Raw genomic sequence first — 144,179 nt, 5'->3', positions numbered from 1 at the left:
TGTAAAACTTAGTAAGATGAAGAAAAAAGAAAGGAAGAATGTAAACAAAACAGGCAACAGCAGGAAAATGATTGCAGACAGGGAAAAATAAGGACCAAGGATAGGACAGGAAAAAAACAGAGGAATGAGAAGGAACAGCATGTTAAAACAGAAATCACAGGGGAGGTTGCCATAAAAGCAGGGTGAGACAGAGGAAGATTTAAGTGTGCCAAGAGATCCAGGAGGTACAGTGAGCACTTACTACAAGGCATTACCAGGAACATCTTGTCATTTGTCTGATAATCTGATCAGCTTCTTTCTGTGTACAGGTGATATTTTCTGCCTCTGCTTCCTCTAGCACATGGAGATTTGAAAAGTAATTTTAATTCTACAATCATCCATCACTGGTGAGATCTGGTATCCTTGCCCATACTGCCGTATGCCACAGTATCTTCATCACGGGTCTTGCTTCATTTTGCTACTGTTTCTGTTCTTTCTGTTTGGTAATTCTGGTTCTTCTCTGCTTTCTAACATGATATTTGCTCCTGTGAATCTTGTGCTTCATCTTCTTCATCATCTTTTTAATTTTTCTATTCCGTGGATTCACACAGAACTTTTTGCCTTTCATGTGGAGACTAACAGAGAAAAAAGTTTGTCAGTTTCAAAGAAGAAAAGTCCCAGTTTTTAAAAATCATCATAATTACCACTCACCTATGAAATGAAGACCACAAAGTTAGACTTGATTAGTCTTAAATTATATTTTATGCTGTGTTTATGATTTTTTTTCTCATTTCAAATACATTAAGATCTAAGTTTTACATGATTAAACTTACATTCCAAAATCTTAAAAAAGGCTTTACTACTTCAGTGCAAAAAGAACCACAGTGCAAAGCAGTACATTTCTATGGCAAATAAATAAGCAGACTACTATGTTGTTATTATGATTGTGATGATTATCATGCAAAAGTCTAGAAAATGTATCAATTTAATCCAAATGGATATTGTACCAGAAAAAGAAATTAGATATAGTTCATGTACAAATGTAAAACTGATTTAATTAGTTTAGGCAAGGGTTTTAAGGGATAATTGGAAAAAGCAGAGCAGTCCTAAGGTGTGTGACTAATTTTTTTTTCTGAAAAAAAAAGCAAGTATAAACAAAGGCTGAATAATATTCAATATTATTACTGAATAAAGAATTAAATTTTAACAATCAAGTGTAAATAGCACAAGGAAGGACAGTTTTTAAATCATGTATGATGATGTTTTTTGAATTTGTGTTAGCTTTCCAAGATTCTACTTATTTAAATGCTGCCTAATAGGTTTTAACTTGCAGTGTCCCTTTCACAGTGAAGGACGCAAAATATCTCTTACATAACAGCCTCCAGATGACACAGGCCACCAGCTTGCTGGGTTTCGAATACTTCCACTCTTCTGAGAATTCCTTTGGGAATTTCATCTGAAATTTTTGTGCAACAGTTAAAGGCCCCAGGAAACAAAGCTAAAAAGAGTAATAGCAATGTTAGAAACAGCACAGATATAAGAGGGTTAGTCATAGTTTAGCTGCACAGAATCACAGAGGGGTTGAGATTGGAAGGCACCTCTGGAAGTCATCTGGTCCAGTCCCCTGCTCACACAGGGCCATCTGGTCCCTGCGTCCTGCTTGAGCTCTGCTCTGAGCTCCTGATAATGTGGTTAGCTTAGTTAATTCCATTTTATGAGACAAGCAGCCATTCTGTGACCAAGCAAGTCATGTGTTCATGCCCTTTCCCTCATTATCAGGCCCTGGAGGTCCTGTGAAACAAGAGACAAACCAATCATATTTCTGTTCCCTACCAGGCCCCAGCCTGCCATCATTCCTCCCCATATGCAGGACTTAGCATTCCCCCCTGTTGAACTTCATGAGTTTCCTCTCTGCCTGTTTCTATGCCAGCAAAACCACGTGGTGCTTTTGCTACTGCTCCCAGTTTGTTATCATCTGCAAACATGCCACAGGCATGTTCTGTTCCATCATCCAGGTCTTTAATGAAGGAGTTGAGCTGTATTATCTCCCCTGGTGACCCCTTGGGTTTGTGGCACTGATTACAACCCTTTGGACCTGGTCCTTCATTCAGTTCTTTGTCTGCCTAAATCTTGACTCGTCCTCTACTTTGTCAGCTTGTCTATGATGATATTATAAGACACAGTAATCAAAGTCTTTCCTGAATTATACATAACCCATCTCTCTCCTCTTGACCAATAAGCTAGTCACATTATTGGAGATGGTTACCAGGTTGGTCAAGCACGATGTCCCCTTCATAAATCCATGCTGACCACTCCTGATGACTATCTTGTCTTTCAGATCTTGAGAAATTCTTTCTCAGATAATTTTGTTCATCACCTTCCCAGCAACTGAGATGAGCAGCCTATAGTTCTCTGGATCTTCCTTCTTGCCCTTCTTGAAGATAGGGGTAATTTTTCTGTCTTTCAATCTTTAGGAACCTCTCCCACTTGCCATGACTGTTCAGAGGTAACTGACAGTGGCCTCACAATGACATCAACCACTTTCCTCAGCACTTGTTGTGGTCCATCCTATTTATCCTGTGGCCTTATAAATGTTCAGTTTTTAAAAGTGCTCTCTAGTTTGGTCCTTCTCCACTGACAATAAATCATCCTTGCTGCAAACATTCCCTCTGGTCCCAGGAACCTGAGATTCTTGTTAGTTTGCCTAGTTTGCGTACTAAAGAGTAAGACAAAGTGCTGAATGCTTCAGCCTTATCCATGTAACTTGGCACCAGTTCCTCTGTCCAGTTTAGCAGTGGGTTTTCATATTCACTCCTCTTTCTTTTGTTATGTACATACTTGTGAAACATTTTGTCACACATAACCTTCCCTTGACAGATTCGACTCCAGCTCAGCTTTGTCTTTCCTAACCTCATTCCTGCATGATCAGGCAACATCACTTGGGTCACCTGGTCCTGCTTCCACGCCGTGTCCCACACATTGTTTTTAGGTTCTGCTGCAGTTAAAAGCTCTAATCGCATCCAGCCAGGCCTCCTGACACATTCCTTGGATTTCTGTTTGTCAGGACAGACCTTTCTGTGCTTGGAGGGGGTGACCCTTGAACATCAGCCAGCTCTGCTTGACCTCTCCTCTATCTGGGATCACATTCCATGGGATTCTTCCAAACTTCTAGAGAGGTGGTAAATCAGTTCTTATTAAATCCAGAGCCACGATCTTACTTTTTGCCCCACTCCCTTCTCCTAGAATCCTGTATTCCACCACTTTATGGACAATTTTGCCAATGCTGCCTCTTACTTCATGTGCCTGACTAGGTTTGCATTATTTGCAAATAGCTTGTCCACCTGAGTGCTTTTCTGTGCCAGTTCCTTGATTGCTTGTCATGGAAGATGCCATCAGTGTACATCATAGCTGGTGTATTGCTTCAGCACTGTTGTATTATTGCCCTTCCAGCAGACATCGGCATGGCTAAAATCCCCCATGAAGACTAAGGCCTGTAAATTTGAGGATTTTTCCAGCTGTTTGAAGAAGGCCTCAGCTTCTTCTTCCTTGTCAGGAGGTCTATAGCAGACCCCCAAACTGCCACATCACCCCTATTGGTCTGCCCACTAATCCTGATCTGTAAGCTCTCAGCCAGTTCATCCTCCATCCCCAGGCACAGTCCATGCATTCCTGCTGCTCTCTTGCATAAAAGCCAGCTCCCTCTCCTTGCCTTTCAGCCTGCCATTCCTAAGAGCCCTAATACCCCACAGCTGCAGCACAGCAGTGACGTGAGCCAGCCCTGAGCACATGTCCCTGAGCCCAGTGAGGTCCAAGCCCTGCACCTGCAGCCACACTTGATGGTCCTGTTTGCTCCCTGTGCAGCATGCCCCAGTCGAAGGGCAATTCAGACTGCTGCCAAGGGCTGGTTACCTTCACAGCTTTGTGGTGAGAGACTGTCCTCTCAGCTTCTGCCACCAGAGACTGGTGTTTTAAATAACAATTTCCTTTACCCCTCCTTGTGCACACGCATGTAAAGGCTTGTTACAGTAATATGAAAAAAAATTTTAAAGATTTATTTTTACTTGTGGAAGATCACCAACATTAACAACACAGGAAGTGTCAGGAATATAATTTAAAAGCTCTGCCTTTTTAGGTCAAATCAGGCCCATTATCTTTCGTTGTTTTTTTGAAATGATTAATGTCCTTGCTGGGCTTTGTGTTTTCTTTTACCCCAAGGGCTTCCATGGTTGAATGTGTCTCCACTATGGAATTATCTCCTGCAGATTTTTTCCTATCTTGAAAATAAAAAGACATTGAACTTTAAAAAGCATATCACTAATCTAGATGGGTTTTTTATTTTTTAAGGCAAATACTAACATTAAAGGGCTTGATTTTCCTCTGTGCTGGCAGAGAAATAGAACTTCTGAAAGGGATTTCCTCCACTAGCTCAAAGACAAGCAAAGCTGTATTGCTCAGGGATTTATCTAGGATGAAGGTCTCAGAATTAAACCCATGCTTCAAAATGAGCACAGCAAGGACCCCTGGTTCCCAGACCTTGAACTAATCTGGGAGAAGTGGGGAGAGAGTTATCTTCCTATTTGTTTTCATTTTTCTTCCATCCATGCTTTCCCTAAGTAGGTATTTAGCCTTGAACACGAGAGTTATGAGCCAGGGAAAAAAAAAAGTCAAAGAATTAATTTCATCTTTTGTAAGCAGAGATAAGTCTGTTTAAAATATTTCCTGTAAGCAAGATGATTGTGTGCTCTTCTTACAAGAGTGCTTACTGAGTGCTGGAATAACAGATGCTGGCACAGCTGTAGCAGTGAGCTTGAGCAGCCAGCAATGGAGCTGCAGCCATTGGAGAGCACTCACACTGTGCACTGCTGCTGACAGGGGGATTTTGTACCCATGGGGTTGATGACAGGGCCCTGGGATTTCACAGTCAGAAGGGAGGTGGAAAGACATAAGTTGGTTCAGTAGTTGTCTCCTCAGCAACCCAAAGAGGATGGCTATATATAATCATATGGTGCAGAAGGACTAATTAAGTGTTGAGTGCTACCTGTGTTATTTCCCAATTGTCCTTCGTTTTTCTCTCTTCAACAACATAGTTCTTGTGAAACAAGTTAATTGATGTTCACGGATGGAAATTCAGCTCATTGAGTTCCACTAAGTTTAAATTTTTTTCTGCATCCTCAAGATAGAGTTTACTTTAAGTAAAACTAAAGTATAATCTTTTGTCATTGCTAGTCAGCTCCTGACAGAAGGATTCAGTCAGGTAAAAACTTAAGGAAGGGTAATTATATGTTAAACTTTGTATGATGTTGCCTGCTGTGCTTTTTGGAGAGGTCGACTCCAGTACTTCTTTGGGGTCTAGTAATTGGCAAGACCAGTACTAACAGCTTCTGTAGAATGGCTGAATATTACAGGAGGTGTTAGGGAGAGCCAGCTGTCCCCTGACCTATTCTTCAGTTGGTTTTGCTGATGCTTGGCTACTACCTCTTGCCCTCATCCTACTTTATTGTTGGGAATGGGTTCGGGAATCAAGAGACAACTTAATATGAGTTAGCAACTTGTTTCATTTATTAGCTAAATATTGTACTTTTTTATAGTGTTAATTATTTGACATGCAACAATCACGTGTAGCAGCTTAAACTTATTATTGGACAAAGCTGTTTTAACACAGACAATGCAATATATTTCATTGGTGGACATAACTGCATCAAGCTTCTGCTTGGTCAGCCTTGCAGTTTTCTAACTTTCCTGTTAAGGCATTGCTTTATATACTTAAAACCATCCCTTGCTTTGATATTCAGAACTGAGCTATCAGTATTGCACTTACAATGCACTATATAGCACCATGTTAGCCATTTGTACACTTTATAACTGAAAATTGTTAAATTAATATTGATGTAGTTTTATAGCTTTGAAAGGAAAAACATACACAAGCTCAACCAAGGAAAAGAAAACAAAACTCCTGATGCATCCAGGTGGGCTTGTGTGTCTCTCACTGGCCACTTCTGACTGACTGCCCTTTTGCAAAAAACTTAACTGATGGGAATTGCATGCTTTAGCAACTTGTTTATAACTGCACATTGCTAAGTCACCACTTACATGACCAGAGTTGCCATTTTATAGCAAATTCAATTACCCACTGCTCAGTCAGTCTTTGACTTGGAGCACTGGATGCCTCTGACCTTCAACCCATGCAGCTGTACAAAAGCTGTGCCTCTCAGCATGACTACAGGGGTTGCATGTGAAGCTGGGGAGTGCCCCAGCAGAAACCAGGCTGAAAATTCTGCATAAAATGTAAATGAGTGGTGCTAAAAAGGCATGAGCATTTTTTATGGACATTGGGGTCCTGCTAGTACATTTTTATTAGAGGTATGTGCCCAAGGAAGCTTTCTTGCTCTTACAGCTATGTGTTGCTTAAGGAATTCTGATCTGCACTGGTTTTTTGATTAAAAAGAAGCTGTCACAATTAATTAAATTTTATTTTACACTTTTTATGTGTATGAGAACACATCTACAATATGAAAAATAGAAATTGACAATCTATGAATTGTAGATGAATGCATAGCATGAGGATCTCTCTGTTAGAGATCATGAAAGTGTCCCCAGCAACCTTCTGACAGTCACTTATGAGAACTGGTACATTTTTACATGGAGGTCAGTTTTAAAAGTGATTTTTTTTCCTGTGTATGAAGTGTGAGAGCAGTAAACCAAGGAAATCCTGTAATTCCCCAGAGCCCAGGAGTACTGATGCTGCTCTCACCAAGCACTGAATGATCCTGCAGCTCCATTGTTACTATAACTTCATTCTAATCCTGCAAGTGGCAAGAAATTAGGAGGTAGTCCTAAACAAAGCTAATAATTTCAGCCCAACACAGGGCCATGTGGTTTTCTGTGGTTTCAGCAATTAGATCAGGGTTATTAGTAACTATTGATCTAAAAAGTAGTTAAAAGGAAAGACCTGTGTTTTTGCACACAAATGTTGACGTGTCCTTTTTTGTGCCATTTATCAGTCAATAAGAGTTTTTCAGTGCTGCTAATTTCATTTGTCTCTGTTGCTCCATGACACAGTAAGAAATACACAGCAGCTTACCCAAAAATTATTTAGACCTGTTGTCTGACACTGAGACTCTTAAAGCTAAAGGAACTGCTAAAAGGACTAAGCTTAGTGGTGGATCTTGAGATAGAAGGGAAGTGGTATCTATTTCAGCAATTGGTATTATTTATTTTGGTATTTATTTCCTGGGAGCTCTCTCCAGGGAATAACCCATTGTTTTCAAAGTTATTTAACACATTCACAAAAAAAAAAAAAGAATGAAGAAAGAAAAAAATAATAAAAAAATTAAAAGGCTAAAGTTGTCCCTACACAGGACAGAAGGGGTTGGAACTGAACAATCTTTAAGGTATATTTGAAAGCAAATGATTCTGTCATTGGAGTACTTGGTTTGGAGCACAGTGAAAACCAAGCCTCTCATGGAACAAGACCTCCATGACTACTGTCCATTATATCTGCCTTTACATTTTAGTTGATCACTATTAAATCTCTTTGCTGCCTAAACTTCTTTTTTTCATTTCCTCTCTTCTATCTGGCCAAACTTAGTCTATAGAAAGGTAAGTCTTGTCTTACCCTTCTGCTCTACTTTTTCTTTTGTCTTTCTCAAATTTGACACCCACATGTTAATTGGACAGAGAAAGATGGTTGTCTGGGTAGGTTAAAAATACTAAAAAGAGTTATTGGTGAATGCTCGGTTTCTGGGGCCACAAAGTACTTTTCTGTCCTTCAGTTTCAAGCTGATATTCCTAGATTTGCCAAGTCTTTTAGGAAAACTGTTGTGCCTGATGAAGAGCCCTCCTGGCACAGTGGGAGCTCGCCAGGCTCTTGTACTGGTCTCCTCTGCAGTTTCAGGCAGGTGGGACTGGGCAGGGGTAGGGCAGGGCACTGGTGAGGAGAGACATGGCAGTCAGTGATTCTGCTGGCCTCCTCTGTAGAGAACTTAACATGGCAGGACAGGTCTTTGCCTCATGAAGGAGGGCCAGATGGAGGAAAAAAGAGGACATGATGCCCCATGGAATTAGACAGTGAGTGATGGAGCCATCGTGCCCCCAACTCCTGTGCTTGCTCTTAACTATAGGTTTAATTTTGGTCTCTTCTTGACTAAACATAATAAAGAAAAGCTGTGCTTTAAGTGAGAACAGTCGGGAAGGCATTTTTCCTTACTTTCTACATTTCCCTCCACTCCAACTCCAGACCCAACCCAGCTGATTTAGGCAGGATTTGTGCAGCTCTTTTCTTCACAAGTTTCACTCCAGCAGGTTGACCAGGTTTTCACCAGGCCTTTTGTGGTTCCTCCTGAATCCTGCTGGCGGATCACCTTTGTGAACTGGACTGCTTGGGTCAAAGGTAATGCTGTACTTGTTCTTTTATATAACCAAGAAAAACAGGACAGTTATTGAATTTACACGAACTAAGGGAGCCCCGCAAATATGGGTAATATTATTAAGTAGAATGGGTTCCCCCAACTCTTTGTGTGGTCTGAGGGAATGCTTCTCTTTCATGGTGAGATCCATAAATCTGAGTCACTTTATTTTTCTATGCTGAAATGTGAGACCTGCTGCTAATTGTGCCTCAAGTTCACCCTGAATGGTTGCAGCTCTGCACACATTGCACAAGTTTGGCATACCTGTGCTATTAGCAGCAGGCATTACTGTTTCCTAATGGAATTCTTTTGTGGTTACAAAGTAGGCTTTATACATCTGAAAAGAAAACCCACACAACTTTGCACTGATTAATTGTATTAACATCTTGCTTAGTCAGAACATGGTGTGTATTGATATGCTCTGGTATCAATACGGCCATTTCCACAGACAAGTTTAAGCACTTAGTCCCATGATGTTGGCTTACAAACATAGAATCCAGGCTCTGCCCTTGGAGGGAGATTTACTGTCATATCACCTACACTTAATATTAACTGCTGTAAGGCAGCTTATTTAGCACTCATTTCATAAAGCTGCCAGAAACTGTTTCTCTCATTTAAAACAAACTTGAGGCTATTTTAAGAGTTCAGCACCTCAAGGCAGATCTTTTCATCTTAACCTAGAGCAAGCCAATAACTATTTCATTATGCAGAAGCCTCTGATCCTGGTTGACAGGTGAACAAAGCAGGATGCTAGAATTCTTGGGAAATGCAACACAGACATAGACTGCAAAAACAAGGAGGTTGCTTAATAGCTAGATTTGAGAGGGGAACTCAAATGCTGAAAAATGTTTACTATTCTAACATGGTAATACAGCAAAAACACAATTCTGAGTCAGAGTTTAAAAAACGATAGAAGGGATTCTAAGCTATAACTATATAAAACATTTATGGTTTAATATAACATTACAGACAATAATACATACATCTAAAAAGCATACTATATAAAGAATAAATATAAACGAAGTTATGCAGTGATGTTTTTCCTGTTTTGCTATGAGGACTGCTGTTAATATGGACATTGTCAAAGCTGGAAGGCTGACTGGAGATGGATAAATGGGTATTTACTGTAGATCAGGATTTTAGGATGGGTTATTGTCCATCAAGTCATGATCAGTTTGCAAGCTGTCTCCATACAACAGCCTTGTGCTTGGGTTATAGTTCATCAAAAAAATGCAGGCTGAAAACTGGTAAAACAGAATGCAATATTGACGTGGTCAAAAGAACAGTAATATCTACAGCCTTACCAGAAGACAAAATTTCTGCTATTCCTGGCAAAAACAAATATCACAATGTCTTGCATATAAAGATGCAAAAAGAAGCTATCATGTGAACATAAATCTGGTTTGTTTCTATAAATAAACACATTTTGATAAGAGGGAACCCATGTCCCACACTGTACAGACCAGACTAGAATTACTGGAATACGTTCAGTAGGGTAAGTCCAGATAACTCCTTTGGGAAGTCTCAGATAGTCTTATTAGTTGTTATTCCTATACTTAGAACCAAACATTTGATTAGGATGCTATTACTGTATGTGACTTACCAAATTAGTCCCTTCATGTCTTCAAGATGAAATATGTGTAGGAAGTTCCAGAAAAAAAGACTTTTGTCTTCTCAAATTGAAATTTAAACCAACTATCTTTCTAATAACCTTCATTGTCTAGCCTGCGGCATACGTCATGCAGTGCTGTGTCCTTCACTGCAGATGTGGCAGAAAATCCCTGGCACTGAGGTGTGATCATGGAAGATTACCAGGGTTTTTAAAGTAAAATTGCAAAAACTTATTTTGAATTATTCTATGGGAAAAGGGGGGTAGAGGGGTAGAGTTTGTGGAGGGGGAATTCCCTGCCACACTCTACAGAATCTTGTTCTTGGTCTTATTTTCTGGACTTGCCTAGCTCAGCCATGTTTAAGCTGGTAGCTAGATGTGATTTTGGACAGCCATTTTGAATGGCTTTCCTAGACTCTGTTAACAGCTGCCAATTCACATCCACAAGCAAAGGAAACTTCTGAAAGCTTACATGTACTAGTCCAGATCTTACTTTTGTGTATGTATGTCCTGAAATAAATGGATGAATAAGGGCAAGCATAAGAAGTATAAGCCTAGGTAGGTTTAAGCCAAATCTGGTTCAGCGCAGGTAAGGTGTGACTGTAAAACAGCCAGCCACCTGAAATTCTGCTCATTTTTATTGTGGGTTCTGCCATTTGAGTATTGTAGTCAAGTATGGAGCATGTCTGTGCAAGGCAAGTTGGTCAAGTGTGGAACATGTCTGGATGAGGCAAGTTGGGTGGTAAAGGCATTTCTCCTGTGTCAGGTGGTTCAATGTAAAAGAACATTTTCTATGAGAACCTTTACTTTGACCTGCACATGTTGCAGTTCTATTGTGCAAGACCTTGCTGACTGGTCAGATCATATATCGAAAACAAAAGCACTTGCAGAGCCTTCCTGTCCAGTAGGTGCAGTGGCCATTTTAACAGGATGAAGTTCTAAGGCAGATTTTGTCCATGTGTTGCCTAAACCTTCAAGGAATTATACAATTCTTATTCCCACTGAAGCCAGTAGAACCTGAGAAAGGATCATCCTGAAGAACATGCTCCAGAATCTGAGTTAACTTCCCTGTGAACACAGTCTATTTTACAGTAAAAAATTGCAAAGAAAAGGTAAGAATTCAAGCACAGCATTGCCTAGTTAGTTTTGAAAACTTTTAAAGTTGTTTATTTTTTTTTAATTTTTAAGTTTAAAGCTAAGTTTAATTTCTAAGTGCTATTAGATCTCCTGAATCCTTGCTGCACTGAACACAGAGCAAAGTTGCATGCAAAACTGCTTTTCTGATGAGAGAAATCTGTTACTTGAAGTTTGTCATAAAAAGTTTTTTGAAACCTCTGCCACCTAGGGCAATTTCACTTTAAAGGAAAAAGACCAAGTGATTTTCTAAACACATTTCCTCTGGGAAGCTTGTAAAGGAGGAATTTACACCTGAACTTGAGAGATCCCTTTAAGCAAATACTGACATTTTCCTAGGTGTTCCCTCAGGAAAACACTGCTTTAAAGGTCTTACACCTTCAGCAGCTGAAATCTTCTTGATAATGTTTCCAAAGACAAATAGCTCACATGGCTTTTCCTTGCTTAAACCACTTCACAGAATTACAATAGACTCACACCTGGTGTATAGAAACACCAGGTTTCCAGAGGAAATTCTCAGGTGAAGCCCTGGCTGCACTGAAAATGCCAATTGCTCTGTGCAGTTAAGACACCCAAGTTGGACTTTTTGAAGAAAAGCAGCACAGACCTTTAAGCTATCACCTCTGGTCCTGTGTAGAGCTGCAAAGGCTCAAGCAGTCACAGTTCCAGGTAGCCACACTTCAGGTCTTTTTTTCTTTAAGAGATTAAAGTATAGAAATAGATAAAGTACAGTTATTACTTACTCTCAGACGTTTGACTAACCATGACTGCTAGAACAACCAGAACAGTGACAAATTTCATATCCATTCCTCCTTGGAGCTGCGGAGCACAGCCACAGAGCAGGTGTGAGCTGCAGGACTAACACCTGACCCTACCTGCTGGCTGCTGGGGATGAAGGTGCCTTAAAGCCCCACCCTGAGCAGCAGCTTGGCATCAGTTCTGTCCTGTGTGGCACTATGGACTTCAGCAGGATTCCTCCTCTCACCTGAAGACATGTGGTTCAGTGTTTTGCCAGATGGGAAGACAGGGTGTATTCCACCCAAGATGGTACTGCCTTACCAGCCACGTCCTCACTGCACTCCTCACTGATGAGTCTCTTCAGCAACAGACTTGCCAAAGGTAGGAGTACTTCGAAAACAAGAAATGCAGGATTCACAGTTAAGAAAAACCCCTTCTGCTATTAGGTGTCATCTGCATGGAAGCTACATGTGCAATGCTGTTGGCCAAACCTGCTGCAGTACAAGCAGGTGCAAGCTCAAGGAGACCCCAGCCTTGCCCTAGCTTTGTGTTTGACCTAGGCATTTTCAGTCTATAAGGACCACGTTATTCCTGTCACACTTGGCTTTCAGCTCATTCAAAGCTTCCAAACCCCTAAGAAGATTGCTGTGTGTTTTCAGTCTGAACTGAGCACTGTGGCTGTAAGAGTAGCAAGCAGCTGTGTGTTCCACCACAGCCAGTGCAGTGCAGGCTGCTCACTTTGACCTTTCCCAGGGCTGAATTAGAAAAATCAGTCTGGGAATTTTCTACACTATTCAGTCAAGCTCATCTTTGTTCTGGCTCATTGCACCATTCTCAGTATTCCTGAATTTCCAGACCACAAGGTAGAAGAAATTGCTAACTTCAGGGACTTTAGTCTAGATTTACACTGTCCCAATACTAGTTTTGCAATTTCATCTCATAATAAATTAATAAAGTGCAATCAACCTTTCTGGGTATCAGTGTTTTACTTCCTAGCTGTTTTTTTCTGCTGTTCACTGTTATCTATTAGGATAAGAGACCAAGGCAAATCCAGACTACTACACTTTGAAATTAAAGTCTACTGTTAAAATGAAAAAAGAGCTGAAGATAATAATTTATGTTGTTTAAAGTATGATTTCCGGGAAGTTATTTATGTTGAAATCAGCAAATATTTATGTAGAAAACAGCAAGTTGATTCATTGTCATCATTTAGTTTATAAAAGCTAAACCACCATGGCCAAAGCTAAGACAGATCACAACACCTTTATTAACCTGAACTATGTAAGGACAAGAATATTAGCAGCATTAATGTTCTTCAAAGTAGAATGAGGAGGAACAAACTAGATAAAAAGAAATACCGTGAGACAGGTGCCACTGCAGTAACATGTTAAAGAAACAGCTTCAGTGAGCATTAAATTTTGTATTCTGGTTGGTTCTGCAAATCAGGATGCTTTGTTTCCTTGAAGATAATTAATTTGTTTGTTCTGGCAAATTCTTCATGTGGGATGATACAGTTTTAAAGACCTGATACAGATTACAAGGGTCTTTCCACAGTGAGAGTACAGGGAGCTGTAGCAGTGTTGGGGATGGAAGAAGAGCCAAAGCATTCTGTTTTTCTTAAGACTTGTTTCTGTATGACAAGTTCTAAGTGGTCCCCAGCGGTAACTCAGACACTCACACCTCCTATGTTCTCAAAACCACGGAATAAATGCAGGTATCTGGGTATTATTTTCTCTGCTGCTGGCAACAAACAACAGCACACTGAATCCAACTAATTTCTTTCAGCTTTAGCTCAAGTTTTATATCTTATGTTCCTCTGTTTTATGTTCACGGTGTCATTTATAGGTGCAGAATAAAGTACATGGCCACTTACTTCAACGTGAAAGTGCAGCAAAGAAACTGGGATGGTATCAGACCCAGAACATGCTTCCCACTTTATGGAGGCTCTATAATGTGTCAACAATTTAAAATGCTAAACCTATTGGAACAGGACAAAATGTAAACTGAGGAAACAATGCTAATTTATGAGACTGAGAAATTAAAAATAAAAACAAATTCAGAAAACAATTGCAAATATTGTGCTATGGCTCCACACAAATGTGCAGGCAGCCGTTCAATTTACAAAGGAAGAAGTTAGCCGGGAATTCTTTTCCAGGAATTGGGCTGACAAGAGTTGACAGTGGCATTAGTTACAAGTATAGCTGAAAGAAGGCAAAGAGTTTTATTGACATATTGACTTGGATTGCATTCAAAGCTCAAATCAAAGCACTAACCTGCAGGCAGAAATTGCTGCAAATGAGAAGCTAGTCATTCTTCTATCCTGAGAAACAAAGTAAATACTTTTTAAAATCCTTATTGAAGTTCCACCTTTTATTTGTGAAAGTAGAATGGCTAGCAAGGCAAAACTGACAGATCTTTTAACCTGAGCCTTCAGATTTTGAACAGAGGTTAGTGATTGTAACTTTTTCTACTTCAGTATGCACTGTAATATAATGCCCTCAGTTATGTATACCTTTCTCCAGTTACTCAAGCCGAGGCAAGAGTAAATGCTCCTTCCTTCACACATCACTTGCAGTCAAATAATGTTCTTATGCCACAGGGGTGCTGATTGCTGAGGAAGAGTAAGTCCAGTTTGCTAAAACAGGATAATTAATGTTATAACAACTTTGGATCTTTACTGTTTCCAGCAAGGCTTAATTTGATGAGGGCTTCTTTGCATTAATAGATGGAATAGGCTTATCACTTATTATTACTTATTACTTCATTTATTACTTATTACTCTTTTAGTGATCATAATAGTCAACTCACAGTAATAAATTTTTTTTCTAGTTTGGCTTAAATCATGAATGGACAGATTTCACAATGATTTACAAATATACTTTGGACTTCCTACCAACGTCTCAATTGTTTACATGGGTATTAAACCCTGAAACTGTGGCATCCTCAGATGTCCCATATTCCAGATTGCATTGACTGGCCCTGTGCTTACAATAAACCTCTGACTTTAAAATGATTTGCATAACTCTCATTCAGCCTTCTCAATACCAGAAATTTTACCTGTGGGTACTTTATTTTGGGGAAAAAACATGAGAGTCCCAAAGAAAATTTTGAGCTGTGAAAATTATTAGTGCTTAATATGCAAGTTCCAATATGCAAGCCAGATTCAGTCTTCTGCCCAAGAGGGAGGGACATGGATGCACCCACACATCAGGACAGCTCCCCAACAGCCAGTTAGGGCTTCAGTGGGATCTATCTTACAAGCAGCACCATTACATCTTATGGGTACATAAAACAGGGAAGAAACTTGAGGATGGACTGGAGCACCCCTTGCACCAGATTAATGCCCCCACAGATGATGTTCACATGCTTCTGCTGTGCTCAGCCTCCCCAGGACTCTCTGGTGCACAGAGGTGCAGCACTTACAGGAGTTGCTGAAAGGCTGGTTGTCTCTGTATGTGCTGTTGCCTGGCACTCAAAGCATGGATTTCCTATTCCCTGATTACTAAACTTTGACAGAATGGGATGGAAGTTGAGTTCTTTGGAAGAAAATGCAGGTTTTTGCCTGAAATGACATTTTGGGCTTTACAGACCAAGTAGGCAAAGGTGCCAGCTCTAGATGCAATGCTAAAATTTCAGAGAAATATGTAGTATTTCCCACCGTCTATTTTTGTAAACTGTTTATTATGGGTATTTTAAATTTCATCTGGAGCAGCTGAGACACAAAGTCATGTACAGACAGACAGACAGACACATATACACCCCCAGGCATTTTACCTGGAGGTGGCTGCATAGACTTAAGCTCTTCCTGTGGCAGCAATTATCACCACCAATGGAAACAGCACAGATGAAGCCCCTACCACCAGCACACAGCAAAAGGCATCGTTCCTCACAGGGCAGCGCTTTGGACACCAAACCACAGGAGGAGGAGACAATGCTGTGGCATTGGTGCTAACAGAAAAGAAATGATGACTGGCATTCAAAAGAGAAATGAAAATCTTTCTGAAGTGACAACTATGAGAAAACTGAGGCTGATACAAATTCTGTGATTCTGTTTTTCTCTGAAGGAATGAAACAGACTGAAGAGAAGATGGCTATGAGAATATTGCAGACTAGAGAGGCAGACACCCAGAAAACAATTACTGAAGAAGCAAAGAGTACCATTTGACAGAATACTGTATTAGCATTATGTTGCAGATGTTGAACCATTCTGGGAAGTCAGCCATGAGCACAGCCCCAGGATTCATCTCAAAAACTTACTTCAAGACTGCCAAAGAGTACATTATTGCTGGAGAAAATCTTGGCTTCTAATGGCATGTTCCCATAATTTGAGATAGTAAAATTATAACCCTTTCCATACACACAGTATGACATTTGAGACTGACACAGTATTTTGCAGCATTAGAAGAAGGACCTAATTTATTGAGACAGTGAGCGAAAGGACAAACTGAAGACCCTTCACTTCTCAATCTCTGTTTAAAAAAAATTAATAATAATTTAGAGGATAAGGTGGATGCTGAAGAGAAGGAATGGCATATGTTTGCCATGGCTGATTGATTCAGGAGAAAACCTGATGCTGAGATCCACAAGCAGGAAATAAGTACATTGGGATTTGTGGTTTTGAATAGAACAAAGACCAGTAATTCCACTTGTTTATTGTTTTTAAGAATAAATGTATCTTCTTGGCTACAGAGCTGAATTGTTCTTGAAATAAAATAAAAATATGACATTTATATCAGTGTCCAGAAAAACTCTTTCCAACTCTACCTTTTGTCATGACAAAGCTGAGTGCCGAAGACCAGGTACCCCTAAGTTTTGGATTTTTCTTGATGTCTTAGACCTTAATTGACTTTTTGAATGAGGAAGTGAGCCTGTGATTTTGATTCCAAAAGGCAGAAACCAAAAGGGGGGATGGACAGAAGATCTACTCACAAACATGTAAAAGCTCTTGCTCTACAGTGGCAGTATCTGACCACACAGGTTGGTGGTCTGGATCAGCAGGATGTTCTGTTTCTAACCAGCTTCTCCTGAGTTCTAAAGATCTTGAAGTTGTGTTTCTGGACAAGACATATCCTGAGTATCTATTCTGATCTCCCTATCTTTTAAAACCCAGCACTGTACACATAGGAGGATAACAAAAAGTGACAAATGTTCAATGGAAATGCATTAAGTAATTTTTTTTAAAAAAAAAGGTTGGTGCTGTTTTCTACCGACATAAATAAACACTGAAATGTTCTGGTCTTACAGTTTGTCTGAACAGGTTTACGGTCAGAGAGGCTGACGCAGGACGAGTGCAAACATAACCCCAGACAAGGTTATACCAACACAGTGTGTGCAGGGTACATTGCAGCAACCGTGGGGAACAGCAGCCTTGCACCAGTTCTACAGGGCACAGATGTGATCCTAACTCTTTTCCTGACCCAAATTCACTGACTCTGACAGTAGCTTGTGAAGTCATCATCAACCCTGAACTATGAGCTCTTGCAGCCCTTGTTTATACCAGGAAATTAAATTTTGTCTTGTAAACCATCATGCCCTCATGTTACATGCTTATTGTTTAGCTAGCACAGAGGTTTTTTTACAACTTCACATGACCTCAGGTCTGCCAGGTAACAGGCAGCTGTCCCCTCACAGCTCAGCCCTCTGAGGCTATGCTGCACTTGTCAGTCTCACACAGCATACTTGGTTCTTTCTTTAGGCCTGAATTAACGCAATGACACCAGTGTAGGCCAAGACTTCTTTTATGCTTTCTAGAACCCAGGCTAAGAAATGTGAGGAGGACACTAACAAAGTGTCTTTCCTTCCTGAACAGGCCATGTGGCCCACTGTAAAATTCTGTTTTCACTATGTCTTTACATAAATTTACTATCAATGCCCATTCTGTCTCTGGGGGTGTCAGGTAGCTTGGCACAAGAGGGGAAACTCATCATGCAAAGAGCAGTCATCCAAAACAGCTTCTCCACCATGCCATTTCAATTGTTTCTGGTTCATTTTTCTCCCCACAGAATGGAACAAAATAACTTCAATGTACAATCCCACCATGTGTTACAATGAAACAGAGTAGACAGGACTGCAGTTGGGTTAATTTCTAATGTTTCCTTTAGAAAAAATTGGATTTGCCATGCTTTTAAAAGAGACCAGACTCTACCAACAACAGGACACAGAGGGAGTAAATTTTTGAACAGTAAAATGATGCATGAATTGGATATAGATCCTCCCCATCATTCTCCATGAGGTCATTGTCCCAGGAAAACATACTTAAGACATTTTTTTAAACACTAATTTAAAGAAAATGACAAAACATGTGGGAGTATTTCTGGCCACTCTCTTTTTGGAATACCAGAAGCATGAATTTCACAAGTCCCTGGGATGTGGAGAATGCCAACAATCTGGGAAAAGAGCTACTCATTTGCATTCATTAGTTTTAGTTTACATTCACAAGGTCTGTAACTTGAACTTAAACAAGATTATGACTTCCTCTATTTTCATATTTTTACAGTTAAATGTTACCCACATGATATAACCCAAAAACTATTTACATTGTAAGACTACTTGAGCACAGATTGTCCTACTGTTACACAACATCTGACACAATGAGTGACTGAAACCTCCCTGCACTAACCCAGACAAATAAATTATTAATAAGGATGTTTTTAACAATATGTAATAATACATTCTACAGTTCTTGCTCATTAATACCAGAAGGGCTTAGATGGATTTTTGATGGATTTGGCCTGCTTTTCTTTTGAATTCCACTTAAAGAAATGTGGTCACCAAATATTCCTCATTTACAGTAAAAGTTACATCATGAAACTGCCACAGCAAATCAAACTCATCTCACAGCCAGCAGATAGAGGCTGCACACATTTAACAGACTTAATTTGATTCATGAAGATACACAGGTATAAATCTGCATTTTAAATGCCTTTTAAGTTATGTTAGCCACTTGAAGTTGGCCAGGTAAATTTTTTGTTTAATCTCATTTACACTCTAATACCACTGACTGTACATTTCCAGTTAAGGATGGGCCACCCTGAACTGTCCACTTCTTCAGTGATGCAGTCTTTGTGTGGCAACAAAAATCAAACAGGAATAAGAGACAAATCTTTCAAGTAAATGCTGCCCAGGGGTGGTTCTGTGCCCTCCAGAGACACACGGTCTTCCTGTAATCTCTTTCAATGACTGTTTTTTTCAAATTATCCAATTATTTCCACTCCATCAAATACTTGGATGGAAAGAGTCCTGCACACTTATTGACTAACTTGGGGCACAGAGTTGATTTACTTTGGGAAGTGAATTTGATATCTTAGTTCCTCATCACTATTCCATATTTCATTTCCTGGCACTGTAAAGTTGTTTGCAAAACCTGCTCTGTTTCTGTAGTTTTAAAACCCAAACTATTTCATCACTTTAAGTCAGCTAGTAGCAGGAAGTGATTGGTACATACAATTTAACCATGAAACATCAAGCTATTCCTTACAGAGTTTGAAACAAGCTCCTCTCTAGATCAGTCTTTATCTTGAAGAACTACATTTCATCATGGCATTCTCCATTCAGTCCTCCTTCTTCAGCTCCAAAGAATTTATCTTTGAACACACTTATTGGTTCAACTACCCCATTTGTTCTTATTAGACAAAAGCTTTTGTTTTTCTCCTGTAAACTAATTAGGGACCTAGTGAAATCGGGTAACTCTTATAAAGCACACTGGGGACAAATGTGAAATGCTACCACCAGGAGACTCATGGAGATAGAGAAAAGAAAGGACTAGCCATGGACTGGAAGAACGAAAACAAGTGGCAGTGAAGTTTTATTTTGATAAAGTATGAATGAATAAAACATTCAATTGCATTGAAATGTATTTTCTGTATGCCCCATAACACCTCTGCCCAACTGTTTTGACTTTGAAAGCCTAGTGAAAAGGCTTCAGAACACTGGCAAAACAAATTTTCTTCTGTATTTAACTCCACAAGTTCTTTCCTTCTGAGTGAAGCAGCTAAAGCCTGGCAAGTATGGTTAACTTTGGGATAGAAAGGAAGCAGTAACAGCAAGCATGGCAGGATGTGAGTGTTTTCAAACAACATCTCCAATGCAAAGTATTCTGTTTTTTTGTTTTTTTTTTTTTTTTTGCAAGTCCAGATATAGCACAAGCTTGGAAAATCTTAGTAGAAACTATTCTCATTACACTAACAACATCAGTGTTTTATAGCTGTGTAGATGTCATTATGTCAGTACGGAATCTCAACTGAAACATAAAGCTTCTATCTCCAGCAGTAAAGTAACTTGTGCCAGGTTCCCTGAAATATCACCAAAGCCAGGGAAATAACGTGGTCTCTACCTTCAATCAATAGAAATCCCTTTGAGAGGAGCTTTCCCCACCCCCTCTCGGTATCAGTCACCACCAACTGAGGAACAGAGCATTCTGCTACCTTCAGGCAACTCACCTTCAGCTGTGCATTTGAAACCTTTCCCCTTTCAAATAAGATTGGCACAACTGCACACTGTGTGACAATGAGAAAAAAACTCACTCAAAGGCCAGTGCTCCTGCAAGGCAGGGAGATAGAACAACTGGGTAGAGAAAAAAGCCACAGCAAAGCAATTCTCTTCAATGCCTTGTTTCCCAATAGACTTTTTCACACTATCAGTTACTTTCTTGTAGAGGAGATTCACCTGGACTGTGTTTCGTAAGCAGTTTGGACACGTTCTGATTAAGTGTTCGGTGCATGCCTAGTCCAAGGCATTTTCCATCTTTTGTTGAATACCTTTCATAACTGTGACAGGTGATTGCTTGTGAATATGTGCCAAAGGCAAAATAAGTTGTCCTCAACACTTCCAAAGCTTTCTATCTGTTCACTAAAAAAGGTGAAAAGCTCACACTTGGTGACTAAGAAAACATGTTCTTTTTCTGCAAAGCTTATCCAAGTAACAGAGAACTACAGAAATGTGCCCACATTCCTTTGAAACAGACAGCAGGAATATACTTACTTGTAAATCAAGTCACTGCCAAACTGATTTTCTTATCTGAAATGAGTTTTCAAGAAATTTGATCATTCAACAAGACTTTCAGTGGCTGAAATTAATTGAGGAAAAAACCCTCTTTTTCTGAAACTCATTATTTTCTTTGTAACAGAAGCAGGTTTTAACACTCACAGAAACCACTGAAGACTGGGGCCCCGTACAGCACATCCTCAAGCCATGGTTTCTCTTCACTGACACAGCAGCACCCATTCTTTGCACTGAGTCTGCTGACAGCAGCACCAAACACAGCCCACACCTCCCTGACAGTGCTGCAGAGCAGAGCAGGGGTTTCTAATGGCAATAAATACATATCATGACACTATCAGATGGTCAGCTTTTCTATATTACCACAGAGACTAGCAAGTTAGACTACCTAATACTAAAGTTCTACTTTAGGAAACTTAAACTGAGCCTCTTGTCAAGTATCAAGGCAGAAAAAGGTGCAGACTTTTAACAGATTTAATGTTCTTAGTCTAAGTCTCCATACACTGAATCTAGAGCAAATAGTAAACTGAAGCAAAGATTTAGCACTGAAAACTTCAGCCATGATAAATATTCTCACTGAAATTGCAAAATCTTTCAAATCTTTCCTGTATTTGGACAGATTTTGAGAAAATTGTCTAACTTTACAACAAATGCTTCATCTGTGTTTTAGAAGTTAAATTTAATTTTAAAAAGCTGGTCATCCCTTTACTGAATCATGCCAGTCTAGAAGCAACTATAGCATCAGTGCCTCTTGAGAACTGCCACTAGTTGTTTCACTTTTTTAATGTTTACAGTATTATGTTACATACCAAAGAACCCCTGGATAAAATAGCCCTTGAAGAGATAGTTTCCTTCTCCAGCAAGGGGAGATCACATGAAGGACAGGAAGACAAGCCCCATCTGCAATCCCAGTTATAGTCATGTACCAACTAGTTAGAACAATCTGTGATGACTGGAATGCAAGTCACTACACCAGAAGCGTACATCTCTCTAGGAAGAGATAAATCACATTTTAAACACCACTGAACAGCAGCAGTCACACACTGAATAGAAAGGGTCCCTGTGAATTGTTTACTACCAGACAGTCGTCTACTACTTACATTTGCTACACCCAGCAGAGGAATCTGGTACACTGAGGCAGCAGGATCACGCTTATCACTGAACCTGAGTTAAGTCAAGCACCAGGAGAGCACATGAAACACTAACAGTGTCTCTGTAGCCCTAAAAAATTACTAGAAATACCATTTGGTTAACATTTATATAGATATTTAAATGCATGATGCTAAAGCATAAATCATATGCACACATTTTTAAAGTATGAAGTTCTGAGTGCCTCTACTTTGCTTATTTATGTTGTATAAGGCATACAGAACATTCACACAAAAAGATGCTGGCAAAGCACTCAAACTTTCACCGTAACAAAACATACCAAACAGAAGGGAAGATCTATCTCTGCATGGACTAATGAAACAGAAATTACTTGTGTTAAAAAGTCATGCTAGCTAGAGCATTATGTACCAAAACTCCCCAAGCCACAACCATGTTCCCACGGTAAGACCAGGAAACAAGTGAGTGTTTGTATCTACATATTGTATACAGCTACAGGAGCAAGATTACACAAGTGATTTTGTTGGAAATATGTTCATAAAGCCTTACTACTCAAATCTTACGGTATTCACTTGGCCCAGAAACACCTTAAATTTTTAGAGCAGTCATACAAACTTTGCTTCTAAACTGCTGACAGTGATTCATAACAATTAGGTGGTTTTGGTTATCAGCAATTTGAATGGAGATGTGAAACTAGAAGCATTCTACCTTCTAAATTCCTTATGCCACAATTATGTCCATTACTTTAGATTTCCTTTCTTTTGCACAGTTACTGTACAAATACTTTGCACACTGTAGACATAACATTTGTACTGAGCTTCTTTGGCTCATTTGTAAGAAGCAATGTGAACGACTGGGAAGCAGTTTAAGGAAATTACCCCACACCCGACAAGGAGCCCTTGCTCAATATAATTTTTAAAGGGAAAAATGAGATCAGAGTAGGATTGAATTCCCTTGGTAACATGAGGAAATCTCCACGGATATTACTGATATTCCTAGGCCGAAGGAGCTGTTTCTGTGGTGGATACAGCAACAGCAACTTGGCTGATTATCCCTGCAACAGTTTCATTATACAAATCCAATTTCATGCAGATCTTTTACTCCTGTTTACTAAGAGAAATGTTTTCCATCTATTAGTTTTGATTCAACAAATCTGTTTTTAAAAACTGCCTAGAAACCTACTGAACGCTTCCATCTAAAGGACAGTATAATCTCTTGTTTTCAGTATTCTGAAGATTTCCTTGCACTAAAATGTTTATAACTATTTTGCAGCATGCCTGGTTTTCCTCAGTCACTGAGACAAACACTGCTCCTCACTCCAGGAAAAATCAATACAAAAATAGCTAAACAAATTACACAAACTTAGAAGGGAAGATCAGTATGATACATATACACATATATGTATACATACTGTTCAAAAGGGAGTTTAAATAACAGGAAACAGTTCTACAATACAGCATTCAAATATACAATTTGAAAAAATATAAACACAAAAATTCAATGCAGAGGGTTTAAAAATTTGGGAAATTGTAAGCAAGAACTGAAGGCACCAACTTGTAATTTTGAGGAAAAGTGTTACTATTGTTTTTTTGGGATGAATGCAAAGGGTACTTCAACTTGACAACAACTCCTTCGCTTCAACGCAAGGTCCGCCTGTAGCAGGGAAACAAAACCTAGTTTGTGGGCTCAAAATTACCAGCTGATCAAAGCTCAGGATGTGTTAACACTGAGAATACAAAATTTCTTCTGCCCTGAATAAATTTGCATAATTGACAGAATTTAGATTGGCTGAATTACTCAAACGGACATGTACTCTTCTGATGCATTTCATCACTTAGCTTCGTACTGACAGTGATGGAACAAAAATGTATGCGTCCAAACTTAACTATGTACTAACATTTCCTTCAGACTGAACTTTTAACTACTTGTCTCTCTTTCTGAAACTTTATTTCCATTAGCAAAGGAAATGTTCTTCTCATAGTAAGTCAGTATCAGTGGTCTGCTGTAAAAATTACTTCAATCTAATTCAAACTTAGCATCATTTTTCTTGGGATATGGGAACAATTATGATTAATTCACTTACCAGTACCTTATTAAGGGCACATGATATAATATATAGTGCGCTGCAGTAAAAAGTGATACCAGCAATCAGGTGAAAAGACAGATTGAAGTAGAATACAAAGTTATAGGAAACATGTTCATGTATTCTGTTAAGGCCACTGGGCAATTAGGAGAAATTTTATCATATTTCCCCCGGACTGGGGAGAAGAAACACTCTAACATTTTTAACTTGGGCTATTACTACCTACTTTTTGCAGCAGCAATCCATCAAAGCAAGAAAAAAAGCAGCACAGTTCTAACAAAGAAAAACCCTACACTTTCTTCAACTTTTAAAGTTCAGCATAAAAATACATGGAAAATATTTAGATTGGCATATAAAAGACTCACCGGAAGACCGAATACTTTAGTGATATGTGTCATACATTGTGCACATCATTAGCTTGACTTTGCAAGCCATGTTTTGTGTAATTTACATGCTTTTTGTGTTTTACATTTACCCTTTACAGTAATGCATGCAGTAAAGCACAAAGTCATTGTATTTTTAGTATCCTGGTTTGTTTTTGCTATGATTTTGCTACACATGGCAGGTATCAATGCATAGCTGGCAACATCAGTGAATCTGAAATGCACATGAAATACTGGTAAGGAATTGTTGGGCAATCCATCTGCAGCAGGCAGGTGTTGGGTGAGGAGGTGTAGCAGGATGCTCTGCCTGGATGGGAGTAGAACAGCTCGAATAATGACCTGTTTACAAAGCTATCAGTGGTGAACAGAGGAGGGGGTTATCCTGGTGCTTTTGGTACTGAAAAATGCTGAAACCAGCCTGACTCATCAATCCCACAGTGAAACGTACCTGACAGAAAGGTGAACTGTGGCAGACCTGGTAAAGTACCGGATAAAGCAACAAACAAGTGGTACTACTACCACTACTACTACTACTACGACTACTACTACCACCTTATCTAAAGATGCTGAGCTGACACAGCTGGCCTGGTAACACTGGACCCACGCACGCTTTTTAATGAGGGGGGACGGTTTTCCATCAATCCATTTTCTGGACCTTGTGTAGAGATTTCTTCCTTGAGCTGGGATTTGCCTCAAGGTTACCCCTCGAAGCTGAGAGAAGATTTGCCCACAGTCATTGGTATGGGTGAGTAAAATAAATCTCTTACTTTGTAATTTCTCTACCTTTGTTATTATTGCTTCAATATTGCTTCAAAAATAGTGGGCTGAACTAGACCAGTACTTATAGCTACTTATACTGTATAGTAAACAGTTCTGATTAAGATATTTTAGTCTCATCATTATCATAATAATGAATTTATTTTCATATAAATACCTCTGGTTTGTCATCCTTAGTGCTGTGGGAAAAAGCCGTGAAAAGGTTAAGTAACGCCTATTTAATCCATTAACATAAACCATTGACAGAGCCCGGGGCTAAGGCTGGATCCTGCTGCACCTAGAGGCCTCTGTGAGGAGTTGAGAAAGCAAGAGGGTCCTGTCTATGTCTTGTGAGTCAACGGGAGGGCTTCACCATAATCTCTGTAGCTCCCACTCTGCCCACAACACGCAGGCTGAGACAAACACCTAACTTCCCCTTTGTACCTTACTCTGGCTACCCACAAACTGCAGCAGTACATGCCAAGTGTCAGTTTAGCTTGAAAAGCTGCTGATGGCCTCCGCTAAAGCCGCCTAGATGTCAGGTTGAGGTGTGAGACTGCCATGTCTGTCTGGAGGGAAAGAAGTCATGGTACAAAGTACTTGCTACTTTCCTTAATGTGTCTCTGAGTGTGGTTCACCTATTGCTGTGGTAGAACTGGTGTAAGAAAACGGCCGAAATAAAATAGTATTTTGAAATACAGCTCAAAGTTACTGTGAAAGCTCACACAGAAACATCTAGACATAAAGAGAATTAGAATATGTAGTTTTAAATTACTGAAGATACCCATTAACTGATCCTTAAACATAGCTAGAACAGTACAGTACTGATCTTAAGGACTGTGGGTAGAAATACAGTTACCAGAAATTCTATGGCTACAGTCCGAAAGTGAGAAAGTGTAATTCTACACTTTGCTCCTATATACATTTCCCTTTGCAAAAAAATCTGGATAAAGCACAAAATCATACAAATATTATATCACAGAAAAAAAATTACAGAAAACTTTCCACACGGGCTTCAGTGTTCACCCCTTGCACGAAATGTATTCATTACTGGCATTTCATAGCCTGTAGTTTAAAATACAGGATAGAAGTAAATGAATGAGCAATGCTTCTCCAGTAAACCATCATGGCTTTGGAGAAAAGACAGTTTTGATCTGAAGGCTCTAAAGCAAGACATTTCTTATGGTGTTCCTTGAAAACTCTAAAGGACCAAAATCCACAGCATGAGGATAACCCTCTAAGGAATGTTTTACTCTTCCAATCTTCTTTCCAAGAAAGAAACCTTTTATAATAAAGGCTACACAGGCCCACTGTACTATCAGACAAGTTTGCATTGGCATATATTTCTAACATGAAGAACAGACAGGATAGGGACTATTCTTTTGGTGCAAAGACAGTTTAAAGAGGTGCAATGCTTAGCATAGAGTACTGCAAAGAGCCTTATGTATTCTGCAGCCACAGAAAGTTTCTGGTACTCATTAAGACAGGCATCCCAGTTAATACTTTTTTAAACTTTATTCTAATATACATTTAATAATGTAAATATACACATCACGTAAACCCTTACACCCCTTGGTAACCTAAGTTAAGCACATGCTACCTTATACATGCAGTTCCATAAAAATGATCCCCTTTGACAGCTATTCATCATAAGCTGGAGTAGTTAAGGCCCCATCTCTTTAATGGGAGGTAAATAAAAAAAATTAAAAATTATTAATAGACATTCTCAGCTTGTACATAATAAACTACAAAAGTCTAGACAGTCTTGTCTAGTTAGACAAGATCAGACAACTTTTAATATGGGACTCTTTCTGAGAGATGTCTGTAAATGAAAACTGAATAGTCCATAGTGCAAATTACTACCTCATAAACTGCAGCATAACACTTTTCCTTACGGAACTTCTTTATGAGGAAATTTCTGTATAATAATAATAATGATGCATTTTATTTTACAATTATGAGGATGATATTACGCTTAGTGGAAAATGCTTTACTGAGTAGTAACGTCTTTAAGCAAACCTGTGTTATAAGCAATTTTTATCTTCTTATGTCTCCCTGAATCTTCACACAGTTCTTAAATATTTACTAAAATTCCTTGGTTCCAAATTAAATAGTATTCATAATTAGTGTATTTTTAAAAATTAAACAATTTGGCCAACACACTATGATACTATAACCAAACTGTCTACTCCTTTCTAATTTTGAAGCTAGTAATTATCTGCAAATTTAGTACCAAGCAACTACAGGGGGATATAGAATTTAGCAAAACACTCTGTGATTACAGGTACAAAGAAGTGTGGATAGACAGTGTGAAATACAGGCAGTATTTCTTCTGAAATGGTTGAATACAAGAGTCCAGCAGGACTCCTAACATATAAATAAATTTGAAAGGCTAACTGAGGGATCTTTTAGAAGTGCTGTACACTGTTAAATCCTCAGTAATACCTAGCATTTATATAGAACTTCACACTTTTAAAGCACTATACAAATACTATCTGGATGAGATGTATTCTCCAAAGGCAGAATACAAATCCCAAGTGAATGGCAACCAGAAGAATGGCACTGTGACAGTAAAATGTAATGTAATTACTACAGAGAGGAACTAAGTACTTTATAATCAGCTTGCTATGCATGAACTATCATGGAAGATCACACACTGTGCAAGGGAAATGTACAGACATAAAATTATTGTCATTCATTAAATAGGTTCTCTGACCACAAGGAATTGACACAAGAGCTGTAATTGGCTCCACAACCTTAAAATGCCTAACTCAGAAGGTATAGGAAACATAAGGAAACCCTTGAGTGACAGACAGGCAGGTTATTTCAAGTGCTAGCACAAACAAAGGGTTTTAAAAGCCATTATTCCTATACATCAATGCGAATTCCATGTTTTATAGACATTAATTCTCTAGTGCCCGTTAAATACATAATAAATGAACATAGATGAGGTAAAGATGCTGTAATTGCCACATATAGCCAATATGGCAAGGGAGGAGTTTTTCCAAATGGGCAGATCCAGAGGCCATGACGAATCCCGTCACGAACATGATGAGAAGTCCAGGATATGAACAACATCCAGGGAAGAAAGCACCATGAGTCCTTAAGCCTGAAAAGCTGCATGATAAACTTTAATGTCAGAGCCACCACAGGAATCACAGTAGAACAATGCAGAAGTGGTCTGCGCGGAAGAGTCAGAGCAGCCTGTGGAAGAGAAAAAGATTATTGGCAATGGCTACAACTATGACAAGAGTAGAAAAGTTTCATGAATGTCTACAGGTGCATTGTGACAGTCTACAGGTGACTAAGTGGAAGCAGAAAGAAAAACATACTGTTCCTTCCCATTGCAATTAATTTAAAGCCAATTTTATGCATGAGACTTGTGTGCTGCCCTGTCTCTCTATTGTGTGATATGAATCATGCATCCTGCTAAATACTATCATCAGCAAAACAGGGAGGGAGAGGGATGAGGAATCCTATTTGTCACATAGTCATGTGGTACACATGAACTTGTATAATCTACTGCACTGATTATATGTATTTAACTTCAAGATAATTAAAAGGAAAACAGCAATGCAATACACTTCAAATATTTAATGTTTCACTTGAAATAAATCATGAGCTTTAATAGCATTTACTTCCAAAAATACATACTGTATTTTACTACAGTTGCCACCTATAAGGTTGGTTCAGTTGCACAGTGTTTAAAACAGAACAAAAATTTCCAACAGGACAAAAATATGATCAAAGTTACATGTATTTTGATTATCTTGAGACAGTACTCTTCATGGACAGGTGAAACAAAGTTCATAAGCCAAGATCTAACATATCTGTGACTGGGCTTTTTGTATCAAAAAGTTGTTTAACAGTAATTCAGCTGAAAGCCTCATACTTGCTTTTAGTAAGATCAATGTCCAGCTAGTGTGATTAGATTTAGCCATTTTAAGAAGCAATAATATATTACATCTCTAGCTACATGTTTGAGGAGATTATTCTGTGCACTCAGTAGCAAAAGCTACAAACATCACCACAATTTCAAAGAAATAAAAAAACCATATTGGTATTTTGGATTTCTATGTGATAAGTCAGTAGATTATTGTGTTTGTAAGCACAGAAGAAACAACAGCACATTACTAAAATGTGATATTCATTGGCTCAGTTCTGATACTGGTGAACACTCAGAAAACCTGTAAGAAGGCACCAGAGAAGTAACTTGCCAGTGTATCTTTGCTGCATGGGGCACATCTGCACCTACTGCAGAAGGCAAGCAAAGCATCTCTAACCTTTTCATTCTTCAGTTGCATCAATCCCTGCAGGATTCAACAGCTAGACTGCCTGGCAGTGGGACTCTGGAAAAGGTTCATCAACTTCATGCATAATTTAGATAACTGCATGAAACACTATCTCCTCTGCAGGGAACTTTGATGTAGCCTTAGCCAGATGATGGAAAGTTATGGACCATATTGATATATAACAGCTCAAGCTTTAAACCACAGCCAACATTAAAAGGCCTGCCTGCTCTACCACATGCTTGTCAGCAACACTCCTGATCAGGTAATGAGATTAAAAAGCTCAAAACCCATCTCAATAATTTTTAACTCTGATGTTGTGGAACCAATTCCTTTAAGTTGGAGCAAAAGGTATATTTTCTTCAACTTCAGCTCTGTTTCACACAAGAAGATTGTTCGCAGATTGTTCACAGATTAAAGTAGAAAAAATCTTGGATTGGTGAAACTGTTTAGCACCTGCCTTAAAAAGAATCAGACTTTTGTAACTGTCAACAAGAGCCTCAAAAGTGCAGAGTAATCTAATTTTGAAAAAACCTGAAGAGTGATATGTTTCAGCAGATAATCTATTGACTAGCCTCTACTTCTGCCCTTTGGAAAAAAATACCAGTAGCAAAGTCTAAATTAGTCTTTTTCCTCTGGCCTGTTAAGGTTAGGTGCTAACAGCAACACAGTGAGTAAGGAAAATTTTAATATTACTTATGTGCACAGTTTATCAGTATTGGTGCCAAGGTGAGATTTAAATTCTTTTCATGTAAATTTCAGATGGCAGTGTTGTTCATACAGCAAACTTGCGTGTTCAATATTAGCAAGAGAAAGTCATATTCTGTAACTGCAGGAAAGCAACCAAGCTTCTGAGATGCTGTTGCCCAAGGTCTGAGAGAAGAACAGTCTGTTTCCTCTTTTACATTCTGTGACTAACACTTACATCCTTGAGTTGCTAAGCCCTGGAGACAGACAGGTAGTTCTGTTTGCTAATATAAGCTGCTATATTCTGTTTCTCCTAAAAGGCAAATTTGCCTTTAGAAAGCACTAGATCTTAAAAAAACCCCAACAAAACAACAAAAAACAAGCCACTACAAAAAAGCAAAATATCAAGACTTTTCCACTTTAAACGTCCTGGAAAAAGTTCCAACAGAATTTATTTGCAAATGACCTTTTCCATTTGCCTACATGTTCAATCAGGTGCAAATCATCTTGCAGTTGCTGCTCCTCTGGCCTCTCACTACAATGAGCAGCTGGAGACAGAAGACAATACTTGCATGCAAGAGAACCCACGCAAATTATCTGCTTTACTGCTCATGATGAAACCATGGATGGTTATGTAACAACTCCCTCACTGATACTATGTGGTGCTTCACACACCTGAAGTCTGTAGTTCACAGTAACATATTCAATGTAACATATAGTAGTAATATTAACAATATAGTAACATATTTAATGCTATATTCATTGTGCGTGTGCAAAGCTTATTCTCCAGTTCCAGAAATGGTCCTGTACAGCCCAGGTCAGTCATGGGCAGCACATTTCCCAGTAGTGTCATGTATGTTTGCCACTGACTGCAAGTTCTACACTTCTAAAATGTGGTAAGTCTTTAACAGCAAGATACCAATTTCTGCATGTCTCTTCTGCATCATGAGTGTCTGGGCTACAATCCTGGTGGTCTCTGGGCGCAGCCCATCATGTCCTACCAGCACTCCTGACTGACAATAGGCTGCAGGAACTGCCATCTTTGGAGTAGTCAGTGAGACAGGGTCTTCTGCACTTGTGTGCACAGTTAAAATCACATGGAACACAAAGAACTACAAATTCCAAGTAGTGAAGTCATTGTAAACTTCATACCTGTTGCAAAAATAATGTGGGCAAAAGGTCAGATCCCATGGTACTTGGTACACAAGTATTTATCAGAGCAAACATATAAATACCACAGGTGACTATTTACCCTGAATACTGCAGAAAAATAATCATGAAAAACAGACCAATGGCCAAACAATTCCAGTGCTGAGTGGTGTCAGCAGGAACAGAAGTAGATGACTAGGGCAGTGTGAAGGTAGCAATTGGAGGTGGAAGGCAGGACCACCTTGTGCTGCATAAAAAGGTTACTCCAGAAAAAGTAACTTGTCATCAGATTTGAAAGTGACGATGACGAACTTTATAGGTGATTGTGTACAGTAACGTGAAATATACTGTTGGTACAAATTAGTGGTGTGGTTAGCTAATTAGACTTATTAATTTATTAGCTATTTAGAAATGTGTTGCAAAAGCAGTAAACATGTTAGTCTTTTAAAGTAGTTACTCTCAATCATGCAATTCGAAGATGAAGAATGGCACTCTAACTACCAAATATGTTGTAAAGAAGTATCTAACAAACACATAGTAAAAAGTATCCGATGAAATAATAAATTATATAGGCAACAGCCTGAAATTACACCAAGAAACTGAGAGGCACATCATATTAAACCAAGGAAAGAAAAATGACATATTACAATCAGATCTAGCTGGCCAGACAGCACACAGAAGAAAAGTTTATGGGGATTACGTTACATCACAAACCAAAGGCATTCTGATGGCACTGCAAGAAAGACAAAGCCTGTAATAGATAATTACTTTTTCTTTAAAGGGCAGAATCATTGTACTTTTGTGCCATTGAAAGGAATTAAACTACAATATTTGGCTCAAATGAAGTCTAACTTAAAACATCACTCATGGTTTTCGACAGGACCTTTCAGAGGTAATTTAGGCAAGAAAGCAATACAGAGGGGAGGAGAATAATAGTATGAGGTTTAGAAAACATGAATTTATTCCCTTAAATTTATTTCTTTAAGTTATTTAGTTGAGAAGAGAGTCTTTGTAAAGAACACTGGCTTTACAAGTTGTAATTATGTTTTTGCTCCAAGAGTCAAGGGACCTACACTGGATTATCTCCTTTATTAGCCCAGTTAACATAGGGAAAGGAGTAGGCACTTCAAAAAAGCCTTTGGACATATGGTCTTCTCCTCACCTCAGCTAAATACAGTTGGCTACTGAAAGGGCTATGATTCTACCTGCTATGTCTTGTGTTCCTGATTTGAAAAACATTTTGGGGAAGAGCAAAGAAATCAGCTGTCTTTTGCAAAACAAAAACAAAACCAAAAACAGCAAAAAGCAAAAAAACAACAAAAACAAACAAACAAAACAAAAAAAAAACAAAGAACAGAGAACTAGATCTAACTGTCATCAACAATACTTCAGGCTGGATTACAAAATGAACTGCTATCTGCTTGAGAACTGAAACAACACAGGAAGAAATTAAGACAAAAAATTACAAACATTTACTTGGTTTCACACAGCAGAGATAAGCTAGGCTACACAAACGTTCCCCATCATGGAAGGTGAGAGTATATTTAACCTTGCCTCACTGCCAAGTGGCAGGTCACCTTCCAACTCCATGAAACAATTCAATAGTCAACTTCTCAAAAAGACATCGATGAAGTGTGACATCTAGTGGTTGTAATTAAGAAAAATACTGGCAATCATCTCAAATGCATGAAAAAGCAGCGATAAAATTTCAATACTTTCTAATAGCTAGCCATTAGTTTACTTACATTCACTGATTTTAAAATAAGAAAAACCAGATGAGAATAATTAGAGATTTAAATTCTATTCCATATTGTTATTCACTAATAATATTATATGACCCATTAATCAACCAAATAAACTTTCCTTTTCTTTACATAGTTTTATAACTGTACAACATTTCCACACGAAAGAAGTGCAGAAAAGGGGAGAAGTAGGGACTACTTAGGGAAGAATGATGCCAAGGCGCCAGGACATGCTGGAGCCTGACTGTCCAGGTGGCAAAATGGTAGTCAGTGGTATCCTGGGCTGCACTGGAAATGTGGCCAGCAGGTTGAGAGACCGAGTTCTTCTCTTTCTCCTCAACACTGGTAAAGCCAAGAGGGGGGAACTGACCAAATGCACAAATAAAAGGCATCTTTTCTCTACAACAGTGATCCTGTACGTAAACAAAAACTATTTTTCCATTGTAAGTCTGATTTTTACATCTCAACTATAAGCAATATTTACCTCTTGCACTTATCATCTAAATATTTTTTAAAAAATTGTTAAACCATTGTTCTTCTTTATTTACATGAATATAGAAAACAGGATTTCTTTTCTGCCTTCGAGCTATTTCCCTATGAACAGTGTAACAGCATTATGAGCAAACTAGAGGAGGAAAACTACTGGAAAAGAGTGCCATAATCTGGTAGTACTAATCCTATTGAGAAACTCTGTCCTAACAAGCAGTTCTGCAAATAGATGATGATCCATTCACTGCTTAACAGGAGCCAATTCACCTTTTTACTTTTATTAATAAGCTGATGCTTGCTTTCCTACTTTTTTTCTTTCAATGAACTATATTTAAATGCAACTCAGACTGCCGTTCTAAAGGTGACAGCTCACATATAGCTTGTTCATGGGAGAAATATTTAGAGAAATATTGGCTAAAACCAATGTATTACTCATAAATCTGAATTAAACAGAAGCTCTATGTTTCAGATGTTTCTACCCCACATTTCAGGTATTTCTAACCCTTACTGTAAAGAGAAGTGGAGTAATCCATTTCATCCATAGAAATGTGCAAAGAAGCACTTAACTCCTTAAGCTGGATAACAGCAAGTATGTGATATACGTAGAATAGCATGTACTTGAGCAAAACTCTCTTTTTTTTCCTTCTAAGCAGCAGAAACTGAACAGAAGATGTAAAATATTTTTATACTTTAGAAATCATAACAACTGCATGCGAACAATTCCTGTATATCTATTAAATGTATTTAATTAAATTATCAATGGAACTTTTTCTGTCTAGGACGTGGTAGAAGAGCAATAACACGAACAGTGACAAATTAGCAGATTATTGATCTATTGACTTACCTTTAATGACAGAGATCCAGCAAGAAAGAAGTGATCTACATCAATGACGGAGGCAAGGAAGCCAGCCAGGGTGACCTCAGTGAAGTCACTTTTCTTCCTGAGTCCAATCACTATTGCCCAGGACCACATCCCCAGAATACCATGCACCGCATTATCAGATAAGGCTCGGAGCCAGTCATTTTGCTGAATGAAGGAAAACTGCAGAAGTCTGTCTGCTACAAAGCAGAATATCCCCAAACCTAGACTGGAAATAACTGACGCTGTGCTGAAAGTCTGGAGAAGAGCGTGGGCCTTTTCAGTCTCAGATGCCATGACAAAAACCATGTTGTAGAACACGAAATGTCATCAGGATACACACTGTGCATTGTCCTTCCTATCGTCAGTTGTTCTGTCAATGTCAGAGATCAGAACAAAAACTATTATGCAAAGAAAATACATTTGCACAAAACATTTGTTACCACAGCTACAACTGGGCATTAAGACCCCAAATTCAGTGTTTGCATTTAATATTCCTAAGGAATTTTTAATTTCAATAGTTTATTGACTTGAAAGCTACAGCTCTGAATTAAAACGCCTGGCCTGTTTTAATTAGAACCAGCACAAGCAACATGAAGAGCTCTAATTCCACTTACTGAAATGTTAAATGTTAGAAAATAACTTGAAACATATCTAAGATAATACAGTGAATACGTTTCAAGATTCCTTCTGATCTTAAACACATTATTTAATCCAGTGAAATACTTTGCATAGTAACAGAAGATTCAGTTTGGAGGATTCTTAAGAGTGATTCTCAAAATCCCAGATTTCTCTATACAACAACTGTTAAAATGGAGTTTTCAATCTATAATCCAAACCACTGCTTAAATTTACATTCTTTTCTAACATATGTAGTATTCTCTGGTACCCTTTCCTGAGTCCTTTCCTTGTTTAGTTTGGAGATTGGAACATAAGAAAACCAAACCCACTAATGTATCTTTGCTATTTGTAATAGACACAAAGACAACAACCATTTGGTCAAGAGAAGTGATCAAAAGCACCTCCTTATAGAGCAAAACTACCTAAGCTTCTCCTCAGCATGTGCTCCAGCAGAGAAGTTAGCTGTTACTTTTAGGACTTATCTATTGTCTGCCACATTATCCTCATAATTAGGTAATTAATAATTAATGTCTGCCACATTACCTTCATACCTCTTTTTGCAAGAGAAGTTCTAACTGTCCTAGCTGTTATGCTAGTCTGTTTGGGGAGCTGTAGGGACAGACCACAGTTTTAAAGCCTATATTCTGCCTAAAAATGGATTCTTCCCATGAGTTCACCATTTTTGTGCAATACATTAAATTTTGACAACCCTTCTTTACTAGGTAAATTCTTATTCTGAAGGGCCTTTTTGATTGTACTGAACTTCCTAAGATGACACATTAACTATTTATGATTTTAAACATAAGTCTCACAAGACATTTATAAATGTTTCTTCCAGATCATTAACATGCCTGCCTCTTGTAGAATTATCCACAAGACAGATCTACTGGCATCTCTGTAGGAAAAGCAAAAGCTCACTGAATCATTTATTTAGAAAACATTTTAAAAAGTAAAAGAGAAGAAAGCACGAATACATAGACACTGCACAGAGATTAAAAAAGTGGGTCAAGTTTAGAGTCTGTTAACCATGACTGTGCCTCTCCTAAATGACTGTACAGACACAAAGTATTTCCTGAAACAATGGAAGTGCTGTTTTCTGGTGGGTGACCTTATGGAACACAGGACATTGCTGAAGGAAATTTTTAAGGAAAAAAACGGCAGTCTCCTCACAAATGTTTCTTCTATATTGACATCATGTCAGATTGGATTTCATTTAAAATTACCATAAAAGCTCTGTAAGAATCCAATTTGTGAAGAGGTGATGTAGCAACATACCTTTAAAAAGCACACTGGTATGCAGAATCAAACTTCCCCTGGGACTAGGAGAACATTTTTTTTCCCCATCACAGCTGCCTTACACCAGTAGGAAATGTCTATGGTCTATGCTTCAGTGTTGAGCCTCTGTGCTTTCTGAATCCAGTCTGCCCAATCCAGTGCAGGAAATACCAAACACCATTTGTTCCATCCTAAAAAAAAACAAACCAGACACCAGGAAGCACTGATATAAGGCAAAACACATAAATATGAAGCGTACATGAAATATGAACAGTAAAAAAATCCAGAAAGAATAAATATTTAATTAATTTGTAAACAAATATAATTGAGCTAAAAGCAACTTCAGCTAAGCTCTGAAGCTCTGTAAAAGAAAGCAGAAAAAAGACCGTAAACCAAGAGAAGAGCAGAAATAAAAATGGAGCATGGTAGTAACTAAAAGGTAATAAAACACAAAGTCCAAAAAGAACAGTTCCCGTCTTCTATGTAACTGTATTTTAAAGGACAGAGCAATCAATTTTTACAGATTTCTTCTTTCATGTGGAAGACATTCACCTAATGAAACATTTTTGAGTCCCATTCAGGGATCTCTTTTTAAATTCCACCCCATCATTTAGTGACCTTGGAATAGGTAAAGAGAGATCTATAAATTAATTCAGCAACACAGATCTATCAGCTCTGTGTCAGGCTTACACTTCTGCTATGGGTAGTATCAGCATGTGTTCTTTGAGCTTTGAAATGAAGAACAGGATGCAAACCTGGCTTCAGGTTGACCACAGTCAAGAGCCATGTCCAACTGTTCTTTTAAAAACAAAAATTCTGATTCAGCCTCCTTTTGTGACAAAAATGAGTGCTGCCTGTGAAAAAATCAACTCACATTCCCAAGCACAACAGAATTTCCTAGAAATATTCTGCAGATCAGTAGAGAAATCAGACCAGAAAAAGCAAAACTCTGGTCAACCAAAATAATCTTTGAAATGACAAATTTTAATGTAAAACTAGAAACCTTTTCTCCCTGAAAAATTATGTTTTTCAGGCTCTTTACAAAATACCATAACAGAGAGTCGATTTTTCCAGCCTATGAATCTCAGAAAGCAGTTGTACAGATTATGTTCTTGCTAAAACAGAAAAGTGGGGAATAATTCACACATTTAAGAATGTGCAAAACCATCTGTGCAGTCAGTCCAGATAACACCCTGAAGGGTAAGTTCTAGGTTGGTTTTACACAAAACACAACAGCTGAGTAACCCAGCTTTGAGTTGTGGTTTCCCATGACATTTGTACATGAGATAATGCACTAAGCATAATCTCTGTCTCTATTCCCAGAATAGAATTTTACAGATATGCTTAATTTAAGGAAATTACCAAAGTAATTTTTATGAGCACACAGTTATCATTTTAAATTACTGACACAAGTAGATATTTAGATCAAAACTGTAAACATACTTTTGGGGAAACAGCTGACACTAAGACACCATAGTGTACGAGCATAACAAAAACCCAATGGCTAAAATTACCACTTAGAAATACTGCTCTGGATAATTTTTGCCCCGGTTTTTCACAATGCTATCAGATACGCGAGTACACATAGGAATTTAATGCATGAAGTTACAGAATCACAGAATCAATTAGGTTTGGCAAGATATCTGAGATCATCAACCGAAAAACACCATGCTGAGTAACAGAATAAGGCATTCTACACAAGAATTTAAATGACTGTAATCCCTTACAATTCTATAATCTCCTAAATCCCTCATTATTTGATATTGGATGTTAATTGATATTAAAAACGGCATGAAGCAGAATTAAGACACCAGTTCAAACCTTCAGCGTACAACCTCGTGGAAAAGGAGATCCCAGCCCAAGACCAGCTGTGGAGAATTGACAATGCCAGCATTTTTGGGTTAGACAATTATAACATATTATTGGGGTGTGAATATTATCTGTCCCAAATATTTTTGGGCCGGATAACTACAATGCATTATTGCGGCGATCAAGCAAATATTTTTGGGCCATATTTTTAGGTTGGAAAGGGCAAAAGCCCAGAAGGAAGCGGTAGGATTCTACCAGACGCTGAAGAACAAAACGAAATTAAACCGAGCAGGAAATTAGCCGGGAAACCCGAGACGGGCAGGAGCAGGAGGGGAGGCGCGGGGCCCGGGCGGGTGAGGAGCGCGGAGCCGCCTTCGCCCGCCCGCCCCGGAGCCCACCTGGAGCGCGGCCGCCGCCCTTCGTCCGCCCTTCACCCCATGGGCCCCACGGGCCCCGGCCGGGCAGCCCTCAGGCTGGGGGCTGCAAGGCGCCTCAGGGAGCCGCGGAGGAAGCATGCGTGGCCGCGGAGCAGCCTGGGACCCGGGCCCGCCTCCGCTCCTCCCAGCGGGGCTCGGCCGTGAGGGGGAAATGTTTCCGGGGTTAGTAAATGCGGGGTTTGGGTGCTCGCGCTTTGGCTCCTTGAAATGCTGGGAGGGAAAAAGCGAAGATGAGAGTTTAGCGTTTTGTCACCGAGGACATGGTGCACCGCTCGCAGACCCCAGGGCAGAGAAGTGTCTTCTGCCCTGAAATTAGTACTTATTTACCCAAAGAGAGCAGTATAGAAATATTTAGGAAACAATTTTATTCAGTATTAAGACTTCTTGGTACAAGCATCTGAATAAAAGCACGTTTTTACAGTGAAAACTTCCCGTGTCTACGCTGGTCGTTTCAGCAGCGATCCATCAATCAAATTGATTCGAACATAATTCATACATTAAAGCAGCACTGTCCGGTCAGGCCTGATCCATGTATACAGCAGTGCTCCATTATCCCAACTGTTCTCTTTGCCTGTACCAAATACACCACCGGCGCTATTATTGGTACAACACTGGTACCTGCCAGACTTCACCAGGAATATACTGGTAGCTTGTCCCTCTGGCTTCAGCCTTCATTGCTCTCTCCCCTCAGCTCAGACACAGCTGGGACAACTCCTGTGAGGACACGGCACATGGGGCTTCACTTCCCAGAAGCAGCAAGCAGAGATTCAATATCCTGAATGACTTTAGAAGTTTTTTCCAAAGCCTCCAAGACACAATCTTCATTAAGTTCTTCCGTCTCATCCCTGTTTTCTTTCTTTCTGACAGTGATCCCAGATGGATTGGATTTTGCAGCATCTGTCCTTTTCAGAATGTTGCTATTTTCTAATAAAACTATTGTTACTTTGTTAAGAAAAAAATTCAGACTCCTCCTCCTAAAGAGAAAAATTACTCTCTGAATTTGTATTCATCATTCTGCCAAAGTCTCACATTTTGTAGCATGGTAATTACAGACAGCTAAAAAAAGAAAAAGACTGTATTACTTAAAATGTCTACAATATTTATTGAAAAGTGTCTTTTAAAAAACTTCAATTTATCCAAAAGTTACTTTGAAAAGAAAATGGGTGTTACACTACAGTTTAACAGCATTCACTTTTCATACTAATAGAATTGAACATTGGCGTAAAGACAATTATAGACTAGCTTTAAGCAGATTCAGCACAGTGCACATTTTGAGCTGGCTAAACACAACAGAACAATACTAAGGTAGCTGATAAACAGAAAGATACTGTACTGCAACAAGTGCAAAGGCAATTGTGTTGTTCTTTCAAGAACCGATCAGCAGATGACTCTTAGCAAAACTAATGCAATACACATGAAAGGGCTTTGTTTTCTGGTGACTTTTCATTTTAGTTTTGTACTTTGACACTTTTTAAAAAAATCTTTACTACAAAATAAGTGATAAAACAAAATTACAAGAAAAAGAGGTTGCTTTAAGAAGTGAGACAGTAGAAGGTAAAATCAAGATAGAGCCTTTGATGATGTAAAGTGCAGATCTGAACATGCAGATAAACAGCAGAATGTAAAAGTGAAAAAAAATCTTTACCACTTTTAAAAGGATACAATTAAATCTCTGTATTTTTTCAAGCTCAGCATCAGCAGACCTGTATAAGAAAATAAAGGCTGTTACATGGATTTAGTATCACTAAAGGTTTTCAAGGGTATTTTCTACTTCAGATTTTAATTTTTAACAGTTTTCAGCAAAATTGAGAATTAGATCAGCAAAACCCAAGTGAAAAAAAAGCATTTTCTCTGTCTTTGATATCACTATTCAATGGCTGACATTTGTCAATCATTTGTATTTCCAAAAACTGGGTCTCTGCTCTAAGAATAGTCTCTTTGCTGTAAGTATGTATAAATATAGTCAGAATTTTAATTTCATCAGCTATAAAATGTATCAGCTGAATGTGCTATAATTTAAGTAACAAGTGCAACTATAATTGATTTCAATTAGCACATTTTAAATATCCCAGTGTGTTTGCAGATGATGTCAGTAGATTTTTGGGCAGTAGGCATGTATTAAAAAGGACAAATACGTCAGCAAGAGGTACAAGTGTCATTAGGTAGTTCAAAGTACTGTTTTGGACTGCTTGATGTTCTGTTAAAAGCCATCTTTCTTAGTTTGGTATCTTTTCACTGCAAGACACCATCTTTGTAACATTAACTGTCCTTTGACAAAGTCACCATAATTCTGACTTTTAAGTAAAACAGGCAAAGCTCAATGAAACAACCTTCACCTGAAACTCACTGAACATTTTAAACACTGAATGTAAACTATGAAAACATATACAAAATAAATGGACTTTAAAACTAAATTTTCATTTAGGAAAGTGCATTAGGAATGCAAGATATGAAATTCAAAGCTTATAATATTTTTGAGCTTTGTTTTCAACATTATTTATAGTCAATTATTTGGGATAAAGATGAATACCAATTTTCTTCAGTTACAGGGTGTGCAGTATATTCAGCAATCTCTTTCCCTTCATTCAAACTCCTGCACCATTCTATTGCTGTTCTGATGTACCTGTGTTAAAATGAAAATTCAAAAAAGTAGTTATTTATATGAGAAATAAAATCCATTTTCAAGCAAGAAACTGAAGGCACTAAGGAATACACCTGGATCTGAAAGAAAAAGCTATGATTCAAAATCTACCTTTTTCTGCTAGCTTGCCTTGCCATTTTTTGTCTACAGTCTTCTTCATATTTAGATCTATACAGTTATTGTAAATTATAATAAAGCTGTATGATTTGCAATGAATAGTGTACAAATGTTAATTTTTTGTATTTGTGAGTATCTGCTTGCTAAAATGCAGCACGGAAAACTTCTGATGATTCCCTTAATGAGCTGTAATTAAGAGCAAGCAGATTAGAAAAACAATCTGCAGGCAGAGCTCAGTATCTCTAATAAAGCAAAAACTGGATAAAATGCTGTTCAGCTCTATACATAAGCTCTATATAGGCTTTTATTTTGTTTGTTTTGTTTGTTTGTTTAATCCACTGAAGTAAATGCCAAGTTGCAGGTCTAATTATTTTTCTAAAAAGACACTGCCATAACAGTTATAATGGAATCACAGCATGCAGTGGCCCTGAGTCATACAGGTCTTGAATCTTTGCCGTAATTAAGATAGAGCTTTTATCATTACAAATTTGGTCCATCCCTACCAGTATATTGTCAGTAAATACTGTTTCTTCTTATAAGAGGACTTATAGATAATAATTTTTATATTTAAACCGTTTAAATTATACAATTAATTTAAATTACCTTTCATAGACTCCAGGATGACTTATTTGTATTAGATGCTGTAGCCCATCAGGAGTAGTTAACTTACACCAGCCTATATCTTCATTTATCTTAGAAAAAAAAAAAAGCCAAACTAAATATGAATTTTCTGCTGCAGTCCAAAGGAACACAAAAGCAATATGCTAGTTTAAGAATGAAATATCTATGAACAATCCACCTTAAAAACTTGCAAGTCCGTGTTCTGCTAGGGATAGAATCTGCTATAGTCTGCTATGACAAATACAGGGGAATAACACCTCACAAAATCCCAACTCTTGCTTTGTGCTATTCAAGAACAAATTATTTCTAAAAGTGTGTAAAAATGTTTCCAAACCTGTAGAATTTTAAATTCTTTATTGTTTTTGTATTTTACTGTATTTTCTATTGCATTTATTTATCAGAACTTTTGTTTGGTATTCTCATTAGTTTCCTAGTAACCCTTTTTCATGGAAAGTTTTAGTCCTTCCTCTAAGTCACACATTACCTGGATGTCACTACAGGAAGAACTGAGATCCCAAACCATAGTCAGGGTTACCCTATCCCAAAAAACAGCATGGACTTTATGATCTGAGTACACAGACAGTCTTCCTGTGCCAGGAATAATCTTTTCATGTAGCAAAACTGGCAACATTTCTTGTCCATCAGTCTCAGATACCTAGAATCAAACAAATACATTAAAAAACTTGAAGAAAGGCTATTTACATCATTACAACTGTCTGTATCGGTTCCAGATTTTTAATTCACTTGTTTTTCCACATCACAACCAGCCCTCTTCATCATGCAATTGCTTCTTATATATAACTTTTAAATGCCAAGTATATATATATATATATAACTTTTAAATGCCTTCCAATCTCTGTGGATACACTCACCATTCTTCCCTCTAGATTAAGTCCTACTTCCTATAGCCTGTACAATCATCCTCATAACTGCAAGATTTATAAATTTTCAGCTACATACCACTTTCCAGCAGCAGAGATAATAATTATGACTTAATGTCAGTTTTGTTTTGCAGCAATACTGAAGTATTCTGAGGAGAGAAAAAAACCCAAAGTATTAAGCATTTAATTCTGACTATGTTTTCTAAGCACTTGCAAATTTTGAATTTTGTTTTGTAAGTCTAGATACATCCTCAGTGCTAAGATAACTTCCTTAAAATTTTTAATAATAATAATAATAATCATCATCATCATCATAATCAAAGTAATTTTGTGTAATTTTAACTCCTGTCTTTTCTAAATCAGCAGAATTAATGTAACAAAGGTAAAGTTACTTGGTTGCCTGAGTAATAATGGAGGATATGGAGTATGGATGTCCTGGCACATCTGGAGGTAAGCTGCTCACTGAATACATCTTTTCTTCCACCTGAGTAAAGAGCAGAAAGAAGATGAGTTAGTTACAGGTACCGTAGTATGCAAATAGAATTAAGAGCAAGTTACAAAATTTCTAAGCCTCCCAGAAGCCAACTGGGAGGTTTAGATATATGGTTATATATATATGGTATGTGATTATATCAAATATAATCACATTAAAATCTGCCATAGAACACAGACAAATATCTCTTCGAAAAGTGTATCCTTAAGCCTATGTCTGTGTGAAGAAATATTCCATTCAGTTTCATTACACTCAGTAAGAACCAGGAAGTTCTGTTGTCAGACAGGAGACTACAGGTCATTAGGAGTGGCAGTGTTTGACTACAAGTTAAAGGCTAGGTTCCAATAGTACAAATCTGGTCCTTAATTCTGCTTTAAAAACAGAAAGTGCTGCATTAGCACTTGAGCACCTCTCCTCCGGGGGAACTTAACAGACAGACACAGAGGCAAAATCCTTTATCCAGCATTGAAGAGCTGCTCCGCAGCAAAGCCAGAACAAAACCTGCATCTGTCTTCATACAGTAGGAAACACTTCCAAGTACAAAGAGATTAAACTCCAATACATTAACTTCATGAACTTCTAAATCAGTGAGAAATGGTTGTTGCAGAATCTTACTGTTGAGTTTGATAAAATAAATGTTACGATGAGGAAGAATTTTCTTATTGCATAAAATTTACAAAAATACCTTCTGAAACAGAAGGAATAATCTCATCTTTTGTATGACTGATGGCTTGATTGAGGCATAATAGTAATTACCAGTGTAGGGACTTCACTACACAGTGCACAGCCAAATGTCTCAAAAAAGCTGTGAACTTGAAGGAATTTGAACATCCTTTTAAATAGTTTTAAAAAAGTTTTGTACCTTTTTTGTTCCTTCTTGGATTGCATAACGTATGAAATATTTTCCCAGAAATGCTCCCTCTGACTTGAAAAGTGAGTCATCACCAGGATAAATTTCTGTGATGTTTGTCCTGCCATGAACAAATCTAAGAAAAATAACAAGATTTTTAACAAGCATTTAAAATGCCGTGTCACTGGACAAGCAAAACAGGTTATTGCACCTGAAGAAAACAACAAGCAGAGACATTTTCAGCAACTGACAGGTGAAAACTTTCTACTATTTCACAAACAGCAGAATGTGCCAATAATCTCTTTTAACACAGAGCACTAACATTACTAGTCTCTTTGTTTGCACATGTGTATGGGCGTGGGATTTAAATAAGTAAAGCTTTTTTTGTGTTGAGGTAAATATCTCTCAAGAGCTGCTCATTCCAGCAACCACACAGAGATCCTGAAAATAAAAATCCAACTTTCTTAGTAGACCAGCCATACATAGTGCACACAGAAAACTGCCAGACTGAACAATTCCTGAACAATATGAAGATCTTAATTGAGATAAAAGCTCTGAAAAAACTCTGAAGTGCTGCTGAACATTTTTTTCGATGAGATGAAAATTTAGGAATTAGTGAGGAAAAATGAAGAACATTCAGCACAAAGATTAAAGGTTTAAAAACCAGTGATGCTTTTATCAAAGAATTTTAGGTGCTAATAGCAGTTGTAGCAATTTCAATTTGAAAGTCTTGTTGGGGTTTTTTGGGGTGTTTTTTGTTGGTTTTTCTTTTGGTTTTGGGTTTTTTTGCTAACCATATGGACAAGGTGACTTGCCAGGAAAATCCACAGCTGAACATGTGAATTATGTAGGTCACCAAGACAAACATTTCTAAACTATGGAATCTTCAGCAGCAAAAGGAGAAAACTAATTTGCAAAGAAACTATTGTTATCAAAGGAATTATTGTAAGTGAAATCTGTAGGAACTCCAGCTGCCCAGTAAACCTTTAAGAAATCAGATAACCAGATCATTTAATTTCAGGTTCAGAGCTGGTAATACACCATGCTAGAAAATGTGAAGTCCAATGAAAAAAACAGCAGAAAACAAAGAGACTCTGACATGAAGACTGTGTTCCATTTCTCAAAGAGTGAGAGAGGGACAAGGTAAGACATTTCATCTTAGATTTTAATTCCCATACAAATAAAGTCTTCCAGATAACACAGATGATCTCCTACATACCTGTAGAAAACACCCTGGCACCACACAACTTGAATTAGCTGAGGGAATGAATGCTTCTCCGAATCTTCATTCTGAAAGAAGTCACAGAATGTCCACCTGTATGTGTAAAATACAATAAAAGCCTCACTAAGTCCATACGTAGGTTGTTTCTTTGTGTGTGTGTTTGCTGGTAACAATTTCTGTAACTAGAATGGATGCATACACACTTATTCAAAAGACACATATTTTCAGAGTCCTCCAGTTCGTTAGTAATCCACTTTAGTTACCAAATTAAACTTCTCAATCCCATAAACTTTTTTTTAAAATTATTTTTATTGATGCTGCCAGACAACATATGCCACTGACCTACCTCAGAAATATCATATTTTCAAAACTGAAGAGGAAAAACCAACCCACCCAAACATAAAACCTGTGTTCTTTTTCAATTTTCCTTTTCATTAACATATTCATACAGTCAGAAAATATTTTTTAATTTGAACTAATTACTATAGCTTCATTACAGTAGGTTACAGAATGTTGCATTGGGTACAATGTCACATTTCAAGAAGTTCCTAAAAAATGAAAGTAATTTAAAATTACTGATATTAATTTTAAATTTTATTTAAACTTTAAACTTTATTTTTTATAGCTAGGATTCAATTATTTCTCCAGAAATTGGAGTTCCAAACTGCAGAATCGTAAAGCATATGCTAACAACTACAAAGTAAACTGTTTAAATTACCTGTGTAGATGTGGCGCTCTGCAGCTGAGTGGCAAAGCTGTAGGTAAACAAGAAACTGTTTCATGTGTTTCAGGGTCCGCTAAAACATCACCTTCAACAGCTGTACAGATGTTTTTCTCATATGTCTTCATTACATTTTCCACAGTATGTAAGTTACAACATTTTTGTGCCAAGGACAAAGGGTATTTCCATTCTTCTGGACACAAGGAAACAGTCCAACGCTGTGTAACCCATGTGTATTCAGAAGAACAATTTGTGTGGAACAAAGGGACTCCATCTCCACCTCTTTGGTCCTTTGGTTTGGTTGGTTCCCTGTATTTACCTTCAGCACAGCCAGGTTTATTCCTATTCTCCATTCTTCTTGGTTTTGATGAGACTTCTGCAGCAGATTTTTTACTTGGTTTTCCATGCTGATCTCCACTTTGAAAATTGCTGTTCTTTTCAGAGGAGCATGAGCATACTGCAGATGACTGGCTGACTTTGCATAAGAACTCCACTGTAAATTCTTGCTGCAATTCTGACAAGTAAAGGTGAGCATAGCCATCTAAAGACGAGATCTTCACACTGCCATTGTTTAAACATTTTGTCAGATCAGTGGTCGCAGGGTCAGGCCATTTAATTTCTAAGATATCACTGAGAAGAATCTAATAAAAGAAAAAGGACTGGAATGTTCAGCAAGATAAAAATGTCCAGCCTCCCAGAAACGGCAGTGGAGAGTTTACATTTAAATTAATTCAGTCCTTCTGCAAGGTGATGTATGGCAAGAAATGTTGCTATGAATTTCTCTGCATGTATGAACTCAGAGGAAGAAAATCATCTAATCTTGTATCTGCTTCCTCCTGTACTAACAGAATGCTATATAGCAATAACGCTTTAATTTAATCCAGTCATAAATTAGTAAAGTACATGGGCAACTGACCAGGCACAACTGTACATGTCTGTATTTCCAATGGTTTCTTCAGAAACAAGGGAGAGAACAGCCAAATTATCTTGTTCATAGCAATTATCAGTGAATTTGATAAAGAATTGCAAAAGGACACTAAAATATAATCAACACCTGACAACAAGGCCGCAGGTAAAACTTCAGTTGAGATAAACATAATGTGTTCGCAGTGGGGAAAGGCAACCCTCACTATATATAGTTATATATACATTTCCATATAGGACGATGGGCTCCAAGCTGATTGCCACCAACTACAGTCCTGGTGCTGTAATCCTCACTCCCATGAACACACACTCTATGCTCACCAGCAGTTTAATCGTGAAATGTTTGAAAGTTCTAGGAATGGAACAAGAGAAAACTGAACATATAGTGATACCACTGAATATATATGTTCACATTCAGCCTGCATTTTGAATTATTAGCTGCAGTTCTGAACAGGCCAGACCACTGACACGATCCCCCTAATGGAGCTGACTAGACATGTGGGTGGTTGGAGTGGCAAAAAGAGCACACCACAGGAATGGGTTGTTTTGAACTCAAGCATAAGGCAAGTAATGCAGTCTGAGTGTTTTTGAGCCCATCAGAGTATTGTCACTGGTTACTGTCACTGCTATTACCAGGCCTCAGACCTTAGGTTAACTCTGCATGGCCCTGGGCCAGCCTGTCAGGCTGGTCAACAATTTGTTATGAGAGCTGAAGCTTAGTAACTCTTACTTTATTATGGTGGACTGCTGGAGTGTGGGAAACAGCAAGGGCCTTGAAAACATGGGCACTGTTTGGCAACAGGCCACAGAACAATAAAGTGACAGTAAGTTGCTGGAGAAAGACAGTCTCAGGAGCTCTAAAAAGACTATTTTGGCTTTAAGAAAAGCAAGAGTTTTTCTCAAACTGAGGGGGAAGAAACCAAAGCAACAGTAAAGGGGTATGGTGGAGAAGACAATCTCCACAACATGGTAAGATGCCTGCTGTGGCCTAGGAAAGTTATCCTTCAGCATCCTGAAGGAGATAGGCACAATGGATGCTGTAAGTTACAAATAGCCTAAAAATCCAGCCAGCCTCCAAAAGACCAAGACCTTTCATGGGTTAAGAGAAGGTGGAACTTACTCCTTAGTGCTAAGAACAGAGCATCAGCTCTTTGCTGCTGTACTTTGCACTGAATGCACAACTGGTAAGCACCTACAACTTTTAATTAAGTATATAGTGACACTGAGTGACAGTATTTTAGGCAGCCAACCATCACCATGAAGGGTGTTACTAATGAAGGGTCAGTCTAAAAGCTTTAAAAGTCACCTGATTAGTCAGTTGTCTTAAGATTCCCACCATGCTGTGCAGACACTCATAATCAGTGGGAACACCCAGAGAGATGCTGATCTGGAGCAAAGCTTCCAGAAATCCTAAACTGGTCTCTGCATGGATGTTCAGTCTGACCTGGAGTGGCCATTCCCACAGAGAGACACTTGGCTTCATTCCTCCCATAGACCCTAACAGCATTTTCACACGGGTACTTCAATGGGGAGATCTGACAGCTCAGAAAACACCATCCTGCTGCACTGTGACCTCCCTGAAAAGTTTCTACTGCCAAAATGTAACTTTGTACAACATCCTAGGTTTTACCCTTGTTAGGAATGAATTAACTCCAGTGTTTCTTTCTAAAAAGAAAATGCATTAACAGAGGTCTAAGTAACAGCTAAAACTGTAATTTGAAATGGCAGTAATTTAAGAAGGATCACAGCTCCATTAGCCAGACTGCACTAGATAGATCTCCACCGCTGTACTTCCACACAGGCATGTGAAATTATATTAAATCCGCTAGAGAAGTTTGTTTTACGAAAGCATTACACGGGTAATGTGTAATCCCACCTTTTTTCTTGCTGGAGGTATAACACGTGAAGGCAAATACGGGCGAGAAGAAAACGCGTTCCGGAAATCCAGCGCTCGTAGAAGTTGTTCCTGTTGAAGCGCAAAGAACAAACCCTATTACGAGATTTTACATGCAGTGATAGAATTTTATGCTAATTTCATTCTTTCTGTGTTGGCGAGGCTATGTAACCCCCTCCTTTTTTTACAGAGAGAAACAAGAGCTCTTGCTGGTGCCGTGGTCCCCGACGGCGCTGTGGCCGAGCCCGGAGGCCGCCCTGGCTCTGCCCAAGGGATGGATGCTCCCCGGGACGGCGCAGGGCCGAGGGACAGCGCTCCCGCCCCCAAAGGCACTGCCCTCCGCATACCCGGTAGGCACTGACGACGAAGGCGACCCGCTGGCGGGTGGTCTCCGCCGGCTGGAGCGGGTGGGCGGCCGCGGGCAGCGCCGCTTCGTACAGATACTCGGAGCCGCAAGGAGACAGCAACAAGCGGGACCCCCCCGCGTAGTGCACCTCCACCGAGTCGTCCTCGAACAGCACCATCAGCCTTTCAGCCTCCATTGCGTCGGACACCGAGACAGACCCGCGGGGCCGCACGGCGGGAACCTCGGGGCACGGCGGGAACCTCGGGGCACGGCGAGCCGAGCGCCCGAACTCCCGCCCCAGCTCCCGCCGAACTCCGCCCCAGCTCCCGCCCCAGCTCCTGCCGAGCCCCGCCCGAACTCCTGCCGAGCCCCGCCCGAACTCCGCCCGAGCTCCTGCCGAGCCCCGCCCGAACTCCCGCCCCAGCTCCCGCCGAACTCCGCCCGAACTCCCGCCCCAGCTCCCGCCGAACTCCGCCCGAACTCCCGCCCCAGCTCCCGCCGAACTCCGCCCGAACTCCCGCCCCAGCTCCCGCCGAACTCCGCCCCAGCTCCCGCCGAACTCCGCCCCAGCTCCCGCCGAACTCCGCCCCAGCTCCCGCCCCAGCTCCTGCCGAGCCCCGCCCGAACTCCGCCCGAGCTCCCGCCCCAGCTCCTGCCGAGCCCCGCCCGAACTCCGCCCGAGCTCCCGCCCCAGCTCCTGCCGAGCTCCGCCCGAACTCCCGCCCCAGCTCCTGCCGAGCTCCGCCCGAACGCCCGCCCCAGCTCCTGCCGAGCTCCGCCCGAACTCTCTCCCGAGCTGTTCCCGACCCGCTCTCGACCTCCTCCCCAGCTCCCTGCGCTAGTGAGGTAACTGCGCCTTTGTGCTCTCGCAGAACGTGAGCGCTTTCGATACATCTGTAAAATCGTAAGAGGAAACTGCCCACGGTGTCCTTGTACTTTTTAAAAATATGTTTTAAAATAAGTGCTTATTTGCTGAAAACGGGGGAGTCTTTTACTTGCTGCTCCGGAAATAAAAGTTACAGTACCAAGGCCTCCCCCCATTCATCTGTAACTGTACCTCTCTAAGAGACACCTCGTTCAACAGGTGCCCCTTGCAGAGCAGGGCTCTTCACAGATCCACTTCTCCCGCATCTCTTCGCAGCCAGACCACAGCTCAGCAACTGGGCATTCACTCATTACCTCTCCACAGCAGCACCTCTGGAAAACCAGGAGGCTGACTGACCATCTACAACATAGCCCGGTAACAGACTACAGATAAATAATTCTCTGATGACAGCTTCTTTTTCATTCACTCATTCACAGGGCAGGGTGAGCCAACACACAACTCTGTACCTAGAACTGGGCAGCAGAATTCCTCTCTGAACAGAAAGACCAGAATGCCAAAAGACAGTTTTATGATGCCTAGTTGCCCTTTTCTTTGACTATTACATACACCCTCCACTCCACCCATACTTACAGTTTAATCAAAGCTGCTTTAAGTGGATTGACAGATCACAGCTAAGTGACAATTACTATCAACCCCCACTCCCACCACCTAGCAAATACAGTTGAAGATCTGCACTAGTCCATGTGGTCTCTTACCTGCAAGGATCGTCCCTTCCCTGGTTAGGGAAGCACAGGTTTCTCAGAACACTGCAATCATGGACTGAGTGCACTCAGTTCAACTTCCCATTCTCCACAGCTGTTGTCTCGGCAGAGAGTAGATCAACATCCAGTAAAGTGGCTGCTGACACAGCCATGCATCAAAATAACCTGGTTCTATTCACCAAACCACTTTTATATGAGTACTATTCTGTTCAGTACTTGCCTGAAGCAAGTTTCAAAGTATATATTGGGATTATGAATGAGTTATGAATATTATATATGGATGGTGCATTGTATTTAGCTGGCACCTTCACTGCTCTGGTTGGAACCCTCATAGGAACTGTGGAATAGGTCACACAGGCTGAAGTAGAGGTGGCAAATCAGCAGTTCAGGGTATAGTGTGGTATCTTCCCTAAGTTTTGGTTGGAACGTAATTTTCTGTTCCTGTATCAACTAACGATCCACAGGCATCAACTGTATGATTAGAACTATAATTTAGTCAGAAGTTGCAAACTTGAGCTGTCAGTAAATCAATGAGTTATGTGTATAGGAAGGCAGAATATGATAAGGAAGTAATATCCTGGCGAAAAAAAAAATATTTCTAGTACAAACCAGACTGAGTGTCACTAACATTCAGTACCACAACAGATTACTCCAGCAAAAAGAAAAATCCTAGCTATGTGTAGTTTGTAATACCTGTGATATCGGATTGCACCAGTCTTGCTTCTCTCTAGAGGTACAGTTATTCTAAAACCCAACAGTTAAAACCCAGTGACCTCATCTGTTAAACAAAAAAAAAAAAAAAAAAAAAAAGGCCAAAGGCCAGTAGCAAGAACTTCCTTGCAGATTTTAAAGGTAAATACTGAGAACAAGCGAACTTAATTTCTGGATATGAATGTCACTGAACAGCAAAGCACATGCAAAGCAGCAAGTCTTGCAGCCCATTTTGAAATAACTATAAACAAAGTGTGATTTTCAAACACTAGTAATTTTTGCTAAAGAATAATTAATTTGTCAAGAGTGAGAAATGGTGTCTGCAACGCCTGGGTCTCATGCTCAAATTCAAATGTGAAGCCTGTTTCTTTTCAGAACCAGTACTAAAGAGCCTCACTTCACATCTCCCCCAAATTTTGCTTTCCATGCTTCTGTGCCTTCACTGATTTACCATTATGCCATTAAGAAATACATCTTTTTAAAAAGTTGTACATTTTCAAAGCATTATTCAGAAACCTGTAGATGAAAAACACTTTTACACAGTGCATTTGAAATTTGTAAATGCTAAAATTAGGTGAAATGACCTTTAAGCCTCTCATGACTCACCTCTATCTCTGTTCTATACACAGAACAGTGGGCATCCTGACACACCTGCTGCTTGCTTTTGCTCTCTCACATTCACTAGCTTGTATTGAAGTTCTGTGAGATTTGAGACAAGTGGGAAAGACTTAAGTGTTTAATGAAAAGATTATCCTGTTTTCCTTACACAGCAGGTCAGAGTGAAAACCAATTTTCCTCTGGCTGCAGTAAAGACTGAAAGCATTTACATATGTAAGTTCACTTTACATACGTAAAGTTCATATGTACAGACCATAAACTTCTACACTAGTTTGAACAAAAGTCTCAATTTATGATTTTTTTTACTATTTTCAGTGGAGGAAAAAACTTGTATTTCAAACTTGACCTGAGCTATTCTCTACATATATTCAATTCCTAGCTCCTGAATTTTTTTTACCCAATGCTTCTTACCTATTCATAAAATTACTGTTTCTACAAGCTGACAGTATATCTGGAGCTGACAGCTACCTTACAGTAAAAGAAGACTCACCACAAATCATGCAAAACTAAAACATGTGAAGTGCAGTCCCTTCAAGTCACTGTCACTTTACTGTAAAGCATCTATGAATGCTTATTCCTTGGGAGTTTAAGCTCTGAATAAATACAATTTGCACAAGACATCTGCTTGTAAAGCCAGCAGAAAGTCTGACCTGTATTCAGATTAAAAGCTTTGTATGAAAATTACGCTCAACTTAGAGAATATGTATTTGAAAGTAATCTAGTTTTCACATTTCTAGTTTCTCGATTTTCCTCTAAAGACTTTAGAGTGCTAATACAGTTTTTATGAACATACTGCATTTTGATATTTTATTTTTCCAGCAAGAATCAAAAGATAATTGTCTTTGCAACTGTGTACTTTTGAGAAAGGAGTGCTCAGTGAAGGAGTTTGAAGATGATAAAAAATTGTTTTTGTTTTAAAGCAAGAAGACAAGGTAGTGATATTATACCAAAGGAAATTAAGCTAGTTAAATTTTATTTTCCAAAACTCCAACCTAAATAAGTATGTTAAATAAACATCCAGAAAACAGCCACTGCTTACTCTACTAGCAGATGCACAACTTATTTAACCAAACAAATAACAGTGAAATATTATCAGAATTATTTACATGCATATTTACAATGCGTGTTCTTTAGAGTAGCTAAATGTTGGGAAATACTTGTGTTTGTTTTTGGTAAAGATTTCTACTCAAGTCTAACCAGCAACAGGTAACAGGAAACAATTCAACCAAGTTTGGCAACAACAACAATGGAGTATCCTAGGAAAAGTAACATGATTATATGGAGTCAAAAAAAAAGCGCAGTTGACTTCAGAATGTTAACATTTATGAAATATGTGAATTTACTCCAACTACAAAATCAAATCAAACTACATAAAATTAGAAGAATAAAAGAAAGTTACAAGGGTTGCAAAAGGTTAGACATGTTAGATACATTACTAGAAAAAAAAAGCAGAAAAAAAAAGTACTGCACATACCCTTGAGAAGCATGGTTTAGAACATAACTGTATTACTATTGCCTTGAAGAACACAACAAATTACAGAATAGCTTTTTCTTGTAGATTTGAAAATAAGCTTATCTGAACCAAAGATCTTGAAAGCACCTCACTTCCAAAATACTGCTTGCTTTTTCACATATCAACATGTAACATATTTATTCCAGGAAAAAAGAAAAGTCCCAACCTCACCCATGTGTGTTTTGAAAGAAGAAAAAAATAAAGGAATGAACAAAAGAAAAACTCACGCACAAAACTTTCACAAGCCACTTTTCATGATCGTGATATACAGAAAAAAAAATTCTTTCTTATTTGGATCACACTCTTCTTGGTGGGGGGAAGTGAAGGAAGTAAATGCAAGATATATTGTATATGGTAAATAGGATGAGTAAATCCCAATATATACTAAAGCAAACAAGCAAGCAAATTCAGATCATTATTCTTTCCCTTTCTTCCTCAAGGGAAGTTTTATGGGACAGATCCCCATTAAGTTTTAATTTCAATTATAACTTTTAAATATTTTTTATTGCAGCCAAAACAGTGTTCAAAAAACATTTTTTCACAAAATAAACTATGATATATACACAACATTTTAAGTTACAGGGCATAAGTTTACATTTTTTGGCAGATTCTGTTAAACAAAATGGAAATTGTGTAACTTTAATACTTGGAGAAACTCAAGTTTCTCATTTTGGTACAAATGTTTTGTGTCCCCCTTCACTCTAAGCATACCTAAAGTAGTTAAATAAACTAACATTAATACATAACATCTCACTGTTTTCTCTTATGTTCTGATTCTAGACAGAATTTTTCATATGCTTCTTCAATTTCTGGATCCATCTCATCATCAATCTCATCAAAATACCTGCAGGGGGGGAAAAAAAAAATCACCAAAGGTGTTAAGCTTACATACAGATTTTCAGAGCAAACAGAATTTTAGAATTTGTGCAGATGTCAAGAATAAAACACAGCTTTATAAATTACTGTTATTTACGACATTTTCTTAAAGGGAGTGAAAAGTAAAAAATAATGAGTACTAGGAAAACAAATAAACAGAAACCTCAAAGCAGAACAGGTTATGTACAAATACCACAGTGTTTGCCACCTTTTTAGATCATCTTATGCTGCCCAGTGTAAAAGACAGAAATAGTTCCCAAGATGATAGAAAATGCAATAATGAAATCCAAGCTTCCGAAAATTTAATAGTGCATCAGTACTGCTCCATTTACAAAAGAACATAACTACTAACATATTAGTGTAATTTCGCTTGGTCAACTTCCTCATTCAAAGACAGAATACATTAAATACAGAAACCCTTAATTCCTGTTTGTTGATATGTAAAAGAAGATAATAGAAAATGTGTAAGAAAAGTTTTTTTGCTTCAAACTGTTGTGCATTGAGGAAGCAATCTGTGTATTTCTCATTTGTTCCCTTGTTCTTGTAGAAGTGTATCCTTCAGAAGAAAGAGCCCTCACACAGGACCCTCTTCCCTCAAGTCAGTCATAAGAAATAGCTGACAGAGAATCAGCAGACATTTGTCTAAGCTTTTCTTAAGCCTTCAACAAAGAAGGTTACAGTCACCTTGCTTAAAGGCTGAATCAGTGTTGTACATGTCACTCTTAGCATTTGCTGTGTTTTTTAACTGCTGTCTGTCTCCAATTTGCATTTTTCTTCTAAGCAGAGGTTCACATGGGTATTTTTTTTCCCTTCAGTATGAGCTTATTGATTTCTGATGACATGTCTAATATATCTTCCAAAGGTCTTGACATTCCCCTCAGCTAGGTACAAACTGAAAGTTTTCAAATTTACTAAAATAATACTGATCCAGGACTGCACTCTTATCGCACATAAAAACAACACTGAAAATGTTTTTGTGTGTCAAATCATGGTCCCAAAGTCCTCCTTTCTGAGCATAGAGCTCAGAGCAATTTATATTAGACCATATTTTTTCTACTTATTTTACATACTTCTTACTTATAAATGGGTACCAAAAAGTTAAGACTATATTCTGACCTATTGCTTTCCCTTTTGCCATTAGGTTGCTTTTCTTGCTCTACAGGGATACTGAGTAGCCCTTTAATTGAAGGGACTAGTACTTAGGCTATGGGGAGAAAGTGTTAAAGTGAAAGACACTGGAAATTCAGTAATCATTTCTTGCTGGGATGTTCATACACAACAATCAAATAAATTTAGGTTGCCTCACAACAAACACTTGAAGGCTTTGTGCTTCAGTTTGCTTGCAATTTCTTTTTTTAAATGCAGAAGTATGTTTGTACATGTGCATAAACATCTGAAATGTAAATACCATACTCAGTAGAATAAACATGAAATAGGTTTCAAACTTGTATGATTAAAACCCAATTTAAACCCAAATACATTCAGTGTAGAAGTAAGTAAGAATTACATTATTTAGTTTCACTTTTGTCAACCTAGGAATCCTAAGTCTGCACTATCATGGTATCACAGTAAAAATAACTATTATTAAAAAATTACGTCACTAAAAAAGAAAACATACAGCTCTCCAGGTCCTGACAGATCTGCTCCATTTTCTTCATAATGTGGAAACAAATCCTCTCTTTCAAGCAGCTCTTGGTATTTTTCTTGATAATCTGGCAAAGTGAAAATGAGACTGAGTAACAGACTAGTAATCCAAATTAACAGAAATACATAGAGTTTGAAAATTGGCTAGTTAATGAAACCATAAAATGCAGGAAACATATTAACAGGAAAAGCTCCTTCTGCAGTGTTTTCTCAGGACATGAATAGATGACTAGGAATGACGTCTAACTTCCCATAGAATTGTAAAGGTAGTGACAGATGTCTTCACCTCAAATGATGGTATGCCATGTTGTGCTTGGATTACAGATAAAGAAACCAAGGATTTTTATTTGATTTTGATACTAACAATGGACAAACAAAACAAGACTAGAATATTTCTGGCTTTCTGAAACACCAGATGCTGTGGATTACTGAGCAAGTTCTTCTGACCTATATGAACTCAAATGTATATTCTCCATTTCAAACATTCTTTAACACTTTTAATTTAATTAATTAAATTTAACTTAAATTATTCTTTAACACAGAATAAATCATGTCCTCCACCAAACCAGGAATTCAGGTAGAATTTTGTCTTTTAAGTTGCATAGGTTTTAGATTCTTGAAGAATAACATTTTATGTTCTTCAACAGGCCATAACTCAATTACATCTTTTTAAAGAAGATTGAGAAGAAGGTAACCTAAATTTGTGCCATACCTGGGTCTGCTGCAGTGAAAGGAACACCATCAGAAGTGTAAAATGTTGGTTCATTCTAAAAATGAAGTCATACAGAAAGTTACATGTTTTCAGAGAAAAAGAGATTTGTAGTGTTGGGTAATGCAATTGTCTATGAGTCAAACCAAACTCAAATTAAGGAACTGAAATGTCCATATATTCTTACCATAAAATAGTTTGGGTCATTTTCAGGGGTAGCTTCTGCATGTGGTGTTGTTCCATGAACTCTACCCCAATTACTAGATCGCAGTTCTACTAGTTTCAGAAGCATGTGTTTCACATCTCTGAAATAGAGAAGCACAACAAAAGTTAGAATGTTTTGTGACAAGCAAGAAACTTGGCTTCTCTTATTGTGCAAATACAAGATAGTTAAATCCATCCAAAAACACAAGTTTAAGTTTAACAAGGACAAAATTTGGTCCAGTGTGTAGATAATTTTGAATTAAATTTTACAACTGCAAGTCTACTTTTTATGTGTAAATTATGAGATATTCACCCTCTCCACTTCTTCTGCTGTTAAGTAAGGAGCTCATATGAAAAAGGAAATTGCTGTAGGTTTTACTGAGCTAGCACACCTTGTGGTACAAGTTAAAGAACAAATTCCTTTTTGATAAAAGGATAATACTGGGAAAGAAAGGGAGATGATCTTCAAATTTTATTTTAATTATCTGTTCTATGCTCCTAACTTTAGTCCTCTTCATCATACTGAAATGTTTTAATCAAAAGTAAGAAGTAATGCCCACAGCACATTAGATACCAACACCCATTTCATCCCTAAAATAAGAGAGAATGCCTTCTTCTTTTAGGCTAGTCTGTGGAGAAAAGTATCATTAAAGAAAACATAAATGAAATTTTCAGTTATTTTCCCAGCTGAAATTTATGCCAAATTGATTTTTGCCTTGTTTTCTTTTACATATTCTCTATATTCTTTACATGTATATTTGTAGTTCTGTAGCCTATTACAGCATTTGTAGCTGGCATTTTATCTACTCTATTGGACAGCAAGACAAAAGAAATTCTTCAGCAGCTCCAAGCTGGTGGTCCAGTGTTATATTCTCTGGGAAGCCAAGGCTGAAATTAGCTCTCTCACACATTTTCATAAACAAAGTTTAGTTCCTATCTGGGGGGAGGAATTCAGGAAGGGTTTCCTTCGGGGGGGAATTATCTCACCACTTGTATCTCTTGGGGATGCCTGTCTGTTATGCTAATTGGCTAAACATACAGAAATTGTATACATGTTGTGCTGGGTGCTCATCTTCAGTGCTTTTCCATCTTCTGAGTTGTGCACCTAAGGAACCTAAGCAGGATAACCCCTTTTGTAACCTGTGTCCAGCTCATGATTTTAGGACCAACAAAAAGGCATCAAAATTAGTTTGTTGTTCTATATCTTTGAAGCTTCAGCTTGTGCCATCTATTTTGGTTTATGAAGCAAAAATTTCCTCATCCTCCTTGGTAGCAACTCAATTACAATCCACATATGTTATGAGCTACTCTTGGCCTCCCTCCATATGGCAAGAGATCAGTGTCTGAGCCCACTACAGGTATTCTAGTAAGTTTGCAAAAAGGTGTGCTCCTCAGGAAAAAAAAAAAAAAAAAAAAAAGGAAAAAAAAATCAAACCACAAAGTATATTTCATTTTGCCTTTACATTTATAATAATTTGTATGTATTTAATACTGCTACATATTTAGTACTGTTTGTATTTACTTAATCCTATTCAATTCAAAATTAGAAGTATAAACTTTGAGATATTACCCCTATTTTCTCTTTGTATATACTTGCTTTAAAGCACTAACTAGTAAAGCACTAACTGAAGATATCAAGACCTAATAGGTTAAAAAAACCCAACCATATGGTAGAAGTTGAATCTCTATTAAAAACTAAAATACAAAAAAACCCCACCTCAAAACAAAATCAACCCAACTGCCAAAAAATCCACGTTACCCTTCAACTGAAAAACACTTTTTTTTAACAAGGAAAAATTACCTATACATCATATAAATTTTCATAAATACAAGTTTTAAAGATAATTTTTTGCACCTGTTCAGTATAGCTGAAGATTTTTCAAGGTGCTCTTTTTCATATAACAAAACACTGCACATAAATTTATCTTCTCACCTGCTACAGTTGGCATCCAAGACAACATTTTCAATTCTCTGAATAATTTCTTCCATATCATTCTTTCCTTTTTCTTTCCAGGCATCTTCTAAAACAGAACCTGTCAACTAAAGACAAGGGATTAGTATTTTTTTAAAGAAAATCAGAAATCCTTAATAAACATTCAACTTAAGACTCTTGATTCTATAACAATTCATGACACTTGGACTACCTGATGGCTGATGGTCCCAGCTGCCTGTATCTCTTTGCTAAACAGATTAAGAGACCTCAAAAGTAGTTTATTTTAAACTACAGACAGCATAGGAGCTCTATGTCCAATATTTATTTACCTAGAAGTTCACAGCCACTTGTTTCAGTTTTGAAATGATTTAGAAACAACTCTTCATTGTCACTAGTCATATCTTAATTGATTTAAGTACATACTACCATCCTTTATTTCCTTTAAATCTTATTTTTGCAGCTTTTTCCACCAGTTTACGTGACAACAGCAAATACTTTACTGAACTTTAGAAACAATTCCATCAACTTGGCCAGCATCACACATGCCAGAGAATTTCATCTGGGTATATATATAAAGGAGACCAGAATTATATGAAGAAGCCAACCTGAACTTCAATACATGAAAGTTTATGAGGCTACAGCTGCTGCCAGGAAAGCTTTACCAACAGTCAGTCTAGAGTAGCTATGCATGAAAGCCTTTTACTACAATAATAGGTACTTAATTGCCCAATAGTTGTACAGGAGGAGTTAAATCAGAAAAAAACATTAGTTTGCCACTAATAGCAATCTCCTCGGCATAAATATCACATGATCAAAAATTCTTGGAATGGCACTAACATAAAGGGATAAAATCCCAAGAGAAAAGCAAGTATATTAGTCAGCATTTGCTTGGCATTCAGAGTATTCCACAGTGGTTTTACCTTAATCCCGGATAATTAGGTAATAGCATCAAGATTAATTAAAAATACACATACTGCACAACAAACAGAAAAAATCTGGATCTATCACTGTATTAAATGGAAAAGATAAAATGAGACATTTATTGCTTCAGTAGGGAAACAGAAGTTTCATAAGGTAGCCCAGTGTAGCTACATATATACTCAACATTTGTAGATACTGTAAAATATCAGAAAATACTTGCATGAAAAAACAGAGTCTCTTTGTTCTGTAACACCTTTTAGATATAGAAGTGCATCATAAAACAATTTTTCTTCTTTTGTTTCTACAGGTTTTCTTCTTTCTTTTTCTTTTTTATATGTTTTCTTCTTCTTTTCTTCTTTGCTGCACTAAAGCTTCCTGATTTGTGTACTGCTGCTTAAAAAGGTTCTTCGGTGAGCCTTGCCTCAGGGAACAACTGCTAACATAAGGACTGATCACAGGAGTGAGTGTGCTCGTTGGGCAAATTCTCACACTTGCTGCGTGAGAAGCAACCTCCTTGAACATCCAAACTTGAAATCAAGGTTTTAAATTACAGAAATCTCTCTTCCCTACTCTCTGTTTATGATATCAAAAGAAGATGAAGTGGAGCAGTGGAGTAGGAGGAAGGGTAGAGAATGAGGAAAAGCAAACAAGCCAATGAACAATCTTCAGAAAAATACTGTTTAGTACTTAACATTCATTCCTAATTTAAACTGCTCTCCCAAGTACAAGTGGAATGATACCTAGTGAAGATAAGAGTTTCTCCTACATAGAGGCTAACCATTTTACAAGAAAAGGTATGGGTTATGAGCAAAGGGGTTTATTTTCAACATGAAAGAGAAATCTATATATTTGTGCAATAGTAATGACACAGACAACACAGCACGAAGCCATGTTTAGAATGTAAAGTAACATTAAGAACCTTTTGCCACAAAAAGTGCTGGACCCCAATGGCCAAGTGTCCTTCAGAACACAGAGTATACCTAAGATCTCACAATTCATTTAGATTGGTTACTGTTTTATCCCACACCAGAAGCAGCAAAATGAGATCTAAATGAAGCATTTACTCCTTTGCACCTTAACTTCAGTTCTGTTGCTCATTTGTACACAAATAAGACTTGATTTGTTTTTAGAGCATCTAATTACTTTTTTTACTGGCTCAATGTCCTAATGGAACTAAGGAAAACAAAAAAAGAAGCTTGCTGTGCTAAAGCATAAACCCCTATAAATACTTCCTCGTTTGCAATTTACTCTACTATACCCATTATTAAAGCTAGACAGTTTAAAAAGCTTTATTTTTTTTTCTTTTAGAACTACTGTCTCACCTTCAGTAGTTTCACTGCACATATCAAATTACTGTCCACAGGATTAGAGAAGAGTGCATTCAGTAGTTCCCGAAGGCCTTCTTGAAGAATTTCTGCCCGTGTAACCTGTCCCTTTGTTCCTTTAATCTGCAAAACATATACAACCCCCCCAATATTTAAAAGATTTAAGTTTTAGAAATTAATTTAGGTACATTTTCTTCCTTGAGTGCTGTATGATTTGGATTGTGATCAACATAGTTGACCTCTATATGCCAAATACTGTAACCATTTTTAAAACACAGACTTTCATGGAATCAAAGAATGGTTTGTGTTGGAAGGGACCTAAACATCATCTAGGCCATCATCTACCTCAATCTGCTGACCATACATCTTCAGCATGTTTTGTTGAGGTCCTCATCCATCAACACCCCAAGCCCTCAGCAGAGCTGCTCTTGACTGATTCTCCATCCAGCCTGTATTTGTGCCTGGCCCAGATGAGTACCTTGCGCTTGACCTTGTTTGCATTGTCCCAGCTCCCAAGCCTGTCTGGTTCCCTCTGGGTGGAATCCCTTCCCTCCACAGCACACTGACTGTACCACACAGCTCGGTGTCAGCAGAAAACTTACTGTAATGCCCTTACAGTTCTGGCATAACAATGCATGTCTAGAGTTTTGTTTCACTGCTAACAAATTGCTAAGAAAAGCTACCAAAAGCCCACCGAATGGTCCAAAAAATACTAGATTCCCAGAACCTCATACTCTTTTCCACACTGCATTACTTATTCTCTACAGCAGTGGTAGCTTACTTCTAGAAGGCAGTCTTTACATAATTAAAAAATTATGGAAAATTATTTAAAGCCAAATGGTATACTCTAAGGAATATGGTATACTCCAAAAATGGACAACTTCCCCTGTTCCAAAGTCATTGAAAATCTTCCTTTTTTCTTCTACCAAGTGAAAAGTAGATTTCAAGGACCACTTATGGTCCAGAAATGGAAGAGTCAGAGAAGGATTTTCTTCATGCCAGCAGAGCATTTTTCTAGTGTTTGTTTAAATCAAACCACTGAAATAATCAAGCCAAATGTATATTTTTAACTACACAACAGCAGGAAGTGAACTTTGTGTGAATGCACAGGCATAAAAATAATAAAAAACATTGTACAGATCATAGATACAGAAAACAAATCTAAATCAAGATTGCATACTTCATGCATGAGCCAAAGACTCAACCATCAGAAGAAATATCTTTAAAAGTCTGCATTTTTAATTCCTCATTTTGAGGATTTTCACATCTGCCTCAAGGGTTTGTTAACACTTCTTATTAGTACCTGAATACTGAATTACATGTGTAATGTAATTCATGTGTAATCCTGATCTGCTTCTGTTAGGCATTTAATAACATTTGATATGTTGGTTAAGTATAGTCATCTGGGGGTTTTGCCAGTAAAAGAAAATACCAAAAGCTTAATTTCAAAGTTGTTTGTGGTTGGTTCGTCCCACGAATTCTTATACTTCAATTTTATACATTTCTCTTCTAATGATCTTGTCCTTTATTGTTTATGTGTTTCTTGGACATATGCATTATAATGAAACTGTTATAAAGTTCTTTTACCTTACTGCCCTCTGCCTCTAGAAAAAACACCTCAAATTATAGTCCATTTCAGTGTTTACCTATACACAACAAAAAATTTGTGAAGAGCCTTGTGACACCCAACATTCTTACCTCTAGGTTAAGATAAAGTTCAGCTAAGAACAGCACAAAGGCATGAAATTGTTTTCTAGTAGTCTCATCCCCTTTAGTAGCTTCATCTCTGTTTTCGTACTCCGTTCGACACCTGCAAAAATTAAAACACAATTATACCACCTGTAGCCATTCCAACATATGTAACATGCTACTCTTTTAGAATGAACTGCATGAAAACTGTTTCATGCTGAGTGCTGGGATATATAATCTGTGAAGGGAATGAAAGGCCCTCACAAAAAAAAAAAGAAGTGGATTTGCATCCTTTTAGAGGAACACATGATTACATGGTTATGTCTTTAAGCACTGAGATATGTGATGCAGCAAAATTAAATAGAACAACTTAGAGCATGTAGAAATTAATACAGTTATACAATTGAACACGGGTCCAGGATATGCAATAGAAACACAGGCAGCCAATGCCCAAAGAAATAAAGTAGACATGCTCCCCTCTTCAGGGTGCTTATCACATGGTCTTAGATGCCTTTACACTTATTTGATAAATTTATCTTGCCATGTTAAGTGACAGTGCTACATAATTCATGACACTGAGCTGAGCAGTGTTATATGACACTCCAGAGGGAAGGGATGGCACACAAGAGGGACCCTGACAAGCTTGAGAGGTGGCCCTGTGCAACCCGTGAAGTTCAACAAGGCCTAGTGTAAGGTTCTGCATAGAGGTCAGGGTAATCCCAAGTATGAAGAACAGCTTAGGCAGGGAAGTGGTTGAGAACAGTCCTGCCAAGGACTTGGGGTGTTGGGTGATGAGGAGATCGGTGTGACAGTGCATGCTTAAAGCCCAGAAAGCCAGTTATATCCTGCAACCAGAGCAGTGTGGGCAGCAGGTGATGAGGAGGTTCTGCCCCTCTGCTCTGCTGAGACCCCCCTGGAGCATTGCATCCAGAACTGGGATCCTCTGAGCAGGGAGAACACAGATATATTGAGTGAGATCAGGAGGCCACTAAGGTGACCACAGGGCCTGAACATCTCTCCTATGGGCAAGGGCTGAGAGAGCTGGGATTGCTCATCTGGGAGAAGAGAAGGCATCAGTGACACCTTGTAGCACCTTCCAGTACATAAAAGGAGCCCACAAGAGGATGGGAGAAGGACTTTTCACATGGGCAGGTAGTGATGGGAAAAAGGAGAATGGCTTCAAACTAAGAGAGGGCAGGTTTAGATTAGACATGAGGATGAAATTTTTAACTGTGCATGTGGTGAGGTACTGAGACAGACTGCCCTTAGAAGCTGTGGATGCCCCATCCCTGTGTTTAAAGCCAGGCTGTATGGGGCTCTGAGCAACCTGGTCCAGAGGAAGGTTCCTTGCCCAGGGCAGAGGGGTTTGGAACTAGATGATTCTTAAGGTCCCTTCCAACCCAAATAATTCTATCATTCTGTAATTTAAATATAAATACAAAAAATAAGATTAACATAATATGGCAGTGAAGTAATTTTTCTAGTATTCAGCAACTGTGCTAAAAATACACAAATTTACATTACAGTACAAAAACAAAATTTAAAAATATTTGAGATATAAGGAAAACCAGACAAATTTTAATGTATTCTGAATGATTGTGTAATGGATTGAGAAACAGTGGAGAAACTTAAGAATCTTAAGAGCTGAAATACAAAATTTCAAGTAGAAACTTCATTGAGAAAATAGAAGACAACCTCTCTGTGGTCACATTATTAGGCTGTTTATCTGCACACACCTTTCCTGCTCCCAGTTTCATCCATATTAGCAAGCAAAACATAAGCAACCTTAAGTTCATGGCTTCAGAATGTTAATGTTATCCATTGGATTTGCTTCAAAACCAAGAATCAGAAAATGCAACATTAGCAGGGATTTCCTTTCATGTTCAAGTAACACACAGTTAAAAAAAATGCAACAACTTTGAAAGAAAAAAAGAGACAAATAAACAAAACAACAACAACAACAAAAACCTGAGTGAAAAATGAGTATTTTCAGCTTCTGCATGCCCTGGTTTTAGCTGTTGCTTCACAGTGTTGCACTACATTAAGGACTCTTCTGCTTCTCACCTCACCAGTGAGGAGGCTGGGGTGAAGATGAGGGCAGACACAACTGACCCCATGCTGACCACACAGGTATTCCATCCCATGTGGCCCTTATGAAAGGAAAGAAAGCTGCCTGGGGGCTGCTGCTCAGGTACTGTCTGGGCATCGTGGGTGCTGAGCAACTACATGGTGCGTCTCTTGTTTTGTATATGCTAATTCTTTTATCACTGTTATTATATTCCCATCCTTTTCTGTCCTAATAAAATATCTTTATCTCAACCCATGAATTTTATTTGTTCTGCCCCCAGTTCTCTTGCCTATCTCAGTGGGAGAGTGGAGGAAGTGAGTGAGGGGCTGCCAGCTGTTTAGCTACCTGCCAAGTTAAACCACAACATTCCACTCCTGATAAAAGACCATTGGAATGCACTACAGTAAAAGTTTACCACACTTCTGCTGTACTACAGTAAAATCTTTTCAAATAAGAGGCACACTAGATGCTTAGAAGGCCAAATGTCTTTAAATAAAAGGAAAAAGGCAAGTTTCAAAAGAATTCTGAAGTGTTCAAGTACAGTACTTCTTCAAATGTCATGCAATAATATTTGAATAGATATATAATAATTTAAAAATGTTGCATTTTTGTCAACTACAAAGTCTAACCATTATTAGGCTAAGAAATCTGTAGTAACTGAAACTGAATAAATTTATTATTCTGGATTTTATACATCTATTTCATAGATAAAAAGTCAGTTAACCAATCCATGAATAAACCTTACACAGCAATTCCAGGGATAAACCAAAAGCACAAAGAAAAAAACACAATGAAGAAAGTGCAGGCAAGAGTCAAAGGACAAGGACAGTACCTATATGTGCATTTAGTATACTTTTGAAGTAGATTAACTTTCTGATTTGCATTATTTTGGGAATCAGTCTAATATACTCAGTTCAAAAGATCCCACAGAACTTCAAATGGAGTCCTATCTTTATATTTAAAAATATTTAAATATCTTAAAATGCTTATGTTCCATACACAGCACGTACCTGTGTTTTGATACTCTTCAATCTCTACTATGATTTTAAATAAGTACCTCTTTGTATGCAACAGGAAGAGTTAACATACAAACCAGAAAAACCTAACTGAAGAGAATAACAGGCTTAAAGTGACTGATACTGACCTTTGAAGCAGAAGCTGTCGGAAGTTCCCACTTTGTGGACTAATGGTTAGATGGTGAGATAGATAGTTACACAACCGTGCTCCCATGTATGAAAAATTTGGGACAGATGTGGCCTTCCAAAACAAAAAATGGAAAAATACATTATTTCTAAAACTAATGATTAGGCTACCAGGAAAAAATTTTAAAACCTTTTTTGAAATCCATGCTTAATATTAATCAGACAACTCAAGAGCAGAAAATAAACAAATAATAATTACTATTCGCCACGTTGACTTTTGTATTGCTTCAACATTTTGCCATGAATTTCAGCAGAACTTAAAAGTTCATTATACTCTGATTCTGTGGCTCTAAGAAAACAATCAGCATTATGCCACGTCTTCATGTAACTCTACTCCTGCACTGTGATCCTCAACTAAAGAGTGTCTCAAAGTGGCTTACAGACTGCTTATTTTTTCAAAAACACATACTCTCTCAATGAACAGTGAGTACATTCAAACATCATAAAAAGATGTCTTCCTTCAGTCTGTAAATTATTTATTCTATAATCTTGTTTAGCCATGGTTAATACGCAAGATAAAAATAAGAACATGACAAGTAAAGAGAAATAGTTTCTCCCATACATGCTCCAGCAATCTGCAGAAACTACACCATTAAAATTAACAGCTCTTGATGGATCTTTTTTTAAAAATACAAGTCCTGTTACTACTGAACACCTTTGTGATCTAAAAAAAATGAGCTAGGAATGATATTGTGTAAAAAAGCTTTGGTTTTAATCTGATAATTCAGAATTTAAAGAGATGGCAATTTATTAGTGTTCACTCATTTTCAAGTCTCCTCTAACAACACCTGAATTTCAGATTATTTCTCAGATGAGGTTTCAGTGAATAGAGGTTCTGCTTCAAATAAGTTCACCAGCTCTGCCCCAAAGAAAATGAGGATAAGAATTCAGTAAACCTCTCCTTCGGTTTTATCATCTTTGAACTTTTTTTTTTATATCTTGTTCATCTATCAATGCTATAGATATGTCTGCATGTTTGAACTGTTCCAACATGTTTGAAAAAAAAAGTCTTGCTAATGCAATTGTACCTAGCTACCTCTTTAAGACAGAGAAAAATATATAATTTTACTATATGCATAGAGTTGCTGGGAAAAACATTAAGTGTCTTTGAAAGATACAACAAGTGTAAGAAATTAAGACAGACAAACGGAATTCACTTTCCAGTAAGAGGCATGTGAACTACCTAAAAAGACTGGTGCTTTGGTTCAATCAATTGCTCTGACTAGAAGAGGTACCCCTTTTTTATAAGGTGACCCTTTTTAATACCTTTTCCTAGCAAAAAAATACCCAACCCAATAAACCCCCAGCAAACAAAAACTTAAAACACCCAAACACCTACACAAGTTCTTCAAACCTCATCTGTATTTTTAAAACATCATCTCCCTTATTAGTTGGTCTGTACTGTGGTTGCACCAAACATTGAAATAATTAAATTTTAGGTAAAATGACCTGGTGAAGCACACACAGACAAAAAAAAAATCCACCCTGTGTCTTCCTAATGATCAATCATTATATTGCAAAACCACATGCTAGGAACAATTATTGCTGGTAACACCACTTTATCTCTAATCCAAAAAAGTCTAAGCGTGAAGGCTAATCTACCAACACATATCTTGAGAAACTCTAGTTGCTCTAACAGGAGCAATCCACTGTGTTAACTAGACAACAGTCAAGGTTCTTAAACTATGAAGTCAGTGTCCAGCTTTTGGAAGACCAAAAGAATTCTGTTCAGACATAAATACGAATGTAAGCATATAATTAATATTTATAGACAGGCTAAGATACCTTATACAGAGCTAAAGGCAAGACCCTACAGGACTTGGGTTTATGTCATTTTACTGTATTTCCATTACAAACCTAGCTTCTGTAGATCTGCTTAGTCAGGTCAAATTTGTATAATTGAAGCAGATGTTTATAAATTTCAGCAATTTTAATTGTTTTGTGAAAAGCCAGGAGAGAAATACTTGAGCTTCTGCTCAAGACAGAAGAAAAATAAGCACAGTTGCTTTGCTTAAACACTATGCTAGCCTGACATACAACATATCTAAAATTAGATGCTTTTGGATAGTAGCATAGCTTTTTGGCATTAAGGTTTATTTTTCATGTAATTTCAGGCTAACACTGAGCTTCTCAGTTGAGGAATTCACAGTAAACCCTAATGCTGAACTTGTTTTTATAGGGAAGCAGAGAGGAAGAGGCAACATTAAATACTTCTATTAAATGAAAATCAAAGTATTTAAAATACAGGAAGTTAAAAATAGCATAAAATCCCTTTTTTCTTCCAATAAGGTTATGTGGAATATTTTAATCTCTTTGTAAAGTATCCTTGATGGGTTCAAATAAAGAATCAGAAAATGATGCTGCCAAATGCAGCACAGGAGATCATCATGTCTAACTAGACTGATCTCAATTAAATTTGCATTAATTCTGTATAATAATAAGAAACCTGAGACTCTACAGTTCTGTACAATGACCAACCGGTCATTCCACTTCTACCTACACCAGATTAAAATATTCTGCAGGTATCTGCACTTGAGTAAAAGTCTGCATTCAAGGTAGAACTTGAAAGCAACAAACCTGTGAAATTGTGAGACACCCAACATAATAGAGAGTAAGCCAGAAGCATGGCTTCATTCTCTGCAAACAGTAACAGCAGCTCATTTGCTAAGCAACACATATTAAGCTGTTCTTTCCAATGGCTCCCCCAATTAGTGCAAAGTTCAGCTCAAGGTCTCTGTCCTCATTACCATGGCCATCAATGGGACTGGACCTAGTTACCCTTAGAGAAGCTTTCATTTTCTCCAATTATGCTGTACTGAAATAGGTATATTTCAAATAAAGAAAAAAACCTGGCAATGAAGAAGCATTTCCCAAAGAGTGGTGTGTATAGTAGGTATGAATTTAACTTTTTTAAACACCTAGGAATTAAAAGTATCTTAGGACTATGAAGAATTTTTTTGCACAAGAGAATAAAAGTGTTCAACATTGTATAAGTTTCTTCAGTCTTCAGAGAAATTAAAATATAACTTCCTTTAATTTACCCAAATTTCAACAGTAGTATGTTACCCAGGAGATACAAACACACAACAAAGGAAAAAGAGCAAACTGGGAAAACATATACAATTCAGGCATCCCAAATCTGAGCTACCATTCCAATTTACTGAGCAAAATCATTCCCTATATATTTTAGTCTAAAAGGAAAAAAATCAAATCATTAAAATAATACATTGATACAATAGTGTAACATATACTGGAATGCCTATCTTGGACACTGGGTAAGAGAGGCATAATGTCCATCCTGTAAGACAGAATACATTACCTGCTGATAGATGAGTTCAACAAGTTCTTGCAAAGCTTCATCTGCAATAACCCAGCCATTCAGTGTTTCAGCAAACTGCTCTATTTCCGTTTCAAAACAGCCTGGTTGCTCCATGAGGTGATTTAGGAAGTCTTGTACATATTCTGCCAGAGTCAGATAGCCATCGCATCTATCTTCAAAGGAGGAATCCTATAGATGTGAAAGAACATACCAACTACTTAAAAACAACCTTGAATAACTGTTACCCCTTCTATGTCCAGAAATAACCACACAGTCCTTAGTTTTGAGTCTCTGAATATTTGATAGAGATCTTTATTACACAGTTCACTTCAACATTTTTACAGAGCATAGCCTCAATACCTCCTGAAGTGTAGACCTCAGAAACCTCCTGTAGTCCAACCACCATAAGAACCAGGCAAAGTATTTTTACAGACCTTAGGGTCTACCAGTAAAGTACATAAAAAGATGGATTAAAAAGAAGTAAGTTTCTCAAATTTTTTGCCAGATTAACTAACAAACAAAGTAAATTTATCTGTTAAGGGTAGAATTACAGACTGAGGCTCAACACCCATTCCTAGTGTGGACACTAACTGTACTGTAGATTTATGAACCACAGAAGGAAAAATAATGGAAAATCTGAAACAAAGTATTTTGTGTTTAGACAGTGTGTATAGTGCTCCAAAAATATGCAGAAGGAAGAACAATTAAAGAAATACAATAAATACATAGTATTTACATGTAAGAAGTATAATAAGGAAAAAATAATATTTTAAAGTCAGTGTATTTGCATCTCTTGGCAAAAGATGACAGATTAAAAGGCATGAAATGAAACGATTCAAATGGAATTGCATTAATTTACAGCCACGGACATTTACAACCAGACAAGACAGTAAACACACTTGCTCTCTAAAGAGAGGAGGGGCTACTCAGTATCACTTAATTGATATTTGTGCTGCCACCAATGGAACAGAACACTGATTTTGTCCATTCAGAAATGAATCTGTGTAAGAGTATCTAAAGTCAATACCGTTCCAGATTATCATGCTGGTATATGAAGGGAATAGCAAATAAAGCAGCATATTTTGTAATGCCACTAATAGTAACACAGTACAAAAAAAAAAAAAATCATTTTGTCACACTAACAAAATATTGTGTAAAGCACCTCATAGATTTCAGAAATGCAAGAAGGAGCCTGAAGAGGCACTTGTAAAAAAATGACTTACAATTAGCAATTCAAGACATAAGAGTAAAATAAAGAAAATCAGAATTCTCAATTATACTACCATTTAAAAAAGTTTAAAGGGTATCTACAGTAAAGCTGAGCTAAAATGATAAAGCACTTTTTCTTTAGTGTACATAAATGTATTGACAAGGATTATGACTATATTCTCCCCATCTCCCTTCTACTCCCTTAATAGGGATTTTCCATTATTTTGTCTTCAAAATGCCTATCCCTCCTATACTGGGAAGAGACATGGATCTGTGAAAGTTTTCTAGCTGGGTATGAACTATGAGAAAGACAGATACACATTGTTGAAAATCACATGGTGATATTAATTTCATAATTTGTGAAGAATGTATGGGTAAAAAAAAGCAGACTTTCCAAAATCATTCAGACATGTCATAAGTTAGTGAGGTGGAGCACACATCAGTGTAACTAGAAAGATTTCCTATGATATTTAATTAAGTAGAAGATATGCCAGTTAATGACACTGAAGTCTAAATAACTCAGTATTGCCCACCAGAAATAGGAAATATCATATGGGTTTATGGAAATAGAGGCAAATTATTACACCATACAGCTTTTGACAGCTTGAGGATTGGAGAATGGGCACTTTAGAGGTCCTTTCTAACAAAGTTTTCTATGATTCTAGGCTTGGAGCTTACAAATCGAAAAAGTAAAGGTTATCAGGCCTATATATGACTTGCTACACACTCTCCTTCACTAAAGGAAATCAACATTTTTAAAACAATTTCAAACAGCCCAGTAGGAGCTCTGCACAATAAATTTAAAACTAATTTGCTTCACAGAGCAATTACATTACTGTGCAGCTACTGCAGCTTAATCACATACAGCTGAACTAGCATCTCTCCAAACAACCTGTCTGAAAACTCTCCAGCCAGGCTGCAGAGCATGCAATTGCTGTAGCTAGTAAAAGAAGCTGCTCCTTCTGACAGCCATCAGATTGTTACAAGATCCTCATTCAGCAGAGAGGAAGGTATCTTCCTCTCACACTTACTTGGCAAGAATCCAGTCTTGGAGAACATCCTTGTTTTGCAAGGAATTTGCAATTTGGTGTACTTCGGCAATTACACCATTTGGTGTACTGGTGTTCCTGTTGTGTACTCTAACTTCCAGTTTGTAATTAAGAGGCTAAACACAGAGAACTAAACTGTACCATATTCTTCTATCTACTAAACAGGCAACTTCAAAAGAAGTCTAGGTTTCAGCAACTATGCCAGGGAACTGAACAAATGGGAGAGAAAAATGAGTACCTTAAAAATTCAGAAACACACCACTTTACTAAAATTATTTATTCTTGATACTTTAAAAACTAACTAAATTTAGCCCAATAGCTTCCAGATGAAGTTCTTATATATTTCATTGTCAGATTTTAAAATTTAACATTAAAGGTAGAACTATGCAATGTATCAACCCATGTAAAACAAAGCAAATGGCTCTTGATTATTTTTCAAGAGGAGTTGGCTAACAGAAGCCTGTAAGATTACACATCCCTACAAAGGTACAATTTAAACCCACAAAAATCAATTAGAAATTTTCTGTGAATTTTAATAATTACTCCATCAAGCCAGCACTCCAATTTCTTTCTCTAATCTTTGATAGCTATAGGATGGGATTCTGGATTATTCACAACAGAAGAGTAACTGATGAAAATATTATAGATTTGCCTCTCTTTTATTATGTGTCAGTTCATGAGTTTACATACATAAGAGTAGAAAGCTAAATAAGTACCAAAACTCCTCTGCTTTACATAAAGAGAAACTAGAAAGTACATAGCAAAGATTCACAAGACAAATCTGTTCCTAAGGCTCAGTTTTGGTATATGTACTGATAGCTGTTTTCCTTTGTCTAGTAAATTCACATTTCCACTTACAAATTTAGTCACTAATAACATCATTGATTTGATTTTTCTTTGGACTTCTTAGGAACAATCTTTTTTTCCCCTTCAGTTATACGAACTCAACAAGTTTCCAAAAAAGTTGTTGCAAACCCAAGTACTGTTGCATATACAAAACCACCTATGCATGTTGAATGAAGTTAAGTGGCACTCTCATCCTTGGTCTTCTAATGGAAATTTCTGAAGTTGAAAGAGAAAAAAGCAGGAGCAAAGGATTGTGGAAACCTAAAATAACAAAAATCACACTCGAAAAGCTGTGAAGTAACAACATCATGCCCATCTGATGGAGTAACAGCCATATTATTATCGTACAGCCATTCCAAGGAACAAATCTGATGCTTCCTACTGGCAATCCAAAGCTATCTAGTCACTAGTTCTGCTGCAGACACCTACAATTTCCCATGAGTTGGACTCCGGATACAAACAGAGAATTCCAAATATTTATTCCTGTTATTTATTCCATTAATTCCATTCCTTTCTTCAAAGCCCTCATAAAGTTTTTCTGAAAACTCTAGTAAACCTTGTAAGCTGTACTCCTCAAACCATCTTCAGGGGTAATTGAGAGTTTTGAGCATCAAAAACTGGAAAGACTGGAAATTAACTGACCCATTATCAAATGTTACTTGGACAGACACAGTAATTATAATAGTGCACAATCAAACAAGAAAATAACACTATTTTTAAAAAGAATAAATGTTTTTAGCTATTGCAAAACAACTGTATATTTTATAAGAGAAATACAATATTTCAGATCTAAAATTCAGGGATATTAATGAATGAAAGCTGAAAAGTACTCATTTTAAGTAAAAAAATAAGTTTCTCAAAACTTTGTTTTGATTCAAATTTTAAAACTCATAGTCAAAATCAGTGTAACTGTGAAGTGTGCTAAATTTTGTGAGCCCTGTTTATAAAATTCCTTCAGTTACTAAACCAAAAAAAAAAAAAAAAACCACCAGATTTTGTAATAGTGAAGTATGAAAGAAAAATACCACTGTTTTATGTGTATCATATTGTGATTAAAGTCCCTGCAAGATGTTTTCAGAGATATTTTTATTAATAGATGAGTCATATTCATAGCTGATTCCAACAACATAGCAACCAGGAACTCCCACATGCTTATGTGTTTTTGCAAAACAGCTGAAAAGCAACCTTGTTTGCATTGAAACTTTGCAGTTTTAAGAGTGCACTATGTATGCTATTGGAAAGGTTGTTTGGGTTTTTACTTTGTCTTGAAACTGAAACACTTTATTTATGGAAAACATGTAACCAGTGCTGGGGCAAAGTAGGTTTTTCCCCCCCCCTACATTATCAACTCACCAAAGCACGTTCACATTGGCATTGTTAACAATTGTACATTGGCTGTAGGCTTTATTATACAGGACAATAATTACATACATTAAAAAGGCAAAGCTGGTAATATTAAAGTATTATCAATTATATCAATTGATATATCAATTATAATAATTATATCGATTTTCTAGTAGTATCAATATAATAATAATGACATAATATCAATTATATCAATTTTACCAGTGAAGAAAAGACTTCAAAATGCCAAGCCACCACATTTAGCATTCTAATGAAGTATTTTCTATCAGTTATTAAAAATCTGGTTTTTTTCAGCATTCCCTTTTCTTAATCACTTGATTGTATTTGCACAAGTTCCCACCTGTTTAGATATAGCACCAGAGTCTGCTTGCATAACAAAAGGATATTCCAAGAATTCATAAAGATCTTCCCTGGAGTAGAATTACTGAAACAGTAACATGGTAGACAATGGAGTAGAAAAGAAAAGTAACAGCTTTTATTATGTGATGCATCTACAAATGGTTGGAAATACATTTCTTATTAGGTGTGTGGGTAGGTAACTACTAGGAATGAGCCTAACACTTTTTTACCCTTTGGAGATACACCACCACTGAAGGAATTAAGACACATGATGGTACACCAGCTAAGGCAGTCATGACGAATTGTACCTGTGGCACAGGAAATTCAGGAAAGGCAAAGCCTGTGCTCAGAAAAGCTAAAAGTTCAAGTTTTCTCCCATGCTTTCTTAAAAAACCTGTGAATTTTGCATAAAAGTGAAGCTATACTTTCACTTAAAATACAGTATAGATATAACTACAACAGAGGTAGTCACTAAAAAAACAGTTTACTTTTATGTTAGATGTAACCAATGCCTGGTATAGTCAAAAACGAATGTGATTATCTGCAGCAAACTTTGGCAAAATATCCCATAGCAGAGGCTCTCATGTACATCATAATATTCACCCATTACAACTTCCAGAGTTCCAGCCAAGATGCTAAGTGATCATCAGATTTGTTGCATCTTTCCAGCAAATACAGAATTCAAATTATCTGACATAAAAGATATCAAGAAAACATTACTAATTTGAATACAAGTAAATTGGCACATACTAAAGAACAAAGTTAAAACACTCACTGTGAAATTCTGATTGAAGTTCTGGTGGTATCCTGGTGGATAAAATTCAGGTGCTTTAACAGACAAGTTTGATGTTGCTACAGGATCCACAGCTGACTGAGATGCAGCCATTTCTGCTCCAGAATCAAGAACTGAAACTTTGTCTTGAGATCCAGATGGAATTCCTGTGTTTTGCAGGTGCTCTGAAAAATTTTTGTTTACAGCTTGTCTTAGAAATCACTAAATTAGTACGTATTCACACAGAGAAAACAGAGAATATATATGTATCTATATACATATGCATACATACTTTTTTTTAAAACTTAAACCATGATTTTACTATATACTTCCTTTACATACATAGGCTAACTTTAAACACAGAGGTTTCATTGCTTATTCTTAGGTATGGATATTCATTTAAGCACACTCTAGATGTCTTTCTATGTGGTATAAAATAAACAGTGTTCATGTGCAGGTGACAAAACATCAGAAAGAAGAAGGAAAAAAACTTCTTTTCTATGAAAACATGTTTTCTAAGAGTTACCTAAGTAACTAGTAAATCTGCTTTAAAACATTTGATTATCCAGTGATTTTTCATAGATTTTAGATACAAACACAAGATACATTTAGAAGGACAATACATGACAGACATCACTCATTTTTACCAACACTTCTATTCAAGAAAATGCTCAAGGATACTTGGCTATTGTTGTTCTTATAGATGATTTGCCAAAATATCCAGCTGAAGTGTTTTTAAAACACTATTTTCCAAACCTCTCTTTACAGACTAGCTCATAAGTTTATTGAAAACAGAATCTGATACCTACCTGAAAATGCCAACCAACAAACATTGCTTTGTTAATGTTGGGTTAGATTTTTTTTTTTTTTTTTTTGCAAACAGACTGGAATTCTTCAGTAGGGGGAAGGCTGAGACCATCTGCAGTCAGATTAAAAGATGGATAAAAAGCATACTCAGATGTGGGGGCACAAAAGGGGGGAAAGGACCAAGAGTATTGCAAGCAGCTGCAATACAACATCACACCTTTACCTGGTCCAGGTCCATAACCCAGTATACTGGTTTCAGCTGGGATAGAGTTAATTTTCTTCTTGCTAGCTGGTAGGGCACTTTGTTTTGGATTCAGTATGAGGCAAGTGTTGATAACATGAGTTTCCCACGCTCTGATGGTGAGCAGATGTACAAGAAGCAGGGAGGCAGCAAAGACTGGCCAGCTGACCCGAACCGGCCACAGGGATAATCCATACCACAGAACATGACGTTCAGTATATAAACTGGGGGGGAGTTGGCCAGGAATGGTCAATTGTTGCCGGAGGACAGGCTGGGCATCGGTCAGCAGGCGGTGAGCGACTGCACCGCGCATCACATGATTCTCTTTGGTTTTCTTCCTCTTACCCCTCCCTAGCCAGCCAGGTGTCCGCCGGCCCCCAGGGCTCACCACGCGGACCCGGCCTCGGCGCGGTGCCCGCACCGCACAGCCGGGAACGGGACCGCGCTCCCGAGGGCAGCCGCCGGTGCCCCCGCGGGGAGCCCCGCGAAAAGAACGAGCGGGGAGAGCAGCCCGTACCTGCCATCCCGGTGCCCAGGGGCGCCGTCTTCGGAGGCCGCAATGGTTCCTGCTGCGGGAAGAGGCCGCCCGGCTGGTGCTGCTGCTCCTCGGCCGAGCCCGAACCGCGGGACGCGCTGCCCGGGGTTCGGGCCCCGCCGCCGCTCTCCGGCGCGCCGCACCCGCGGCCCCGGCCGGCACCCGGCGTTCGGTCGAAACTCTCCGACATGCTGAGGCCGGGCGGCTCGGGCGCTCATGGGAGGGAGGAGCGGAGCGGAGCTGAGCGGGGCGGGCGGGCCGGCCGCGGGGGGCGGGCAGAGCGCGGGCCCGCCCCTACCCCGCACTTTCGGTTTCACCCCCGCGCAGCGCCGCGATGGCCGCGCCCGCCCCGAGCCCGCGGCAGCCTGGAAACGGCGTTTCCAAAGGCACCGTATTCCCTGCGCCTGCATCTCCACGGTAACCAGCGGGGCGAGGTGACCGTGGCAGGGCCAAAGCTTCAGCTACAACGGAAGAGCTGCAGCCACAGGTGCATCAGCCACGCTGTGCATACACAGCTGTTTTCACCAGAAAAGGATGGAAAAGCTGCAGGCGAAATTCCAAGTTTAACCCCATAGTTAAGCCTCCGCACTATTGTACAGTTAGGGCTACTTAATGAAAATATATTTGTCCAGAATGATATATTTTCATGCCTAATTTACTCGTGATAACATATGCTCTTCTGATTTAATGTTTAACAACTACCTCCCATGCCAATAGGAATCAGCCGAAGAATACGGTCCATGTAATGCCTAATATTATCTCATAAGCTCTGAATGGTTCAACTCACATGTCCATTTACAATTTAATTCAGATATTCTTGTTCAATTTCAGTCCAAAGTCTTGCTCTACTTGTTTTGCAAACTCTGTGTCACAACAGCCTTTCAAGATGAGGAGGGCAAGTGTGATCAGAGTTTATATTTTGTCTCCCTGAGCAGTCTGGTCTGTGCTGCCCCTGCCACTTGTTCCTGCCACAGACAAAAGCAAAAGATTGTGTGGCACTGGGTCAAACTCTGCTCACCCCTCATGAAGGGATGAAAAGAGTATGTATGAAACATTATTAAAAATCAGAATAGCACTGTCTTGTATTTTTTAAAAAATCCAATTGGATTGTAAAATAGTGTCTTTAGAAGTCAAGTTCCTATTCGATTTATTATTACATGTTACCATTTTAAATTATTAACAGGGGAGGGTATAAAATATTTGTTAGTTCCCCAAGGCAGGAATTGGACAGATTTTTGGTGAGATAAGAAGGTGGCCAGACATTAAAGGTGTCACAAGTTAAAATTAATGAGGCTCATGGGGAAACTGTTCCTAGGCAACCCTTCTGGAAATACAGAATGGCAAACTAATAAATCTATACTCTGCAACTGGAATGAGAGCTGATGCAGGATGTTTTGAATGAGTCTTTAAAAAAATTGTAATACTTCACTTGTGTTAACCATTGTCAAAACTATTTTAAGCAGCATCACCAATTCTTTAAAAATCACAAATTAGGTACTAAATTTCTACATTAAAAATATTCAGTGTTCTTGTGTTAATTCAGCTCCAGTTTTAATGTCTATATTGGGACCTCTGTCCACATTTGTAGACTTTGCCTTTCCAGGAGGAGAATGAAAAGCTCATATTAACATAAAGATGAAAGACTAAATACTCCATCATTATATACTGGGATCACTTTTGAATATGCCAATCTTTCATGTTAGCAAATCTCATTCTTTAAGGTATACACCTAAGAGTAACTGGATGCCTTAAGTTACTGAACAGGACAAGTTTTCACCTTCATACATAAGTGTGAATTCTTTTCACTTTGCAGACATTTTATATTATATTAATTTAATGACCCTTTGGCAACTACTTACCATTTAAAGTGGAATGTGATCCCAAATCCATATTTTTCTTATAGATGCACTACTTAAGTTTGCATGAACGCAGTTGTGTTTGGTCAGGAACCCAATTTCCTCTACCTAGTGTAGACACCTAAAACAAAATTCAGAAAAATAATCAGGTAGTTAATTCCAAAATGACAACCCCCAAATACTTCCTACAACAGTACACAGCCCTTTAGACTGCTTAACATTATGCTTAGAATGTTTTGGCCTGAGTAGCTGAAGTCCTGTGAATTACTTCAAGCCTCTGAGACCACACAGCAGAACCCCCGAGATCAGTAAACTAGACAGACCCACCCTAAGCACCCAATGATTAAAGGGATTAAAACTTTCACCAAATACACTTCTGGGCAGCCACTAGGAGATACCTGCTTTGTCCTAAGTGTCTTACTGAATAATCTGAAACTTAGTTCAGAACCAAATCCACACATACCTTCAGAGCCTGGTGCCAAGAAGTCATGCACTGTAACCTTGTCACTACTCCTCAGAATACAAGCATTTTTACGTGCTCTCTTTTTTTTTTTTTTTTTAATGCTGATAAGGTATTTCTAATTAGAAAAATTGAGAGGGCTGGTTCTAGCTTTTGAAGTGCAATTTATTGCTAATAGCTGGAATTATTCCAGTCACTACTACACTAATGAGACACGTTGTTGAAGGAGTCAATGGTTATTGAGCCCAAGACATAAAGCACAGGTATAATCTGTAGCTCTAAAGTTCTACAGGTTTCACACAAGCTTGTTCAGGTGTACAGTAATGAACACTTAGTAGTAGAGTACCCTATTAATCACTCTAAGGGTAACTCTCATGTTTTCAGTGCTTAACTTGCTAAGTCACCATTTACAAGTCTGGAAGCTGTGTGATACCTCCAGCAACACGTAGTTTGCATGAGCAGCTACACGGACTTAAGTAAATTTAAAACAACCCAAAACAAATACCCTTAACTCATACATGGAACCTACAGATTGTGTGAAGTAAGACAATATATGCAGGATCGTCTGAAGACATTACATGGAGGCAATGGACAGTGTGGCTGCTGTCCTCTGGAACTGCCTCTCCAACCCCATGCGCTCTCCATCCAGCCATGCATTATTTCAACAGCTATAGAATCACAGAAGCACATAATCGATTAAGTTGGGAAAGACCGCTGGGATCATCGAGTCCAGCCTACGAGCGAGCATCACCACGACAACCAGACCACGGCGCCGAGCGCCACGATCATTCTTTCCTCGAACACCCCCAGCGACGGCGACTCCGCCACCTCCCACCCCAACATCTGATCACCCTTTCTGCTAAGAAATTCCTCCTGATGCCCAAAGCTGACACAGCTCCCCATTTTCTGATTCCGTACTGCACCCACCACTCCGACACCTCGCTGCTTTATCACGCATTTTGGGAAGTAACAATAACGAAGAGGACACACCACCTACGTGCTATGGCGTTATACCCACGTCCAACACGCGCGTTTCGGCACGTCTCCTCGCCGGCCCCGACCTTCTGCTCCCCGCCGCGGCCAGCCAGGGGCGGTCCGGCGCGTTCACCGCGCTCCGTCGCTGCCGGCGCCGCGGGCTCGGCCGGGACCGCGCACCCCGCGCCGCCGCCCCTCAGACGCCGCGTGACGCGCCGCCCGACCCCCGCGTGCCCCTCAGTCCTTCCGGGTTGGCGGGCGCGGGCCCACCCCCGCCCCGCCCCAAGGTCGGTCGGAGCCGCGGCGGCGGCACCGCGGGTGGGAGCGCGGCGTCGTGTGGGGCTGCGGCGGTGCGTGTGCGGCGCTGTGTGAGGGGCTCTGTGCGGGGCTCCCTGCGGGAGGAGCGTGCGGGAGGTTCCGTGCGGGGCTGTGTGCGGGGCTCCCTGCGGGCGGAGCGTGTGGGGGGCTCTGTGTGGGGTTGTGCGCCGCGTCGTGTGGGGCTGCGCCGGCACCGCCTCCCCCTCGTTCTCCCGGTGTGTGCGGGGGCCAGCCGCCGGTGGGGAGCGGACAGCGGTGTCCCGCTGTCGGGCGGAAGGGAGCGAGCGTGGCAGGGCAGACGTGCGGGAGGAGACAGGCGGCTCGGGAAGGGGCCCGCGGGAGCGGAGCGGGGCGGGGCGGGAAGGGGGCGGCTGCGGGTGTCCCCCGAGCGGGACGGTGCGCGGCGGCGGACGCGGGATGAGCCGCCCGCCCAAGGTCATTCGGTGGCCGCGGGCTATAAATAACGGCAGGGGAGAGAAGGGGCTGCTGTCGCGGGGGCCCGGCGGGATTCCGGGCGAAGAGCACATTCCCGGCTCCCCTGCCCGCTGCGTCCCGCCCCGAGTGCGTGTTCTGCTGAGCCTCCCGGGTGCCTGCAAGCTGTGTGCCACGCAGGGTGACTCCTGAAGGAGCTGTGGCAGGGATTGGAGTAGTTTGTTTGGTGCCTTGGGACGCCGCGGTTTTCCCGTATCACAGTTCCTGTTTTAAAGCAACCGTGTAAAGAGCAAATGGCCTTGGGTCGCAGAAGTGCGATTCCGCAGGTCGGCTGGTCAAGCCAGTTGCTTTGGTTAAGAGCTTCTTACTTAATTTGGAGAAAAAAAGAGATTTTGTTTTCTAGCCAGAAAGATAAAGGTGGTGAGGAATGATTGTCTCGTGGCTACTGGCAGTTGGCTGGTCCTAAACCTGCTGCGTTTACATGCCTTCTGCGCAGTGCCATTAATAACTCTCGATTTGTTTTCACATTTGCTGTAGGGGTTCCATACGTGGCAAGGAATTTGTTGTGAGGTCTGGGTGCAATGGCGAGCCTTCTGCGTATTGCTGTCAGTGGGTGCTCAGCTTCTGTTTTTGGCAATGTGTTCCCACCGAGTGTGCATTCCACAAAGATGCTGTGCTTGCGAATGTTTAGAACCCACCAGGTGCTTGGGTCTCAGGCAGCTCCAAAGCCAGGTAAATAGAATGAAGTACTGTAAATAATCTTTTATTTTAAAACATGAATATAAATGGTTTCTTTTTTTCTTCTTTCTTTCAGATCTGCATTAGTACAGAAAAGACTTAAAGTAGAAAGAACACTTAAATCGTGTCTGCGGCATATTTGAGTCAGTTGCAGCACAATTTTAGACGGGCTTTATAGGGCTTATGCAGAAGGTGTTTGTGTTTATTATGAATACTTTGGATCCACATTGTTTCTGTGGTTAGAGGGTCTGAGCTCCTGCTAGTGCTTTGCTTGATGGAAGTATTTAAATAAAACATTTTCTTAGTTCAAGCCTGAGGTCCTCATGAGTTTTGGAAGTACAGCTCTTTGTGTGCATGTGAGATCAAATACAGACCTCACAAAGACGGCATATGGTAGCACAAGCATATGCAGACATTATTATCCCATCTGAAAGAAAAAATCTCAACTTTGTTAGGAAACACTTTCATTGTATCACTTTGAAAAACTATTGATTTGGTTTGTTAGTGAATTTCCACAAATTGCATTTCAGAAGATAATGGACAAGGTCAGGTATTTTCAGAAAAAAATCCCAAAAACAAAAAAACCCACCCCCAAAACAAAACAACAAAAAAAGAGAACAAAAAAAAAACCCCAAAAAATCCAAACAAAAAAAACCCCCAAAAACAACTGAGAAAGAGGGCATCCTTGTTTCCAGTTTTTAATTTGAGCCTGTTATATGCAGATCAGAACTGACAAATTTTTTTCTCCATTCTATGCTGTGCATAACCCATGTGTTGGAAGACTGAAGAATACCTAATGCAGGTTTACTGCTATTTTTCCCATTATCATCATGTTTCCTTTGGAATTTAGAGACCCTGCTTCTGTGCAGATGTAGAGTCTTAGTCTGCAAAAGATTAATGTGGAGAGTTGGACTGATTGCCCACGTGATGTTTGGTTCTTCCAAATGTAGACAGTAGGTAACTGTATTAGGTACTTGAGAGTACTAGGAAAGTAGTGCTGTTGGAAATACAACTGTCTGTGGAGACGTGGGACACAAAAGTAGCATGTAGTAGTTCTGAGAAGCCTGTGTTGCATAGAATTTGGTGCAGTACTAACAAAGAATGGTGCATTTTGTGGTCCTTTCAACTTGGTGACTGAAGATTTTGGAACTTTCGAAGAAATGTCATGAGAGGAAGTTTCTTTACTGTGAGGGCTCCTGATAAATCTGTATCACTGTTGCTTGGTGAAACCAGAATTTCTTTGATAGATTTCAGATGCTCCCAATTTTTTTCCATTTTAAATATATGAATGAAAAAGACATCTGTCAGTCTTCATGTGGCAGATTGTCCCTTAGTTGGGAGTGTAAACTGGAACATGGGAAACTAGGTTCAAAGTTCTTTCTCAAATATCCCAGGTAAGTGTCCTTGTTTGAGTTTGGAATCAATTTTGTATTTGACTTTGACCACAAATTTCATCACGACACTGAAGAATCTCTTCTGTTTTACTGAAATTAGTGTGCTACTGTGTGTGTGAATTTTCTCATTTTTAAGAATAGCTTTTGAAAAATTTTACCACAAGGATTGAGAATTCAGAATAGTGTCATGTGTTTAAATGGTCAGTTTAAATGGCCAGTAGGGTAAGCTGCCCCTTCAAATCTGTTGTGTGGAAGCCCTTATTTAAGGATTTAGTAGTATTCATGAAATGCAGTTATTTGATATGGAGAATTACAAGTTTGGTAGTCTTTTGGTTGATAATTAAGCTGTCCTTGTGGTATGCTTTGGTAACATGTGATTTGTCATTCAGTAGAGGACACATCAAGGATAAAACAGCAATTTAACGACAAATTAGAAATTAGACAAATTAGGGCTATTGCTTTTATTTTCTTTCTCAGTGCTGTTGAATCAAAATGTAACAGATACAAAATAACCATGTTTTATTCTTTCAGAAGTTGGCTTTGATTATAGTAACACATGGTAAAATCACTGTATCACTAAGAAGAGTAAGTTTAGTGAAGGCTAGTGTGGCAGTGATTCCTCCTAAGGCTGTAGTTATTACTTTCTTTGTCTCAATTTAGCTTTCATTCCATCCAGGCTATGTTATGTACAAGAGTAATAGCTGTTTGAGAAGAAGAAATATGGAGTCAGCTGAAAAATAAACTTGGAGCATGGATAATTTTCTTACTGCCAGCTATTATGCTGCTGCTTAATAGAAACATAGAAACTTTCATACAGGTGTAAACAAGTATTCTTATAATCTGTGCCAGATAGCAGGACTAGCTTCTTCAGAAAAATATACAAAACTTTCTGAAGCCCTGGGAAAAGTGCATTTGGAGTGACTGACTCCGAGCTTCTCAGTATACTTCCAGATTAGTTTGTCCTACAGCCCTGTGACTTCTACCCCTCTCTATTCTGGGATTTATATATCCTTTTTATTTTGATCCTTTCTTCTTAACATTTCCTGTTTTTGCCTAAACCTCTAACTGTTAATTTTCAATTAATTCTCTAGGTAAGTTTTATTTATATTTATTTATAAACAAGAAATATTCTCCTTTAATTTCTTTTTTTTTTTTAATTTTAAATTCCTATTTAAATAGGAGGGATTGGGTGTTTGTTTAATCTTCTGTACCATTTTTTTTTTTTTTTGCCAACATCATATTGCTGTTCTTCGGAATATGTCCTCATCTTCAGAACAGGTGAGATGGTTTGTTTAAAGGTTGTTAGAGTAACATAAAAAATAGGCATCCTGTTTTCAATCCCAGAACATGTGGCATATAGTCAAAACTTCTTTATCTTCTCCCTGAGTCACTCTCTATTGGTTGATACTATTTTGTTGCAGACTACTTCCCAAAGTCAGGCTAAGGAGATCATAAACCTGTATTTTATGCTACAGTTTTGTCTTAGAATCTTCTCTAAGATTCTTGTAGATAGAAGTTACATGGAGAAAGTCACTGTTACAGTTTTGTTTACTTGAAGTTTGAATATGTCTCCATTACACAGTTAGGATTGTGGTAAGGGAATGAGAGAGTGGCTTCTTACTAGTTTTTCAAAGTTCTAAATTACGTACATGACACAGCATTTCACTGAAATGTATATTCCATTCTAAGACCTGTGAAATCTAGTGATTCTACTTCTGATAGTGTCAGAATCTAAGTACTGTATCCTCTACTCAGTATATTAAAAAACCTCATTACTCGAAAGGGTGCTCCAGGTATGTGTGTATCAGTCAGTGTTTGGAAGGCATCCATGATGTCGTAAAGCAGTAAGTCACTCTAACATACACAAGGCAGTTCTTAAAGAGATTATCTGACATGAGGGATTAGAGAGACAACTTGTAGGCTTCACACTCTCATGTAACTTTAAGCTCCTGGCATGGATAGTAGGTGAACTTCCTCAAAATAAAACCTAAATCAAGGTCCTAAATTTATAATCCTAGGTTTCAGCCTTTCAAAATGCTTGACTTTGATGAAATTGCTTAATTCAACAAACCAAATCTGTGTTAATGACAAAGCTTTCTCCAGACAGAGTACTAATCATACCCTGTTGTGTGTGTCAGCACAGACACGCAGCTGGGACAGCCACAAATTCATGTCTGGAATCCAAAGGGTGAATTTATTTCCATTACTTCTCTAAAGGGGTATTGCTGAAGTGGCACTAGGGCAGACAAAAACAAGTGGAGACACAGGCCAGTAAATCATCACAGACCTGCTGTTCACATGGGCTTATCAAGAGTTATTTCCAGCTGAAAGGGAACTTTGCAATCCTCCTTGCCAGTGTTCTGCTTTTTAACCCTTTCTCCCCAAAACCTGTACTGCAGTTTTAAGATAGATCTGTGGTTTTGAGCTGTAGATATGTGCTCCATTTTGGTGCTGAATCTTGTGGAACCTCAGGGCAGGCTACTTGAAAAATGTCCTATACCTTCTCAAACTAAAAGCTGGCAAACTGAGAGTTTGCTTATGTATTATTTTGCTTTTGTATTTATGGCTTACTGGAATTCTGGTAGTGGGGTAGAGAAGAAAAGTAGGTGAGGCAAATGAGACTTGTTGAATATTTATCTTGGATTTGATCTCCCAAAGCTCTGGAGAAGAGCAGTTCCTCAGTGCTGGTCTGTGATCATTCTGTTTACTAAATAAAGTACGAATACTTTTTATCTGAAAAAGTCATACTAATTTTTATTGCATGCAAGATGTACCAATAAAGAAAGAAGTGAAGAATAAAGAAACACATGTGGCATCTAGTGAGTGTATGTTTCTGTCCTATTGCTCCTAGCCATTTACTCTTCTATTCTGGTGCTCCACACAGAAGCAAATGAGCAGAAACAAATTAGAAGCTTCTATTGTCATTTGAGCCTTAGGAAGTAAAAAGATTTTATTGATAAAAATAAAAGATTTAGCTCAAATATCTTTGAGCCTTTAAATTTCCAGCTATCTATTTCCTTTATGCTATAGTTTATTCCTTCCCCCATTTGCTCCACCTTTCCCCTCTTTTTTTTCTTCCTCCTTTTCCCCTTGGTTTTTCCCTTCCTCTGTTTTCTCCCGTGTTTTCCCTGTCCTTTCTTCCCCTTCATATTAGTGCTACATAAACTTCCAAAAGGAGAAAGGGAAGGTAGGACTCTAGTTCTTAACTTTTCTCAGCGCTTTTTGAAAAGTTTTTTTGCATCCTATCCTACCCTAGAGCTACTTACTCTCTGAAATTCTGATTGGTCTCTGTTATCCTAACAAATTTCAATCTTCTAGGTTTCATTCCTGCTTCTGAAAGACAAGAGAACTCATTTCCACCGAGTTGATTTAGTGAAAATCAGAAGCAGGACTTTATTGTGTAGTAATTAGAAGAGATGAGGAGAAAAGTCTCTTCAAATGACAAGGGTAATTTGAATGACAGCAACAGTTACCACAGCTGGTAACAAGTGGTTAGTGCTGTTGTGGTAGGTATGGCCTGAATTGCACTGTGATGTTTAGATTTGGTGTATGCGGGTGGAACAAATCATTGCAAAGCTCTGTTACCTTTGTGGACCTGTTGTTTTAGATGTGCATTTTTGTTGTGACTTTATGTTCTATTAATGTATGTTTTTATGAATTTGAGTGTTGTCTTGTGATTAAAACATTTCAGATGTTCTCCAACATATAGAACATCAAAACATTTCTATCTTCAAATTATTTTTGACCATTTTATTAGTCAAATCTTAAAGATAAAGCTAAAAAAAATAAATTAGAAGTTTTTCTAAAAAAATTAGATCATAGAATCATTAAAGTTGGAGAAGACCTCTAAGATCAAATCCAACCTTTGACTGGGCACCACCTTGTCAACTAAACCATAGCACTAAGTGCCATATCCAGTCATTTTTTGAACAATTCCAGAGATGGTCACCTGACCACCTCCCTTTAGCAACCCATTCCAGTGCTAAACCATCCTTTCAGTGAAGTTCTTCCTGGTGTCCAACCTGAATCTCCTGTGGCTCAGTAAAACCTCTGCTGATGCAGAAATTCAAAGTAATGAATTTCTTTGTCAAGCTTTCAGTCTGTCTTGCTGGATCTGTTATTTCTTTTTAATAAGTCAGTAGGCTGAGAAATATAAGTAGGTGTTTTTTAAGACCAGTTCTTAGCAACTCTGTACTGTTTTTTTTTCAGAACATAGTAAGTTGACAGTATCTTCTAAGTTACTAGCTGAAAACATTTTCAGATTGTCGACTTTAAGCACATTGTAGTCCAGGCTCAATTTCATAGATAATTAATTTTGATATTTTAAATCTAAATCTAGGGTCTCAAAACTCTTATACTGTAGTATGATTTTAACTTTTTTTTGCTTGTTTCTATCTTCCAAGTCAAAAGGAGGCCTTCCTAAAATTTTCCTTCTTTGCCTGGTACAATTTTTTGGTAGCATAATGCATAGCATTGTTGGACAATTTAAAAAGAGATTTGTAATTTTAAATGAGCCTCTCATGCACTTCCTCCCCGTTTTTAGATTTGAGGTTTTGTTAGTGGGTTTTGTTGTTGGTGGTGTTGCTGCTTGATCATTAATATGAGTGACTGCTTAGACTGCTGAGTTTATAGTTCATTAATAGTCATGTGATGTAAATGTCTTGCATAGTAATGTCACAATCCAGGTTTAAATTCTGGATAGATGTCAGTGAAAGCTGATACAGGATTCAGCCTATGTGTTGGACTGCATGCTGTTGATGTAATTGAAGCAATGTAATAGTTTTATGTATGATTATTCTGCTTGAGCCTGTGTATTCATAAAGAATGTATTTCAACACTTGTTTGGATCAGGGAAGTTTACCTCCCAGATGTGATACTGAAAGTCCCCAAATTATACTTGAATGAAGTTAGATGTTTGTAATTTGAAAACTTTAACTAAAACATAAATTTCAGCTTCTGCAGTTTCCTGGTGTTACATAGTGGAGCTATGAACAAGTTAAGATGAGGGAATAACTTTGAAGAGTAATATTTTTGAAGAAACTAGTAGCTGGATATTCCATTATTATTCAACTACTTCTGAATTCACATTTTTCATTTCTGTGACAACGTTTGGAGTAGCTTATTGATGCACTTCCTTTCAAGGTACTTTGTGGTGCATATGTTTCATTTAGTAATAGTGATTTGGTAAAGTTTGATATACATTACAAACTGTAATGTATATTACAGCTGTAACTTGATATACGTTACAAACATATTCAGTTAAAATGCACTTGCTCTGTTCAAGCTCATTTATTTCTTTCTTCACAATAACCTGGAAGTGTTATTGAAGAAAGCGGTTTAAATTCTGGCCTGAGGCAGAATGTGTTATCACCAGTACACCAGGTATTGTGTAAATCAGAATGCCAGTTACACAATCAGAACTGTGTAAACGCCAATGGGTACGAACTGCACCAAACACTTGTTACTGCTTGTGTGGCTGATTGTGCTCACCTGCTGATTGCTGAGAGAACAAGGTTCTTTAGGAAGATGGTGTAATTTAAAGAAATGTAAATGATGTTCCTAGAAAATAGCATTCTGCTTCCTCCTCCCTTAGGAGGGAGAATTGCTAACTGTGACATATGTTTGCATGTGTCTGTGCAACATTGAAGAGTGTCCCTTCTATCACTTAATTAGTGTTTACTGCTCCTAATGCTGTCTTATCTGCTGCTCTTACAGGAATTCCTTATAAACAGCTGACTGTCGGTGTCCCCAAGGAGATATTTGAGAATGAGAAGAGAGTGGCTCTGTCACCAGCTGGAGTTCAAGCTTTGGTTAAGCAAGGCTTCAATGTTGTGGTGGAATCTGGTGCTGGAGAAGCTTCTAAATTTTCTGATGACCATTACAGAGAAGTTGGAGCAAAGATCCAGGGGACCAAGGAAGTCCTGGCTTCTGATTTGATTGTGAAAGTAATTGCTTTATTAGTATATTTCTGATTACATTGTTTTTGGAGGAAATGTATAGGCATTTTTTCCTGATAATCTGTGGAAAGTTCAGTAAATAAGGTCTTTTAAATTAGTGTTTTCCATTTTGAGTTCTAATTAAAGTTTTGTATTTTTTTAATAGCTCAGGTGTGCTACTACACTAAAAAAATAGTGAATGAAAGTGTCAAAAAATGTGGATAATTTCTTAGCAAGTTTTGAACTATCTAAGAATTGTGTTTTCTAGAGTGAGGTAGACTAGAATCTAACCAGATGAGATCCCTGCTCTAAGAAATCTTTTATCCAAAATTGGTAACACATAACTCTAGTTACTCTTTTAATAGGGTGGTTTGGGATTTTGAAAATATGATTCTGTAACTTTACTGAATTCCACAGCAAAAGTGTGTTTACAAATTAAAAAAAAAACATCTAAAAGCAATCTTACTTGAGAGGTCTTAGTTTGTGCAGTCTTAAAGGAACAAAAAAAAAAAAAAAAGAAGAAAAAGACCTTTACCTTATTGAGGCTTCCTTCATTTGCTCTATTTAAAATTATCCCATCAGTATTGAACACAGGATTTCTGTGAGCTGCTTTGTGAGCAGCCCTTTTATGTAGGCTTTTCTTTGGAGAAAAGTGAGAAACTCAGAAGTGAATATAGATGAAGATCAGTGTCTGCTGGACATCTGGCATGAAATGCTTTGTATGTAGTCATGCACTGCAACCTAATTAGTGTTTCTTTCTCTGTAGAACTTGCTTATCATATCTGTTGGGTAATCATTTTGCTTAAAAATGGTGAGTTTGAGGGTGGCTGTTATAAAAGCAAGTGACTGCTAGCTAGAAATCATCAGATCTTTCTGAATGTGTGTGCTCACAATCTTTGCTCTGTCACTAATCCACCTACAGCCAGTTCCATGATGGAGACTGCAGCTGAGAAGTGCAGTTAGTTCAGTTGTGTAAATAGCCTTTGATATAGTTTCTTCCTTATGTACTTTATGGATGGAAATGGACAGACTGCAACCTGGGACAAAGTGGAATGTGCTCTGATTTTTTTCCTCTGATTTACTTATAAACATCTGTCTTTTTTCAGGTGAGAGCTCCTATATATAACTCATCTCTAGGTGTACATGAGGTAGATCTTTTCAAGACAGCAGCAACCCTGATTAGCTTTATCTACCCAGCCCAAAATCCAGACCTCCTGAAAAAACTTGCAGAAAAAAAAGCTACTGTCTTGGCTATGGATCAGGTTCCACGGGTCACCATTGCTCAGGGATATGATGCACTTAGCTCTATGGCCAACATTGCTGGGTATGTTTGTTTTTTTTTTTTTTCCAACTTCACTAAGTATAGCCGGTTTAAATTAATGTACTTTGATATTAGGTATATCTGAAATGATTCTACGTCTCTATTTTCATGCACAGCTGTTTCAAGCAGGGTGGTATTAAAGTTTCTTATGGTTAGCTTTATAGCAGATCAAAACAATGCTTTTAAAATAGACAAAACTGCACACAATTCTTCTAATTCCTTGATTGTTTTGTATAGTACTTTTTTGCTCTCAACTAGGTTATCTTGAACACAGATTGTCTGTCATGGGGTTCTGGTGTTGTTATGAGCTAGCTAACCCAAACAACACTTAACATGAATGCAATTTCCCTGGCAATTACAAACAGAAGATCAAATATTGTCAGACTAGACTGTTTTGCACCTAGCATTTTAGGTAGTGCAGTGAATTAAAATGTTGTATAACATTTCATTTATTGGCTTATTTTATTTCTTTTAAGGTTTATATTTTTCAGATTTTTTACTTAGATGATGGCTGAGGCATAGTAAACCATTGAGAAGGTTGCCAGTTTTTGTGCACACAGTGTACATCCATCCACATGATATCTTATTTCCTGTGTTTTAATTTGGTGTAATTTTACTAAAATACAGAAATTCATAATGTATTTGAAGGTATAAAATATACAAGGTTATTCCAAATCTGAGCTAATTTTATGGCATACAGACCTGTTTATCCCTCTGCTAGACACAGGAAAAAGAGTGGAATGGGACTTTTGAACCACAACACTGTTAGTAAAAATGCAATAAAATGTGCCCTGTTGTTAAGAAGAGGCAAAATTACACATTAATTTTTATTTTCAGGTAGCTCTATTGGTGTTAACCTGGTGTCCAGCCACCCATTCTTGGATTGGGCAAATGAAGGAGCAAGGTTAAGCTATTTGCCCTAAGTCGTATAGCTCTGTGAATTTTGGGTCAGAGTAACTTTCTTGAATGTGCCTTTGCTGTCCTAAGTGAGCCCACAGCAGAGTTACTCTGGGTTTTGCAATTACTTGTTCACTCTCCCTTCCATAACAAACCTCAGGTTACAGCCTTGGAAAGGAGCTTTAATGACCACAGAGTTAACTCTTGGCAAGTTAGGCATTTATTTTTCAGGTAAAATTTTATTTGTGAGAGTGAATAGTTGTAGACATCCAGTATGCTGCAGTCCAAAAAATATGTCTGAGAATGCATTCCATGATTAAAAAAAAGAGACAAGAAATAGGAACAAAGATTATTAAGCTTGTGTTCAATGATAAAATACTAAACTTGCTTTATCCTACACATGCTCTGGTCAAATGTTCATCTTTTAGATTGATTTAATTAATGGCATTTTACTGAATCTGAGAAAACACTGATATGTGTTCATCCTTGATTGACAGTTACAAGGCTGTGGTCCTGGCAGCAAATCACTTCGGTCGATTTTTCACGGGTCAAATCACAGCTGCTGGTAAAGTTCCTCCAGCAAAGGTATGTGCAATTAAACACATACCGTGGCAAAAGAATATGTGAATTTCTAAGCAGAGGTAGCCCTTGCTGATTCAATGTTAAAAGAATTTTTCTGCTTTTGGGCTCTTTCTAGAGACTTTAGAAATCACTGTAATTATTCTCCTACCACTTTTTGTTAACATCTGTTCTGGTTTTGTTGTGGGAATAATAGAATAATTTCAGTTTTATTTAAGTTTGCTTAGTTTTAAACATCAAATTAGCTATATGGGGTTGGATTTATTTTTTTCAAAATAGGAGAAGGTAAGGAAGCAGTTAGGAAAATTCAGAGATATTGGTATTTCTGGTGCATTGAGGAGTGCAATGGAAAGGTTTACTTGATTAGAATTACAGGTGGATTGGATTGAAGAGAAAAGAAAGTAGAATTAGGGAAGGAAGAAGGAAAAAAATCAAGGAGAAAACCTGTGTTTACTTAGATAAACTATTACCCACAGAAGAGTTGGCTCTTAGATATGTGTAATTAGGAGTAACAGCTTTTAAACTATTGGATGTATAGGGCAACTCTGCCAAAGTAAATTTGATTTTATCCTAAGGTATCTTGTTTAAACGACAGGTTAATGAGATCTATCATTCTAGGTACTGATCATTGGAGGAGGGGTTGCTGGCCTGGCTTCTGCAGGAGCAGCAAAATCAATGGGTGCAGTGGTTCGTGGATTTGATACTAGGTAAAGGTGTGAAAATTGTAATATCAATCTGAAATTACTTTTAAGTTATTTGTGGCTGTATTACAGTGAAATAATTTGTACTGCACTAAGTCATAATTCACTTCCTACTATTTTTATGCCATCATTAGTCCTTCAGTTTTATTATTTTTAAAATCTGTATAAAACTTTTCCATTTCAATTTTAATTCCCTTATTCTACACTCTAGATACTTATCTCTTGAGATGCAAGAACATTTCTGTTTAATTCTCTGTATGTTGTGACTGTTCACCTAACACTGAAATTTAGTCTCATTATTTAATGTGGTGTCATATGATGCAAAATAAGTTAGAGAATATTAACAAGCCATAACTCCAAACACCCACCCCCTGTCAATTTTCCCTGTGAAAATAAGACTTACTAGTTCTTCCCATCTCACAGTTTAAAAACAAGGTCGCAGGTTCTGTGCTTATCTCCCATTTTAGGCACCTCAGCTTGGGCTGTAAATTTACAAAGTCATTACAACAGAAATGCATGAGGACAGTTAATCAGCAAAGCCTCAGCTTTAAGGCTTTTCTTGGAGTAACTCTCCTGACTATTCAGGAAACCACAGGCTGCCTTCATTCCTTATTCAAGTCTGTCTGGAACCTAAATTTATCAATGCAATTATTTTTTGCAGTGAATACAGGAAGCTGAGGACTTTTGTTATGGTCTCCTTAATAACAGAATAAGTTTTACATCTCTTGTCTGAAGATTGCTACTAAAACCACTGATAATGATGTATTTTTAAAGTAGTGATTTTTCTCTCTCCTACAATTTTCTTTTTCTAGAGCTGCAGCCCTGGAACAGTTCAAATCTCTTGGTGCTGAGCCTTTGGAAGTGGACTTAAAAGAATCTGGAGAGGGACAAGGTGGTTATGCTAAAGAAATGTCCAAAGAATTTATTGAAGCTGAAATGAAACTCTTTGCCAAACAGTGCCAAGATGTTGACATTATCATCACTACAGCACTTATTCCAGGTATGATTTATGTTAAAAATGCTAGTTTTCATTTTTCTAGGTAAGTTGTCATATTTTGAAGTTGCATCTGCATGAAAACAGAGGGGTTAGTGAATTATGTCTGAGTAAGCATGTACCTTTACACTTCTGTGATAAAGGCCTGTTTTTAGAGTGTATCAATTTTTTAAAACAACTTTTATTTTATGTACTATTCAGTATGACTCAAATACCATCATGTTTTTCTTACTAAAAAGCAGTAGATAGTAATAAAGTGAGAATATATAATTCTCTTAGATGTCTATTGCATCACTGCAACTTCTGGTATACAACTTATGCACTGGAACAAGTCTGATTGACATGCTACTGTCCTTTATAATTGAATCATAGTGAGGTAGAGCTTAGATTTTAGTGCTTCGTGTAGCACAATGTCTGTATTTTAATAACTTACAATGTGGTGGTTGGTGTTTTTTTTTTTTTTTTTTTTTTTTTGGTTTTTTTGTTATGACTGGAATTGTAAGATTAGATGTTAAGACTGTCAGTTTGCTGGACTTATCTTTGGCAGACTACCATGTGTAACTTTCTTGTATGCTTTTGGAGCAGGATGTTTTAGCACCTCTCCTGTCTTTATTAAAAAAAAAAAAACAACAAACTTTTCAAGATTTTTTTTATCCTAGGCACTGATTACTTGAAAATTTTGCTTACAAAGTTAAAGCTTATAAATAGAGCAAATTTATATATACAGTTCTTATATATAAAGCTTATATACAGAGCAAAGAAGTCTATCATCTCCTAAGCTCAACAGATAAAAGCTGTATTTTGTGTTTAACATGCTATGCCTTGTTTTGTCAGGCAAAAAAGCTCCAATCTTGTTTAAGAAGGATATGATTGAATCAATGAAGGAAGGTTCAGTTGTTGTGGATTTAGCTGCAGAAGCAGGGGGAAATATTGAGACTACAAAGCCCGGAGAAATGTATGTTCATAAGGTGAGCATTTTAATCTGCAGTTCATTCTAGTTTACCTGAACTTCCATGGTGTTTTGTAAACTGTATGCTGAAAATGAGCAGCTGAATTTTCAACAGTCTTTTAGCTGCTTTGGGCTCAAGTAATCCTTTAGGTTTGCATTTGGTTACTATTTATGTACATAAATTTGAACATTTTTAGAGAAACTAGCATCTTTGCATAGAGTTAATTTGGTTGTTAATGCATATTACAGAATTCTTGCTATTTAAACTTCACCACACAAGTCTAGTGTTTGTCTCTTCTGAGTTGAAGGTAGGATTTGATACCTATTTCTTGGTCTAGCTAAAAAACACAACAGTAGTAATAGGTTCTTTGATTTGCTTATCCCTTCCCATGACTGGAGGTTAACATTCCTGTCACAGGTAAAGCTAAGCAGATTCAGACTCAGTGTTTACTTCAGTACGAAGTCTCTGGCTTACTTAGTACTATTTCAGCTTCAGGAGGGTGCTGGCTTTGCTTGTCTTTATCTTCAGCAACATGAGTGTGTCTTCCATAGAGTATCCAAAGCACTTGAAACCCAAAGTAGATGTAGTATAAATTGGTTCATTAAAGTAAGCAGTTTTGGTCTGTACTGAACCACTTTGGTTTTGCAACAGCTGTCATTTGGTCAGTTGAGAACTTGTCTTTCTTTGGGTTTTTGGGTTTTGTTTTTGGAACTTATGGGAAGTCTGCCAACAATTGCAGAAATCTGGGTGATGATATTTATTATTAATTTATTTTAGCAGATTTCTTAGGCTGTAATTTGGTAAAGGATAAGTTATAATACCTTTATTTGAGAAGCCTGTCAGACACTGCTGCCATGGTTATCATAGACATAAGCAGAATTCTGTTTATATGTATCAAAGAATCACATATTGCATCTGTCTTTGTGGCTTTCTAGGGCTTTTGATGTCATTGCTTAAAACCTGAAACTAGAGAATGTAGAAGAGAAGTAAGCGGATACCTGCATGAAGAGTTTATATGGAACACTTTACACTTTTAGTCCGAGGAGTATTACCCCTGGATTTAGTGTACTGGCTCTGTGCTATGGAAAATTGCAGCAGTGCAGAACTATTAGGAATGTGCCAGAGCATTGCATTAGGAAGTCAGAGTTCTGGAAGCATGCATGGATCTTAGGTGTGAGTTGTGGGAGCAGTGTTTTAACACAAGCCTGCTTTTGAATGCATAGGAGTGTATGCCAGCCTCAGCTTCTCATTCCTTCCTAAAGCCTGATATCCTTTAGTTCTCATTGGTTCTTTAAGCAATGAGGATATATTAAGTTACATTTTTACATAGGTATGAACTCAGAGGTGTTACTGGTACAGCTCTGAGGAAGCTCCCTTCACTCCACTGGCATACAGAAACTTGTCTCCATTTCTTGCCTTCAAGAAAAGCATTAGCCAGATTAATCTGTTACCTGATTACTTAAAGAAGTTAGAGCATATGGGATTTGGAGAAGACAAGCTTTACACCGTTATATCTTCCTCTCTGTGAAGTCTTGCTACTAGTAGAATTTAAGGTGTTGGATTTGATCATGGTGGATTCTGTAGCTATTGTGAGTGATCTGTCCCTGACTCAGTAGTGTCAGAGCTGCAGGTAGCTTGTTTAGTTGGGGTTTTAAGTGAAACAGTTTGTACATATATTCCCAGAAGGGTATACTGGAAGAGATGATGCTTTTTCAGAGATTGTACAAATCCTTATTATTTTACTTGGATTTTTTTTTCAGGGTGTTACACACATTGGGTACACAGATCTGCCTAGCAGAATGGCTACTCAGGCCAGTACCCTGTATTCTAATAATATTATCAAACTTCTAAAGGCTATTAGTCCTGACAAAGAGAACTTCTACTTTGATCCAAAAGATGACTTTGACTATGGAACTCTGGATCATGTTATTAGAGGAACTGTAGTAATGAAGGTAAGCGAGTAAATAATCTCTTCTTAATTTGTGGGTACAGACCTAAAATTTGTCATTTCTGTCTCTACAAAATGTGTTCAGAGATACTGCATGCCAACAGACTTCAGAGGTGGCTTGGTGGGATGTGTGGGTAACTGTGTTTGTTCAGCTGAAAATTCCTCTGTCTCTTTTTTTAGTCTTGTCTTCTTGTCAAGGTTAAACCTAATGTGAAAATTATCAATGAAAAATAGGAAAAGGAGAAAGTTTGCATGTTTCATGTGATAAAAACATAGCTACTCAAAACATATTTGAGGCATTACCAGGCCAAAGTGTTCTTCCAGAAAAACATTCTTTCTTTAAAAAAAAAACAGTATTCCTTTTATAGTAAGAGGAAAAAATAGTGAAACGAGAATATGCAGTATATTTTAAGTTTTATCGGAAAATAATAAAATAAAAACTCAAGACTTCAGCTTTCCCAGACCATTGAAGTGGTGTGTACATCTCAGTGCTGATAGCTGCACGGAGGCTTGAAGAATAACAAGAAATGTGGGATATTGTTGTTAGTTCCTATTTGAGGTCTGTCACCAACAGAACAGATGACTGGGGATACAGACATCATGAAATCACCCCAAGACATTTGAAAAGGCTGTAATTGCAGTTCACATCTGTAGCAGATTTTGTTATATCCAACACTTTATTTTATTTTGCATAGATGTTTTCCAGTTAAGGAACTTTATCTCTGCTTTTCTCTGGTTTCTGCTCTGGAGCCTTATGCTGTGTCTTCACCAGTTGCTCTTAGACACTAGTATCAAGTCCTGTCTGAAGGATGTGTAAACCAGTATGATTAAGTTGGTCATGCCTTGCAAACTTCTGCTGATGCAGAAAAGGAGCCTTTTCCTGGGCATGGCTGTAGGATGCTAGCACTTGCTTGAATTGCAGGACTAAGAAAAGACTTCTCTAAGTACTAAGCATCTGCCACGTTAGGCATAACTGTAAATATCTCTTGTCAGGATGGCAAAGTGATTTTCCCAGCACCTCCACCAAATAACATTCCTCAAGGAGCACCAGCAAAGCAGAAGACTGTAGCAGAGCTGGAAGCAGAAAAAGCAGCTACTATTACACCTTTTAGAAAAACCATGACTACTGCATCTGTATACACAGCAGGTAGGCAACTTCCATGGCTGGAGAGTCAGTGTAGAGTACTTCTCATTTGGCTAATACTTTTGAATGACCCATCATCTAACTTATTCAATTGAATAACTGTTTGGGAGAGCAGTTGATTGGCTGGTGTATCCTGGTGCAAAATCAGTGTATTGTAATAATTACTTGAGAGGGAAAATAAATTCTGAATTTTGCCAAACGTATTTGATATTTGAACAAGTGCTGATTCATTCTTGGTGAATATATGTGTATTTGTCTCTACTTAAATATAAGTAAAATGCTTAAAATTCTGAAGGACTCCTGCCAGGGACTGTGCCCATACTTTGCAGCAAAATCAGTTCAATGTCTGCTTTATTCAGATTTCATTGTATTGTGTAAGCCTTAAATGACCACAGTCTACTGAAGTATTGGAAACAGGACATTTACTTTGACAAATAAGTATTGGCTCTTCATTTCAATTTGTTACAGTCAGTGCATCAGAAGTTCTGCTTGAAGTAAATAATGAATCCAGTAGTCTTAATTTTGATCCCTGTTCTTCATAAATATGATTTGATACATACAAGTAATATCTCAACATAATTGAGACTTCTACATTTTTTCTGTAGAATAGGAGAATGACAGCATAACAAATATTCATGGATTATATTTATGGCTCTATTTTCTGTTACAAAAGAAACACTAGCACCAAAAGAATTTCATGTATTTGACAAAATGATTTTGAAACCAGTCCATGCAGAGAACTCCATTTTGCTTTTGTGTCAGTGCTAGGCTATAAACTGTTGTATAGAGTTTAAATGTAAGAAGTAATTGAAAAGTTAGAGTTTTCCTGTGCTTTCCTTCTAGGTTTGGCTGGTATGTTAGGGCTGGGCATTGCAGCACCTAATGCTGCTTTCACACAAATGGTGACAACGTTTGGCCTCTCTGGAATAGTGGGGTACCACACAGTGTGGGGTGTGACTCCTGCTCTGCACTCCCCACTCATGTCTGTGACTAATGCCATCTCAGGTAAGTAACTTGAAGAGCTACTTTCAAGTAGTACTTGAAAGTACTTCAAGTACTTTCTACTTGAAGTAGGCACAACTCCTTTTACCTGAATTTGTACTGCTATGCATATTGAAGTTTCTTTCCTTTCATAAATAGCAAGGACACCTGAAACATTGTATTTCTGAGAGTATGATTTTTTCAAAAGGAAGGCAAATTGGATGCTGTAGCCTTTTAATTTTCATAAGTAATTTTTTCCGCTTGACCTATTTGCTTCAAAGTGTGTTTTACTTGGAGTGCTGCAGTCTTCTCTCATAGACAACATATTTCCTCCTGTCTCTCCAACAGATTGCCCTTAAAGTAACTTACCTTTCCTGTGTTTTACATTCTTTTATTCAAACTATGTCTTTTGAGAGAGGTGGGGAAAGAAAATAAATCCTAAAATACCCATAAGATTCATAATTCTTATAGATAAGATTTTATGTATCTGTGTTCGGCTATGTGTGGCAGATCACAAGTGATCTACTTTAGTTGTTAAAAGCAAAGTTTCTTTAATTGAACAAGTACTTGGCTAACTCTGTGCTAAAGACACTGTTCTTCAAAACTGCATTCATATACTCTTTTTTTTTTTCTTTTGACACATGTTTGTTTTCCTGAAAAAGACCATGGTAGTCCTTTAAGCATTAATGTGTGAAGCAGGGGTCAAAATTTGAGTTGACTTGTACTGTCCAACACTTGAAAGGAAACTTCCTATAGGTATAGAGCTTTTTAAGGTTACACAGTAGCATTTTCCAGTAACACTTCTTTTCTCTTTTAAATAGGTCTAACTGCAGTTGGTGGGCTCGTTTTGATGGGGGGGCACTATCTCCCTGAAAACATTTCCCAAAGCCTAGCAGTGCTTTCAGCTTTTATTTCTTCAGTCAATATTGCAGGTAAGAATGCTAGGTTTTCTCCCAAGGATAACTTCATGTACTAGTGTAATTTTAAAATTTCTTCTAGCTCTTTAATTGTATAATTCCAGAAATAGTAGTCTCAGTATAGAATCTGAAAACATTTATCAATAAAAACCCATTGCCCCTCCAATTTTCACAGTAGTTATTGTAGGTATTTTGCATACCCAGTGGAGGAATTTAAATATTTCCTTTTTTTAGGAAATATTTAAATGCATGTTTTTCTTTCATTGTATCCTTTGGGTGATGATTATATACAGTATATTTTCCTGTATAATCCAAGAGGGTATTTGTAGAGGATTTGTACTTGTATTAATTTTCCTACTTGAAATATATACTAGTGGCATGGAACAAAATTCTGTTTCCTTGAGCTTCAGAATTTCCAGTTTCAATAATAAAAAAGACAAGAAAATGAGCAATGTGACTTAGAAATACTGCTTTTTCTAGAATAGGTAGGGAAAAGAAAGCAGTCATAAACTAAGCTCTATCCTACAGTCAGTGTAGAGTATGGAGCCAGAGCAAGTCCTCCTTTTCTTCTGAATTTGTTCCAAAGGCTAAAAGAGTCAGTAGGATCTAACCCTGATTAGACCTTTGTCTCCTGGTGGTTTTCTTGGTTACTAGCTTTATTGGTGCTGAATTGTGTGATAATGTGTTATTATTACATATTTCTCTTGTAACTTGGCATGTGCTAGATTTCAGATTTTACTTTTTTAAGATTGCTCCTTTACTTTGTCCAGGTGGCTTTTTAGTTACACAGAGAATGCTGGATATGTTCAAACGTCCCACAGACCCTCCTGAGTACAACTACTTGTATCTGCTCCCGGGTGGTGTGTTTGTAGGAGGCTATGCAGCTGCTCTAAGTGGTGGCTATAACATTGAACAAGTAAGAAAATAACTTTATGGCTCTTAGCCCAGTGCTCAGTGTTATGTTTCTTCATGCCTGTTCTGTTGAGGAATAAATAACAAATAATCCAAGGTCTTTCCATCAGCTGCATGTTCCCACAAGGCCAGTCTGAAGCTGATAAACTGTAAGCTTGCAGTCACACAGCTAGCATACTTTAAAAGCTCTGTTATTTGGTTTTGTGTTGTAGCAGCTGGTCTATATTTATTAGAATGTTTTTCTAAATTGCAGTCTAAATAATCCAGTACCTACAGAAATCAGCCTTTGTTTTAAATGTTTCTGAAAGCTCAACTTGGCATGACAGTTGAAAAAGGATGGGATCAGTTTTCAGCACAGAGGGATATGCAGAGATTTTACCTATAGCACCTTTTATGGTAAACTTTTGTTTGCATTTGTTTTCACAGTAAGAAAAATGAATCTGTATTGCCTTGTGCATTTGGAAAAAGTGAATCCAAACATACTTACGGCAAGGATTTGTATTTGTATTTGTGGTTTTCCAGTTTTCTGGACATACATAGTTCAGTTCATGTATGTTTGTTTATACGTTTTGCAAACAACAGTTACTGAGTGCCACAGAATCATTAATGTAGGAAACTACCTTTAAAATCATCAAGTCCAGCTGTCAGCCTTGCACCACCACCATGGTCACCACTAGACCATGTCCTTAAGTAATTCATCCACAAGCTTTTTGAACACTTCCAGCGACTCCACCATTTTCCAGGGCAGCCTGTTCCAAAGTTCTGCCATGCTTTCCATGAAAAAAAAGAAGTCTTAGTATCTAATATAACCTTACCCATGAACTTGAGGCCATTTCCTCTTGTCCTCTCACTTGTTATGTGGGAGAGGAGACCAATTCCCACAGGGCTGCAACCTCCTTTTGAGGAGTTATAGAGAATAATAGTCTCCACTGAGCTTCCTTTTCTCCAGACTGAACACCCTCAATTCCTTCTTCCCTAGCTTGTGCTCCAGATGCTTCACCAACTCTGTTGCCCTTCTCTGGACATAGGATTTAAGGTGTGGCCTCTCCAGTGGTGACTACAGGGGAATGATCACAGTTTTACTCCTTCTGGCTGTGCTATTTCTAGTAGTTCAGAACTGTCTAAACTACTTCTTAGTTCAAATTTGCCATAAACAAATTCTGAAACTATTCCTGTGATGAACAGGACCATGTATCTTTGGGTTTGTGCTAAAGAAAAGATTGCTTCTGAACTGATGAGGAAAATTGGTTTCGCTCAAGTTAATATTCATTCTGCAGATAAAAAGAGGGCATCAAGTGAGGGAGAAGCTTTACAGATACCACATTTTATTTGGCCAAAACCATGTCCTGCCTGACAGTTTCTCAACTTCAGTTAAGAACTGTGACTTAGAACAGTGACTCCAGAACAGATTCTAGAGAAATCAGCACTTTTGTGTAATAATCAGAGATGTTTTTATAGCAATGCAATTTGTCACTACTTACCTATGTTTTTCTTATTTTAAAGGTGATGTATCTGGGCTCAGGACTGTGCTGTGTTGGTGCACTGGCTGGTTTGTCTACCCAAGGAACAGCTCGTCTTGGAAATGCTTTGGGTATGATTGGGGTTGCAGGAGGTTTAGCCGCAACTCTTGGAAGCCTTAATCCCTCGCCTGAATTGCTGGCACAGATGTCAGGTGCAATGGCACTTGGTGGAACCATAGGTATGTGTATAATGAACTAACAATCTATGTTCCATGCATGCATATGTGCAACCTGTATGTACATAAAATACTGTGTAACTCACAGGTAAATTGACTAACTGACATTTGTGGCTTGTGCAAAATTATTTTTCAAATGTGTGAACAAAATATCATAACTTTCAGGGCTTTTATTAATGCTTCAGAATGTGATAAAGAATGGGCTGACTGGTGGAAAAGCGGGAGCACATCATCTCTGATAGGGAAACTGTGTGTCCAGAGGTAAATGATCTTGCCCAGCTTCATACTTTTGTTCAGTTCCTGACTGAATACTGCCAAATTCCCTCTTTCACACTGTGCCTTTGTCACAGAAAACAGTGAATTTCTTAATATTTAGTGATGCTTCTTAGCACATGATATGCTTTGAACTTTCTGTTTTTCCTTATGTCCCCCTTGCACAAAATACACATGGGCAGCCTTCAGTTCAATGCCATAGCAATTTCTAGTTGGAACAGGCTTGTGTGTGTGTATAATCATTGCACACTGAACCAACTGTACTAGTTTCTAGCTGAACAGGTGGGTTGTGTTTTTTAAGACTTCCCTTCTACCTTCAATTCTCAATAGGTCTGACAATTGCTAAACGTATCCAGATTACGGATCTGCCTCAGCTAGTGGCTGCTTTTCACAGTTTGGTTGGTTTGGCTGCTGTGCTCACCTGTGTAGCAGAGTACATGATTGAATATCCTCACTTTGCAACCGATCCTGCTGCAAACCTCACCAAGATTGTGGCATATCTTGGCACATACATTGGTGGAGTGACTTTCAGTGGTTCTCTTGTTGCATATGGAAAACTTCAAGGTGAGACTTTCTATTCAGAATTAAATATTTTTAAAGGGTTTCTCTTCCTCCAGGATTTAGCTCTACTTTTAGACTGCTGTGTAATTGGAAGGAATAATTTTATTTGGCACCAGGTAAAAGTTTATATGTTTAATTTTTACGAGTGTACTATTTTGTTTCTAATGCTGTTTAATTTGTGTACAGCTTTAGATATGAAAGGTTGTCTTTGGTGCTTGGGCATATTACTACTGTTCATCTTGTCTAGATATAAGTGTTGCTTTGGTATTAAGACACTACCTGAAGGTTTTTCTCAAACTGATTTTAGTGAACTTTTATAATTACAACAGTGTATTTCTAAGCAGATGTTTTAATTGAAACTCTCATATTTCTGGATTCAATGAGCACTAGTAATACTTCTTGGATTTTGTTCTTGATACTGCAAACTTCATTAAGGTAGGCAGCTTGCAGTATTGAGGCTGCCTCACTTTAAACCATTTAATTCACTATTTAACTACTGCGCAAACTCTGTGCTCCATGCCTCTTGCTGTTTTAGCAAATATGCTTTCTAAGTTAAATACTCACTAATTCCTGATTCTTATGCATGTGAGTGTTTCTTTATTGCATTTATATTTGGTTTTATAAGCACACAGCTTTTGAGAAGCCGAGGTAATACTTGTACTAAGAATTTCAGGCTAACAGCTTCCTATTACTAATCCTGTTGTTAACTTTGCAATAGTTCCTTTGGGAAACATCTGTTTGCTTTCTTCAGTGTTTGTGAGACCAGCCATTGAAGGAGGAAATATGACAAGGATGGGAAGCTGTCTTCTCTAATAATCTTTTGAAGGATTTGTCAGTAGTATGTATTTCTCATGTATTTCTGCTAAATAGTTATCCATTTATTTCTTCTTGGTTATATTTTCTCTCTCCATTGTACCCCCTCAGTGATTTTGCGCATGTCTCTGGTGAACTTCACTGCCTGTTTCAGCCTGCTCTCCTATTTCTGTTTACTTTTTTCTCCCTTGCATTTTATATCACCATGATTTGAACTATGAAGCTTGTCTATACCAGTGAACTACTGATCCTATGGTATAGAAAAGGGTAGTAAGTCACACAGGTTGACTCCCCTGCCTGAGACCATCAGTTCGTTCTTTCCCTTGAATTCAGCTAAATTTAAATGAGACACTGTTATTTCTGATGTAAGTAACTACTGGGAAACTTGTATTTTGTCATGTGGTTTGGAAAAAAAGAGAAAGCCCAGTATAGAATAAACGAGACTCTTTTTAAACAAAGTCACACAAATACTGTACTCCCTTTTCCCCTCAAGTTCTGCAGGTGTGGGAAACTGTGGGAGTTCTGTATGATTGAGGGTAGTTGTGAAATTAATGCATTTGAAAACAGGAGTGTTTTGTACTTGGTGTCACTTGTGTATTCATATTTTTCTAAGCGCACAATTTTTTGAGAGATTGAGATAATCCTTATGTGGAAGTTCCGGCTAAAAGCTGCCTTCTACTGTGTGTCATAGCCAACATACAAAGACCTGGAGACAAAGTGGAAGGACTGTGTTGAAGGAAAAATCAAAAGGCTTTTCAAAAGGAAAAGAGATTTTTCTGACTATTCTGGAGCACTTCAATGAAATTAAGAAGTAAACAGAGTTTAAACAAGAGTATTTCAGAATCTAGAGGAAATTTGAATGTCTTGCAATTCTAAGTCAGCAGAGGATCTCAGCTTCAACTAACTTGTTTTATCTTCTGCCCCTCTCTTTTTCTCTTTTTATATTTTTCTTTTGTTGAGTTGTTCAGTCTTCTCTGAAGGTAAGAAACAGACTTCCCTGAATGTACATGTTCATGTCTGAAAAAGCGTTTGATTGCAGGTATCCTGAATTCTGCACCTCTGCTCTTGCCTGGTCGACATGCATTGAACGCAGGACTGCTGGCTGCCAGCATTGGTGGGATGGTTCCCTACATGATTGATCCTTCTTATACCACGGGAATTACTTGCCTGGGCTCTGTCTCAGCACTCTCAGCCATAATGGTAAGCTGTGGAATTGTAGAAAGAGAAACATGTTACACAAGGAGTTTATTCTCCAGTTTTGCAAGTTTCCTCTTTATGGATTATATTTTACCATCCTGAATCACAGTGGGCATGGTGCCTACCTGTGTAGTGTACCTCAAAGTAACAAGTAGCAACTTTTCTAGATCTGGCTGCAAACCAGAGCTGTTCCAGTGAACTGGAATGCATTTTTATAGTTAAATTTTGCAGCTTTTTACATGACAAAGTGATACTTGAGAAGACTTTTTGGAAAGTTAATCCTTGAAATACTTAAAAGAGCCCTGGATCTACAGATTATTATGATAACTTCTTAATATGACTTTCATTTGTAACTTCCCCCATTCACTTACAGCAGTGCATGGCAATGTTGCAAAATTTACCTTGAATATTGCCATTCTGTAAACTGAGTCTTGCAAAGACTGCTCAGTATGAATGCCTTAATGTAAAAAAAGCAAGTAAAAAATCAGAGCATGATTATGGTGGGGTACCTTTCTGTCCTCTCGGAAAAGGGAGATTTAGTAGGTCCAGTCCTCACGCCTGAAATATCTGAAAATACTTGAATAGGTTCTAGGTAGGTCGATAGTTGACTAGAAAGATTGTGGATACCCCATTCCTGGAAGTGTCCAAGACCAGGTTGGATGGGGCCTTGAGCAACATGATTAGAGGGTAACACATCTGCCCAAGGCAGGGCAGTTGGAGCTGGCTGATCTTCAAGGTCCCTTGCAACACAAACCATTCCATGATTCTATATTTACTTTTCAGTGCTGAATGTCTTCTCTGGGTGTTCTCCGTAGTCATGGCTGACAATGAAGTATTTTCTTTCCTTCCCCAGGGTGTCACTTTAACAGCAGCTATTGGAGGTGCTGACATGCCTGTAGTTATTACTGTCCTAAACAGTTACTCTGGATGGGCTTTGTGTGCCGAGGGCTTTCTCCTGAACAACAACTTGTTGACCATTGTTGGTGCACTCATTGGCTCCTCTGGGGCCATCCTCTCTTACATCATGTGTGTGGTAAGAAGTCAACAGAAACAGTGTTTGTTTGCTGAGTAATGAAAAAACTTTTTAAATCATGTTTTTTAGGAAGGTAAGCCAATGGATCTCAAACTGTTAGATGTTTACAGACTAGAAAATTCTTGATTGAAATTGTTGGACTAGACGTCCAGTAATTTTTCTTTGGTTTCCTCTCAAAACTGAGGAAAGCCCTTTCACTGGCTTAAACACGAAGGGTTTGAATCTGGGCTCAAAGAAATATGATTACTTGTGGTCAGCTATTTATTTTTAGTCATACAGCTTCTGAAATGTGGTGAAATTTAAGCTAGATTTAATATGTAGCAGGAGATACTTAAACTAGTCTGTTCATTTAAAAAGCTATTGGTTAGCCAGTGATTAACAGTTCAGTTTTTGGAGTGCAGAAAAGTATGCTCTTTTCCTCAGAGCAGCTCCTTTGGAGTACCACGGGGTGGCAGCAGGCCTGCACGAATTCAGTGCTGATGTGCCTATGTGTCAGCAAGCTTGACCTTCAACTCCTGTGAGAGTTGCACTGCGTTATTAGTGGTGACCTCTTTTTCTCTGGAACATTTGTATAAAAGTCTTGTATTCAAAGATGGAGAGGCGGTAGTTTAAAGAAAACTTTGTGGTGCAACAGCTGCCAGCCTCCTCAATCTCTGTTGTGTAATTCTGCTTAATTTCTGTCCTTGTTCTCTTGTGTGATCCGTGCCACAGTTCTGTCTGTTTTCCTCTGGTCAGCTCTGGCAATTATCTTTAACTTCATCTCCACTGATAAATAATATTGTTACCATATTAAGAATGTTCAGTATCATTGTTTTTCACTGTTCTTGAGGAAGAATTTTAGAAAAGTTTAAAAAGGTATTATTGTGCAACCACATGAAACGAGTTCAAATGAACAATTCCAGGTATGAATTTCAAAGAATTGTGTTCTTTCATTTTCTGTCTCCTTATCAAAAAGAAATAAAATTATGTAGCTCATATATATTTAGTTGTATACATTCAGGAATTCAGTTCATATCAGTAGAAAGAAAGTGCTTATGGGTAACACAGATATGAAAATTCTGTTGTTTAAGAATCAAATTCTTGTAAACCTTAGGATAAATGTCAACTGTTTAGTATGTACTTAACAGTAATCTATACCTTCATTTTTCTTCTACTGTTTCCTTCCTTTCTTAAGCACTCACAAGAATGTTTTGAAGTACTTACAGAGTTGGTTGGAGGAACCCAGGTAAATAGGAAGCCTGGGGGAATAGTTAGCAAAATAGGCAGTAACAGAATGACTTTCTTCTATGTTTCTCAGACTACAGGTAATTTGGTTTTTGAGTTAGTGTCTAGAAATCTTGTGCTGCTTTATATAAGCTTAGACAACTGAACTTCATCATCCAGTAAAATGAAAATTATTTTGTATGATTTCTGCACAATAAGCAGAATAACATGCTCTTAGCCCAGAATTTTTCTTTTGTGGTTTACTTTCTTAATGGAAATCATTACTTTTTAAAACATTGTTATAATCAGGGGATTCAGTATCATTGTCTTGAAGCGCATTTCAGGAGAAGGAAATGCTGAAGGGTTCCAATGAATTCAGCTTTTGGTGTTTCAACCTGTGCTAATGAAGCAACAGTTTTCCCTTCCCCTTTTTTGTAATTTTGTTTTGTTTTGTTTCCCCCCACTACTCTTCAGTATGATTTCTATCAAAACCAGTATATTTATTGACACTCACCTAGTACAGGTGATAAGGTATTTGTGCAAACCTCTTAATAGTTGAAACCTTATTTTTGCAACATTTTTCAATTAATTTCCATGATAAAAATGTAGCTTTATCATCCAAAGGTAGTCCACCTAATCTCTTAAAGCTTCAGTTGATAACTGACATAAGGACAGAATATTCATCTTCAAAAAGAAAAGGCTTGTATTGTTTGCCCATCCTGTAAATCATGTCTCTTCTAAGACACCAACACAATACATCTTCTTCAGAACATTTGATTGTTAGCATGTCCTTGTCCCTCCTTTTTTCCCCAGAGGGAATATTTGATGATTGCAATTCTGGTATTAGAATCATTGTGGGATACAGAAGATACTTAAGGTTGAAGAGGAACCATTAGCAGGGTTGGTGAAACTGAGCAAGAGAGGGGACAAACTGTATTAGTCTTACAAATTGTATACTGGCCACTGATGTGTACTAGCTATGTAGTTTCTGTGGGCACAGTGGAAGCGCTTGCAGTTCTCAGGATGCAGGTATTTGATTTTCCCTGGACTGTAAGCTTGACCATTGTTACTTGTCTATGCATAGCACAGCGGGCTTTTTGCCAGTTGTTGGGTTATCAGTGAGTGATGGAGCCTGCACTTTATACCTCTGTATTTGTGGGCTGTGGTGGTAAAGAAGGTGGAAGAGGCTACAGAGGAGTTTTCACACTGTCCCAGCTACGTTGATTAACCATTGCTTGATAAGATCTTGGCTCTTCTGTGCCTTCCACATTTTCTCTTGGAAGGGAAGTTCTTCTTGGCTCTCTGCAGTGAAGCCAGGCAAGGGTGCTTCAATCTCATGCTTGCTTTTAGCTGTTTCTTGAATTTCTAATAATATTTAATCTTTTTTTTTTCTTCCCCCTTTGACTTTGTCTAACTGTAGTCTTTTGGTTTAGATATGTGTAGAAACTTCTCTGCTTCCTGTAAGCTTGGCGTGTGCAACATCTGAAGAGGGTATTCTTCTGTCTAGGCTCTCTTACCTGACCGAACTGTTAATATAATGCTAGTGTAATGTTGAGATAGATGCCAAAGGCAGTGTGTTCTTAGGGCATCTGAATTCCTGTGTGCTGAAGATAGTAAAAGATGTTGATTTCACTGTGGTTTTGTGTGTCCCTTACAGTATCTGTAACAGTGATGACTTACCAGGAAAAACAAAAGTTCTAACATCATAGTTCTGCTTTATTTGCTAGATGATAAATTTCAAAGAATGGCACATCTTCTGAGGCTATAGCAAAAAAGCCTATGGAACTGCATGATTTGAAATATCAGTGGAGAATGAACATCTGGAAACACAATTTTTTGTGGCTGATTCCTCCCACTTATATGTGTATTTCTCCAAATCCATTCCTAAATTTTGTCATGGTTTCTCAGCTAGTATAGAAGATGTATGACTCACATGTGTAATTAAAGAAGCATTTTATCCTCTTCCCTTCCTGCTTCTATTTTTTTTTCCCCTGCAGTTACAAATTTTGCCTATTTCCAGTTATAGACAGATATTGCTTTGGGACCACAGTCACAAGTAGATGAGCCAAAGAAAGCATTTAGCCAATGGCTTTTCCTGGCTATGTGTCTAATGGAGCCAGATTTTCAGGGTGTGTTCTTCTCTTAAACCTTCTAGTTAAAATATCTTGTTTTGCTTTGGTGGTCAGCCAGTAAGTTAATGGCCCCCTTAAGGTCTTTACAATGTAGCTGGTTTTGTGTGGCTGATTAGCTGCTTTTGGGTTTTCCTGTCTTGTTTCTGTAGGAGTTTTGCTCCAATATGACCTGTAAGAGCTTTGAGGATTCCATGCTGTCATGGAGCAGTGCTGTGTTTACATGTTGAGTTGGTTAAAAACTATGGAAAGCATCTTTCAAAAATGTGTGTGTGTTTATACCAATGTAAAAACATTTTTAGAAACTCTGTCATCAAACATGCATTCTTTCATATTCTTCCCTTTTAAGAACAAAAAGAGACCAATATTTGCTATTTGCATAGTTTTGTTTGTTTTGGATAAATATTGGTGCTGTCCCACTAGATGTGTAATGTGGTGTTCAAAGATGATGTATGGTGATTGCTGTGGTAAACTATTTTAAAGAGCCTGTTTCAAAAGTCTTTGAGTTATAAGAAGGCAAAACCAACTTATAAAGACTATTGTCAGGAAGCCTTTAATATTTTCAGAAAATTTTTCAGATGTTTTCTTTGTGGACTTACCTTTATTTTTGGATTTCATCTTTATATGATCAAGACCATCCTTTCTTTCAGGCTATGAACCGTTCCCTTGCAAATGTGATTCTTGGGGGTTATGGCACTGCATCAACAGCTGGTGGGAAACCCATGGAAATTACTGGAACTCACACAGAAATCAATGTGGACAATGCAGTTGAAATGATAAAAGAAGCCAATAGTATTATTATTACTCCAGGTAAGACTCTCTTGACTTAGACAGCAAGATGTTCAGAAGATGTAATTAAAGAAAAAAAAAAGACCCCCAACCAAACAAAAGCACAGAACAAACAAACAAAAAATGTAGCCTGCGGTTGCACCATGGCAGCAGCATATCAAATGTTGACTGGGTCCATGTGATTTGTTTTTGTTCCCTGGTCAGTTACCATTTCCCTGTGCAGAGACATGTGCCACTTCATTTTTCTTTGTGTATGTGTCTTCATAGTTTTTGTTTGCATTTTGAATTATTCAGAACGAAGACTTATGTTTTGTAAATTAAGCTTATACCACCACAGCTGTACATAAAATTAACTGAATTTCCAAGCACAACTACAGTACCAGTGGTACCAATATATCTGTCTGTTAAATCCTGAAAGACAGGATTTTATTTACACTTCTTATGTATTTGCTTAATTCTGCATTTATTTACCAAAAAAAGAAAAAAAAAAGAGGAAAAAGCCAAAAACACCCATCCAAAAAATAGTTAATATAAATACTGTAATTAAAGTAAAAAAAACCCAACCTGAAAAACAAAATCTGAATTGTCTGAAACAGTTATGTTGGCTGTTCATGTCATTCAGTAGCACGTTCTCTGAAAGGAAAACTCAGGGGACAGTCCAAGACTTCTTCTTCAACTGAATGCCATGACTATCTTCTTAAACTCATTTTAGCACTGGAATGTGAAGTATGTTAAAATACAAAATCATCTTTCATTTTACTTCAACTTTAATGAGACCATCAGTGAGGTAGGGTTCTAATTTGGGAGGCTATCTTTGTTTCTAATGAAGCTTGCAATCATCTTCAAGGAATTTGCCTCTTTCTCCTGTGATCCAGCCTTGAGGACACCATTAATAATATATGCTTTTTGTTTTGCTCCTGGTATAGTTGCTCTTATAAATTAGCTCAGAGAGACTGAAAAGATTGTTTGCTGCTAAAAACCATCTCCAGCTACTAGATTTGCATTATGCAGATTGAAATTCTGTTGAGGATAATAGTTGTGAAGTAACCTGGCAATTGCCCTTTTAACAATTTTTCAAAGTACCTGTCTGAAACATCCTTTTCTGATAAAGAAAGGATGTAATTTTGTGAAGGTGAAATAAGTGCTTTTGTAGTTTGACTGTCAAGTCACTGCACTATGAGTGGTCGGGAAAACAAAAAAGAGATTAATTACAGCAGTCAGGCTGGGAATATATGAGAATCTGATGTGTGTTTTTTTTATTTCTTTATTTTTAATTATGAGAGCATCTCTTTGTGTGGAATGTACACTTACTGTCTGGAACTAGTCTTTCTGCACTAAAACAGGAAAATAGGTTAAAATTTTGAAATTCTTTCAGGTTATGGTTTGTGTGCAGCAAAAGCTCAGTACCCAATAGCTGATCTGGTGAAGATGTTGAGAGAACAAGGGAAAAATGTCAGGTAAGTGCTTTCCTTGATGAAAAGTATTATAGCTGGTTTGGTTTAGTTTTTCTGTTCCATTAAAATGCTTAAAAAGTCTTAGTTTTGGTTTAACATTTTCTTCAGCATTGACAGAGGCACAGAATAGCAAAGTTAAAGAGATCTCTGGAGATTGTCTAGTTCATCCAGCCCTCTTTCTCAGACCAGAAGCAACTTGAAAAGTTGCTTAGAATCTTGTCTACTTGGATTTTGAATATCTTGTCTCCAGAGATGGAGACTGGCAGCCTTTTTGGGTAGTTTCTTATGATGTGCAGTCATCCTTAAGGTAAAACCAGTTTTGAATGCGTTGCAATTTTGTGGCTGTTGCCTCTTGCCCATTCCTTGGATATCCCTGAGAAGACTCTGGCTCTGTTTTTACAGTCCTCCATTTGTATTTTTGCACAATGATAAGATTACCTTGATTATTCTCTTCTGCAGACAGAGGAATCCTGTTTTCAGCCTCTCCTCTTAGGGCAGATACTCCAAACCATTAAGCAACTTAGGCCTACATTTACAAGGTTCCTGTAAGATTTTGCTATTTCAGGCAAGACTTCAGTTAGAGTTCTTTGAGTATCTCATGAAAGGATTATGGGAGTGCATGTCTCTAGTCTCATGAATTTATTCTGCTGGAGTGCTACTCCAAAAAGCAGGGATAATTCTTAGGTTGCCAGTATTGGCCTCAAGTCCTTTCCTCCTTCAGTTTTTCTGTAGACCTTATAGATTCTGAAAGTACCAGAAAGCAAACATTGTGTCTTTCTTGGTGATTGTCTGAAATTTTGCTTATTTTCTAATTATGATAACTTAATATTTTAAAATCAATTGAGGCTCAGTTTTCATTTCAAACAAGGTATTTTGGCAGATGCTGGTTAGCCAGACTCACTCTCTGATTTCCATATGTTTATTTCAATTAGATGGTGACTGCCCTTTGGAATCAGTCCTCTAGTAATTAGTGTTTCTTGGTTTTGTTTTTCTTCTTCCACTACTTTTCCAACCTTATTAAAAAGTTGCATGTAACCTTTTGCAGCATATTACAGCATGGTGTTGGTTAACAGCAGAGTTCTAGGGTTTAGCAGCAATAACTTGTTAGTATTTAACCAGGATTTTGCAATTTTGCATATAAAGTTGCTTTATGGATGTATGTGTTTGTGTGTACATGAGAAATGAGAGTGTGTGCTGGTGTATTTGCTTCCTGAAGCTGTCTTCTCACCTTGTCTCTCCATGTTCAGCAACATCTCTGTGTGTGTCCGGATTGCATTAAAACATTTGAAGATGCCTTAGTTGTGCAACAAAAAAACCTTTTCATGGCTAGTGCGATGACAGTCTTGTATACTTCTGGCTTTCCTTAAAGTGCTTCTGTGGGGGGTTAGCTTTTTTTAGACCAACCTTGGTGAAATAAAAAATAAAAATGTTGTTTTTGCCTTTTATGTTGGCTTTGCAGGAGAGAAAAGTGAATGAGTCCTTTAAATAAATGCCTTATACTTGAAATGAGTCAATTTCAGGAAAAGATCACTGCAGTGGTTACCTAGTATTTTAATGAAATAAATCTGTATTTACAGTTTGTGGTAATTCAGGCCTTTCATCACTTTTCCGAGCTCCCACGGTGTTCATTGAGTGCAGCTGTTGTCCTCTGGTTTCAGTAGGCCTGGAGTGCCTCGGGACCCTAATGCACTCACCATCCAGATGTAGTGACACTCTCACACACGCTGTGGAGGGCTGCCAGCATGGACACAGGATTGCATCAGTCTGTAATGCCCATCGTATGCCAAGAAAAATTGTGACTGTCATATGGTCTGGTTTTTTGCTTCATGGCTCACCACTGATCCAGAGAAGCTGTTGTTTTAATTTGCTTTGCCTATAGCCATAACATTCTCTGTGAAGACTGCAGATTATATAACATGATGCATAACCTTTGACTAGGATATAAATTTAGAAATACAGGAGAGATTTTGGAAACTTTAGACTGTTTTAGTTACTCAGTTGCATAGCTAACATCCTTGCTCACTCGAGATGGTCTTGCAGCAGATCACATCTTTAATACACTAGTATGGTCACAGAGAAAGCTGGATATTACTGAGCCTTGCGTATAGCTTTCCCTTGTCATGGATGGATAAACAACAAAACTTTTATAGGCTAAATCCCATAGCCCCCAGAATCTATTGGCCTTGGAGAGGAAATGGCTATTCTACAACTGGTGTTGTATTTCTGCAAAGTTAGATGTAAGTAAATTGTTGAAAGGTCTTGGCTTACTAAAGTTCATCAGCTACATGTTATGTTGTTTGTAGAACCCTGGTTGTGAGATACTGATTTCTTTTCTATATAATAAAATTATATTCTGTAGTAATTTTGTATATAGAAACATAATTACAGTCTAAAACTGTATGTTCTCATATATACAAGGGCTGTTGATGCTGTCCATATCCACATCCAGTTAACTGTCCTAGTTTTTACCACAGTATGATTTTTCTGAGACATTTTCTATCAATATGTTTTGTTCTCCTGCACAGTAAGATGTTCTTGATAAGAAAAATGAATTTTGGTATGGAAGGACTCTTAAAATTGTGCTTCGTGTAGAATTTCTAAGTAATTACATAGTTAATAAGTTGACTTTCTGGGAATTCATAGTGGAGAGACATGCACATCACCCCTTTAACAGCCTTTCAAAATAGTTGCTAGTAAGTTAGTGTTCTGGTTTGGGTTTTTAACCTTTTAATAGGTAGATATCTTGGAGGACTTGGATTTCTGTCTTTTAAGGTTGGAGAATTGTAATTACTTCTGAATACCTGAAAACAAAAGTTTTCTACATTTTTGAAAATATGGTAGTATTGATTTAGTTGTACCTATGTTTTTAAATTTTTGTTATTGATATCTCAGTGGTTGAGCTCTAATCAAATGTCTTTAGTGTGCTTATATTTTCTTCCACACTTAAATTTCTTTAAAGTAATAGAACATGTGCATGAGTATCAGTTATATGTTTATTTGCAAATTAATAAATAAGACTGATTACCTACAACAGTTTATGGTATCAATTTAAAGACATCATCTCTTGTGGTTCTACAAGAAAATCTAGAAGAATTTTAAAGGATGAGCTCTTAAGATGCTGTCCCAAGCAGCCTTAACACACTGCATAGCTCACACGTACAAGATGGAAATTACTGTCACGGATGAACAGCAGCATAAGAACAATGTGAATAAGCTGGTGCAGGTTTCTGGGAAGCTGAGTTCTACACAGCAGAAAAAACACAAAGTGTGTAGCTGTGTGTAAGTTCTTTATTTGTTGTAATCAACTTTAGTGTGTGGGTTCTGAATTATTTATGATGCAGATGAAGGGACAGCTGGAGTCCAGCAGGTCAGTTTAGCTCCAGTGCTTCATTGCTGTAGTTAGAATTTGCAAACCATGCAGTGCCTGATGGCTTCTGCAAAGATGCAGCTGTAGCTGTGTGTTCCTGGGGGAGTGTTGTAGGTGTGCTGTTGGTTCCATATGGGTCAACTCACCTCTGGATGACCTTACTAGGTCAGTATATCATGCTTTGTGGAAGCAGGCTCTTATTTTTTGCCTGTAGCTAGGTTCTCCGGAAGGCTATTGCACAGAGCTAAGATCCATTTGGATCTTGCCCCTGCTGTCATAAACCATAGTTGTTGGAAATAGGGAGCCAGTATCAGCTCTCATTTAAGTATGTGTAATTTAGCTGTCTAACTCAATTTAAATTTAACTGGCTTGACTGTAGCAGAACCACCGAGCTTGGTCCATGCTGTAGGACTGGTTTTGGAGGCATTTGTTGCCTTCAGCATGACAGCAGGTCTAAGGTAGCTGCTAGCTCTGTGTATTGGTGCTTGTAACCTATAGTCATCCATAACTGTGATAAACATCATACTCTGAGTCACACTGTACTGCAACTGTTGCATGGCAGGATTCAAACTGTGGAATACCTGAATGATGTGCTTCTCTAGTTCATCTAGTTCATTGGTGGTTTTTTTTTTCCCTTCTTGTTACCTAGAATAATGGATTGCTCTTTGTACTGAAAACAGAGCTGCAGAGAGGTGTCTAAATATAGTCAATGAGATGTGAGGACCTATAAGTGAAGCAAAACCCTTTGGCAAATATGACATTTAAACCGTTGAGTAAGCTTAATTAGGCACCAGCCACATGTTACTCTGCTCTGCCCAGCTTTGGTATAATGACAGGAGCCCTATCTTCACACTGATGAAGTTATCCTGAAACACTTTTGCACTGAGTTAGGTGCTGCTCCTGTGAGCCGCCTCATTCAGTATTGATTGCAAGAATGTATTTAGCCAGCTGTAATAAAGTTAGATACTGTCTTTATGAGCTGTATGAAAAGTAATTTCCATTCTGAGATTTTTCATTTTTCATGCTATAGTTGTCTTTTTTATATTACTAACTTCATACTAATTTTTCCACCTTCAGTCCTATCTAACTGTCCCAACTCCAGACGAAGTGTTTTCTGTGCTGAAGGTGCTAGATATGTGTATGTCAGGAGTTTTAGATATTTAGTCTAAATTTAAAATAAAATGCTGCACTTTTTGTATTACTTGGAAAAGTTCAAAATATAAACTTGTGTGCTGCATTGTCTTTGTAAAACTAAAAGGTATCCAGTAGAGGCTGGTTAAAAAAGTTGAATATCCCTGCCTCAAGCTGTTTGCCTATGAAGTATGAGTAGCAAGGTGATGTACACTTACTTCAGTATTTGACAACTATTGGTGGTAAGCACAGTGTGTTATCAGGGTCAAAATAAAAAAAAATCTTGTTGAATTCTGTGTTTCAGTGAAATACCAGAATAATGTTTCAAGTTGTACACAACATGATTATGACTATGTGATGCGGTTTAAGATTTCTTCTTGATTTAGAAACAAACCAACCAACCAACCAACCAACCAACCTAAGGGAGTTCCTGCGAACTAATATCAAAGACACTTTGCAATTTTTCACTTGAAAGCATTTTTGCCATAAAATGTGTTTTCCTTTTAAAAGAATTTCTGTGTTAAATTTTTGAATATGAATGAGGTTCATGTTATGAACATCTGAGACAACATATGTAACAAAATGTTCCTGCTGAAATTCATATAGCTTTGAAGAAGTGCTCCTGTTGTTAGTTGGAGGCAAGATTACTGCTTTTGTTAGACATGTATGACACATCAAGGAGTTTTGGTATCTATTTTGAATGGTTACCTGAATTCTGAATCCTGCTTTTTATTGGACAGGCTGATTTCACTCCAGAGGTGTGTAAATGTTACCTTGTGACATAATGAGAGCCTTAGAGAAGCCATATTAATTATTCTTTGTGACATTCTTGCATGTCCAATTTCGATGGAATTCGATGAAAGCTACTTTCATATTTTGTTACCAGACTCTAACAAGCAGACTTTTGGGAGTAATTTCAATATTTGTCCAAAAAAGCTTTTGTATGAGCAGCTTTCTCAAACTTTTGAATGCACAGTATGTGGTTTCAAGCAGAGTCTGTCAGAAGTCTCTAACTACTGATGGTTCATGCCATAACTCTTCCTGCATGAAGATACTTTGTCCCTTTCTTTTCTTCTTTCCTTGCCTCTTGCCAGGAATGGTGAAGTCAAAGGTGAAAATAATTCTCTTGGCAGCTTAAATTTTGGCTTTCCAACACTTGAAATAAGATTGTATATGTATATAGTACTTAATAGAAGCCTCACGAGTATTTTGTTTTGTGTATTGCCAAAGGAGCTTTGGTCACAAAGGCACTCCAATAATTTTATTAGACACAAAAGAGAATTTTGTTGGAAAATCTATTTTCACTGCCAGGGGAGTGATGAGTTTTCTCCAGGGTACTTCAAAATAAGAGTTCTCCTACTGTACTGTTAGTGATCAAATTTGGTATACTTAAAATATATCTGCAGTGCTACACATGGCTTGTATTACTGAGTGAGTGGTGTGAAACATAAGCTGTTAATAATTTGTGCTGTATATTTGCTCTCCTTCAGATTCTAGGTATTAGCCTTTGCAACATGGTCCCAAAATGTTTACTAGGTGAATACAATCTACTCCTGTTCTTTAAAAGCATTCCTTTTAAAACTAGCTTTTATCCTACTGTTCAGTCTAGAGCTTAAAGTTGTAGTATGTCTAGTATCATGTGGATTAATCATATGGCCTTAATTTTGTTGCTGGGGTTCCAATTGTCTCATTTTTTTGTTGTATTAATGTTGCCTTGATGATGGAGTGCTCGGTTGCCCATTTAAGGATGTATTTGTACAGTCTTCAATTCACAAGTGGTCTGTGTTGATTGGACTGTGACTTGTGGTCCGTCAGTGTTGTGTTATCCATTCCCATCACAGTGGAGTTGAAAATAGAAATATATGACAATCTATCTGTCATTTCAAGTTGATTTATTAGAAATTCTCTCCTTTGTGAAGAATTCTGAATTACTTTCATTTAATTCCTGACTTGGATTTCTGTTCATAAATTTCTCTTCCAAAATCCAAGAATTCAAAAATCCAAGTATTTTCTTGACTATTTTCCTTCTCTTCTAAAGTATCTGTAGGCTTCTGAATCAAACATTTATCTTCAGCCCCGTACAATATTAATCTGAGGCACTTCTGGCACATGTGATTCAGCATTCCATCTGGTGATAGCTTCAGAGATGGAAACACAGAAACTTCACAGGACACTAGACATGGGTCTACGAGCCTTGCTTGTAAGGGCCAGTAGATGATCAGAAGAGTACCAACAGAAAACAGGTTTCCTTCTAACCAAATACATCTTTGGTGGCTGCAGCTAAACCAGTTTAACATCTCCATTCTGGCTTTTTCAGTTTTTTTCTCTTAGGGAGCTCCATACATGCCTGAGCACCCCAGGTGCCACCCTGTTGGTCTGTCTGAAGTTTTACTAACTCATGAGTAGTGTATTTTCTCTGTTTTTGAGCTGTTCTGTCAACATTTTAAGAAATGTTTATGCTTAAACTGTTATAGTTTCTTAGCTCTCTACCTTTTCACTCCCCATCCTTTTTTTATCCCCTTTTCATTTCCTCCTAAGGTCAATCCTGAGAAAAAAGTGACATGTTAACCTAATTCAGCAAGGCATTTGGTTGTACTTGAAGAGGATTCCCTGTTAATTTTTCTGTTGGATTGAAAGCATTCTTATAAGCGGTTTTTGTACATACTCTAGACATACCTGAGTCAATAAAGTTGTTTGCCAAGGGCATCTCTAGGTCTTGCGAGTAGTTTTGCTTCAGAAAGGTGGCATGGTCTCTTGCCTTTTTCATGGCAATTTTATTTAGTCTGTGGTGTTTTTTGTGATGTAAGTGACCTGAAAAACACATTAATGTGGATGGTAGTTTTGGAGTTAAAAGGTTCATTTGTAAAAGTCCGAAAGAATCTGTCACAAGGCTTGAAATATGGTACTGCTTGGAAGGTGAACTGTTAAAGTTTAACATTTCCATTTTATTAATTGCCATTTGTGCTTATACTTAGGAACTTCTCAGCCTTGTAAGTCACAGGTGACAATTTTAATGTATAAAACACAGTGATCCAAACTTATTCAAGGACTTTCTTCACTTTTAGGTTTGGTATTCATCCTGTGGCTGGCCGTATGCCTGGTCAGCTGAATGTACTGCTAGCAGAGGCAGGCGTTCCCTATGATATTGTACTGGAAATGGATGAAATCAATGAAGACTTCCCAGGTTAGCACATGAGCCATAAGTTTTCAGCAGATTGGATGATTTATTTGATTGTTTTTGTGCAGCAAGGGGATTTTTAACAATAGAAAGTCAAGAAGTCAAGCCATTCAGTTTCTCTTTGTAGAGGACTAGAGGTCTTCTTTGTGGGGGGGAGGTAGGGGGAGCTTTATTTTAAAATTGCTTGTAGCTGTGAAGTAAATGGCAAATGCTGTATTTTAATTATGTCTGCTACTGCCCAGTCCCCACAGGAGAGAATTATTGTTACTTTTTTAGGTCAGGTACTGTGGATGACTTGACCCTGTTGCATACTGCAAACCTGTATGGAATTGTACTGACAACTTCTTGCTGTATTTAAAAGGCAGAAGGTTGCTGGTAAAGGTTTTTCAGAAGAATATTCAAAAGAAAAGTCAGGCAGAAAATTATTTTAAAGTGATGACACTATGTTCAACCACATTTAAGTACAAAAATGATTGAAATTTTGTGTGGCAGGGTGGTCTAATGAGTCCCTTGGAACTGGGCTGTAGATGTGTGCAGTTTGTTAGAAGCAGCTAGCAGCACATTTGAACTCTCACATATAATTTGCCTGAGAAGTTTGTAAAATATTTGTGTTCGTGCTTAACTGTTAGTGGTTCTTCTGCCTAGAATGTGCATCAGTCTCAGTGTTCCAATTTCAGATAATTTTTCATCAGTGTTATTTTATTTGTCTTGCTGCAGAAACTGACTTGGTCCTTGTAATTGGTGCAAATGATACAGTTAATTCAGCAGCTCAGGAAGATCCGAACTCTATCATAGCTGGAATGCCAGTTCTTGAGGTCTGGAAGTCCAAACAGGTGAGATTAACAGTTATCACCTACCTTTAGCAAGTACCTTTTGAAAACATGGTTTATAAGATGAGCTAACAAGATTCTTCCACTATTCTGGTTTCCACAAGAAGCTTTTCTTCAAGCTGTCCAACAAAATGGTCAGTGCTTTGCAAGTGTGACACACCATTCATGATTTTGTAATCATCATCAAGTGCTTTAGTGAGACTAATTATGACTACAATAGAAAAGAATTAGAGTGCTTCTACTAGAATGTGATTAGGATAAATGGTGGTCTGTTTGCATCTGCAGTACTGAAACATTTCTGTACAAATACCCGTTTTGTTAAGTTTATTAAAGTTAAGACAACTTTAATACTGAGGTGGAAGTACAAGAACGAATATTATGTTTATATAAAGTTTGAAATAATAATTGAAAAACAACAAATATCCCCACCAAAAAAAACCACCCAAACAAACCCCCTAAACAATGCATGGATGAGTCAAGTACAGTGCTTAGACTGTCCAAGTTGAACCAACAGTTTAGTTACCTTAACAGTTTTGCTCTGATCTAAAGTACATATACTTGTGTTTCCTTGGTGTGAAATCTTTGATACTGTGTTTTGAATGCAGTTGTGGCCTCAGTTGCTCTGTGGGTTATCTGTTCATGTACTCAGTCATAGGCATATACATTTTTCAGCAGTGTGTGTAGCTATATATTGCAATTTGAGAAATAAACATGGACACAGTTAAGGTAAAGCTTCTCAATTTCTCTGCTGAAGGTGCCATGGTTAACTAATTTGACACTGAATAGCTAAAACTGGCTGTTTGGTTTTTTGATGTCCCATGTTTGATGTAATACAGATCAGTAGTAAAGAGACTTGCACCAAGTATTTATGTGAACACTTATCTGAATGTTGTTGCTATCACGGAATTGAATACTTCAAAAGTAAAGTCTCAGAATACTTCAGTGGTTATCAGTGGACATCTTGCTTTGACTTTATTACATGGAATAAAGTAAATGCATGTGTAATGTCCACAATCCCTTAATCTGAATATAACATTATTTTAACAACAAGATGTTTCTGAAACTGGGCTGGATATCAATTCATCTACTATATAATTTGAAATACAGTTTCATAGCTGTGAGCACCCTGTTTTGGTCAGAGGTTTCTCTTTTGTTTGTGAAAGTTGGTTTTGTGTTGCCTTTGTTTGAGGAAGGGTGCTGTGCTTTGCTGTTTCAAACATGAACTCTTTATGTGCAGGTCATTGTAATGAAGAGATCTCTGGGAGTTGGTTATGCAGCGGTGGACAATCCCATCTTCTACAAGCCCAATACTGCCATGTTGTTGGGAGATGCTAAGAAGACCTGTGATGCCCTGCAGGCCAAAGTCAGGGAATCATACCAAAGCTAAATACTGATTTATATTCTGCTTGTATTTCTGACTACAGTTTTGTCACAGAGGCCATGGAAAATGAGAGGTGAAAGAATCTCTCACTGTCATAAGGCAGCTGGCTTTTCGAAAAGACTGCATTGACTTCTAGGAGTCATAGTTTGGTCAGGGGATATAAACTTTTATGAAAAAAATGGGCAGATTAGCCCTTCAAACTAAATCTCCAATGAGACAATGCAAAAAGTAATGAAAATGTTCTTTTTAAGGTCAACATTGTGCTATTACAAGAAGAACAAGTAACTCATGGCCATCTTTAAGTAGTTGCTGACTTTCTCCTCTTTACTGTCTGTACTTCTGTCATGGAAATTCTCCAAAAAATACTATGCCAAAACTGTATTCAGTCTTACATCAAAGCTGTTTTCTGGCTGGGATGGACAATGCAACTGTTGATTTCATCAAAACTTAAAAATAAATTTCAAACAGATGCAAGTGGAAGCAAATCCTTGCATGTCCCTTCAAACTCAGGACATTCTCTGAAATAGATACTTGCATGATTTGAATTCTAAGCATAATGTTCTTTTTCTTTTGAGGATTGTATGGATGCTATGAATCAGGAACATTTTAGGAAAGTTTCTTTTCTTTAAAATACAGTTCCATTTTTTTGTGGTGCATGTTTATGTTAAATGAAACACAGGGTATCAGGCATTTGCCAAGTAATCTTCAAGTCTGACAAGGAAATGTACATTTATATGCACTGCTTCCCTATTTTAAGCAGCTGCTAAATTTTCCATCTTTTCCAGTCCTTGCCTTTTAAAGTGTCTGAGAAAAAATATGGTTCTGCACAGGCAGAATATCTTACATACCTGATCCATTTGCAGAATTTGGACCACAGTGTTTCAGTTTTTCACTTAGACTTTTAATTGTACTTAATGCTTTGGTAGTAGTGGTGCTTAGTGATGCTGAATTAATATTCTTGTGATGCTGAAAAAAACCCACACTTGAACTGTCCCTCTCTATTCTGCTCCTGTGAGATCTCACCTGGATTGCATCTTCAGCTCTGGGGTCCCCAGCACAAGAAAGTTGTTGACTTGTCCAGAGGAGGGCACTAAATTGACCACAGGGCCTGAACATCTCTCCTATGGGCACAGGCTGAGAGAGCTGGGATTGCTCAGCTTGGAGAAGAGAAGGCATCAGTGACACCTTGTAGCACCTTCCAGTACATAAAAGGAGCCCACAAGAGGATGGGAGAAGGACTTTTCACATGGGCAGATAGTGATGGGAAAAAGGAGAATGGCTTCAAACTAAGAGAGGGCAGGTTTAGATTAGATGTTAAGAAATTCTTTGCTGTGAGTGTGGTGAGACACTGGAAGAGATTGCCCAGAGAAGTGGATTCCCCATCCCTGGAATTGCTCATGACCAGACTGTATGGGGCTCTGAGCAGCCTGGTCTAGTGGAAAGTTCCCTGTCCATGGGGTTCCAATTGGACCTGGATAATCTTTAAGGTCACTTACAACCCAAACGATTCTCTGCTTCTATATTTAAGATGCTGGAGTTCATTAGAATTTTTCTAATTAAATAAGCTATTGTTTGGACAGCACAGAACATGCTGAAGTTAAAATCCAATGTTTTGATTATTTTACTTTTCATTAATCTAATTAAAAGCACTGTTTAATTTCCATAGTAAGTCACAGAATCACTAGGTTGGAAGAGACCTTCCGAATCATCCAGTCCAACCCATGCCCTAACACCTCAACTCGACCATGGCACCAAGTGCCACATCCAGTAAACACTTCCAGGGATGGTGAATCCACCGCCTCCCCAGGCAGACCATTCCAGCACTTTATCAAAGCAAAAAAGCTTTTTCTAATATCTAACCTGTATTTCCCTCGGCACAGTTTGAGACTGTGTCCTCTTGTTCTGTCAGTTGCTGCCTGGAGAAGGAGACCAATCCCCCCTGAGTACAATTACCTCTGAGGGAATTGTAGAGAGTGATAAGATCACCCCTGAGTCTCCTCCAGGCAGAACAACCCCGGCTCCCTCAGCCATTCCTTACCGGGTTTGTGTTCCAAGCCCCTCACCAACTTCATTGCCTCCTCTGGACACAACTCAAGTGTCTCAACGTCCTTCCTAAACTGAGGGGACAGAACTGGACACGGCACTCAAGGTGTGGCCTCACCAGTACCAGCTGAGTACAGGGGAATAATGACCTCTCTGACACTACTGACACAGGCAAGGCTGCTGTTTGGCTTCTTGGCCACCAGGGCACACTGCTGGCTCATGTTCAGCCGCTGTTGACCAGAGCCCCTGGGACCCTTTCTACCTGGGCACTGTCCAGCCACATCATCTCCGGGGGGGATGGCTGGTGTAACAGGACGTTATTGTGGCCAAAATATAGGACTCAGCACTTGGAATTATTAAACTTCATCTTATTGGACTCTGCCCATCCATCCAACTGTTCCAGGTCTCTCTGCAGAGCCCTCCTCCCTTCCAATAGATTGACACATGCTCCCAGCTTAACATCATCTGCAAATTTACTGATGAAGTCCATTAAAATTAAATTATGACATAGATTGCTGTTTCATTTTTATTCTATTAAGTATACTTGAGTGAAATTTGAATAACTGCCTAATAACATAGATTTTTCATACTTCTGTAGTAGTGTAGCAAGTGTCCATGGTGAAAAATGTAAAATAGAAATCACTATCCTTGTGTTAGAAAGCATTAATTTCTAGACAAATGTGCTGGTTTGAAAGCAAAGCAGTGGGAGATTTTAAGTCAGAATTATAATTTAATAGGAAAATTAAAATAAAATGCAGCAGTACAAAAACCACTGACTGTCAGAATACAGCCTGACACCCTGCTGGTAGCATTCCAATTAAATGGTGGCTGCAGTCCTCCTGGAGTGACAGATGTGGTTCTGTTGAAGCAGTGATTCTGTAGAGAGATTTAGTTTTTTTCTGAAGGTCTAGTGGTGGTGTAGAAGGGTTTGGTTTTCTTCTGGGAATTCAGTGGGGAAAGCCTGCCTGTGGTGTTCTAAATTTTAGATTCTATTTAGGTAGGAAATAGTTGGCTCCTCTTCCTGGGTGAAGCATCTCACAGTGGGATGATGTAATTTTATCAATCATGCAGTGAGACTCTATGACCCATTAACAGAAGATATTTTTCTGAAGGGGAAGAGATAAAGAGCACTGCCTTACCTGGTTTTAACAGGTGGTTATAGAGTACATATTTTTGTTTTTGTCTTGCATTGCAACCTAAGACATTACCCACCCCTTATTCTGTTACTGTCTGCTTTATTCCTAAATCAATAGCCTCTTTAAACCCTACTTTATTTATATATACACAATGAAACCTTACACACAGTTCTCACTTAAGATTAGGTTTCCCTGTGGTGCACAATGTTTTTTTTCATTTTTCTGCATCACCCACCAAGTGTGACCAGATCCTTGAGCAAAAAATGCCACAGATGGTTTTGCCCTGGTCTGAGGTGGGACTAATCCAAACAGTCTTTCCCAAAATACATTTCACGTGTACCACAGGGACTTTATTTATTGTGTGCAAAGGTTCAGACTGGCAGGAGTAACTTGATTGATGACTTTTGGGTATTGACCATTCAGGTGGCTTTTGCTAAGTTCATTTCCTAATTTTTGAAGGTCCCTCTGCTGAGGGCTTTCAGGGTAGTTTTACGTAGTCTGTTGCAAAATTCACCTTTTCTGGCAGGTGCATGATAAGGGATATGGTACACTCACTAAATGCCTTGTTTGTTTCCTGGCCCATGTGTTTATAAGGCTGTTCTTGAAATGAGTCCCATTGTCTGACTCAATTCTCTCAGGGGTACCATGTCTCCAAAGGACTTGCTTTTCCAGGCCCAGGATGGTGTTGCGGGCAGTGGTGTGAGGCACAGGGTAGGTCTCCAACCATCCAGTGGTGGCTTCCACCATGGTCAGCACGTAGCGCTTGCCTTGGCGTGTCTGAGGCAGTGTGATGTAGTCAATCTGCCAGGCCTCCCCATACTTATATTTGGACCACCGCCCCCCATACCAGAGGGGCTTCACTCGCTTGGCTTGCTTGATGGTAGAACATGTCTCACAGTCATGGATAACCTGGGAAATACTGTCCATGGTTAGATCTACTCCTTGGTCTCATGCCCATTTATAGGTAGCATCTCTGCCCTGGTGACCTGAGGCATCATGGGCCCATCGAGCCAGGAACAACTCTCCCTTGTGTTGCCAGTCTAAGTCTATCTGTGACACCTCTATCCTTGCAGCCTGATCTACTTGTTCATTGTGTCGGTTCTCCTCATTAGCCCGACTCTTGGGGACATGGGCATCTACATGACGGACTTTTACTTCTCTACCGGAGTGGCAATGTCTTTCCACTCATCAGCAGCCCAGATTGGTATTTTCTTACACTTCTAGTTGGCCCAACCCCACAGAGCATTGGCTACCATCCATGAATCAGTGTAAAGGTAAAGCTCTGGCCACTTCTCTCTTTCAGCAATGTCCAGGACCAGCTGAATGGCTTTGAGTTCAGCAAGTTGACTTGATCCACCTTCTCCTTCAGTAGCTTGTGCAACCTGTCATGTGGGGCTCCATACGGCTGCTTTCCACTTCCAGTTCATCCCTACAGTGTGACAGGCACCGTCAATGAAAAGAGAGTAGTGTATTTTGTCTGATGGTAGTTGGCTATACTCTGGAGCTTCTCTAGCCAATGTTACTCAGTTTTGCTCGTTTTGTCAGTGAGACAAATTTTCACTTTCTGGCCAACTTGTAATTACTTCCAAAATTCCAGGGCAATTGGGATTTCCAATATGGGTACACTGTGTGATGAGAGAAATCCATTTGTTCCATGTGGTGTTTGTGGTGTGGTGCGTAGAGGGAACCTTTCCTTTAAACATCCACCCCAGCACTGGTAGTTGGGGTGTCAGGAGTAGTTGTGATTCTGTGCTAATAACTTCTGGCATGGCTGGGACCCTGTTCAACTTCTGCTCCAGAATTTTAGTTGTTGGCCTTGAATCTCCCCAGGCACCTTCTGCCAAAGGCTCCAGGACAAACCCTTGTTCCCGGCTGCAGAGTAAAGCATATTCTTCACCTCTGGTCCTGTCCTGACTGGGCCAAAGGCTACCGCATGAGCGATCTCCTGCTTGATCTGGGCAAAGGCTTGCTGCTGGTTCAGGGCCCCAGTGGAAATTGTTCTTCTTCCGGGTGACCAGGTACTCCAAAAACCTGTGGTGCCTAGAAAGCTTGTGGTTTTTTCCTGCTGGTCATCACTGGAGACATTGCGGTGATCTTGTTGATGACCTCAGTGGGAATCTGATGCCATCCATCTTGCCACTCTCCCCCAGGAACTGGATTTTTTGGGCAGGTCTTTTGACTTTACTCTTCTCGATGATGAAGCCAGCTCCCAGCAGAATCTGGATAATCTCTCTTAAGTACTTCTATTGCTATGATGTTATTGATGTATTGCAGGTGTTCTGCAGCTTGACCCTTTTCCAGTGCAGCCTGGATCAGTCCATGGCAGATGGTGGGGCTGTGTTTCCACCCCTCGGGCAGTCGGTTCCATGTGTACTGCACGCCCCTCCAGGTGAAAGCAAACTGAGGCCTGCACTCTGCTGCCAGAGGAATGGAGAAAAATGCATTGGCAATGTCAGTGGTGGCGTACCACTTTGCTGCCTTGGACTCCAGCTCGTACTGGAGTTCCAGCATGTCCGGCATGGCAGCGCTCAGCGGTGGAGTCACTTCATTCAATGCACCATAGTCCACAGTCAATCTCCATTCTCCATCAGACTTGCGCACAGGCCAGATGGGGCTGTTGAAGGGTGAGTGGGTTTTGCTGACCACCCCTTGGCCCTCCAGCTCACAGATCATCTTGTGGATGGGGATCACGGCATCTCGATTTGTCCTGTACTGCCTGTGGTGCACTGTGGAGGTGGCAATTGGCACTTGCTGCTCCTTCACCTTCAGGAGTCCCACTACAGATGGGTTCTCTGACAGTCCAAGCAAGGTGTTCAATTGCTTAATGCTTTCTGCCTCTACAGCAGCTATTCCAAAAGCCCACCTGAGTCCCTTTGGGTCTTTGTAATAGCCATTCCTCAGGAAGTCTATGCCTAGAATACACGGTGCCTCTGGGCCAGTCACAATTGGATGCTTCTGCCACTCCTTCCCAGTCAGGCTCACCTCAGCCTCCAGCAAAGTCAATTCCTGTGATCCCCCCATCACCCCAGCAATGGAAACGGGTTATTCCCCTACATGTCCAATGGCATTAAGGTGCTGTGTGCACCAGTATCAGCAAAAGCTTTTTATTTTTGTTGCTCATATATGCCATGCTATCAGATCCACACTATCTAAAAGATCCGGTTTTCCCATGTCTCTCCATGCCTAGAGGCAAGGCCCCTCTAGGCCTGGTTATCATTTCTTTCTTGGCCATACACAGTAGAGGTTTCTTCAAAGGGATCTGACAGATCATCCTCCCTTTTGTAATACCTGGTAGCTCAGGTAATACCTGTCAGCTCCTCAGCATGGGAGGCTGAGGCTACTTTTATTTTATGGAGCTCCCTTGGTTAGTGTTTCCCTCCCTGAGTTGACGCACCCATGCTGCCAGAGAAGAAGTGGGTTTCCCATCCCACTTTCTCATGTCTTCCCTATGGTCATGCAAAAAGAACCACAGGTCATCTTGTACCCTCTCTCTCTAGCTGGGGGACGTTGAGCTCTAACTCGCACTGGTACTGCACTGATCTTCCTCACCTCCTCCCTTGTCTCCTTCGTTTCCTTTTTAAACTCGTCTTGGAGTTCCTTAACCATGGGAGAGACATGAGCCTGGATCAGGCCATTGATCATACTCTTGTAGTTCCTAAGCTTGTTGGTGACAGAATCCACTGTCTCTTGGTTGTTGTCAGCATTAATGGCTGCAATGAATGTGGTGTATTGAGATGGCCCCAGGTGTGCCAGATTCCACAACATCTGCCCCGTGCACCTGACCTTGTCGGGGTCATTGTCATGTTGTCCATCTCTCCAGTACCTCCATGTACCTCCAGTACTGCCACTTTCCCTCAGCTGTTGGATCCCCTCCTCAAGAGTCTTCCAGTGCATTCAATGACGGTGCTCTTGCATTCTCTCTCTGTAGACATACGTTTTTCTTATACTCATTAAAAGCCACTTCCAGAGGGAAAGGGGCCCTAGCTCCTTTATGAATACCTGATCTATGCTTCAGTCTTGGGTCAAGGGTCCCAAATTCCAGTACTATCCAGTTGCACACCTGTACCCATAAGGTCCCAGACCCTCAGTAACCACATTGTAAAAGCCTCACGGCCCCTTCGCACAACATCTTTACACAGATTACGGAGACTCTCGTATGACAGGGACTCCGTGACGATCTCAACCTCTGGCTCCCCTGCTGGTTGTGAGGGTCCTGCTTTCTGATCTTTATTATCTAGGTGCTTTGTTTTCACCTTAGACTTTCTAGTTTCCACAGGGACGATGGTTGTTGGCTGTGAGTGTCCTTATGGTTCAGCTGGAACGTGGATGGTTGTAACATCTGTGGGTTCCACTGCTGCACCATCAAATCTTCCTCTTTGAGGTGGGGGGAGGGTTTCCCACCAACTGGGGAAGTGTACTCCTTCAGCACCTGGCCCTATTCATGTATCTCCTTCACCAGAACCACCACCCACACTGGGTGGTTCATTTCTGAGGTGGGCTGTGGGGCGGGGTCTGGCTCTGGGGCAGCATCCCTATTCTCTGGGGTAGGTATTATAGGCTGGTTATCCAAGCTAATCTACCTTTATCTCTTAAAAAAGAACAGGCATATCAGCAACACAAACCATTGTATGATACCATTTACATTTAGAGAAGATTTAAACCCTTTGAAAATTGATGGGGCAGACCCAAAGAGCTGGATGAAGGACTGGGAAAAATTTTTTCCTGGTGTAATTTCATCATAGTTTTTGCAATTATGTCAAGACGGACAAAACTGGCACCAATCTCTTATTAAAAACCTTTCATGCCTTCTCTCAGGCAACATGGTACTGACTCCTTTCCTCACAGGCAGTTCCACACAGCACTGACTCCTTCTCTGCAACTTTCCTTCTTCCTTCTGCATGACTGGCTGACCCCAACCTATCCCTATCCACCTATCCCTGTATGTCCCTCACACAACATTGTACCTTATCTGTCCCTTGCACAACTGTATGTCCCTTCCTCCTCACAGCACAGCCAGCAGACTCTGGGTCTCAAGCTCCAACTAATTCTCAACCATCTAACCCACTCTTTTATAACACCCATCCTCATTGGACAGACATGGCTGTCTCCACTTCTCAACAATCTGCACAGCTGTAATTCATTGAGGAAAATTGCTTTCTGCACTGTCCTTACAAACTGTCTTCCCACACATAGTGGGTACCGTTATTAAATTAACCCCAAAAATATACAGTTAGTGGATGACAGCTCTGAACCCATGTGCTGGCCTTGCAGAGGAAGTTACAAGTCCATTAATTCCTCACCTTATTTACCTATAAAGCAAACAGTATAACAGCCACTGTGGCTGAAGTTATTGGACCCATGTTTAGAAAAGGGCCTGCAAATGGGAGAAATACAGTCATGACTACATGCCACTTGAACCAGCTAGACTTGAACTAAGCCACTTGAACTAAGCTAGACTACATGGTGCTACCTAACAAGGTTTCTATATCAAGCACACAAAAACTTAGGTTACTCAAGAACTGTTACTCCTTTTTCACCCTTTTTCTCTTGATGCCCTTGAGCCTTATGTTGGTCGCCAAAATATGTGCTAGTTTGAAAGCAAAGCAGTGGGAGATTTTAAGTCAGAATTATAATTTAATAGGAAAATTAAAATAAAATGCAGCAGTACAAAAACCACTGACTGTCAGAATACAGCCTGACACCCTGCTGGTAGCATTCCAATTAAATGGTGGCTGCAGTCCTCCTGGAGTGACAGATGTGGTTCTGTTGAAGCAGTGATTCTGTAGAGAGATTTAGTTTTTTTCTGAAGGTCTAGTGGTGGTGTAGAAGGGTTTGGTTTTCTTCTGGGAATTCAGTGGGGAAAGCCTGCCTGTGGTGTTCTAAATTTTAGATTCTATTTAGGTAGGAAATAGTTGGCTCCTCTTCCTGGGTGAAGCATCTCACAGTGGGATGATGTAATTTTATCAATCATGCAGTGAGACTCTATGACCCATTAACAGAAGATATTTTTCTGAAGGGGAAGAGATAAAGAGCACTGCCTTACCTGGTTTTAACAGGTGGTTATAGAGTACATATTTTTGTTTTTGTCTTGCATTGCAATCTAAGACAACAAGACAAACTTCTATGGAGAAAGTATTGAAATTAATCCGTCCTTGTCAAGAGAACAAACATTTTTTTACTATACCATGCATAGAGACCTCATGTAAAATACAGCCCTTCTTCTTGTCTACCTCTGTTTTTATGTGAAGATCTCTTAAAACACATATTTTCAATGGGGAATATATTGAAAATGTTGTAATATATAGCAGATCCATAATTTTTGAAGATCTCTTTTCTATGATTTGACATAGAAATTATAATCATACAAGCACTAATATGTTGTATACTTCAGGAAAAGGCTTATAATTGAATTTTAATTTTAGACACTGTGACAGCTGTATTTGAATGTAGAGTGTATGGCCTCTTAATTTCATTGTATTCAAATTTTCCTTCAGGTCTGTAAATAATAGGAGGAAAATGGGAGAATAGGGAATACTATTAATTAATTCTCCACCTCTCTCCCTCCCAACCAAGTGAAAGAGAAAAAGGGGATTTGAAGTGATCTAATGTGCTAAAGCATTAATTTTTGTCTTGTCACTCTTGAAGTATCTGGCTGCAGTATGCATCATGTCTCTGCTATAGATAGCTAATAAAAGATCTAGCTTTTCTTCTAAAAATAGCAAATGGGAGAGGGAGCACTTTTTCATCTGTACTCAGAGAAAAACCCCATTCTGTTACTTTGGATCAGTAGTACCACAGTTCCCTTTAACATGTGCTTTACCATGTGCTTTACTAGATAATTGATAATTAGTTGAAGTGCTAATAAAAAGTCAGTTATTTTTCTCTGTTTATCACTGTCCTTGTTTTCTCCTGTTGTTTTTTCTGAGTAGTTAACTAGTCCAAGATTACTTTTGAAAGTTAAGAGATTCAAGCTGCTACCAAAGGGTATTGAGACTGAAGGCTGTAGAGAATGGAAATAATTATAAAATAATATTTTTCTTTTTTCTTTTTAAATTGCATTGGTTCTTTACATTTTTTTATTCTAGGTATAACTGTCCCCTGACCATAGCAAATTCACTTAGCTTTTCTAGTAAATGAAGAAGGTTAAACAACTGAGAGTGATCGAACAAGATATGTGTTGCTTTTTTGAGATAAACGAAGATAAAAGAAAAGCTATAATAACTGACTGGTCTGAGTAGTAAATTTTCCAGTGGCTGAGGTATGAGAAGAATCCTATCCTTTTGAACCAGGTACCATATAGATTTGTTTCAGTTGTTTCGTTCTACAAGACTGTCGAGTTGATTGCTGCGATGATTTCAGTTTCTACCTTCAAAGTGAATGGTAAAGGAATAATTTTAGCCATCTGACAATCTTCTCAGTAATATCACTTACATGCATCTTTGTGTTTTCCTCAAGCTTTGGTGAAACCCAGACTGGAGGTCTCTTCCAGAGGCTGCAACCTGGCGTTGGCTCATGAAGTAACCTGTCTTCCCTCTTGATGGAAAGAGGGAAGAATATACACAGAGCCTGTGGGTTTGTAGTGTGACAGAGGGTAAAGATCTAGCCTGTGTCCTGTGGATCCGACTGCTCCTTTGAAGGTTTTCCTTCCAGCTTCTTATTATCACCCGAGGTGCTTCCTCTAGCCTGACTTATGCAGGCAATGAAAATTTGATCAGGTCATGGCAAAGCAGTGCAGCAAGAACGAGACTATGCAGTACATTCATCTCTCTTCAGCTGTGGAGCTTTTGCAGTGTGTGCCCATGACTCACTGAGACAACTTTAATCTTTGCTGTGGGGTTTTTTGTTTTGTCTTGTTTTAGATTTATTTCTTTTAATACAAATTGCTGCATTACTAAAGTTACAGAGAAATTAGTTTGGAAAGATCTGCTAATTTGGCCCAGTTCCTTGCTGGAAACAGATCCAATTTGATTGGATTGGTACAGGTTTTCATTTGAACTTCTTGGTGGAGATGTCAGCCTCCTTGTTGCTACAGTGTTAAATTCTTCCTGTTGGGACACAAATGATTTTTTAAAAATTGCAATTAGAATTTCCTTTTCAACTGTAATTAAAATTTCCTTCACTGGAATTGCCTGCTACCTCAGGAAAACAGTTTGCCCAGTTGTCCCAGTCTCTAGCAGCACTTCATACCCTTTAGCATGCTGATGTGCTCCCCCGTCTTTGGAATGCATTAATTGTGCAAGCTTGAATTCCCCTCTTCAATTCCCACCTGGTCTTCTTAGACAAACCACATTGAACATCAGAGACAGCTGAAAGGGAGAGGATGCATGGGGGGGAAGATGGACTGAAAACAGAACTGAAGCCCAACTATCTTTCATCATTTTTCCACTCTTCTTGAGCTAGAGACTTATTTAGAACAGAAATTAAATTTGTAAAACATGGTATTTCCAAGAAACACACTATTCTTACTTTCTGTACTGAAAAGTACAAATTTTTTATGCTGTTAAATTGGCTTTGAGGGGAATTTCACTATTTACAAAGTGACGAGGTTTCTGTTATGTGATCTGTCAATCTGTCTCTCAGATTCTTGCTTTAGTCTATGATGTGGTTTCTGAAATTCCAATTTAATGAGTCATGTGTATCCCACCATATTGGTTTCATGCAGCAAGCATGTAATTCTGGTCCATTCATATAGAGAAATTGAGGACTGAACCTACTTATGTATAAAAGTTTGAATAAAAACCCCAACATTTGGAGTTTTGTCCACTTGCTAAGTTTTGGTTTCTGTTGCAAAGCATTCTTGGAGCATACAAATGTAGACGTTTTTGAAACTAAGCTAGAAGATATATTAACACCATGAAGGAACATTTAGTCTGTAGGACTTAGATTAGAGGTCACCCATAGTAAAACAATCTCAAACAAATAGGAATGGATTTCATATCCTCAGCAGAGAAGGCCTTATTTGCTAGGTTTGTTTGTAGAGTGCCAAAATAGCTGCTGAGATAGTCCTCCAGATCTGCAGTGCATGAGAGACAATGAGGGAATATGTTTCAGTTTCTTCCATTCTAAGGCTTAATTATTTGTAGGAAGTAAACTTTACATTTAAATTCAAAGAAACCCACCAAATCAAGTGTTTTGCACCACCAGCAGATGTGAACTTTTGTGTAAGCTTTAAATTTTGCAGGAAAACTTTACAGAAGGGGATTTGAGTAGTAAGAGATCTGAGTCCTATGTTCTGTACCTAAGAAGTGCAGTTCAAATACTCATTTCATAAGATTTGCAATGAGTATTGTTCCATCAATATGATTAGTGTGGGGTGATTTATGAATAAACAAATTACAAATGGTAATAGTTTGCATAATCCAACTGCTCTGCAGCTGCCCAGAGGATATATTGCTTTGCTGTCTTAGGCTGTGGTGATACATGGCTCTTCCCGAAAGGAAGATACATACTTAGAAGTTTCCATTTCCACTAAGTCCATTTCCAAATGGACCTAATAGTATTTCAAGCTCAAAGTTCTCAAAAAGGTGATGTTTTGGAGCAGCAGAAGCAATCCTAAAATACTGATTTAAAGCATTATTCAAGAAATTAAGGGACTAATTTACAGCCCTTGTTCCAGGGTGCTCATCCTAATGACTTCTAAGGAAAGAGCACTTTCTCCATTTGCAAAGAGAGTGAGGAATATTAGATAATGGGAAGACAGCAATCAGGAAAAAGTCCTAGAGGAAACAACTATTCTGCTTTCTCTTTTTCACTTCTGTCTGGAGTAATTTTTTCCTTGAGAATGAGTGGGATCATATACTTCAACTGAACATATGTAGAGATAGTTTCGTGTTCTTCTTTTAATGGCAGTTCATTGGTTTTGTTTTACCCCATACACTCCAGGGCTGGATGTAGGCCTCTACATCACTTCAAAACCTGGCACTTCAGATTATTGAAGTCTTCAAAACTTTGGCAATTCAGAGTACAATTTTCTGCACAGCATATATAAATTACATGTTATTACCAATTTTTACATGCTTATTAGAGAAATAACTGTAAAAATTCTGCATCACTAATTTTTAAATTCACACCTCTTGACATTTTTTGAACTCTGTAGACTGTAATTCTGCAAAGCAGTTTTAATTGGAAAAGGATACGGAAAGTACCTATTAAAGGTTATTTACCAACTACAACTGGTTTTAGAATATTATGTAAAGAAGATACAAAATATGTCAGTTATTCGTTTTGATAATAGGGTGCAAATGGACAGAAAAGGGGGGAAAGAGAATTGTGTTAGAGGATTAAAGGAGTCATGATGTAAAGATCACACATGTACGTCACATGTAAGTATGGCTTTAAAATAAGATTATACATGATGAAGTTCTGTTAGATGTCCTAAGGGTGACATTTACTAAGTGTGATGTTTTGCAATGAGACATGAAACTGTGAAAAGGCCATCTGTCTCCTCACCATTTTTTCCTGTCCCTTGTTGACAAAACCCCATAAAACTGGTTATTATCCAACCATTTCCCTATTAAAAGAAGCAACAAAGGAACTGGAGGACAGAAAGACTGAAGGGGCTTCACACTCAGTAAGAAGTGTCTTCTGAAAGAAGATTGAGGACGAACTCTAGCACAGCATGAAGTTAAGTTACTCTATTACATGGTCAGTCTAACTCATAATTTAAAAAAATCCCTAACAGAATGGAAACTAACAGCTAATAAGCATAAAAAGCTCAAGCAGATGTTGAAGCTGTCTCATGCAGTAATAACTAGCAGTTGCCTATTCCCCCTATTAAAATATTACAGATGTGGGTAAGAAAAGCCATTTTATTTTCTGATTTTACATTCTCAGAAGCTCATTTTTGTTATGGACCATGGAACAATGGATTTCAATTTTCAAGAGTTTTATGGTAGGTTGTTGATGTATGGACACAACACAGGAAGTCTCTAATCAACATCAACAATCCTTATTTTTCATCAGCATTTTGTCCCCCAGCATAGCCGTTGGATGTTAGTTTAGTTAACCATATAATTTGATGTGATTGAATTACAGATGAGTTTTGAGACCTGAAAAAAGTAAAATATGCCAACAAATGCAATGCGCTATGTATTGCTGTAATTTTCATGTCATCATCCTGATGCAACACTGACTTTTTAAATTTTCAGAGGTGCTATAAGCCACACTTTATACCTGGTAAATTCGATCTGTGAAAAGTTGTAAGTTGCTCCATGGAGCTGCTAAACTCTGGCTGTAGACCTTGGAACCACTTTTTTGTTTTTGTTTTTTTTTTTTTTTTTTTTCCCTGCAGGATAACTTCTGTTATCCTAGTAAGTAACATCTGATAGCAAGTAACATCTGTTGCCTTTTTACCTACTCAATCCATTTTGTGTTTTGTGACAAATTATCATGACATTTGGTACTTAAATGCTGACTTTTTCTGAGGCATCTAGCTTCTAGTTTATGGAGTTGATCTTACAGGAAATGGTACAGTAGCCCCACCTTACTGCCTTGTATGTCAAACTCTTTTGCCAGGTTTAGAAAAGAGAGGGAGCTTCCCATTTCTGCTGGACCAGCTTTTGTGGTTGTTCCTAAAATGTTGCTTGCCTGGTGCTCATTTGTCTTTACAGTGAGGGTGGTGAGTCACTGGCACAGGTAAGCCCCTTATGTTCATTACAGGTCTGAAGAGAATAAATATGGCCTGGATGGGAGATTATATGAGGGAGAAGCTTCAGTTTTAATGTGGAGACATGCCCTAGTGGAACTACATAGTCTTCATATTAGACATATGTTACAATTCCTGAGGTTTGTTAAAATTAATTTTATTAAAGTTTAAGTAAAACAATTTTGGGATGAAGTTGAGGTGACCGAAGACCAAAATACAGTTTGAAAACCTTAGCGTAATAAACAGTGTAACACTGCACATAAAAAGCCTTGCTTTGGTTATCCTGCATATGTGTTGGGTTGATGTTCCTAATGAATTGCAGTACACCTCTCTGAATAAGACGGAGACATCTGAAATTTTATGTATTTTGTTGATGACATGAGAAATGTGAAAATTTTCAAGAGGGGGTGATTTTGACTTTTGTAACAGTCAATTCTTTCACTCTATTCACGGACCAGTTCTGTGGCTTTGGGCTGAACGGTTAAATCTCAGTGTTTGGAGGGGCGTGATATCCTTCCATCTCAGAAAATGTACAATGGCTTGCAAACAGCAACCATTTTTTAAATAAAGGAAGTAGTAGCCTTAGCAACACATTGTTTCTGTGCATGCATTCTTCTCAAAATAATTGTCTTCAAAACTGTCAGCCCCTAAAAAGAGAAAGAAGAAAGCTGGGTCTTTTGCCAGCCAGAACCCAAAACAAATATAGTCTACAGACTGGTCCCATGCTGCTCTTTTATTTGTAAGATGGTATTCTACCCTTAGATCCTAATAAACCTGTAGCACAGGCTTCCGTGGATAAGGTAATTTCTCACTCCAAATACCTGTAAAGCTATTTAGCCTACTTGTCTCTTTATTTTAGGAGTAAGTTCTAGAATAAGACTTTTATTTGAGAGGAAGTTTTGTTAGAATTGTTCCTGAAGACAATGCTTTTTCTTTCCTCAAAAAATCCCACCAGTGAGGTGCAAAAGCTAGTATTTGAGCCTTAGGTTTCAACCAAATATCTTTTTTATTCTCTCTTCAAATATACTGATTTGACTCTCATCCAGACTTACCTAATATATTACAAAGTTAGGACAGGCAAGTAGCTCAGGTTTTGATCAGTTTGACATTAGGTTTACCATACCTGAAGACTTATGTTCTTTGCAGGAAATACCGAAGCATTCTGCCAGACTTTAAATTAATTAATATTCTTCCATTTCCAAGTAGAGTTATATCAACTCGCTTTTGTCTACCTAGCTCCAAAGATTGCTTCCCTCAAGGCCTTTACTTTTAAGACTAGTTGTTGTTGCCTTGGGAATTACTCTGATGATCTTCCAGTGTAAATTTTAATGTGCTCATTTTGTGGGTGAAAATTAGTTTTGGTAATTTTCTTAATTGTCTGCATTTTGTGTTGGAGGAGGTGGCCGTAGTTTGTAGGAATAAAAAAAAAAAAAAAGGGAAAGAATTACCATGCTGTGCAAGCAATTGAATTGTGTTGAATACAAATATAATAGGAAGAGGACAGAGACAAATAGGAGTTTGGTATCTAATGCATCTTTTTCACAAAAAAAATTTGGTGTTTTTATAATAACATTTTCACAAAATAAAGAAGGTACTTTATCCAGCCCAAATTTGATGCTGTATCCAAAAATTTCTGTGCTCCTTATAGGATTTACTTGTGATTTATTGGAGTATTCACAAGCTTTCAAAACATCAACAACAACAACAAAAATATATTTAAGAAACGTAAATGCTGAGATGCTTATATATGACATCTATATTTCCTGATTTATGAGTAGATAAACCACTATTCCCTTACTGGATTATATGTGGTGGAAAAGATAAACACCTTAATAACACACCTTTCTGTCACGGGGCAGGTTTGATACTCTGAGCAGGGGAGTCCTGGTTTGCCTGGTGTCTTGTCTGTGATGGTAGCACTACTTTACAAGAGAACTTACTGCCTTTATCATCCTAGCCACTACTTCAGTGTTCACAGTGTGGAACACAAGTTCCCATAAAATAAGAAGACCTTTACAGGCTAGTGTTTTGCCATAATTTATTAAAATTTTGTAGAAATAAGTACTGTTGAGGTCTGAACAGTGGCAGTAGAGTGCTCTGCTTGTGTGTTGCAGTACGTTGTCAAAAACCTCTATTTCACCAGATACGCATCTCTACAAACATATTTTGCTCAAGTATCGAAGACATATATATGTTGCTGCCAGGTTGCATATTAAGAGAGTTTTTTTTTGAATGCTTGTTCCAGAAACATCAGTCAGGTTTCTTTGGATTAGCTTGTATTTGCATTACCACTGAGAATTAACCTCGTGCAGAATGTGTAATGGAGCAGCTATGGCATTGTCTTCTGAGAAAGACCTTTCCCTCTTGGTGGGTTGGTTGTTGCTATTGTTTGGTGGTCTGCTGTTGTCATAACAGACTAAAAATGAAGGCGAGAGTTGACATCTTTTATTAGGCAACTGCTGTAGCTGGGAGAAGAATAGACACATTTTTTTCAGCCCTCATTTTCTTCCTCTAGTCAGAAATGGCCTTGTACTTAGCTTTGAAAAGTGCTTAGCTTGAAATATTCTTGTCCTTTTCCAATCTATATTGTTAGGTTCTGCATTATTCCTTTTTATAAAACGTGCTTTCCACATCATGTCAGGCAAACCTTTATAAAATTTCTTATTGCTATGGGATCTAAAATTAGTGAACATTAATATGGTACTAAATATATCTAGTGTTGGTTTTTTCTGGTATTTATTCTTAAATGAATGCCTGCTTTCCTTTTTCTCTAGCACAAATATTTGTTAATCTTACTGTAAACCCCAATGTCTTGAAAATTCTTAAACAAGAATTTGAAATGGAACGCACATGTTTCTATTGACGCAGCAAAAAAGAATCATGTTCCTGTAAGTTGGCAGCAGCAAATAAAAGAGCATGTGCATGCACAGTAAATAGGTATAGACTATATTTCAAGATAGGAAAAAAGGGAAAAAAATAAAGTACTGTATGGAGGTTTTTGGCCTTTGATGTCTTTCACACCAGAGTACTTATTTGGCCATTTTATTAAATATGTCTTTAAGGTTAACTGAAACACTTCAGCCTCGAACAGAATTACATATCTTGCAGCATTTTGTTGTTACTTGACTAGATTGCTATGTCCAGCCATAAACCTGACACTCATCCATATCTCTAAGTGACAAGTAGCAGTTTTAATGGCACTAATGGCCAGGAGCTGCCTTCTGATAAGACCTGGCCTGCTTTTCTGTGCTGTGTCCTTTTCCCCTGAGTTCTGATGGTAACAACAGCAATGTCTAAGTCCCTGATGCTGTGACTGGGCCTTGTGCTTGTGATTGTCACAGGAATCACTCCACAGTGTCCAGGTGGAAGACTTTCCCATCCCCATCTTCTCTGGTGTATACATTCTGCCCATGTGATACTATTAGGAATAGTGTTCAGGAAAACAGATTAATGAGATTATTTACTAGGCCTTTATGCAACTGTGTCTTCTGAGAAATTTAGTAAGAAAATGCTTGATTTTTGAGCTCATATAGATCAGGCTGAATGTAGTTTATAAGTATGAAAATACACAATAACAGAATACAGAATACTCAGGAAAAGTGCCTAATGCAGCTTCTGTGGTCCATTTCCTAGTCCTAGAATAGTCTTGCTGGGATTTTTTTAGACACAATCTCTAATACTCCTTCTCAATTCAGCTGTTCAGCTGTGTTTTTTGAGAGTATTCTATGCAGGACTTTAAAAATTGATGAATATCACATACAGGCTGCAAATTTCATCAGACTGCCTTTGGGAAATCAATTTTCATTCTACCTTTTTGAGGATTAAAACAAGCTGCAAAATAAATAGCCTTTCAATCAAATTCCACTGCAAACCTGAACATAAAAATCCTAATTTAAGTGTGATCTGGGCTCTCTCTGTGCATCCCTAATCCTTGTGTCAGTCTCCCATGTGTTCTTTCTAGTGAAGGCCTTGAAGCTCTTTTCAGTCAGAAAAACTGATTTGGGCACTTGAAGTAAGGAGGGAGCAGAACAAGGAGAAAAATATGGATACTGGAGTACCTGGCTTGAGAGCTGAATGGTAATTGACTGTACCGGCCGCTGGATGTCACTTGTCCCACATAAATACATCTAAGAAGCTAATTGTCGGGCAGCAGAGACAGCAGTTTGTGTGTTTGTTGGGAACATGCAAATGGTGTCTAAGTGACCACGGGCAGCAGAATTTTTCTTTCCCTGCCTTATGTTTTTTCATCTGAAAATCAAGAGAGCTGAATTTGAAGTGTTACGTTGCTTTGGAGCACAAGATGCTTTTGTCCATGCTACCCTTCTTAATTTTGGATGAAGGCTTTTCCTGGAATGTGGAACCACGAGGCAGCCATCAGGAGGGTCCTATTTCTGCCACTACAGTGTTGGCTTCCATCCCCTTTGTAGAATTAACAGTGACTTGCACCATGAGTTAGGTCAACAGAAATGTGGTTTTCACAACAGTGCTTTTGATCTTCTCCATGTATGTTTGCCTTAAAGATGAAAATGTGGGTGTAAAGAAAGGTATATCAAAGTCAGAAAAGGAAGGAAAATCAGGAAACAACCCCAAAACAAGAAAGAAAAAAAAATTCAAATAAACCCAACCAAAAAACAACACACAAAAAAAGAAAGAAAAAAAAAACAAAAGAAAAATCCCACCAAAAAATAAAAAAACAAACAAAAACCAAACCAAAAAAAAAAAAAAAAAAAAAAAAAAAAAAACCAAAACAAAACCAAACCATACAAAAAGAGAGAAAATATAGAAAAATAGAAAGGAACAAAGCCCAAGAGGAAATATTCTAGTCTTGAGGTAGTGACCATTCACTGCAGAAAAGCTAACTCAGAAAATTCACATCTTGGAAAAAAATGTGTTGGCAATGTCAACACCAGTCTAATATTTAGCATCCTCCTGTGTATTGGCTTATGTAGTTACACTTGATCTGGTCATGTGCTGTGCAAACAGAATTGTGCCTGGATGTACAGCCTGTCTGTCCCTTTCTGAGAGGAGGACAGTAGCCAGGTGGGGTTGGTCTCTTCTCCCAGTTAACCAGTGGCAAGACAAGAGGACATAGTCTTAAGCTGTGTCAGGGAAGGCTCAGGTTGGATGCCAGGAAGAAGTTTGTCACAGAAGGGTTGATCAGACACTGGGATGGGCTGCCCAGTGAGGTGGTGGAATCACTGTCCCTGGAGGTGTTTAAGGGAAGACAAGACATAGCACTCAGTACTGTGGTTTAGTTGACAAGGTGGTGGTGAGTCATAGGTAGGGCTCAAGGACCTCAGAGGTAATTTCTAGCTTAAGTGATTCTGTGATTCTGTAATTGCATCATCTAACTGTTAGCAATCAAACAACTGGTATAAAGGGAGGAAGGGCCTTTTCCTGACTGATGCACAGATAACCATGTCAAGCAAATCTTTCACTTAGCTGTCAATGCACATTCAGGTAACTCTCAGCCAGAGCACATTGTCCCATCACTTCTTTTATTGGCTAAATTTTCATTGTTCTAGTAAGTATGCAAACAACATAAAAGTTTGTATAATATGTAAAAAAAAATTCCAAATGCAATTGATAACTTGTAAAATAATCTAAAAGACATAGAATGCATAATGTTAGTTATATGTATATATAATATGCCATAGTTTGTGAATTTGTGTCAATACTGACTTTTTGTAGTGTCAGAATGTTATTTTCTACTGAAATGCTTCCTGTCTAGCTGTCAGCTCTTAAAATTTTCCTGGTATTTCAGATGTAGAATGATACTTTGTCCTTAGTGAGGTGAGGTCTGCCTCTTCAAATGACTTCTGGCTGAGCATGTTCTTCTCATGTGAGCTGAGCTGTCCTGAAGTGTTACTGCATTCTTGGAAATAAAAAACAAACACCCAAACAAAACTGTTCGTCATCATCTGGGGAAAAAAAAATAATTAAAAATCATCCAGTGAAAAAATCAATTCTGATTTTTATTTCTAACCAAAACTTGTTAAAAATGAAAATACCTGTTGCATCTTACAAAGTTCTATGCATTTGACTTAAAGAATGAGAGTTCAGTTGTGGATCCAATCTAAAAATTAGTAGTTATTGTTAACAATTTCCTCTTACTTGTCATTCTCTTGAAACCTATGTATAAGTTCACTTACGTATTGTGCAGTGCATAAACACTGAAGTGATAATGTCTTTACAGGGTACATGAATACATTTTTAATATGATTGTATTTGTATGTTTTTATTGTGTTTTTACATTTTTTTAGTAAATTGCTATCCTGAAGTTTTATTTACTGCTTTGGACAGTTTTTAGGTTTTTTACAGAAATGTTATCAAATATCACAGGTTTTTAAAACTGATATAGTGACTGTTTCCCTTCTATTTGTATTTTCTGCATCTGATGTCATCTACCATTAAAGCTCAAGCAAGGGTTGCTTCATTGTGGAGTCTCAGGCAGCTACTGCTTACCAACTCTACTGCTGTTAGAGAATGATTTGTTAGAGAATAGTCTCTTTCCAAGGGTCTTTCAGTGATCACATCTTTCATAAATGAATTTTGTCTCCTCAGTTCTGTTGTGTCTTAGTACCCTACAGTGAAGTCTAAAGTCCCAGTTTTTCATGATTCTCTATAGTATAAATTTCCCAACAGCAAAGGTTGTCTCTGTCTGGTTATTACAACATCATATTAGATACCAATGGAAACAACACAGTTTGTTTACTCTTAATTACATACAATTCAAGCAGTGTATACTACAAACCCTTGCTAATTTTGTTTCAACAGTTAAACATATTGGTCATATTTGGTAAATTATGCCCTAAAGGACTGTGTTACAGATTACAAGAGCTGTAGGAGCTTGTAAGCTGCTTTCTGGCACTGAATTTTAATTAAAAATATGAAGGGACCTTTTGTAATCAAATACATGTGAGGACTGGAAGAAAAAAGAAAGATTAAAAAACTCACCTTTAGCTTATAGCTGTAGACTTGAACGTATTTTTTTTCTTGTTGCAGCTATACAATGACATTTCAAACGCTTCCCATGTAATTGAGATAAGGAAGGAGACTGCTAGGTATTTGCATGACAGCTGTTCATGGAGGAAGGCTTCCATGTACTAGGTCTCCCCCCGCTTTCAGAAGGAGTTGTATTCACAGTTTGGCACTTACTGTGATGGCTCCACTGGTATTGAATTTGTGTCTCATTTCACATTTAGGGAGGGCAGAGGACTGCAGGTAATTAGTGACATGTAGTATGGCTTCACATCCTCCATCCCCCACTTGCCTTTTGTCCTCTGAGCAGCGTGGATTTCACCATAAGCCAGCTATTCCAAGTAGTTTTATTTTGGTTGGGGCTTTTGTGTGCAGCTTTCTACTTCACATGATAAAGAATTTCAGGAACAAGAATAAAAAGGTGTCAGGGTTAGTGTGTTATGAAGTTTCTACTTCTCCCTTCCTTTGCTGAATAACTGAGGGTTACCTTGCTAAATTTTTATTAATTTACTTGTCTAACAGTCCTATAGGTCTTTTTGTTTTGGGGAGTTAACCAGTTTTAAATTACAGATGAGTAGACATGAGCAACTTGTTATTCTTGATTTTTATCAGCTGGTTCCAAATGAGCTCTTCCACAAGTTTCACAGAATATCTCCTACAACTTAATTAATAACATTGAAAATATTATTGAAGGAAACATTTCCTAGCTTTAAATTTACATTATGTGAAATCATAGACTGATATCCCAACAGAAACACATTCATATAATGGTACAAAAAATACAGGAGATCCTCAGGGTAGTAGTATTTTAGTCATACAAGAGCCCAGGGCTATAAATTTTACTACAGTCAGGTCACAGACACTGTAAGTGATGAAATGAAACAGTACCTACTTGAGTTCCTCTTCATACAAACATTTCAAACAAGCTGAGGCAAAATGAGTAATGCATGCATTAGTGTTCTGCAGGGTGATATATTAATTAATTATTTTAAACTGTGCGGTGGATCTCCATGTGAATCATGAGAAAATACCAAGTACTTCCAACCTGCTGAGTGTCAAATAATGGTAAGAAAATTTTATTTAGGTTTTGTTTTGTTCAATCTTTTTAAAGCGTGTGTCTGTGTACTTTAAGCTCCTGATAGGCTAT

The 144,179-nt window shown here is 38.4% G+C and overlaps 4 protein-coding genes across 5 annotated transcripts; 1 reads left to right on the top strand and 3 right to left on the bottom strand.

Annotated features, from left to right (window-relative positions):
- Positions 1–26,709: 26,709 nt before the first annotated feature.
- TMEM267 (transmembrane protein 267) lies at positions 26,710–36,495 on the bottom strand. Its single transcript, XM_062513373.1, has 3 exons — positions 36,303–36,495; positions 34,392–34,779; positions 26,710–28,395 (listed from the first exon to the last, which is right to left on the bottom strand). The coding sequence occupies exons 2-3, from the start codon at positions 34,713–34,715 to the stop codon at positions 28,060–28,062; spliced, it is 660 nt and encodes a 219-aa protein (XP_062369357.1). The 5' UTR covers positions 34,716–34,779; positions 36,303–36,495; the 3' UTR covers positions 26,710–28,059.
- Positions 36,496–39,287: 2,792 nt separating this feature from the next.
- On the bottom strand, positions 39,288–49,454 carry CZH5orf34 (chromosome Z C5orf34 homolog). The gene is made up of 12 exons (XM_062513586.1): positions 49,260–49,454; positions 48,895–48,984; positions 46,092–46,735; positions 45,371–45,466; positions 44,164–44,287; positions 43,201–43,292; positions 42,888–42,957; positions 42,412–42,582; positions 41,910–41,998; positions 41,079–41,171; positions 40,211–40,251; positions 39,288–39,481 (listed from the first exon to the last, which is right to left on the bottom strand). Exons 1-12 carry the CDS (start codon positions 49,452–49,454, stop codon positions 39,288–39,290), a joined length of 1,899 nt encoding a protein of 632 aa, XP_062369570.1.
- Positions 49,455–53,110: 3,656 nt separating this feature from the next.
- PAIP1 (poly(A) binding protein interacting protein 1) lies at positions 53,111–80,097 on the bottom strand. Of its 2 annotated transcripts, XM_062512954.1 has the most exons (12): positions 80,054–80,097; positions 78,600–78,717; positions 75,161–75,342; positions 69,578–69,766; positions 66,201–66,313; positions 62,998–63,109; positions 61,297–61,422; positions 59,054–59,160; positions 57,104–57,221; positions 56,920–56,974; positions 56,182–56,275; positions 53,111–54,531 (listed from the first exon to the last, which is right to left on the bottom strand). In XM_062512954.1, the coding sequence occupies exons 2-12, from the start codon at positions 78,628–78,630 to the stop codon at positions 54,438–54,440; spliced, it is 1,221 nt and encodes a 406-aa protein (XP_062368938.1). In that variant the 5' UTR covers positions 78,631–78,717; positions 80,054–80,097; the 3' UTR covers positions 53,111–54,437. The 2 variants fall into 2 exon arrangements, with proteins under 2 accessions (XP_062368938.1, XP_062368937.1); XM_062512953.1 differs by lacking the exons at positions 78,600–78,717; positions 80,054–80,097 and adding an exon at positions 76,723–76,930.
- A 1,229-nt stretch (positions 80,098–81,326) lies between these two features.
- Positions 81,327–121,559, top strand: NNT (nicotinamide nucleotide transhydrogenase). The gene is made up of 21 exons (XM_062512836.1): positions 81,327–81,513; positions 88,629–88,858; positions 89,956–90,173; positions 91,565–91,652; positions 92,265–92,353; positions 93,160–93,347; positions 94,176–94,309; positions 96,052–96,243; positions 97,233–97,386; positions 98,227–98,388; positions 99,186–99,296; positions 100,052–100,197; positions 101,697–101,892; positions 102,493–102,726; positions 104,576–104,736; positions 105,587–105,766; positions 109,749–109,908; positions 111,263–111,344; positions 118,905–119,023; positions 119,735–119,850; positions 121,085–121,559. The coding sequence occupies exons 1-21, from the start codon at positions 81,363–81,365 to the stop codon at positions 121,232–121,234; spliced, it is 3,261 nt and encodes a 1,086-aa protein (XP_062368820.1). The 5' UTR covers positions 81,327–81,362; the 3' UTR covers positions 121,235–121,559.
- The last annotated feature ends 22,620 nt before the right edge of the window (positions 121,560–144,179 follow it).

The sequence above is a fragment of the Cinclus cinclus genome, chromosome Z (genome assembly GCF_963662255.1).
Source record: "Cinclus cinclus chromosome Z, bCinCin1.1, whole genome shotgun sequence".
Classification (NCBI taxonomy): domain Eukaryota; kingdom Metazoa; phylum Chordata; class Aves; order Passeriformes; family Cinclidae; genus Cinclus; species Cinclus cinclus.
Note: the sequence above shows the minus strand (reverse complement) of the source record. Positions and strands in the feature narration are given on the sequence as shown.

Bases quoted from the DNA above. Each gene is read 5' to 3' on its own strand.
- TMEM267 (XM_062513373.1), bottom strand. From the start codon at position 34,715: ATGGTTTTTGTCATGGCATCTGAGACTGAAAAGGCCCACGCTCTTCTC. The intron at 28,396-34,391 runs GTAAGTCAATAG...TCTCTTCCACAG, and splicing joins CTGGATCTCTGTCATTAAAG to GCTGCTCTGACTCTTCCGCG.
- CZH5orf34 (XM_062513586.1), bottom strand. From the start codon at position 49,454: ATGGAGGCTGAAAGGCTGATGGTGCTGTTCGAGGACGACTCGGTGGAG. The intron at 44,288-45,370 runs GTATGTAGGAGA...TATTTTTCTTAG, and splicing joins TGCCAGGGTGTTTTCTACAG to ATTTGTTCATGGCAGGACAA. The intron at 42,583-42,887 runs GTATGTAGCTGA...GTTTGATTCTAG, and splicing joins ATCTCTGCTGCTGGAAAGTG to GTATCTGAGACTGATGGACA.
- PAIP1 (XM_062512953.1), bottom strand. From the start codon at position 76,930: ATGTCGGAGAGTTTCGACCGAACGCCGGGTGCCGGCCGGGGCCGCGGG. The intron at 59,161-61,296 runs GTGAGACAGTAG...CCTTGTCTTTAG, and splicing joins GTGCAGTGAAACTACTGAAG to TTGACAGGTTCTGTTTTAGA. The intron at 57,222-59,053 runs GTGAGAAGATAA...TCTCTATTTCAG, and splicing joins TTGGATGCCAACTGTAGCAG to AGATGTGAAACACATGCTTC.
- NNT (XM_062512836.1), top strand. From the start codon at position 81,363: ATGGCGAGCCTTCTGCGTATTGCTGTCAGTGGGTGCTCAGCTTCTGTT. The intron at 93,348-94,175 runs GTATGATTTATG...TTGTTTTGTCAG, and splicing joins CACTACAGCACTTATTCCAG to GCAAAAAAGCTCCAATCTTG. The intron at 119,024-119,734 runs GTTAGCACATGA...GTCTTGCTGCAG, and splicing joins AATCAATGAAGACTTCCCAG to AAACTGACTTGGTCCTTGTA.